The 144,179-nt window shown below is 42.0% G+C and overlaps 8 protein-coding genes across 10 annotated transcripts; 3 read left to right on the top strand and 5 right to left on the bottom strand.

Moving 5' to 3' along the window:
- Positions 1-4,730: 4,730 nt before the first annotated feature.
- On the bottom strand, positions 4,731-52,646 carry LOC139454512 (5-oxoprolinase-like). The gene is given in 35 exon segments (XM_071236266.1): positions 4,731-5,138; positions 6,414-6,511; positions 7,117-7,277; positions 9,261-9,343; positions 10,043-10,117; positions 10,728-10,877; positions 11,415-11,549; positions 12,214-12,360; positions 12,643-12,717; positions 15,263-15,372; positions 16,488-16,662; positions 17,212-17,313; positions 18,463-18,573; positions 18,827-18,863; positions 19,376-19,476; positions 20,033-20,096; positions 20,916-21,028; positions 23,581-23,719; positions 24,497-24,634; positions 25,883-25,964; positions 27,732-27,820; positions 28,965-29,077; positions 30,155-30,283; positions 31,280-31,422; positions 32,070-32,145; positions 32,147-32,188; positions 37,131-37,219; positions 38,594-38,706; positions 39,030-39,082; positions 41,109-41,188; positions 43,844-43,959; positions 44,814-44,920; positions 45,202-45,327; positions 46,496-46,687; positions 52,466-52,646. Coding segments are annotated over 35 exon segments (3,918 nt in total). The 5' UTR covers position 52,646; the 3' UTR covers positions 4,731-4,964.
- A 5,149-nt stretch (positions 52,647-57,795) lies between these two features.
- On the top strand, positions 57,796-59,844 carry LOC139452260 (exosome complex component RRP41-like). Its single transcript, XM_071233663.1, has 3 exons — positions 57,796-57,979; positions 58,545-58,751; positions 59,444-59,844. Exons 1-3 carry the CDS (start codon positions 57,809-57,811, stop codon positions 59,807-59,809), a joined length of 744 nt encoding a protein of 247 aa, XP_071089764.1. The 5' UTR covers positions 57,796-57,808; the 3' UTR covers positions 59,810-59,844.
- A 1,270-nt stretch (positions 59,845-61,114) lies between these two features.
- On the bottom strand, positions 61,115-65,905 carry LOC139452269 (uncharacterized). The gene is made up of 4 exons (XM_071233675.1): positions 65,681-65,905; positions 65,181-65,327; positions 62,896-64,377; positions 61,115-61,677 (listed from the first exon to the last, which is right to left on the bottom strand). The coding sequence occupies exons 1-4, from the start codon at positions 65,803-65,805 to the stop codon at positions 61,239-61,241; spliced, it is 2,193 nt and encodes a 730-aa protein (XP_071089776.1). The 5' UTR covers positions 65,806-65,905; the 3' UTR covers positions 61,115-61,238.
- A 1,329-nt stretch (positions 65,906-67,234) lies between these two features.
- LOC139452278 (uncharacterized) lies at positions 67,235-73,065 on the bottom strand. The gene is made up of 8 exons (XM_071233688.1): positions 73,012-73,065; positions 72,250-72,312; positions 71,131-71,496; positions 70,433-70,546; positions 70,019-70,168; positions 69,267-69,434; positions 68,165-68,263; positions 67,235-67,603 (listed from the first exon to the last, which is right to left on the bottom strand). Exons 1-8 carry the CDS (start codon positions 73,058-73,060, stop codon positions 67,440-67,442), a joined length of 1,173 nt encoding a protein of 390 aa, XP_071089789.1. The 5' UTR covers positions 73,061-73,065; the 3' UTR covers positions 67,235-67,439.
- Positions 73,066-78,778: 5,713 nt separating this feature from the next.
- On the bottom strand, positions 78,779-89,680 carry LOC139452293 (uncharacterized). 2 transcript variants are annotated; one of them, XM_071233721.1, is made up of 6 exons: positions 89,618-89,680; positions 87,885-88,080; positions 86,322-86,483; positions 85,711-85,912; positions 81,315-81,510; positions 78,779-79,258 (listed from the first exon to the last, which is right to left on the bottom strand). In XM_071233721.1, the coding sequence occupies exons 2-6, from the start codon at positions 88,050-88,052 to the stop codon at positions 79,075-79,077; spliced, it is 912 nt and encodes a 303-aa protein (XP_071089822.1). In that variant the 5' UTR covers positions 88,053-88,080; positions 89,618-89,680; the 3' UTR covers positions 78,779-79,074. The 2 variants fall into 2 exon arrangements, with proteins under 2 accessions (XP_071089822.1, XP_071089815.1); XM_071233714.1 differs by lacking the exon at positions 89,618-89,680 and adding an exon at positions 88,515-88,584.
- A 150-nt stretch (positions 89,681-89,830) lies between these two features.
- LOC139452287 (lysine-specific demethylase 8-like) lies at positions 89,831-93,606 on the top strand. Its single transcript, XM_071233700.1, has 2 exons — positions 89,831-90,009; positions 92,391-93,606. Exon 2 carries the CDS (start codon positions 92,392-92,394, stop codon positions 93,601-93,603), a length of 1,212 nt encoding a protein of 403 aa, XP_071089801.1. The 5' UTR covers positions 89,831-90,009; position 92,391; the 3' UTR covers positions 93,604-93,606.
- A 3,899-nt stretch (positions 93,607-97,505) lies between these two features.
- Positions 97,506-125,703, bottom strand: LOC139454513 (semaphorin-5B-like). 2 transcript variants are annotated; one of them, XM_071236267.1, is made up of 13 exons: positions 125,352-125,703; positions 114,513-114,629; positions 110,818-111,018; positions 107,116-107,313; positions 105,830-106,021; positions 104,923-105,114; positions 103,799-103,987; positions 102,097-102,300; positions 101,623-101,779; positions 101,077-101,231; positions 99,636-99,773; positions 98,572-98,726; positions 97,506-97,938 (listed from the first exon to the last, which is right to left on the bottom strand). In XM_071236267.1, the coding sequence occupies exons 1-13, from the start codon at positions 125,593-125,595 to the stop codon at positions 97,783-97,785; spliced, it is 2,298 nt and encodes a 765-aa protein (XP_071092368.1). In that variant the 5' UTR covers positions 125,596-125,703; the 3' UTR covers positions 97,506-97,782. The 2 variants fall into 2 exon arrangements, with proteins under 2 accessions (XP_071092368.1, XP_071092369.1); XM_071236268.1 differs by lacking the exon at positions 110,818-111,018 and having other exon boundaries at positions 125,352-125,700.
- Positions 125,704-132,961: 7,258 nt separating this feature from the next.
- On the top strand, positions 132,962-135,981 carry LOC139453886 (proteoglycan 4-like). Its single transcript, XM_071235334.1, has 2 exons — positions 132,962-133,038; positions 133,455-135,981. The coding sequence occupies exons 1-2, from the start codon at positions 132,962-132,964 to the stop codon at positions 135,979-135,981; spliced, it is 2,604 nt and encodes an 867-aa protein (XP_071091435.1).
- The last annotated feature ends 8,198 nt before the right edge of the window (positions 135,982-144,179 follow it).

Genomic DNA, 144,179 nt, shown 5'->3' on the forward strand with positions numbered 1-144,179 from the left:
ATCTGATTATACATGTGTCTGGTTACTCTATCTGTTCCATCTCTGATGACAATATAGTTCCGTATCCACCCTAGTTAGCGCCCAGGATTTGTCAAAGATGGACGCTAACAAAAATACATAAACAACGCCTTAAATGTATTGGACCAAACGTCGATGGAACTGAAACCTTTTTTACATAACAGTTACTAGGCAATTATACTCAGCGTCAGTATTGAAGGGTCACCTACAGAACTCAAGATAACTTTTTGAGCAATTGAGTTTTTCCTCTAAGGTTTCTATTTTTATTGGGTTATTACATGAACATATGCCAACAAGGGTCAATAGGTCTGAGTATGTTAACAATGTGATTAACAGTTAAAGAACATGTTGTTTATGCCTAGGTCACACTGATCGGAGGCATTTGTGAACCTGAAAAAATGGACGACTATTAAAACAATGAAAAGTGCGGGATTGAAGGTGATGGGAAAAGCTACACAAGACCTCTTGAATGCAACCAATTGTTTAAGCCATGCACATGCAATACATGACAAGTACGTCAGCATTAAATGCTTCATTCCATATGAACTGCACTGTTGGAAGTACTGATGTTTTTTAAATATATTAATCTCGTATTATCCGCTGACCCATTAATAATGTGGCTGAGTATATATATATATATATATATATATATATATATATATATATATATATATATATATATATATATGATTCTATCTTCTGTAAAAACAACAATGAAATAACACACGCACCATAATACGTCGTCTTAATAGGGGACACTTTTATACAAACATGACTTATAGATTGGTCTTCAGTTGGTTGGGGGTGGGGTGATTATTGGAGCAGGGTACAAATATTTTGAGTATTTTCAGAAGGTATCCTCTATCGTTAAATTTACGGGAGCCTCAACACTCTCATGTAATGTGTGATTACATAACATAATAGCTGTTCGTAAAGATGTGAACATCAGTCAAAAAGGAATATGAACACAATGTTATTTAGAAAGTGGTCAAATGTAACAAATGTTACATTTCGGAAAACACTTTCTCAGTAGAGTACAGGTTCTCGTACTTTTGGGGGTTGAGTTCGAACCAGGATACGAACCCACACTGCCAGAGTGAGGCATCTAATCAATCGCCTGTCAGCGATCTAACCTACTCAGCCACCAAGACTTCCACAAAAATGAAAGTCCGACAACTGGTAGTCATATCTTCAACTGACATAAACCAGAGAGACAGAGATACAGACCTTCACCTTACATGGGTGAGTTAACATCTGAGAGAGAGAGTTTTACCCCAAGCAAAATAATGGATGCAAATAATTCCCATTGCAATTCCAGGAGTATCCATAAACGTACGCCTTAATCCCAATGGTAGACTGCAAAGTCACTGCATGTTACAACATACACTTCTATTCTGATAGGCTCGACAAAGTGAGTGAGTGGGTGAGTGAGTTGGGTTTAACGTCACTTTTAACAGTAGTCCAGTTATATCACGCTCAAAGTGACTGTCGTAAGGCTGAGCTAAAGTATGTGATTGACGATTATCTTCCGGGGGCCCAGTCGCCCTATATATATAATTTGATGTATATATGTATAAACATGAATTGGAAATTAATAATTCCAATTTGGGAATTTTTATATTTTCTGCAGACTTGGGGCCGAATATCAGCCTTGGACCAAGTTTCAAAATTCAGACAGAGCGAATTGCGGCGCCTTAGACGACTGGGCCACCCGTGCCCCTACACGCCAAAGGCTTGTGAGTATAGGCAATGACATCGATAAAACTCTTGTAGATCACGTGAAGCATGGCCCATGTCACCAGCCTTGGACTACATTATGTATTATTGAGTGAGTGAGTTAATATCTAAAGTCACATCGGCATTGTTTCAGCCATATCGTGACTTATGTATTATTGAGATTACACAGGACACGAAAGTAGATAGATGATAAGATCTAGCTAAATCCCTGATAAACCAATGTACTTTAAAATATATATTTGAACATATAAGATTTATCTACACACAAATCTAAACATTTATATCAAAAACATAAATTTCACAAGTAAACAACATGCTGACATTATATGAGTGCTTCCTACAATATTTGACACATTTCACGTTTATGATTTCAGAATGTTGCCTTGTGAAGTCTTAATAAAAAGTCCTATGAAAATTTCAAATCAGCATGTCTTTGTTCATCTTCCAGATTTAAGGGAGTCAACAGTCTACAAAAGTCCAGCTTCCACTTTTAAAGTCAGTTAACTCACTTTCCCCAGGAAGATGGTCTTTGTTGTAAAGGCAATATGTATAACTAAACATAGCTATGTTGTTTTTAAAAAGAAAACAACTATATCATTGCAGCCTAGGACACAACATGAATGAGCAAGTCAAAATTTTACATCGCATCAGCAATATTGCAGCAATACCGGACACAACGCTAGCTGTCAAAACATGAGTGAGTGAGGTAAACATCATCTAAAGAGTATTGAAAATGTCACAATTTTAATTTTTATTTGGAGATGGAACGTTTCAAAATTTTATAAAAAAAAGTTACATACGATGGCAGGGTTTAGCAAAATATGATACTGTCCTCAGGGCAACCACACCGCCCTCCTCCCCTAAAATAGATTACCAGTCCCAGATGGTTTAATATTGCACGAAGTTTATAAACATTACAAATTTACCCATCAGAAATTTTTCACATCCTCTGGGTTTTCAGATCTAAGGGCTAAGTCACGCATTCAGGGTTTTTACTGCCGTCCTTGATAGGACTATTTCCGATTAAAATTAGTCAAAAGTCTGATCAAGATCCTGTGATTCCTGGCGGGAAATTCACAAACAATCCGATATTGTTCAGGAAGTGTCCCGATTCAGCCGTTTCCAGTCGAATTCGTCTCGATTCACCCATTCTCAATCCGAATCTGACCCGATTTTTATCTTCCGCGTGGTAAAAAAACGACCGAATCTGTCCCGACAGCGTCCCGACTCTCCCGAATGCGATCAGACAGAGATCAGACAGTGACCGGAAAGTGAACCGACAAAGACGGTTCGAATTCAGCAAGATCCTGATGCAATCTGGAATCAATCGACAAGAAACGGCAATGAACAAATCATGCCCGTTATTCACGACAGTGTCCCGATCCACAAGACACCGTCAAGGCAACACAGGACATTGTTACGATTTTGATCCCATACAGCAGAATCTGTCATGACATAGTCTCACGACTGTAATCCGACTACACAAAATCGGCTGAGTTTCCCGAGCGTTACGGGGCTCACCATACTGACCTTTCCCGATCCGTTGGACTCTGTTACGAACGTATACGACTGTGTTCAGACAATGATAGGACACTCCAAATCATTGAGGATAGTAATTCGACTTTTTCATTTTCCGTGTCAGAGCGCGGTCTTATCTCAAATGGGAGCCAAAAATGGCACTGTGTTAACCTGGCCTACCTCCAGTCTTAGAAACTATTATAAGTTGTAGCAGGATCCCGCAGTGTAGGTTGTATACCACAAGCTGGAGGGACCAATATAACCCCATGTACCCCTCCTTATCCTGCTACAAGGAATTTATCTTGCCGACATGTTTTAATGTGACACTGTAAATGAATCAACAAACTTCAAAATTGATAGAAAACAGCTGTTCCATTGAGCTGAGGTAAACTTGTGCTATGTCACGTGACTTCCACTGACTTGGAAAAAACAAGCTGTACAGCATATATACTTGGTGAACAGTTCTTGGTTATAAACAACCCATTCATGATATACCTCGACATCTGATTATTTAAATGCCTTCATCAGGTGATACACATTATACGTTTTCAGAGGCATTGATGATGGGGAATTTCACCTTGATCCGATGCCATTAGTTAGAAGTTGGAAAACTATTCTTGGCCATGAACAGTTCAGAAGAATGTGGGTGTCAAATCCTATTTTTAGCCATTTTTTCATCCTAAAACATTGCTGCACACTGTATTATGTTGGACAATATAAAGCACACACATTCCGAAGGAAAGACAGATGTACTGAGAAATGCACTGGAGAAACCACTGGATCTCATTTACCTTAAATATTTGGATGTTTTAGTCTGATCGATTTAATTTCATGTTTTGAAAGCAGGATCAATTATGAAGAAGAGTTTTTAGTTTTGTTTGATATTATTGCACTGAATGCAATCTCCAAATAAAATGTTAAACTACCTATACATTGAAAAAAGTAAGAACTTTAAAGAAATTCTTATTTAGAACAAAATTTAAAAAATCCTAATGTTCCTGTCAGGGGCAGTTGGAGCTGAATTGCTGATACATCCCTAGTGGTGTAAGGACTGTATCAAACCATCACAGGTCTACACCTGATCAAGGCCCCTGCTCGACAAAATGACTGTAGCGCTACGACTGTCTGTCGTAAGGCTGCGTTAAAGTATGTGAGTTACAATCCTTTTCCGGGGGCCCAGTCGCCCTAGGTGCCGAAAATCACTCTACAGAGGTATTTTAACATTATATTTGGAGATTGCAATAATATACAACAGAGCACTAAATACTCTTCCTGTCATTGGTCGTCAGTAAAACATGACATTCAGTCAGTCAGGTTGAAGGACCAAAGTAAATAACATAATCAGTGATATACAGGTTACCTCACAGAGACATCAAATTAAATTAAAATTATATTTACATTAACTTTCTAATTCCAATTTGGGAATTTTTATAATATTGTTGCAGACTTGGGGAGATAATTGGCCTTGGAAGGGGTCTAGATGGGCCCCTGCACCCTTATCATCAGTGGAAATATACACAAGGACATTGATCAGAGGCACTTTGACTGCACATAACCCTTGTCAGTGTAATTGATATAAATTCATACAAACTGAGTAGTTCATTCAACGAAATGAGATTTTCAGTATAAAAGCCTAGAAATGACACCTCTGTGAAATGAGAAAGTGGATTTCTAGTATTTGTGCCTGTAAGTTATGAAGATTCTTGGGCCATCCTGTACTCGTGGACACTGCCCTTGAGGACGGCCTTCTGACTGGGAGGCCCTTGTGTTGTTGTGCTTCCCTCCGTCCGGGATCCATCACTTTCAGAGTCGGTACCAGGTGTGCCATAGCCTCCTCCTCCTGGTGTTTCCAGGTGAAACACGTCCTGCAAATAGGACACACTTTTGTTGCAACATTGATATAATTTGGATTTAAGTCTAGAGGCTTAAATACTGCTTTGAACAAAAGAGAGAGAGAGAAAGAGAGAGAAAGAGAGAGAGAGATAGATAGAGAGAGAGAGATAGATAGAGAGAGAGAGAGAGAGAGAGAGAGTGAGTGAGTGAGTGAGTGAGTGAGTGAGTGAGCAATATCAAATATGCCTTACGACCGCCGGTTGGCTCATTATGCAGACATTACATAAAAAAAAATGATGTCATGATGTCTGCACAGGCCATCCGATCGACTTGTACGGGTTTTTACAAGACAAGGATTTTATTACGATAAGTGATAATGAGTGAGTGAATGATGGACACACTTCCGCTGTCTAACCTGGATGTGGTTCAAGACTGGACCAGGCATACTGGTGGTTCATAGCAAAACAAGGATCCACTCTACTGGCCTGTTGCCAAGTATATTTACCCTTATCACTCCTGATCACCCTACAAGCCTCCCACATCATCAATACGGGTTTGTATACACTAAATGCCTCCATCCCGCATGAACACATACAACCATTATGAGGTGCATCTTCCTGAGGCAAGGGAATTAACTGACTGTTAAATTCCAGTTCCACCCTTGAGGAACTAGGCTGGAATTTCTGGGCTTCCAGTGGCAATAATGAGTTCTGTCCCTTTCTTGTCCCTCCTATTGACCTATCAGATTCCACCTCTAATATCACTTGCATTAGCCTTAAATAAAATGTTGTCGCACAGTGAAGATGATCTGATCAATAATCAAGATGTATTTTGTGATAAAATGGGTCTTACTTCACGCAGTACATCAAATCATGTGAGTACCTTAATTGAAAACATGAAAAGATTTGGAAAGTATCTGTTGACCCAAAGTCCATGGTGCACATGTTTTGCAAATCCTGCAGTTTACGAACCGTAAACTGTTAGCCAAGGGTGGAAACTGAACTTTTATAGTTAACTCCCTTGCCTCAGGAAGATGTCTGAGGTATAGTTATGAGACAACAAAGCAACAAATGCCATATTACTTCACATAGCTTTGGTAGGGTTGACATGAATTAGAGCTCATTTGAATTCTATGACTTATAAATGGCCTCATTTCATTAGCTTGCTAAAATTTGACACACATCACTACTACACTGCACAGCGGTCGTATGTGTTCACGAGGGAGGTAGTGTACACAGATCCATGAAGTATTCAGCATGCGCCTCCCAGGGTGCTAGAAGAAACGCTGACAGTAACTTGACACTCACCCCAGGGCCGACATTGGCGGAGTTCTTGCCTCCTAGGCTTACCACCCGACCATCAGCATAGAACAGCAGGTTCAAACCAGTTCTTCCATCATCCCCACCTGCAGGAAACACATTTGGATTTATCTTCCTGACTTTCACCAAACTCATTCATTAAAAACTTGATAATGGAGTGAACAAAGTGGGAAAGGCATAAGGGTTAATACAGCATCGAGGCTTCTGAATACTCAGTACGCGTGAACAAAGCATTTAAAGAAGCATATCTGATTTTGAAGACACACATAAACAGACAATTCCAAATGAAAATAAGAAAAGTCATGCTATATATGTTGTGGATATTTTACACTCTCATTCCGAGTGCCATGGCACTTAAGGAACATTTGTCCTCTGTGTGGGGTTGAGAGTGAAATTTCTAAATCAAGGGGTTAAAACAAATAAAGAAATGCTCCAGAAAGGTTCCATCTTATTGAGTAAAAAACCCACACATTTTGATTGGGCGTTCAAAAGATGCTAAAGGCTCTCCTGTTTTGACCTCCTGGAGGTATTGTATGAGAGCAATAGATCATTTCCGAATGAACTTACGATGCTATCAACAATATTCCAGCAACATTGTGTTGAAAATCAGGAACTGTGATTAAGTGCTTTAACCACAAGGCTGACTAACTACCCCTGAAATTAGTTTAAAATATTACAAAAGTAAACTGACCACACAAGCCGTAAGGCCTGAACACCCTCCTCTCCGTCAACACAGAAAGTGTCAAATCCTTGCGGAACAGGAATTCTCGCACCACCCCGTCCCCTCCTGTGTGGCGCCCCCTACCGCCCGTGCCACGGTTCAGATGGAAGCAGCGGACAACAATGGGGTATCTGGAAGAAAACATACACACATTTATCACGTATCACCTCATTAAATCAGACAGCACCTCACTAAACAAAGATCTGTGGACATCCGATTACTGGTCACGTCCCGTCTTTTTAAGAACTCGATGAAAAGTTGACATTAGCCAATCAGAAAGCAGCTTTCTGCAGCATTACGGCACTAGTTTCAAACTGGTGACTTCCATTCCAGACTATGCTTTGAAAAATATTTCTAAAAAATATTTCAAACTTTCAAACTGATCAAAAGAACATTCTGGAAATTTTTATAGATGGCTGAGATTGTATGGCAGTATTTATCACGGGTTATGTGAAATATTTTCCTTTTAAATGTTTAATCCATATTGAGATGAGATTTTGACAGAGTGTTGTTCGGAATACCCTGTGTTACCCTTTTCAAGGTTGCATGATTAGAAAATAAACTCCAACTGTAAGTTCCTGATCAGATAAGCGATGCTCTGACGTGGCCGGTAATAGGATGTCCTCTGATCTTTGCTTAGCTTAGCGGAACTAAGATCTGATCTAAGGAGACCATGATGTTAGCGGCATTACACAACACTCACTCATTGATGGTCTGCACACCACTCATAGAGAACACATATTCAACATTAGCCATGAGACCAAAGTCTGAATTCAGTAAATGCCTCTCGCACTTGTAAGCTAAGCCTTTGATATACTGTAAACAGCTTTATTTCTGCGCCGTTAAAATATTGCGAATACCACATCAAAGACAATACTGCGACGAGATATTTTTGCGAGTTGTAGTGTTGAGATGACACCTTGATTACCAAACAATAGACAGCTTCTCTCCGAAGCTAGTTAATCTGAGTTGGCCGGAAAGTTGACCAGTGTCATGAAACCGATTCAAGCAAGATGGCTTGTTTCCTGTGTGGACAAAATTGCAAAGGATACTGACGCAATCAAGCGAGGTTGGAAGAAGGCAGGATTACTGTGAGGCAACAGTGACAATAATTGGTCTGTTTACACTGTCATTTGTGATGTATTGTGTGACCATTCTGCATTCATTTGTGTTGTTAACTTATTGAGTAACTTGTGGTTCTGGTTGATGATTTCAACATTTGATGACGTGTTGCAATGAATAAAGTATGTATGTACTATTCATACTTATTTTTGCGTTTTTAATTTTTGCGAGTCTCGTTCGCAAAACTTGCAATAATAAAACGGTCGCAAAAAGATTCCCTGTTTACAGTAGCTCAAATGGATAGAATTACAAAATGTGCCGCAAATTATCAAGCAAAGTGTCACTGTAATATGATAATGCCCTCATTTTCCCTTATCACTGGCCATTATGAATCAGGTGTCCATATGTACGTCATAGCTGCATACCATTACTGCCTATAATACATTGTTTTTGTTGGGTTGTTTTAGAGATATTGTCATATTGAGGACAAATTTCTATCCATTTAGCAATAAAAACAGTAACGCTATTTGTTGGGCATTAAAATTTGCAGAAGCCCTTGGTCTGACAGTACCTTGGAAAATAGCGTTACCCTATCATAGTCAATATGTCAGGCGAAAATCTGAAATTAATGCCCATCCCAAACCCAAGTTCAAGCTGGAAGATTAAAAGAGTTTGACACAGGCTGCTAAGGTTACATATTTCCTTGAAAAATAAGGCCTGGAAAATCCCATCAGAGACATGAATGTTAGGAAAGCATCTCTCCTGTTGAACAGACTAATACTTGGTGGATGGACATGATGGAACACACATTTTGAAACTAAGTTTCTTTTTTAAAATCCTTCTCTTGCGAATGTTTTATGTCTGTTTCAGTTCACTCTGTCAGCTGCAATATGTAAGCATTAAATGTAAAAGGTTAGTAAAATGTATTTTGGATATAACTGATGTCAAGCAATCCTTTTCTTGTTGTATAAACCCAAAATCCATCCACCAACATTTCATTCACATCCCTGAATGTTTAGAGAAGGTACAAAACCCTGAATTCTCCAGCTTACCTCCTCTCTACAATTTCTGGGTCTGTGATTCGGGTGTTTGTCATATGGCTGTGAATACCGCTGTGACCATCCCATGTCGGGCCCTGAACAGAAGATGAGAAATGATGATGATGACGATGACGATGATGATAAAGAAGAAGATGATGATGGTGTATCAGCTTGATGTGGGAGAAAGGCTCGAAGTGATGCAGGCCTTAGATGATTATTTTGATAAAACCAGGAGCATTGGTATGGTGCTGACAAACCTAGAAACATCATCAGGACGAACTGGGATTCGAACCCACAGTAATAGGTTTCTGGAGCGCTCAAGGGATACAACTCTGCACAGTGAATTGTGGTGCCTTAGAAGACAGGACCACCGGTCGGTGCCCCCGACGAAGATGATGACAATGGTTCCTGGTAAGATCGAAGGTCCAAAGCAACCTATGCTGGTCGTAAGAGGCAACTAAATAGATCTGGAGGTCAGGCTCGGAGACATGGTTGTTTGTATGTCATCCTATATCAATCACTGGATTGTCAGGACCATATTCGACTCTTTACAGACTGCCATCATGTTGCTGGAATATTGGTGAGTGCATTGTTAACAAAAAAATAAAGTATTATCAGATTTTTTAAATAGGACTTCAGCAAAGGATTAATTTCCTTTCATTCTAAACAAGTTTCAGCTTGAACAATGTCGGCCAGGTTGCTATTCCTTTTCCTTGTGGGTAAGGGGAAAAAGATCATGCAAGACCAAAACTATATAATGGTCTTCACTGAAGTAACATAAATAGAGGACTTACCGCCCCCGCTCCCCCTGCTACGGTCTCGTAGTAGCCGACGTTGGAGTCTCCGAATGTAATGTTGTTCATGCAGCCCTGGAACAAAGACATGTTGTCATCATCGCACGAAGGACAGCATCTTAATCAAATGTACAATTCTTGTAAACACATATCTCAAAACCTTCATTTGTCCGAAAAAAAACTGACGTCATTATAACAGTGCAGTTTTCAACATCTCCTTCACTGTCTGGCCAATGCAGAATCACCAAATTCAAACGTTTTAGCATATTTGCAAGGCTGAAAGAGAGATCAGAGAATTGTCATTCTTAAAGAATGAAACGTGAAAGAATCTATTATTATTTGCAAATATGGCAGGACTTACTAGATGAACCCCATGTGCGCCCTTCAGAGGTCCACAAGGTTAGATGGCTTTCAATGACCAAAGCAATCGACAACTGTGCAAAATCGTTGCCGGCACTTATTGCCATGTTAGAAGAGAATAGGGACACGGACATCGTGGCTGACTCCCTACTACGACACTTGACGACATACAAGTTAAGATTTATGACCGCGTTTTTACAGGACATATTTGGACATGCAGGGACCACCTACCTGTGTGGAGGGACATGCAGGGACCACCTACCTGTGTACAGAGGCCACCTACCTGTATGGAGGGACTACCTACCTGTATGGAGGGACCACCTACCTGGGAGGCTGCACAAACACTGAAGGCTCTCAGCACTACGTCTACAATTCTCTGTGAAGTGAGGACGTTGCCCCCGACAACTGCAGCATGCTTGGATGGGTCCAGGATGCTGCCCTTAGGAATGATGGCGTGCACAGGTTTCAGGCAACCCTAGCAACAGACAAGTGTTCACATAGCAACATGAAGGGAGAGCATCCTAGCAACAAACTATTTACATAGCAACACGAATGGAGGAAACCCTAGCAACAAACTGTCTACACAGCAACATGAATGGAGGGTATCCCAGCAATAGACAGTGTTCACATAGCTACATGAATGATAGCATCCCTAGCAACAGACAGCGTTCACATAGCAACATGAATGATAGCAACCCTAGCAACATGAATGATAGCAACCCTAGCAACAGACAGTATTCACATGGCTACATGAATGATAGCAACCCTAGCAACAGACAGTGTTTACATGGCTACATGAATGATAGCAACCCTAGCAACAGACAGTGTTTACATGGCTACATGAATGATAGCAACCCTAGCAACAGACTGTGTTCACATGGCTACATGAACCAGCCTTTAGTTTTGGGGGTTAGGAATGTTTTTTAAGTGTTTCACAGTATTGTACAAAAAATGTTAGGTTCATCAAGAAACTTTATGAAAGTTACATTTTTTCTCAACTAATGTTATGTACCTGATTCAAGGGCACGTCATGTCCCACCATACAGCGTAGACAGTAGATAAGTCCTGACAGAGTTACCGCCCTTGGAGCATTGCAGTTCCCATGGACCTCACAACCCGTGCCGGAGAAGTCAAACACAGCTGTGCCCTGGATTGCAGACAAATAAATGGTGGAACTAAATAATATTTAGACCATGTGAATGTTGTTTTATGCCACAGTCAGCAATAATACAGTCAAACACAGCAACCAGCAAATAATTCAGCTATTACACAGCGACCTGTAAATAATTCAGCTATATCACAGCGACCTGTAAATAATTCAGCTATATCACAGCAACCTGTAAATATTTCAGTCATATCACAGCATCCTGTATATCATTCAGCTATATCACAGCGACCAGATCAGAATTCCAGTGTTTGAGCAAAATGTTTGATAAACATACATTCGATGACACAGGACCAACCAGATTCCCATGTAACGGCCGAGGATTATATCAGTATGGTCTTCTGTGCTTTGAAAAGATTCTTAGTTGTATCACAGCATGTCAGCTCAATGTTGGAGGAGGACTTGAAGTGACAATTGTCCAACACATTCGCCACTTTTGTGAAGGCCATGAGCCAAATATGAATCAGACAAACCAAGAATCATCAGCTACTAAAATCTGGGATTTGAACACATCCTAGCAAGGCTACAGAACTATGACAATTTCACAGTGTAAGCAGTGACATGTTGGCAGTCATCTCCCCCAAAGCAGATCCCAGCAAGGCTATTGCACAAAAGGTAATGCAGTGTAAGCAGTTGTCTACCCTACCTCCTGTTCATCAATGTCCACTGTCAGGGCTATCTTGCTGCCATCATCCATGTAGTCACACGCGTGAAGCTTTGTGGTGCCAGTCCGCACCTTCGTGTCCCGTGCAATCTCCCGTAGCATGTCACCCACGGCAACCTCTGCATTGTTCTGGAAACAAAAGTAGTGACCACAAATTTAGAAATTCTAAATCCTGAATTTATTTTTGGAAAGCATTCAAGCTATTAATATTAACATGTTAGCTATTAAAGTTCAACCTACTGTTCTTAATCTTACACGATTCTAGTAATCATGTTTCAAAAGATGTTATAAACAAAAAAGGAGGCAGCAGGACCCCCGAAAAAGTATTGAATATTGTTTTCCCGTAGTTATCGAGTTTCTATTTAATGAGACCTGACTGTAATTAGTTATGTGGAAACTAGTGTGGCTCACCTGTATATGTGCCATATAGGCCTGAACAACCTCCAGTCCATACTCATCTATCAGCTCCGATATCAACTTGATGCCCTGAAACAGGAGGGAAGAGGTGAGGTGAAATAGGGCTTAATGTACTTACACAGCGACGTGAATGCATGTGTGTGGCTGCTGGTACTAGTCCGGACTGATGCCGATTTGTAGTGTTAGCACACTGAGATACCATGCCGCAGTTACCATGAATACACCAATCAGACACAGTATACTGACTCTGTGCCAACCAGTCCCCTTATTGCTTAGCGCCAGGCAGGGTAACAAGTACCATCTTGCAGTGATTGTTTACAATGATCTGCAGTGATTGATTACAATGATCTGCCATGATTGATAACAATGATCTGCCATGATTGTTTACAATGATCTGAAATGATTGATTACAATAATCTACCATGATTGATGACAATGATCTGCAATGATTGTTTACCATGATCTGCAGTGATTGATTACAATGATCTGCAATGATTGATTACAATGATCTGCCATGATTGATGACAATGATCTGCAATGATTGTTTGCAATGATCTGCACTGATTGATTACAATGATCTGCCATGATTGATTTCAATGATCTGCCATGATTGATTTCAAAGATCTGCCATGATTGATGACAATGATCTGCAATGATTGTTTGCAATGATCTGCACTGATTGATTACAATGATATGCCATGATTGATAACAATGATCTGCCATGATTGTTTACAATGATCTGAAATGATTGATTACAATAATCTACCATGATTGATAACAATGATCTGCAATGATTGATTACAATGATCTGCCATGATTGATTTCAATGATCTGCCATGATTGTTTACAATGATCTGCACTGATTGTTTACAATGATCTGCCATGATTGTTTACAATGATCTGCACTGATTGATTACAATGATCTGCAGTGATGCTTACAATGATATGCAGTGATTGATTACAATGATCTGCAGTGATTGATGACAATGATCTGCAGTGATTGATGACAATGATATGCAGTGATTGATTACAATGATCTGCAGTGATTGATGACAATGATCTGCAGTGATTGATTACAATGATCTACAGTGATTGATTACAATGATCTGCAGTGATTGATTACAATGATCTGCACTGATTGATTACAATGATCTGCAGTGATTGATTACAATGATCTGCAGTGATTGATTACAATGATCTGCCACGATTGTTTACAATGATCTGCAATGATTGATTACAATGATCTGCAGTGATTGATTACAATGATCTGCAGTGATCGTTTACGATGATCTGCAGTGATTGATTACAATGATCTGCAATGATTGTTTGCAATGATCTGCACTGATTTATGACAATGATCTGCACTGATTGATTACAATGACCTGCAGTGACTGTTTACAAGGATCTGCCACGATTGTTTACAATGATCTGCAATGATTGTTTACAATGATCTGCAGTGATTGATGACAATGATCTGCAGTGATTGATTACAATGATCTGCAGTGATTGATTACAATGATCTGCAGTGATTGATTACAATGATCTGCACTAATTGTTTACAATGATCTGCAGTGATTGATGACAATGATCTGCAGTGATCGTTTACGATGATCTGCAGTGATTGATTACAATGATCTGCATTGATTGTTTGCAATGATCTGCATTGAGTGTTTGCAATGATCTGCACTGATTGTTTACAAGGATCTGCCATGATTGATTTCAATGATCTGCCATGATTGATTACAATGATCTGCACTGATTGATTACAATGATCTGCAGTGATTGATTACAATGATCTGCCATGGTTGATGACAATGATCTGCACTGATTGATTACAATGACCTGCAGTGATTGTTTACAATGATCTGCCATGATTGTTTTTAATGATCTGCCATGATTGTTTACAATGATCTGCACTGATTGATTACAATGATCTGCACTGATTGCTTACAATGATCTGCAGTGATTGATTACAATGCTCTGCAGTGATTGATGACAATGATCTGCAGTGATTGATGACAATGATCTGCCATGGTTGATGACAATGATCTGCAGTGATTGATGACAATGATCTGCCATGGTTGATGACAATGATCTGCAGTGATTGTTTACAATGATCTGCAGTGATTGTTTACAATGATCTGCAGTGATTGATTACAATGATCTGCACTGATTGATTACAATGATCTGCACTGATTGATTACAATGATCTGCAGTGATTGATGACCATGATCTGCAGTGATTGATGACAATGATCTGCAGTGATTGATGACAATGATCTGCAGTGATTGATGACAATGATCTGCAGTGATTGTTTACAATGATCTGCAGTGATTGATGACAATGATCTGCAGTGATTTATGACAATGATCTGCAGTGATTGATGACAATGATCTGCAGTGATTGATTACAATGATCTGCAGTGATTGATTACAATGATCTGCAGTGATTGATTACAATGATCTGCAGTGATTATTTACAATGATCTGCACCATAAGCCTGTTGAGACCACTTTGTCCTCACAATCATCCAACATACAGGAGTACTGTGGTAACTGTCCAAGATTCCAAATATAACTGACCTTTACCTTCAACAAAAAAGGTTAATCTCCTACCCTTTGATTGGCTGCAATCTGGGCGCGCAGGTCACTGAGGTTGTCGGCGAGGTTGCGAGAGCCACTACTACCTGGGATCTTCCCAGGGTCCATGAACTTTTCAATCAGAGCTGGAGAGCATGTAGGGAAAGAGTGAGTTAGTGAATTGGGTCCAATTGAGCTTTGCACAATATTACAGTTATATCGCAGTGTCTACTTCATGTGGGAGGAAGGCTTGATATGATGCAGGTCTTACATGTTTACAAGTTTTGTGAAACACACGAGCACATGTATGGTGCTGACAAACCAAGAAATATGATCAGGGTAAAACAGGATTTGAACCCACAAGCATAGGTTTCTGGCACATCAAAGGGAAGCAATTCTGCACAGCCAATTGCAGTGCCTTAGATGACTTGGACCCTGAGGTATGATTAATTAGTAACACATTACCAGTTCACATTTATGCTCTCTTGACTTTATTGATAATTTCAAGAAAACACATTAAAATATGTTGCACTACGTGAATCTTAAGACAATGTCTTAATGAGTAAATGCAAAAAATATTTATCAACAGATCAAAATCTATAGCTGAAAATCCAGAGGTTAAAATCTTTACCAAAACTTACCAAACACTATGGAAGAATATACATCAACTGTCCTTATATTCACATACACAAGGTCATATTGACATTAATATCTGTCTTGCCTTGCCAAATCACAATATGGCATTGGTAACAAAAATAACTTCTGTGCAAAGTTACTGATAGGTAAGCAATTCCAATAAAATCAGATATTTTATCCCGATTATCATCCCTTCCCTCCACAGGGGATCACAAGCAACCTACATCTCCCAATCAAAATGAAGGAAGCATTGGTTTTTGAGAAATTAAATTTGACTTCATTTCACCTTGCCATGGCGATCAGAAAAGTGACAAGGCATATTTTTTATATTTTTCTCCATTGGGAACTGCCTGTTCATGTCCGTTTCTGAGATACATTGCAGGCTTGTATCAATATATTAGCAGCCTGCAAGCTGATTGGCTGATTTGACATGAAAAGGTAAATAAGAGTAAAATGTCTCATTTTAATGAGATACACAAGTTTTAGCAATATTAGCACGGGGAACAAAACAAACTGGCTTTACAGACTGAACCCATATTGGGAATCAAACCTGGGTCTGTGGTGTGATGAGGCAACCCTTTCACCATTAGGCTACCTGTCCCCCTGCCCCCTTGACATAACTCACCTTCCTCCATGAAAACTCCCTCCTCCACCACTTTGAAAGACATGAAAACTGCACCCTCCTCCTCTATAGATGTGGAGTTAGCTGGCATGGAGCCCGGAGTTATCCCCCCTATGTCAGCATGGTGACCTCGACTTGCTACAAAGAACACTGGTCTTGCTTCTCCTTCGTAAAATACCTGATCAATAGAAAACAATTCATTTCCATATACAGTAGCACGTCATTAGTCCAGAGACTGTTCATCCAGACACCTCATCTAGAAGAAACTTATTAGTGATAAAACACTTACATGTACGCAAAGGGACATTACTCCGTTCATTACTCTGTTCATCTTGAAATTTGCTTATTTCAGTCCAGATTTATGTTTTCTGCAGAAATAACAAGCATCAAATACTCATATTCCCCCATCAATACCGCCATTTTCAGTCCAAGTCCAAGTTGTTGCCATGGAAATTCAAAAGAAAAAATTCAAAAATTCCAAACTATCAAAAGGCACCAGTTTACCACTAGACCTATATCTGTGCCAAGTTTAGTTAAGATATGTCTCATGGTTTTTGAGGTGTGCTCTGAAAATGAAATGTCGCGGACGGACATCACCCATTCCTATATCCCCCTTCCACTTCATGGCTGGGGATAATAAACTGATCATAACAAAAGAGGATGAGAGCATCGAGTCCTGTATGCAGGATGAGGCAGTGAGACACATGATGGCGATGCCGTTCCTTACGGGTGTGATGACGGTGAGGTCCGGAAGATGGCTGCCTCCAGCTGATGGGTGGTTGCTCAGGATCACGTCTCCTTTCCGGAAGTTGTCACCCAGCTGTCTCATCTGGGAATATTAGACACATGTAACATAATAAAGTTTCAATACAACAATATCACATGAATATTTCATAATCTTATAAACCTTCTGGCTGTTTGTGTAACTCGATATGGAGTTTTGAAATTGTGGTAACACCTCGCTGGAGGTATTACAAGGATTGTAACACCTCGCAGGAGGGCTTGCAATCATTGTAAACCCTTGATAGAACAAAAACTACGAACAGTCTACGAGACGCACGTGCAGATTTCGTGCCATTGCGAGACACACGTGCAGATTTCGCACCGTTGCGAAACCCACGTGCTGAGGTCACCGGTTTCATTGAACCCAGTTCACGACTGCAGGCGATATTTCATCTCCGATACAGGTTATACATTTGAGAGTTTTTATTACAGTTATTTAATTAAAAACGTTGTCTTTGTGATGAGTCGCTTTATAAGTTGGAGAAACCATGTCTTCTCGAGATTACTAAGGATTGTAAACTCTCACATTCGGGAACATCCCACATGTGAGGGTTTACAATCTCTAGTAATCCCTCGGAGACATGGTTTCTCCTACACATAGGTCATAGCAGGTCAAAAATTGAATGTGCTAAGATATATTATTATATTTTATTCCGCTTTTCAAATTCATAATGATGAATTCTGCTAGCAGACAAGCAATTACGGGGATCACCAAATCAAAGTTTCAGCATACTATGGATTCAGAGGAGATATCGAAGAAAACTAAACATACAATGGACTATGCGCCATGTCATATTTGAACATTCAGTTCAGGTAAACTGATACTTACTGATATTATGGTTTCAGCATATATATATACACTTGTTTGAAAAAGTCATATTTGTACTGGATTGCTTACATGGAGATTTGGCATTGTTGGCATGGTCTCCAAGTGTACAGCGATCCACCCAGGTAACCAGGAAAACAGGAACTCACCTAGGTGTACAAGGACTCACCAAGGTGTACAGGGGCTCACTCAGGTGTATGGGGACTCACCAAGGTGTACAGGGACTCACACAGGTGTACAGGATCTCACCCAGGTGTACAGGGACTCATCCGGGTGTACAGGGACTCACCCAGGTGTACAGGATCTCACCCAGGTGTACAGGGACTCACCCAGGTGAACAGAAACTCACCCAGGTGTACAGGGACTCACCTGGTACTGTACAGTCTCCTGCATGGCCCCAAGGTGTACAGGGATGTGAGGTGCATTAGCCACTAGTCCACCATCAGGACCAAACATAGCGCAGGAGAAATCCAGTCTTTCCTGTAGGAACAGTTTCATATACAGCCGGGTTAAGAATTAACAGGACAAACATGTTACCAACATCTCAATTTCCCCACACAAAACAGTTTCTCCTGGCACAATGACTGTAGAAATTCTACTTGTGCCAACATACATCCCAATGAAAGGTACTGTCCACTTGGATTAATCATAATTCCCCTCTGAAAAAATATTGCTGTACAACTGTTAAATGTGACAATGATATGGTCTCAAATATGTCTATATATATACTGACCTTAATGTTGGTTGAGATGGATGTCCGCTGCAGAACTCTGAAAAAAAAAAATCTTTTTGATTTTCTTCCACTGGATCACACTTCAGTTAGGATACATACACCCCTGAGAGATTTCTACTGGATCCTGTTGAGTGAGTGAGTTTGTTCTGAGGTGAGCAACACAACACAACACAACAGTTGACGACTAACACAGAGTAATCAAAATAGATCGATCATTTCTAACACTACTAGGGGGCACGGGTGGCCCAGTTGTCAAAAGCGCCGTGATTCGCTCTGCAGAGTTGCATCCCTTGGGCACGCCAGAAACATATGATTGGAATCCCAGTTCGCCCCGATTATGTGTCTAGGTTTGTCATCACCATACCTGTGCTAGTGGGTTTCACCGAAGTGGTAAATGTCTGAGGCCTACATCACTTCAGGCTTTCCTCCCACATTAAGCTGACACGTCATGATATAACTGGAATAATGTTAAAAGCGGTGATAAACCAAACTCACTCACTCACTTTAATGCTACTGTCAATGTCACATACTGCTCCAAGTGGTACTTGCCTGCCCATTTGCTCAGCGATGCTCATGAACCTGTGTGAGAAGATGGACAGTTGTATTGCATCCAGCTCTGTCCCCACAGACTTGTGAAGTCCTTCTCCTATCTGGGACAAAACAAACATCGTACCATATACTTTGTGAATATTAAGTGCAGAACAGTGCACTCATTGGTAAGAGTCCATCAATTCCAATAGATGCCACTTGGTTGATGCATGTCATCGTGTCCCAAATGCGTGGATCGATGCTCATGATGTCAATCACTTGATTGTCGATTATTTACAGACCACCGTCATATAGCTGGAATATTGCTGAGTGCGGTGTTAAACAACAAACAATCAACAACAAACAATTGTCTCTACTTCAGTTTTCTATTCAAGAACACGGATTTAGTTTTAAGAATTTTCACAGTGAAAGCTGTTTTTTCAGAAACATAACAGTGTGTCTGAGTGTGAGTGAATGAGTGAGTGTGTGTGTGTGTCTGTGTGTGTTTCAGAGAGGGAGGACTGATACATCAACAAATACATGCACATATTGTCCCAGTGCTGTGATTTTGTTAAACTCTAGGGTAAACCACCCAACTGTTTCCTTCCGTGACCACCATCTCAGACAGATGAGATGTACACAGGGTGGAGCGTCTGGTTACAGGAGTGACAAACTCACCACTATCTCAATGTCCCCCTGCCCTGTGATGGAGGCGGTGCAGGTGGGCTCGATCAGCACAGTGCTGGAACACAGAGGGATATTCGTATAAATGTTGGGCAACGTGTAAAATGTAAGGCAATGTGTGTTCGAGTAGACAATGAGTAGACCAGAGTAAACAATGAGTAGAACAGATTAGACAATGAGTAGACCAGAGTAAACAATGAGTAGAACAGATTAGACAATGAGTAGACCAGAGTAACCAATGAGTAGAACAGATTAGACAATGAGTAGACCAGAGTAGACAATGAGTAGAACAGATTAAACAATGAGTAGACCAGAGTAAACAATGAATAGAACAGATTAGACAATGAGTAGACCAGAGTAACCAATGAGTAGAACAGATTAGACAATGAGTAGACCAGAGTAGACAATGAGTAGAACAGATTAGACAATGAGTAGACCTGATTAGACAATTAATATACCAGATTAGACAATGAGTAGAACAGAGAAGACAATAAGTAGAACAGAAAAGACAATGACAATGAGTACAACAGAGTAGACAATGAGTTGAACAAAGGAGACAATGAGTTGAGGAGACAATGAGATGAACAAAGGAGACAATGAGTTGAGGAGACAATGAGTTGAGGAGACAATGAGTTGAACAAAGGAGACAATGAGGTGAACATTATTACTACTGTACATATACAGATCAGTGAACCTCTATGTCATTTACCATCAGCTCAATACTGCACATGAACACTACCAGAGTCTATCCGAAATGTCTGACAAGTTTTGTGAGTGACGAACTATAGATATAACAAACAATTTCAACAGTCCCCTGGAGTTTGTTGTGGGCAGGTTTGACTGTTTTACAGGTTTTACTGATGGCTCCTGTGCGCACCTGTTGACATCTGTGATAATTGCCGGTCCCTTGATCACATGACCAGCGGTGATGTCATCCATGTGGTACACGGAGGTGTCATGGAAACCGTCTTCAAAGAAACAGCTGGTCATCTAAAACAAGGCAAGGAAACATTTTACTTGAAAATGAATAAGAGATGGAGTAAGTGAGTGGGTGAGTGAGTTGGGTTTAACGTCCCTTTTAACAGTATTCCAGATATATCGTGGCTTGTCAGCTTAATGTGGGAGGAAAGCCCGAAGTGATGCAGGTCTCAGAAGTTTACCATTTTGGTGAAACCCACGAACACGGGTATGGTGCTGACAAACCTAGAAACATAATCGGGGCAAACCGGGATTCAAACCCACAATTATAGGTTTCTGGCATGCCCAAGGGATGCAACTCTGCACAGTGAATCGCGGTGCCTTAGACAACTGGGCCCCCCGTGCCCCCCAATAAGAGATGGAAAGGTAATAGATATTGTAACATCTACTCTGCTCAGTCAGTTTTATGTCACCAATGGTATGTGTGTGTGAGTGTGCATGTGCATTTGTGTGAGTGTGCATGTGTATGAGTTAGCATGTGTGTGAGTGTGCATGTGCATTTGTGTGTGTGTGCATGTGTGTGAGTGTGCATGTGGATTTGTGTGAGTGTGCATGTGTGTGAGTGTACATGTGCGTGAGTTAGCATGTGGATTTGTGTGAGTGTGCATGTCCATGTGTGTGAGTGTGCATGTGCATGTGTGTGAGTGTGCATGTGTGTGAGTTAGCATGTGTGTGAGTGTGCATGTGTGTGAGTGTGCATGTGCATGTGTGTGAGTGTGCATTTGTGTGAGTGTGCATGTGTGTGAGTTAGCATGTGTGTGAGTGTGCATGTGTGTGAGAGTGCATGTGCATGTGTGTGAGTGTGCATGTGGATTTGTGTGAGTGTGCATGTGTGTGAGTGTACATGTGCGTGAGTGTGCATGTGTGTGAGTGTGCATGTGTGTGAGTGTGCATGTGTATTTGTGTGAGTGTGCATGTGTGTGAGTGCATGTGTGTGAGTGTGCATGTGCATGTGTGTGAGTGTGCATGTGAGTGTGCATGTGCATGAGTGTGAATGTGGATTTGTGTGAGTGTGCATGTGCATGTGTGTGAGTGTGCATGTGCATGTGTGTGAGTGTGTATGTGCATGTGTGATTGTGCATGTGCATGAGTGTGCATGTGTGATTGTGCATGTGCACGAGTGTGCATGTGCATGTGCATGTGTGTGAGTGTGCATGTGCGTGTTGTTTGACACCTCACTCAGCAATTAATATGACAACAGTCCGTCAAAAATCAAGTCTGGACCAGACAATCCAGAAAAAAACTATCCACCGGGGCACAATGACATGTCATCAATCAAATCCCTGAGGCTGACCACTGGATCCATTAGGTCACCTCTTTCAACCAGCATTGGTTGTTGGAGACCAATTCCAACCTGGCGTCCCCACAGGCTGCTCCATCTAATTAAAGAATGCATGGTTTCTGAAGCTTTGTTTTTGTTTGTTGTTTAATGCCGCACTCAGCAATATTCCAGGTGTATGACAGCGAATGCAAAAAATGGAGTCTGGACCAGGCAATCCAGTGATTAATGACATCATGAGCATCAATCAAGGGAATTGGGATACGATGACATGCATCAACCAAGCATAGTCGCCTTTTACGGCAAGCATATGTTACTGAAGACCTATTCTAGACAATAAGATGTCAGCTTACTAAAATATGTCATTCCTATCTTAACCACCTCAACTGAAAAAGTTTAATTGTAACAAAGAAAGCCCTTGTGAGTCTAGATGCCATGGCGCTCAGTTTGTTTGTTTGTTTGTTTGTTTGTTTGTTTGTTTGTTGTTTAATGCTGCACTCCAGCTATATGACGTCGGTCTGGACCAGACAATCAAGTGATTGACATCATGAGCATCAATCAATGCAATTGGGATACCATGACATGCATCAACCAAGTCAGCGAACCTGACACCTGATCCCATTAGTCACCTCTTACGACGAGAATAGTCACCTTTTACAGCAAGCATGGGTTGCTGAAGACCTGTTCTGCCCCGGACCTTCACGGGTAAACCATGGGGAGTATAAAATATCAACAACACTAAATCTTCAAGCAGAGGGTGTCATACTGGGGTACCATAGCTGATCTCAATGAGTTTGTTGATGACATCCAATGGGGCTACAATGAAGTCAGCCATCATAGATTACAGAACAATTGTGAGCAATCAGCGACCTGCGGTAAGATTGTAATTAATGCACTGTTGACATAGAACACTCCATTTTTTATGTTCTCACTCCTATGCTATGATTGTCATCTGTGCTGCATCAAAGTGTCATAGACCTGGGGGGGGGGAATATGAGTGTCCAGTAACCTATGCTCCCACCCCCTGAGGGGGGATTCTGGGTAAGCAACCTATGCTTTTTGTACAAAGACAACTAAATGGATTGCCTGATCTGACTGACTTGGTTGATTGCATGTCCACTTGATTACTTACAGACTGCCATCCTATCCAATAGCTTGAATATTGTGTAGTGCAGCAGTAAACAACAAATAAATACACAATGAAATAAACAAACATCATACTATAATTCATTAAAACCTACAAAGGCATTAAAAATGAAAATGTGTGAAACCTGTTGTCTCTTACCCTTCTGGGCTTGGCATCACCAGCAGCTTCCTTGACGGCGACGTCTGACGCAGCATGTGACCTGCCGACTCCTCGAACACGGATGTCATCGATCACAACAGCACGATCCTTCAGTGTGAACCCAAACTCTGTGTTGTACCTACAGTACCACAGACCAGGGTGAGTGAGTGAATTGGGTTTTATGCCATGTTTAGCAATATTCCAACAATATCACAAAAGGAGGACCCCAGATGTTGGCTTCACACATTGTGGGGAAGCGAACCTGGGTTTTCAGTATGAGCGAACGCTTTAACCACTAGACTACCCATTACTATTAGTCACTTTGTTATCTACTGTATATCCCTGTCTATAAAGCGACCACCCTGAAGGTATGTGCTTCCCAATAATTTGGCAAACATAAGACTGAAAATAATATTTTTTCACAACGACTTAAAAAAGTTGATATGGTAAGTTGGTGATAGCTCATAATCAAAATGGATGAACTTCATGAGCACCAGTGGTGACAGACCAAGGAACATAATTAGGATAATTTGAACACTAAATAAGCGGATCTTGGCAGGTAATGGGCATAACTCTGCATCTTTAGTTGTCACTTCCAACCTTTGAAATATTGCTGACAGACCAAGGAACAAAATTTGGATAATTTGAACACTAAATAAGCGGATCCAGGCAGGTAAGGGACAGAACCCTGCATCTTTAGTCGTCACTTCCAACCTTTGAAATATCGCTGATAGACCAAGGTTAGTAATTTGGATAATTTGAACACTAAATAAGCAGATTCTGGCAGGTAAGGGACAGAACTCTGCGTCTTTAGTCGTCACTTCCAACCTTTGAAATATTGGTGACAGACCAAGGTTCATAATCAGAGTGACATGCAGGCAAGGGACACAACTCTGTGCGTGTTGTGAGTACCTACCTATTAAGGAAGGCTGCCCTGAAGTCCCCATAGCTGCTGGTCTGGGGTGTGGCGGGGTAGGCCTCCGCTGAACACATCAGGGCACAGTCGGTCTTCTGGTAGCGGAGATGCAGGAAGGGCTGGGTCTCAATCTGATGGCTGAGCAGAAACATGTAAGGCTCGTTTCTGTCTTGCTGGATAAAGGTGAGGTGAGGTGAGGTGAGGTGAGGTGAGGTGAGGTGAGGTGAGGTGAGGTGAGGTGAGGTGAGGTGAGGTGAGGTGAGGTGAGTGTGTGTGTGTGTGTGTGTGTGTGTGTGTGTGTGCTTGAACTAGTCCAGACTAATGCCGATTTTATAGTGCAAGCTCAATGAGATACCATGCCGCAGTGTAAGAAGAATACCCCACTCCGACACAGTATACTAACTCCAAGCCGACCAGTCGTTTTAGCCCATTAATGCCGAGCGCCACACAGGGTAACGAGTACCATTTTTTAACGTCTTTCGGTATGAAACGTCTGGGGGTTGGGTTGAAGCCAGGATATACGCTCTCTGGGTGGATGTTCTACCATGAGACCACAGGAAGAGGGGGGAAGGGGGGGGCTGTTGGATAATTATCAGGTAATATTCTGCATAGTTTCTCCTTTAACTCACTTAACCACCTCCTTTCCCTTGTCCTCTCTACTTCTTGAAAGTGGTCACCCAAGTAGTAGCCTGTGCCCCGGTTGTACTGTCTACTGATTCAAATCTACACATTCCCTTGTCAAGGCAACAACATGTCTTTGCATGTAATAATTTGATGATCATAATACTTGTCTCAGACAATCTCAATACAGTTCCATCATTCCCACTTATTATAAACATGATAAAGTCAGGGAAATCTTAGTGACACCCTGTGACAACACCACTATAAACAATATTAGTTATAGTATTGTTATTTCCAGGTTATTTAGCAAGACAATCACCTTGGATAATTAAATGCTGTATATGAAACTGTCTTGCCCAATACAATTGAAATTAAATTAATCTTGTCAATAGTAATATTCCATTACAAAAAAAACCCTTTTAACCAGGTTTGTACTCTCCTGTATGCAACAGCAAAAATGGAAAAAAGAGCTGTTTGTACACAACATTGTTCTGTGTGAGTACAGTCTTATGACGCTCTAAGCAATATTACAACAATATCATGGCAGGGGACACCAGAAATGGGCTTCACACATTGTACCCATGTGCAGAATCGAACCCGGGTCTTCGACGTTATGAGCGAACGCTTTAACCACTAGGTTACCCGACCCCACTGCATCTCATAACCATGTGTCTATCTCTGCGTACTGCATGTGTATATAAAAGATATTTGATGTTATGATATTTGTGATGCTCAAATTAATCACGCATTAGGAATGTAACCTACCTCTTGAAGCCTTGACTCTTCAGTTCCTCTCTACAATCATCTGACAGGGCTTTAATCCGGCCATCAATGTAGTCGAATGATGCTGCAAACATTGTACATCGTAATAACCTTCAAGGGAGATAAAGTGGACACAATGTATGAATAACATCTTGCCTTGCTTGACAACGGTATAAGGATCTTTACCGAAATGTCGCCTTTACAGTAAATAAAGAAGTTGTTATCCATAAATTGTGTCCAGTTTGTCATCCTTGAACTTCCAAGTAATGCCTGTCCAACAATTCAAGGGAGATAATAATGTGTTTTTCACATTGCCCTGTAAATTATCTACCTTATCATATCTCATCATTGGTACTTCTGTCCAACGTACATATATATCATGTTTGCTGTAATAAGTGTGGAGCTTATTAAAAGCATACACTGTTTTCATAGATCAAGTGGTAGCTCAAACATACCCAAATCGAAACCCTTTCCAATAATTGCTACTAGTCAGGCATATTCCTCTACTGTAACAAATATGTTTAAAACATAAATTGATTTACTGTGATGTACATTTTTTGGCCTTTTTAGGGGTCCTTATTAAAATTACTCATAGAAGTTGGTCAGGGCACTTAATACGGCAAATACGGTAAATCAAATTGACACATGTGAACTCTGATATAGGATTCAGAAAGGTTTGACAGAAATAGGACTCTGTTTAAAGCGATAATGTTAAATTAACTCAATTCCCTTTAATCATTCCAAAGACTAACACATGCTATGCAATACTCTGCCATCATCCATCCCACAGTACAGTACAGTAATACAAAAGAAGTATGAAATACTAATATCCTCAACCAATATGACATGACTGGTTGCTATGGAAACTAAAAAAATAATTTTTTCAAAAACCCCAAACTATCAAAAGGCACCTGTTTACCATTAGACCTATCTATGTGCCAAGTTTGGTGAAGAAATATTGTATGGTTTTCAAGATCTGCTCCAGAAAGGAGCACTACAATCATTTTCAGTCAAAGTCGTTGTATGGAAACCTATCTAAATGCCAATTATGTTAAGATATATCTCATGATTTTTTAGTTCTGCTCCGGAAATAAAAATTGATGGATGGACGGACGGACAGCGCCCATTCCTACATCCCCCTTCCTCTGCAGTGATAATAACCAATGACTGCTCCATTTTCCCTTTGATCACTTTCCAAGCTTAAAACATATATTCTTGCTATGAGCATCTCAGTTGATGCTCATGTAGTACTGCAGGTTTTACTCATGGGGCTTGTCCTGGCATGAAACCAGTGATGAAACAATGTTATACATTTCCAATCATTGTTTAGAACAGTAGAGGGATGCTTTCCCTTAGTATCTTTTCTTGACGCCATGACCTGATGCAGCCAGGAGTAATACCATGTTATACACTAGAGCTGCATGGTAAACCAGCATACCGCAATATGAAATACTAATGAATACTCATCACAATACATTTTGAAAATACTGGTTTATCAAGTTTTTCAAAATCATCCATATTTTCTTCTTGTTGGCCAAGTTTAGGCAAGTGACAAGTCAAACGGAAATTCAGAAATTAGCAACTGATTCCTGTGTTCGAAAAAACGAAACTATTCCCGACCAACATCCTGCATATAATGTGTCTATTACACATACGTTGCGACCAAAGCAACATCCAACAAAATGGCGGACGACTACGGAGTTGTCGAAAATGATGGCTATTTTTATTCAGGTTCACAAATTACAGTTCAGAGAAAGCATGCAAAATATTGTGGTATCTCAAAACATAATTAATTATTGCAATAAATTGCAATACGAAAGTCAGGCCAATACGCATGACTATTAACACCTACCTGACTCGTACGTCTTGGCACAGGGTTCCTGAGCTTCATGTACAACATCTGCTAGCGCCATACCATAGGCAGACAGGATGCTGGCATACCTGATGCAAATAGAGGCAGTGAGTGAATAGAGTTTTAATCCAGTCACACAAATAATAAGTTCGATACTTTTCAGTACTGATGCCGATTTTATAGTGCTTGCCAACTGAGATACCATGCCTCAGTTTAACATGAATACCCCACTCAGACACAGCTGACTCTGAGCCGACCAGTCCTTGTTGTAACCCCTTATTGCTAAGCGCCAGGCAGGGTAACAATAAGTATCATCTTTTAATGTCTTTTGGTATGACACGTTCGGGGAGTGAAACCCAGACCTTCCGCTCTCTGGGTGGACGCCCTACCACTACACCACCAAGGCAGTCTCCGGGCAGACTCTCTACCATTAGACCATGAAGGTGGTCTCCGGGTGGATGCTCTACCACTAGACCACAGAGGAGGTCTCCAGACGGACCCTCTACCAAGAGGCCACAGAGATGGTCTATGGACAGACGCTCTACCACTAGACCACAGAGTAGGTCTCCAGACGGATCCTCTACCAAGAGGCCACAGAGATGGTCTATGGGCAGATGCTCTACCACTAGACCACAGAGGTCTCAGGGCGGATGCTCTACCACTAGACTACGGAGGTGGTCTACGGGTGGATGCTCTACCACTAGACTACTAAGGCATTCTCCGGGCGGATGCTCTACCACTAGACTACGGAGGTGGTCTACGGGTGGATGCTCTACCACTAGACCATGGAGGTGGTCTCCGGGCGGATGCTCTACCACTAGACCACAGAGGAGGTCTCCAGACGGACCCTCTACCAAGAGGCCACAGAGATGGTCTATGGACAGACGCTCTACCACTAGACCACAGAGTAGGTATCCAGACGGATCCTCTACCAAGAGGCCACAGAGATGGTCTATGGGCAGATGCTCTACCACTAGACCACAGAGGTCTCCGGGCGGATGCTCTACCATTAGACTACGGAGGTGGTCTACGGGTGGATGCTCTACCACTAGACTACTAAGGCATTCTCCGGGCGGATGCTCTACCACTAGACTACGGAGGTGGTCTACTGGTGGATGCTCTACCACTAGACCATGGAGGTGGTCTCCGGGCGGACACTCTACCACGAGACCACAGAGGTGGTCTATTATCACCCCAGGGTGTTATGTTTGTTGTTGTATGGCTACAACTCACTTGTGTATAAACACTCGGCTCATCCCCAGTGACCTTGCAATGGCACATGCATGTTGACCTCCAGCTCCTCCAAAACATGCCAGTAGGTGGCGTGATGTGTCATGACCTTTAGCCTGCAATGTGCATGACATGATATATAGACAAATGTTTTTTTACGTGTTAGTTTGCAATTATTATATCATTATTATATACTATATTATCTATATACCACCGGTATCCAGGTACTGGCATCTGCTCTAATGCGGTTTTATTTGTTCCTCATCCAGTGAATCCATTTGCATTCCAGTTATCATTCTCAACTCCCTGGGGAGTATACAACCCAAGCTGCCTAAGGGTGCTAGAAGGTTTTTCATCCACCTCACATATCGGGTACCCTTTCCCTGCTGGGTGAACAGAGGCACATTTGGCTAAGTTACTTGCCCAGGGTGACATCACAAGTTTTGACTCTATCAATATGCATGCAATGGTCATGCATTGTTTATCATCCTTTGGGATGGATTTTCTTACTTTTATTGTGTTTCACTAACACATACTACAAAAAAACCTACTTTTAACTTCTAAGTTTTGTATGATACTACTACACTCTTCACATGATACATGTTAAGATTATTAATGTACAAAAGGTTTTCTTACAATTCAGAACTTGAAATAAAATCAATGTCAAGAGAATGTTACAGCTTTTCCACCTTGGATTCAAACTCTGAACCATCGGATTGTGAAGCCATTGAGATTGTTGTCTGCCACAGGGGTTGAGTGCTGGAGAACACTTTAGAAAACTAATGACTTTTAACATAGTTTTATTTTAATGTCTGTGTCAGTTACTTTTGTTGGTAGTGATACCTAAATAAAATATATGTTCAGTTAGTAGGATTTAAGTATCGGCCAGTACACCAACAGACCAGCATGTGAAACCTCCCTGGTTAGAGCCTAGCAGGTCCCAAGACGGGAATGTAGGTGTGTTGGCTAATATACCTCAAACAGTATGTTTATAACCTTGACATGACTTTTACTTCAATACTTGTGTCATGGGATAAAGACATAAAACAACAACAACATTCAACGACCTTGAATCATCAGAACCTTACCGAAACCTGAGTCTATGTTATCAAGTTAATCACAAAATTTGAAAATAAACAGTTAGCTCCAGTTAAAGAGCAAAAAGTTTTATAAATTTCTCGTGAATATCTTACCTCTGTAAGTGCTCTGATTGGTCGACACATGGCTTCATTAGCAACGCGAATAAATCCCATAGCAACTTCCTCTGCTGTCATTGGCTTCTTCTGGGCATCGCCTGGTTGGGAAGTCAGGAAGTCATTCACCTGACAATTCAACACATGATTTCTTCATGTCTACATCGTGTATTCATAAAACCTTCCCTTTAGTGTTGGGAGCTACAAGATATATGTACTGCAACATTATTCTCTAATCTGGAAATCTATCTGGATAATTTCAGGCTACAGTCCAGATTAACAAGGTTTCACTGTAAATGAATCTTAAGGCCATGTGACTACATGTACTAACTGACATGATTTTGTATTCACTTAATGCCCTACTCACAAATAATCAAGCTATATGACTGAGACCTATAAATAACTAAGCCTGGACAATATAATGCAGTGATACATATTATGAACCAGCACAACACTCTATCTACCATATGTCACGGAGTCTGACCACCCAATCCATTCAGTCGTGAATTACGACCACCACAGGCATCTTCCGGAGACAAGAGAGTTAACTGACTTTAAAAGTCCAGTTTCAACCCTTGCCGAACTAGGCTGGAATTACTGGGTTCAATCATACCGCCACCAGTGGCTATTACCAGTTATGTCCCGTCTAAGCCTCGCCTATGGACCAATCAGATTCCACCTCTCGTATCACTTGCGTTTGCTTCACACAAAATGGTGGCGCCCAGTCAGGACGATCTGATCAATAATCAAGATATATATTGTGATAAAACGTGTCTTACATTGCGAAATGCATTAAATCACGTGAGCACCTTGATTAAAAACATGAAAAGATTTGGAAAATATCTGCTGACAACGAGTTGGCGGTGCACATGCTTTGCAAATCCTGCAGTCAACGACAGTTAACGAACCAGATTTCTATTTCGGTGCACGATTTTGATTGGACTATGCATAAACTCGTTAGTCCAGCCAAAATGTATCTCCATAATACCAGCCTAGTTCGGCAAGGGTGGAAACTGGACTTTATAGTCAGTTAACTCCCTTGCCTCGGGAAGATGACCACAGGTTGCTGGAGATGAATTCAAACCCGGAATCCCCATCAGGACAGAAACATGCAGTGAATGTTACCTCCTTTGTCAGCTTGGTGAAGGCTTGTAAAGTGGCCTGTTTGTCGAGTGGTTGATCTTCTTTCTCGCCAAAAATACTTGGGAAAAACTCTGGTAGGATCCGGCCCAGACACAGGTTGGCATCGGTGATAGTCAGAGGACCTCCTGTAATATTGAGGTATGGCAATATTTCAGCTAGATCACAGCGGCCTGGAAGTAATCAAGTCTGGACCAGACAAACCAGAGATTGATGTTGGAAGTAGAATTTCATGCTGTTCGGGTACCATGAAACACAATCAACAAAGTCATTGTGCCAAGCCAGGCAGTCCAAAACAAATATAGAGTACTGGGTCCTCACGCTGGAGCAAAAGCTGGGGTGACCATCACCCCAGTATATAATGATATTAGGTAAAATTAATCGACTTAACCTTAGCGAAGTATACATGCTTTTGAATGCAGTAAACAATGTTCCCATTTACCAGTAATTACCAGTTTTTTACTGGTAAAATTAGGCGTGGGCCGATAATTCATGTGACTGCCAGTCCCTGTTGACTGGTAAATAAAGTATCTCATAAACAAAATATCCACGATATTCATAGAAGGAAATATAATTTCGCTTTGCTTCAAGGTTAAATACATATTTGTAGTGACTTTGTCTTGAAATTTAATAAAAGAGAGAAAATTGTGACTGCATTTTGTGTGAATGATTGTGTGTTTGTTGTTTAACGCCGGACTCAGCATTATTCCAGGTATATGCTCTTCTAAATGCCTATCAAAGACTTTGCTCACACAACCGTTTCAGTAAGTCTCACCTTTCTTGTAGCACACAGGCCCGGGATGTGCCCCAGCAGACTCTGGTCCCACAACAAACATCCCTGACCGGAAAAAACAGCATGGAGCCTCCACCTGCTGCCACCGTGTTGATGTCCAGCTGGAGACAGGAGTGAGTGAGTGAGTGAGTGAGTGAGTGAGTGAGTGAGTGAGTGAGTGAGTGAGTGAGTGAGTGAGTGAGTGGGTGGGTATGGGAGTGAGTGAGTGAGTAGGTGAGTGAGTGGGTGGGTGGGTATGGGAGTGCGTGAGTGAGTGAGTGAGTGGGTATAGGAGTGAGTGAGTGAGTGAGTGAGTAGGTGAGTGAGTGGGTGGTCGGGTATGGGAGTGAGTGAGTGAGTGGGTATAGGAATGAGTGGGTGGGCATGGGAGTGAGTGAGTGAGTGGGTATGGGAGTGAGTGGGTGGGTATGGGAGTGAGTGAGTGAGTGAGTGAGTGGGTATGGGAGTGAGTGGGTGGGTATGGGAGTGAGTGAGTGAGTGGGTATGGGAGTGAGTGGGTGGGTATGGGAGTGAGTGAGTGAGTGGGTATGGGAGTGAGTGGGTGGGTATGGGAGTGAGCGAGTGAGTGGGTATGGGAGTGAGTGGGTGGGTATGGGAGTGAGTGAGTGAGTGAGTGGGTATGGGAGTGATTGGGTGGGTATGGGAGTGAGTGAGTGAGTGGGTATGGGAGTGAGTGGGTGGGTATGGGAGTGAGTGAGTGGGTATGGGAGTGAGTGGGTGGGTGAACGAGTGAGTGAGTGAGTGAGTGAGTGGGTATGGGAGTGAGTTAGTGAGTGGGTATGAGAGTGAGTTAGTGAGTGGGTGGGTGGGTATGGGAGTGAGTTAGTGAGTTGGTGGGTATGGGAGTGAGTTAGTGAGTGGGTGGGTGGGTATGGGAGTGAGTTAGTGAGTTGGTGGGTATGGGAGTGAGTTAGTGAGTGGGTGGGTGGGTATGGGAGTGAGTTAGTGAGTTGGTGGGTATGGGAGTGAGTTAGTGAGTGGGTGGGTGGGTATGGGAGTGAGTTAGTGAGTGGGTGGGTGGGTATGGGAGTGAGTTAGTGAGTTGGTGGGTGGGTATGGGAGTGAGTGAGTGAGTGGGTGGGTATGGGAGTGAGTGGGTGGGTATGGGAGTGAGTGAGTGGGTATGGGAGTCAGTGGGTGGGTATGGGAGTGAGTTAGTGAGTTGGTGGGTGGGTATGGGAGTGAGTGAGTGAGTGAGTGAGTGGGTGGGTATGGGAGTGAGTGGGTGGGTATGGGAGTGAGTGAGTGGGTATGGGAGTGAGTGGGTGGGTATGGGAGTGAGTGAGTGGGTATGGGAGTGAGTGGGTGGGTATGGGAGTGAGTGAGTGAGATGGTGGGTGGGTATGGGAGTGAGTGAGTGAGTGGGTGGGTATGGGAGTGAGTGGGTGGGTATGGGAGTGAGTGAGTGGGTATGGGAGTGAGTGGGTGGGTATGGGAGTGAGTGGGTGGGTATGGGAGTGAGTGAGTGGGTATGGGAGTGAGTGGGTGGGTATGGGAGTGAGTGGGTGGGTATGGGAGTGAGTGAGTGAGTGGGTGGGTATGGGAGTGAGTGGGTGGGTATGGGAGTGAGTGAGTGAGTGGGTGGGTATGGGAGTGGGTGGGTATGGGAGTGAGTGAGTGGGTGGGTATGGGAGTGGGTGGGTATGGGAGTGAGTGAGTGGGTGGGTATGGGAGTGGGTGGGTAGGTATGGGAGTGAGTGGGTGGGTATGGGAGTGAGTGGGTGGGTATGGGAGTGAGTGGGTGGGTATGGGAGTGAGTGAGTGAGTGGGTGGGTATGGGAGTGAGTGGGTGGGTGGGTATGGGAGTGAGTGAGTGAGTGAGTGGGTGGGTATGGGAGTGAGTGAGTGAGTGGGTGGGTATGGGAGTCGGTGGGTGGGTATGGGAGTGAGTGGGTGGGTATGGGAGTGAGTGAGTGAGTGAGTGGGTGGGTATGGGAGTGAGTGGGTGGGTATGGGAGTGAGTGAGTGAGTGAGTGGGTGGGTAAGGGAGTGAGTGGGTGGGTATGGGAGTGAGTGAGTGGGTGGGTATGGGAGTGAGTGAGTGAGTGAGTGGGTGGGTATGGGAGTGAGTGAGTGATTGGGTGGGTATGGGAGTGGGTGGGTATGGGAGTGTGTGAGTGGGTGGGTATGGGAGTGGGTGGGTGGGTATGGGAGTGAGTGGGTGGGTATGGGAGTGAGTGAGTGAGTGAGAGGGTGGGTATAGGAGTGAGTGAGTGGGTGGGTATGGGAGTGAGTGAGTGGGTGTGGGAGTGAGTGAGTGAGTGAGTGGGTATGGGAGTGAGTGAGTGGGTGTGGGAGTGAGTGAGTGAGTGGGTGTGGGAGTGAGTGAGTGAATTATCCTGACTCTATAATCCCTGTGTATTTTAATGTGCCACTCCCACTAATAACTACCTTAATACCAAATTTCATTATCAGTTTCATTATCAGAGTGGGTGGGTATGGGAGTGAGTGAGTGGGTGGGTATGGGAGTGGGTGGGTGGGTATGGGAGTGAGTTGGTGGGTATGGGAGTGAGTGGGTGGGTATGGGAGTGAGTGAGTGGGTATGGGAGTGAGTGAGTGGGTATGGGAGTGAGTGAGTGAGTGGGTATGGGAGTGAGTGAGTGAGTGGGTATGGGAGTGAGTGGGTGGGTATGGGAGTGAGTGAGTGAGTGGGTATGGGAGTGAGTGGGTGGGTATGGGAGTGAGTGAGTGAGTGGGTATGGGAGTGAGTGGGCGGGTATGGGAGTGAGTGAGTGAGTGGGTATGGGAGTGGGTATTAAAGTGTGTGAGTAGGTGAGTGAGTGAGCATGTGGGTGAGTGAGGGAGTGATCAGGTTGGTGGGAATGGGAATGAGTGAGTGAGTGAGTGAGTGGTAGGGAGAGTGAGTGAGTGGGTATGTGAGTGAGTGAGTGAATGAGTTGGTTTTGGGGTACTTTTAACACTTTTCTGGCACATCACAGAAGAAGCAACCCTGAATTATCCTGACTCTATAATCCCTGTGTATTTTAATGTGCCACTCCCACTAATAACTACCTTAATACCAAATTTCATTATCAGTTTCATTATCAGAGTGGGTGGGTATGGGAGTGAGTGAGTGGGTGGGTATGGGAGTGAGTGGGTGGGTAAGGGAGTGAGTGGGTGGGTATGGGAGTGAGTGAGTGAGTGAGTGGGTGGGTATGGGAGTGAGTGAGTGAGTGAGTGGGTGGGTATGGGAGTGAGTGAGTGGGTGTGGGAGTGAGTGAGTGAGTGGGTATGGGAGTGAGTGAGTGGGTGTGGGAGTGAGTGAGTGAGTGAGTGAGTGGGTATGGGAGTGAGTGGGTGTGGGAGTGAGTGAGTGAGTGGGTATGGGAGTGAGTGAGTGGGTGTGGGAGTGAGTGAGTGAGTGGGTGTGGGAGTGAGTGAGTGGGTGGGTATGGGAGTGAGTGGGTGGGTAAGGGAGTGAGTGGGTGGGTATGGGAGTGAGTGAGTGAGTGGGTGGGTATGGGAGTGAGCGAGTAAGTGGGTATTAAAGTGTGTGAGTAGGTGAGTGGGTGGGTGTGGGAGTGAGTGAGTGGGTGTGGGAGTGAGTGAGTGAGTGGGTATGGGAGTGAGTGAGTGGGTGTGGGAGTGAGTGAGTGAGTGGGTATGGGAGTGAGTGAGTGGGTATGGGAGTGAGTGAGTGAGTGAGTGGGTATGGGAGTGAGTGAGTGGGTGTGGGAGTGAGTGAGTGAGTGAGTGGGTATGGGAGTGAGTGAGTGGGTATGGGAGTGAGTGAGTGGGTATGGGAGTGAGTGAGTGAGTGAGTGGGTGGGTATGGGAGTGAGTGAGTGGGTGTGGGAGTGAGTGAGTGGGTGGGTATGGGAGTGAGTGAGTGAGTGAGTGGGTGGGTATGGGAGTGAGTGAGTGGGTGTGGGAGTGAGTGAGTGAGTGGGTATGGGAGTGAGTGAGTGGGTGTGGGAGTGAGTGAGTGAGTGGGTATGGGAGTGAGTGAGTGGGTATGGGAGTGAGTGAGTGAGTGAGTGGGTATGGGAGTGAGTGAGTGGGTGTGGGAGTGAGTGAGTGAGTGGGTGGGTATGGGAGTGAGTGAGTGGGTATGGGAGTGAGTGAGTGGGTATGGGAGTGAGTGAGTGAGTGGGTATGGGAGTGAGTGAGTGAGTGGGTATGGGAGTGAGTGGGTGGGTATGGGAGTGAGTGAGTGAGTGGGTATGGGAGTGAGTGGGTGGGTATGGGAGTGAGTGAGTGAGTGGGTATGGGAGTGAGTGGGCGGGTATGGGAGTGAGTGAGTGAGTGGGTATGGGAGTGGGTATTAAAGTGTGTGAGTAGGTGAGTGAGTGAGCATGTGGGTGAGTGAGGGAGTGATCAGGTTGGTGGGAATGGGAATGAGTGAGTGAGTGAGTGAGTGGTAGGGAGAGTGAGTGAGTGGGTATGTGAGTGAGTGAGTGAATGAGTTGGTTTTGGGGTACTTTTAACACTTTTCTGGCACATCACAGAAGAAGCAACCCTGAATTATCCTGACTCTATAATCCCTGTGTATTTTAATGTGCCACTCCCACTAATAACTACCTTAATACCAAATTTCATTATCAGTTTCTTGGAAGAAGATTCTTATAATATTTTTCAGAATTTGAATTTAGTTGAATCTTTCTTTTTTCAAACTATGATTTGGATTTGAATGCCTTGAACAAATCTCACATCAAGATGCAAAACATCCTCCTTGGGGGGTCACCCTGTCAGAAGTTAATGGATGCCTTATGTTCACTTGAGACTTTGGGTCATGGTCAGCCAAGGACTCGACACTTTTTTTGTCCAGGAAACCTACTCCATCATCAAAATGAATGAATAGCATCTTACAGTTCATTTTCATTTATACATGTTCTGTACATTTACCAACATCGTTTTGAAACCATGCATGAACTCACAACATGATACTTGCATCGTGGCATAAATAACTGCAGTGTCATGAAACTTAATTCTGCAAAACATTCCACCCTGTAAAGAAACACACAATGCGATATCAAGGTCAGAGAAAATTGACATGTTTCTGATGTTTGTAACTTAATTAATATTTAGGAAAGAACGACCTACTTGTGGAGCCTGGATTGTGATGCCTGCTGTGGTGGTTTCAAACACGTGTTCAAACTGACCCGCATAGCGACTCACATCTGTTGATGTTCCTTGAAATACAATAAATGGATATTATAGTTACTCATTGCAAGATCTCGCTACAGGATGAGCCTGTTCCAATTGGGTAAATGTCTGTAAGTTGCTGGTCTGCCTGTGTGTGTGTGTGTGAATTGGGATTAATCTACGTTTAAGCAAAATTCTGGCATTACTACAGCGAGAGACATTAGAAATGAGCTTCACACTTTGTAACCATGTGGGGAATTGAACCCCAGACCTTGGGTGTGATAAGCAAAAACCTTTACCGTGTGATTAGGTCACACCATCTTCCCCACAATTAGTGAGGGAGGGAGTGAGTTGGATTTAACGCCGCTTTTAACAGTATTCCAGTTACATCACGGTGTGTCAGCTTAATGTGGGAGGAAAGCCCGAAGTGATGCAGGTCTCAGACGTTTACCACTTCGGTGAAACCCACGAGCATGGGTATGGTGCTGACAAACCTAGAAACATAATCGGGGCGAACCGGGATTCGAACCCACAATCATAGGTTTCTGCATGCCCAAGGGACGCAACTCTGCACAGCGAATCGCGGCGCCTTAGACGACTGGGCCACCTGTGCCCCTCCCCACAATTAACAAAGTATGAATGACTGCTGCAGATTACAGCTTCTGTAATCGTTTGATTGTTTGTTTGTTATTTAGTGTAGCACACAGTAATATTCCAACTACATGACAGCGATCTGTAAACAATCAAGTCTGGACCAGACAATCCAGTGATTGACATTATGAGCATCGATCTATGCAATTGGGAAACGATGACATGCATCAGCAAGTCGATCCCCATAGTCATGACTTACAAGCATGGGTTGCTGAAGACCAATTCTAACCCAGATCTTCATGGTCTTCAGTAATTGTACTACTACTTGCGACAACACACAACTGAGATCTTAGCCTATATCTAGTCTTCCCTGAAGTTCATAAATCATATCTGGAATGTCATATTTGATTGTCATTAGTCATATCAGAGCATTATTCATACTCAGCAGCCATCATGACCATCCATTGTCATCTTTCAATACAAGCATGGCCTACTGACTCAGAATCCAAAACGGTATTAATACGATGATGATAATGATTTTACTTGCACCATTTGATATTGTCGAAAGTACCTCCCATGTCGAATCCTATGACGACCCTGCCTGTAACTGTCTTACATAACAGACAACAGAGTTACCTCCCATATCAAATCGCGTGACAGCCCTGCCTGTAACTGTCTTACATAACAGACAACAGAGTTACCTCCCATATCAAATCGCGTGACAGCCCTACCTGTAACTGTCTTACATAACAGACAACAGAGTTACCTCCCATATCAATCGCGTGACAGCCCTGCCAGTAACTGTCTAACATAACAGACAACAGAGTTACCTCCCATATCAAATCCAATGACAGCCCTGCCTGTATTGGCACTGTAGGAGGTGAGCGCGTAGCCTACCACTCCACCTGCTGGACCCGACAGGATGGCCCGCGACCCGTTGAACCTGGCACCACATACAGCAAACACTTGTCAATAACAACACTTTCAGAAACCCTTTCCATGTAAGGTTTAAGTCAAACTTTAACATAGTTATAAAAAATATAACATAATAAAAAATATTCTTCACTAAGCAGTCAGTTAAAAATGTAAGTTTGACCCCAATATTTACAAGTAACACCCTTATTAAATGATGATATTTACATGGTACATATCTCGCAGTGTCAAAAACATAATTAGGAACAATACTTGAATAGTTTTGCTAATACAGGGAAAAGAACAACAATTATTTCTAAAATGTCAATTTTGAGAATATTCCAACAAACATACTTTTGAACTGGTGTTAAACCTCCATCTGACTGCATGAAAAGCACTTTGGTGTTCTGAAACAAAACACAAACATAAATCATCAATACATAACAATGTGGTTTAGTATTTTTCTAAAAAAATGACACACAATCAACCAATACCAATGGTGAGTACCTATACTGACCCTGAATGCCCACAAGGTTTTCCTCCAATGGAGTGAGTGAGTTGGGTTTAATGCCGCTTTTAACAGTATTACAGTTACATCGCAGCGTGTCAGCTTAATGTGGGAGGAAAGCCCGAAGTCATGCAGGTCTCAGACGTTTACCACTTCGGTGAAACCCACGAGCACGGGTATGGTGCTGACAAACCTAGAAACATAATCGGGGTGAATCGGGATTCGAACCCACAATCATAGGTTTCTGGCACGTCCGAAGGGACGCAAATCTGCACAGCGAATCACGGCGCCTTAGACGACTGGGCCACCCGTGCCCCCTCCTCCATTGGAGGCGAAGGGGTAGCCATGTGGATAATGTGTACGTTCATCTTACCACATGGGTACAACGTAGGGCTGTTTGTCTTTATAGACATTGATAACTGCGAACTAAATATCAATTATCGATAAATATCGGAGAAGGAACGTTTAGCAAAAATGCAAGAAAGTCTTGAAAGAAATCAACAGATTTCACACCATGGTGAGCAGTGACACATTTATACATGGATTACTTAGTGGACATTTAGATATAACAAAAACAGTTGCTTTCTGTCTTCGACAACTGAGATTAATGACAATGACAAGTCTGTTTCAGTAGATGTAAACTTTATTTCATCACAATAGTTTATGTGAGTTATTATCGATGATAACAGTTTCATATCGATAATCAGAATATTTCTTCCCATTAAAGTTGACACAAGTTATGGATAACAACTTCTTCGTTTACTTTAAATGTGTGAAAACGGTATAAGGATATATACTGAAATGTCGCCTGTACAGTAAATAAAAAAGTTGTTATCCATAAATTGTGTCTACTTTGTCATTGGTCAACTTTTAAGTTATGCCTATGAAACAAATTTCTTCTCATCAACAAAAATTCCGATTATCAAACTTTTCAGCCAGACTTAGTACAAAGTGTAACCCATGTGTGTGTACCGTAATAGACGTAAAAAGCGCCCCACTCTTATAAGCGCCCACGGTGATATTTGCTAATATATTGTACATAAGACTGAAATTCATTCTTGTATAATACGCACTCGATCATGTGTTAAATGCACCCTTAATTATGGGCAATTAGATTATGTAAAAATACATTTGTCGCATATAAACATTTCAGGCTGTCAGCATAAACCAGGAAATTAACGATCTATCAACTCTGGGATTTTTTCACCAAAATAATATTCTAATAAGAGCCCCCTATTTCTAATTTTGAGAGCGCCCTCGATGCCTATTATGTAGAATACAGTAATGCTTGAATATTGTTACAAATGGCATGATAGCATACCCTACATTCCATAAGGGTTGCTAGTAGTCCAGTGGTTAAAGCGTTCATTGATACTGGTGTCAATTCCTCACATGGCCCCAATGCTTGGAGTCCACCAGGGGTTGGAAAGTAACTCCAGAAACAAACAAGCACACATGGCCAGTGGGATGTTTACTAGTCCTCAAAAAATAAGAAGACTTTCAAATTTCAATCTTTAACGTGACATACATTGTTCATATATTAAGACTGAACACATACATCAGGTGAATTTAAAAAATGAGAACAACATTTATTACAAGGACTTGAAAGGTCATGACAGATATCTAGCACAGTGATGTGGAAGGAGAGGGCCATAGATCATTTACAGCATGTGTAATAAAACTTAACGACAAAGTATAGGTAATAATATAATAATAATACCATCATGATGTAATTTCTACAAGACTCAAGCCTACAGCGAGTGTTAATTTCTGTAGCTGTGTCTGCTGGTGGAATATATCTAGAATAGGGCTAACTCTGGAATATTGCAGAGTGGGGCGTTAAACAACAAAAAAACAAACAAACAAACAAAAAGGGGCGTGAATGTGACATGTCCAGTGATATATATGGATGTCAGATATCATACCTTGCAACCTCCAGTGAAGCCTGACGAGAAGCCGGCGACATATCTCATGATGCAGGGTGTGAGGTAGGCATCGGCACACGCTGAGGAGAAACGTAGAAGGTCATCAGCAACATGTATCTGCATCAGTCAACACAGATACACACTGGGACATTTCATACTATTGACAGCAACATAGGGGCATCGGTGGCCAAGTCGTTTCAGGCGACGTAATTCGTTGAGCAGAGTTGTCTCCCTTGGGCACGTCAGAAACCTATGATTGTGGGTTTGAATCACAGTTTGCTCCGATTAGGCTAAAATAATAATAATCTTGGTTCTCAGGCACTGCCCACATCATCACAAAGTTCATTGCACAATTCGTTTTTGTTTCCATTATAAATTTTTTGTGTGCATTGTTTAAGAATTAGGATTTTTTTGATTTTTTTGAAAATGAAAATAAAAACAAAACGTGCGGCAGACTTTATGATGATGTGGATGGTGCCTGAGAACCAAGACTATTATTTTTTTTAGTCTTATGTTTCTAGGTTTGTCAGCACCATACCCTTGATCGTGGGTTTCACAAAAGTGGTAAAGGTCTCAGACCTGCATCACTTCGGGCTTTTCTCCCACATTAAGCTGATATGACATGATATAAGTGGAATATCGTTCAAAGTGCGTTAAACCCTAATTACTGACTCACTCACAGATATATATTTGGGGAGTAACCAACAAACTACAAGGAATTACAGATTATCTGTCCCCAGTGAATAAACGGTCTGAGCCATGGTCTCATGTCACTGCTTTGTGATATGTTGTTACGAACAAACATTAGCGTCACATCATCGGAGCAACTGGTTCACTTTGACTTTCATACATATTTCTTTTTGTATAATGATAAACACGACTCCCAGGTTTTGGTTGACACAGTAAAACCTGAGGGACGCTGGCCCGAGCTCACAAGACTTAGGGTGTTAGCGCAAAGTTTTATTAGCCAAGTCACTGCTGCCTGACGGTTTTACTATGGAGAAGGAGAGTTTTATCTAACTTATGAACAGTCGCAAAAACATTTATTTATATATATTTGTTTACTATCATGTATAAAAGAGTGGTAAGGGTCAAAAGAAATGATTGTAAACTATATCTGGCCAGTAAATATACATGGTACCTTCTAATGAACCACCTTGAAACAGATCTGATGTCTAGTAGTTAGAGTGCCTGACTACTGACCTAGAGGTTGTGGTTAATGGTACCTTCTAATGAACCACCTTCCAACAGTTCTGATGTCTGGTAGTTAGAGTGCATGACTACTGACCTAGAGGTTGTGGGTTCGATTTGCATCACCGCTAATGAAAAAGTTTCAACTCTTGTCTTACATTTTACGACATTGGATGTCCAAACTACATCTGCTGCTAAACTCATTAGGAAAATATAAAACCTCACGCCCGGTCTTACTAGGAACAAGTAAAACCAAACTCAAGTAAAACCTCCTGAGACTCGTTGAAGGTTATTACAAAGAAACAAGTAAACGTCCAAAACAATGGTGAATGTCTGTGATAGGTTTAAAATGATCAGGAATTGTGTATTCATGTTTGTTGTTAAACCCTGCACTTATCAATAAGCTAAATATATTCATATAGGAGCAATGCCTCACATCGTCGGAGTCAATGGTGATGTATTTTGTCACCTGTTTTCGCAAGCATAGGTAACTGGGGACATTAATAACCCTGGCTCCCCACAGGCCAGTAAATCTGTCATACTTTGTAGCTAACTATTATCAGAGTATTATTATGTGTAAGACATTTAGCTCACTATTCTCTGAGTAGTATAATGTATAACTCCTTGTAGCTCACTATTCTCTGAGTATCATTATCCTTAATACAATGTAGCTCACTATTGTCTGAGTATTATAAGCTACAATAATACTTTGTAGCACACTATTCTCCGAGTATTGTAAACTATAATACTTTGTAGCTCACTATTCTCTGAGTATTCTAAACTATAATTCTTTGTAGCACACTATTCTCTGAGTATTATTAACTACAATACTTTGTAGTTCACTATTCTCTGAGTATTCTAAACTACAATACTTTGTAGCACACTATTCTCTGAGTATTATAAACTATAATACTTTGTAGCTCACTATTCTCTGAGTATTGTAAACTATAATACTTTGTAGCACACTATTCTCCGAGTATTGTAAACTATAATACTTTGTAGCACACTATTCTCCGAGTATTGTAAACTATAATACTTTGTAGCTAACTATTCTCTGAGTATTCTAAACTATGATACTTTGTAGATCACTATTCTCTGAGTATTCTAAACTATAATACTTTGTAGCACACTATTCTCCGAGTATTGTAAACTATAATACTTTGTAGCACACTATTCTCCGAGTATTGTAAACTATAATACTTTGTAGCTAACTATTCTCTGAGTATTCTAAACTATAATACTTTGTAGCACACTATTCTCTGAGTATTGTAAACTATAATTCTTTGTAGCACACTATTCTCTGAGTATTCTAAACCATAATACTTTGTAGCTCAACATTCTTTCAGTATTACATTTTGTTCTGTCTGCGTGTCTGGTTCTGTCTGGGTGTCTGGTTCTCTGGTTCTGTCTGGGTGTCTGGTTCTCTGGTTCTGTCTGGGTGTCTGGTTCTGTCTGGGTGTCTGGTTCTCTGGTTCTGTCTGGGTGTCTGGTTCTCTGGTTCTGTCTGGGTGTCTGGGTGTAACAGGGAAAGTCAATATACCCACCAGTAAATCCACGGGGCACCATCCTCACCATCGGCATGACGTCCGAGGACAGAGACACGTGGGTGAAACCCATCTCCCTGGCCAGTTGCCCAACCTGCCTCTCATGGAGGTCGCAGCTGAAGAATATATTCAACAGGTGTACAAACATGTGTCCCAAGATGCTGACTTGTTAGGCAAGTGTGTGAGTGAGATCTTGAAATGTTTACCACTTGGGTGAAACAAACACAGATATGGTTTTGACAAACCTAACCCCCAAAAATAAACATTGCTAATCTGGGATTCATGCCAATGAATTTAATTTGTTCACTCACTCTTTTCGAAAAATACACTCTTGATAAGAAACACATTTTTTTTAATTTCATGATCAGATACAGCTGATGAGGTTAACAGAGGCAAGATTAATATATTCACTGACCCATCACCACCAACCCACCAACATACTCAGTCACCCACTCACTCCATCTACTCACTCACTCACTCCAACTACTCACTTACTCATTCACTCCAACCACTCACTAACTCCAACCACTCACTTCCTCACTCACTCCAACCACTCACTCACTCACTCCAACCACTCACTCACTCCAACCACTCACTTGCTCACTCACTCCAACTTCTCACTCACTCACTCACTCACTCCAACTTCTCACTCACTCACTCACTCACTCCAACCACTCACTCACTTACTCACTCACTCACTCCAACCACTCACTCCAACCACTCACTTGCTCACTCACTTCAACCACTCACTCACTCACTCACTCACTCCAACTACTCACTCACTCACTCCAACCACTCACTCACTTACTCACTCACTCCAACCACTCACTTGCTCACTCACTCCAACCACTCACTCACTCACTCCAACTACTCACTTACTCACCCACTCACTCACTCCAACCACTCACTCACTCACTCCAGCTACTCACCCACTCACTCACTCACCCACTCACTCACTGCAACTACTCACGTGTAGGAGTGCATGAACACGACTGCGAGACTCTTGATCCCCTTGTTTAGCAGTTCCTGGAGATCAGCTTTAAGTTTACCCACATTCACCTCCTCCCAGATCTCCAGCTACAGGAGGAAAAGTGAAATTGTTATGTTGTTTTTTAGGATATGAAATCAAATCACAGTAGGATACAATGTACAGCTACACACATGGTATAAAGGCCGGAAATTCAACTTGGGTCTTGAATGTGATGAGAGAAAGCTCTATCCACAAGGCAACTTCACCATCATATCAAATAAAAGACAAAAAAACCATGGTTAATAATAACAATATTGAGCAACTTGACGTCAGCTCAGGAAAGATATCAGACACAATTCAGTTATCATTATTAAAACAGTCCCCTGACCTCCTCGCCTGTGGTCCCGGTGACCTTGTGACATGACCTGTCCAGCTGACACACGTCCTGCTGCAGGACCAGCCTCTCCTCCACCTCCACCACCTCCTCATACAGCTTGTCCGGCATCACGATTTTCTGGAGACACGCCAGACTTTTCGTCACACACCAGACATATCATGGCACTGGACACAGAGTTACAAATAAGCTGCGTATATGCATAAAATACCTCCCAAAACTATTCAAAACCCAATTACTTTCAATTAACTTGCGTACAGAAATGCATGCATTAAATGGAAAACTCAATCTTTGAAAACGGCACGCGTAAATATCCAATGAGGCCTTTTCAGCATTTGTACAACATGTTACGCTTGTTAACTGCTGGTTAAATTATTTAAAGTAAAGAGTAACACGCTTCTCGACTGGATGCTGTTTAATCAACAATCATACTAGGGAGGCAACTATGTCCGCTCTAGATATAACGCTTCACAACAGAGCTTATTTCTGAAAAAACATTTTTAACCCGAGATGGAACTTGTCATGGAAATTGTAAAAAAAAAGAAGAGTTTGGAACCTAAGTCCATCTTGTTGCCATGGATAGTAAAAAAAAAGAAAAATTCTAAAATTTCTAAATAGCAAAAGGCACCAGTTCAGCATGTGCCTGACGAACGTGAAAAGTTTCATGAAAAAATATTGAACTGTTTATGAGTTATGCTCCAGAAACGAACCCTACCCTCACAGAACCTAAGTCCATCTTGTTGCCATGTTAACGTAAAAAATAAAAATTTCTAAAATTTCTAAATAGCAAAAGGCACCAGTTCAGCATGTACCTGACAAACGTGAAAAATTCGTGAAAAAATATTGAACGGTTTATGAGTTATGCTCCGGAAACGAACCCTACCCTCACAGAGCCTAAGTCCATCTTGTTGCCATGGTAACGTAAAAAATAAAATTTTCTAAAATTTCTGAATAGCAAAAGGCACCAGTTCAGCATGTACCTGACAGACCTGCAATGTTTGATGAAAGAATATTGAACGGTTTATGAGTTATGCTCCGGAAACGAACCCTACCCTCACAGAACCTAAGTCCATCCTGTTGCCATGGAAACGTAAAAAATAAAAATTTCTAAAACTTCTAAATAGCAAAAGGCACCAGTTCAGCATGTACCTGACAAACTTGCAAAGTTTGATGAAACAATATTGAATGGTTTATGAGTTATACTCCGGAAACGAAACGTGACGGACGGACGGACGGAGCCCGTTTCTATATCCCCGCCAACTTTGTTGGGCGGGGGATAATGATTTACCAGATCAAATATGTGTGGCCGTGACTGGTTGCCGATATGAAGCAGATCCCTGAAGCCCTTGGTGATGACGAGTGCCATCCTCTCCCCCTTCCTCTCCAGCAGGGCGTTGGTCGCTACTGTTGTCCCCATCCGTATCCAGTCTATCAGAGACGTGTCTATTGGGTCGGCTGCAGGACATGGCTTTCTGGTATACTGGAATACATTCATAACTGTGTAAACAATATTGTCATTCTTTAGGTAACAAAAATGGAATCTGAGGGCCCAGGTGAGCTAAAAAACACAATGTCCTGAGGTGTAATTCAATATATCGACAAAAATGTACCATATGCAGAGCTCCAGATAACATTTTGAGCAATTGAGTTGGTACTCCAGGGTTTCTATTTTAATTGGGTTATTACATTTTTCGTTGGGTAACCAATATTATTTTGCTCATCTATTCATAACTCTATTGGGGGGCACGGGTGGCCCAGTCGTCTAAGGCGCCGCGATTCGCTGTGCAGAGTTGCGTCCCTTAGACACGCCAGAAACCTATGATTGTGGGTTCGAATCCCGGTTCGCCCTGATTATGTTTCTAGGTTTGTCAGCACTATACACGTGCTCGTGGGTTTCACCGAAGTGGTAAACGTCTGAGACCTGCATCAGTTCGGGCTTTCCTCCCACATTAAGCTGACACACCGTGATATAACTGGAATAATGTTAAAAGCGGCGTTAAACCCAACTCACTCACTCATCACTCTATTGGGTTTTTCCAAAAATTAGTGAACATTCTAAAATTTAAAAAAATGAAATAATGTTTCAGATGTATATAACTGTTCTAAATATATAGGCTTGACTCGGAAAGTAAATTAGCTCGTAATTGTGTTACTGAAATTAGCTCCTTTGTACGCATGCTGAAATAGCTTAATTGGGTATTTACACATGCTGTTCTTATAAATGTAAGTTTTTCATTTAATGCATGCGCTGCTGTACGCAAGTTAATTGAAAGTAATTGGGTTTTGAATATTTTAGGGGGATATTTTACGCAAATACGCTGCTTATCTGTAGCTCTGTATATGATACTCATTGAACATTTTGAAAGTAGGTCACTGTGGCATTCTACCATCATAAGATTGTCCAGAGCTCCAGGTAAGCTTTTGGTGTTGTGGGTATTTTACCCATGCATTTTAAAATCATTGGGTATCAGTAATTCTATCTGGGTATTCAAATTTCTGTTACCCACTAGTGGGTATCTAAGTTAAATATTTAACAACACTATTCATCTAGTCCCTGCAAACTGGTGTCGTGTATGTTCCAGAGCTTTAAAGGACTCAAAAATACCACGATACTTCCACAAGAAAATGTGATGGCAAATGATCATGATGTAACTGTCATGGTGGGGTTTGGCAAGGTTGACAGAATGCCCGTTTATAATTTCAAAATAAGTTGCTGATTTGCTAATCGAATACGCAGGGTTACTTCACAATATTTTGATGATACGCACAAGTTTTATTTTTGTAGCGTATCTGTAATGTTCGTTGCATATTTGATACGCTTGGATTTTGTTTTACTGCGTATTTCTGCATTTCTGATGCGTATTTTACTCAGATACACAGCTTATCTGGAGCTCTGTTGTCATCAAGTGTCACACATAAGAACTGAAGAACTTTTTAAGCACTAGAATTAACCATCAGGCTTAAAACTATCTAGCATATTAGAGAACCATACTTCATGAATTACCTTCAATATGTGACCGTATCTTAATTACATTAGGTAATTCACAACCTTTCCATGTTGGCAGCCTGCCCAAAGAATAACACATAACAAGTTTCATTGGCCAGCTGTTGTCATACTATAGATATTCCATGAGTTATTGTACATACAATTTTTTCGTCTAGTTTAACCTTGAGGATATACCTTGACATGATTGATCAATGAGTCAAAAAATAAGTCCCAGGGCTATAAAAGAGACATACTTGATATCATATCATTAACATGCCCATTGCATGATCAAACTCATGACAAATACATATATTCGATGACTGGGGCTGCGTAAATATCAGTAAACCTCCATCATAATATTTTAATTTTAACATGTAAGTAGTATAGTACAGAACCCTAGTATTCGGAAGTGGTTCTGGGCATGTGCGAAGAGGGCATGCTGGGTTATGCGTGAGCATCCAAGTTGGCAGCACTTCTGGTTTCGAGAGGCATGCGCCTCCAAGATGGCGGTACGTCCAGTTCCTGCTACGTCCCCCACAGGAGGAAAGGTTACAGAAGGTGTTAAGATACATATAGTAGAATCAGGGACGACGTTGTCACCATTAGAGGAGTGGGTCGAATGGTTGACTCATGCACCATCAGAGTGGATTGAATCATTCACTCGTGCTGACAACAAGTTCAAGCCAGACCCAGAACACCACAAGACACCATGCTACAACTGTAGCTACTTTGGCTGTTGGCCGCCATGCAGCTACTACTGACTCCAACGGCCAAAGTAGCTAGGATGACGTTTCCGTTCCTGGTTCCATTCCCCTTCCCATTCCAGATCCAGCTTTTCAGGGCCACCAAACTCTCCCGAAAGAACACTTTCATTATTGCTTTGCCAACAAACACAAAAAAAGAACCCTCCTCCTCCTCCCTTGTCCTCTCTCTGCTTGCCAACACCCTGATGTCCATGATAGCTTTACTTGCTTCAGTGGAGGATTTTACCCTCTTGGAGTCGCACGCCTCCCGGAACCGTACGTACCGCCATCTTGGATGCGCACACCTCTCGGAATCAGAACTGCCGCCATCTTGGAGGTGCACGCATTACCCAGCATGCCCTCTTCGCGCAAGCGCAGAACCACTTCCGGATACTAGGGTTCTGTACTATACTACTCTTGTAACTTGCTATCATGAGGTATTAAAATTATTACTTATGTTGAATTGTCTAAATGATTTTTTATCATTGAACATGCATATTTAACTTTAGTTCAATTAACATAAGGAAGAGAATATATGGATGTCAACTTCTTTATTATGAGGAACACAACGTTTCAGAGTATAAGCTTACTCCTTCATCAGGTGAACGATGATGAAGCAGTAAGCATATACTCCAAAACGTTGTGTTCCTCAAAATAAAGAAGTTGACATCCATATATTCTCTACCTTATGTGAATCACTTCTAAATGCCTTTCAAAGACCAGTTCAATTAACATTCAACAATTTCAGAAACACTAAACTTATCTGTATGTATTTACAGTCCGTTTGATTCCATCTGAGACCGATGAATTCTCACTAACTCAAAATCTAATAATTTAAAAAAAAACAAAATGTGCACAGCGACATGAATTGTACAGACCAACTCTGATGGTTTGTCTCATAATTTTTGACACCCGAATAAAAAATTGTTGAAACGATCATCATTTTGTTGACATTTTTCGCCATCCCATACCAGGGAGGACCAGTCGCTCATGCAACAGCCAGGTAATGAACAAGCATGTGCACCGTACATGGGGGTCATCTCAAAAGCCGTTTTGGGTGTTCAATCGGAGTCACTGTTGCAGGTTTCTGAAGCAGTGACAGTGCATTTGGAATCAGTGTTGCTGTTGTCCGAATCGCTATCGCCGCTGTCCGAGTCTACCCTGATGATCACTGGCTTGATTGTGGCATGGTCGAATCCACTATGATCTTAATGTCTCTCTATTTCATTCTCAACTTTCTCAACACACTTTTGCCACGTTTCCTGCATCATGGTGTCTATTGATTGTTGAACCAGTTTCTGTACATCCGGCAGTTTGAATGTTGTTTTTTGCCTCGCAACATCCGATTTAATGATACCCCAAATTAGTTCTATTGGGTTTAAATCGCAATGTTATGGCAATCGCAAAACTGAATGGCCATGGTCTTTAAGATACTCGTCAACTTTAAAGACAGGTGTGGTTTTATAAGACTTTATAATATCATACAGAACAGGTTTCGAAGCTTTTTGTGGATACGGTATTGCTTTGTGTGTCAACCATTCTATCATATCGCCCTTCCTACTGTTAGACGTTGGGGCTTTTGTGTTAGGTACCTAAACGCCATGATATGGAGCATTGTCCATGACAACCAGACTCTTGGGCGGCAATACCGGTACCAGTTGAGTATTAATCCATTCTAGGAATACCGCTCCGTTCATTTTGGTATGATAGTCTCGGTTGTCTTTAGATTTTGCCTTGAAGACTAGCGAACAGCTTGGTAGGAATCCCCGACTCTTGCAGCCAGCATGGAGCACAATAAGCCGCTCACCCTTGCCAAGTGGCAGTTTCCTGGCACAGAAATCAGAAGAGGAGCTAGGGAACCATTGTGTTCCTGTGGTATGGAAAGCGTTTACCCACGTTTTGTCCAAGTATACAGGCTCATAACCCTCATAAGGTTTTTCACGTATTGTGCGTAGGAAATGGTTCCTTAGTCGAACAATATCAGACCTCTCGCATAATGCATGTCTATTTTCGGAGCCTACTTTGTTTAAACGGAAACCAAATTGGTGTAGCAATTGCCATAACTGATATTTTGAAATGGTCAAAGAATGATTTGTCTCCATATATTTTTTAAGAGTACGGAGAGAGACACAGATATTTTGTTTATACAGAGTCTTAATGGCGTTTCTAACCATCTCTTGTTGAAATGAATCGATTTTAACACATCGCTTGGGTTTAGAGATGGTCCCTTAAGGTGTGTCACTGCAGGTTGAATCAGTACACTTTTTTAACTTAGTTTTTAACTTCCCTTCTGTTATCCAACTGGACGTGCAGTTCGTAAACGATTCTTTTTCAAAGCATATTGTGGTCTACCTCTTTCACATTCATTTTTAAAAAATTTATAGACAGTGCAAATATTTGACTTGGCGTCGAGTGATGTTCTCATTGTTTCAGGTATAGCAATCACGCATCTATGGTTTGCTCAGCAAGCCTTACGTCACTTTCGCACATGAAACTCGCCCACCTGGCTGTTCTGAGCGACTGGTCCTCCCTGGTATGGGATAGTGAAAAATGTCGACAATATGATGATCGTTTGTTGAACAATTTTTTTATTCAGTTGTGCAAAATTTTGGTTTGGCTACAATTATTAGATTTTGAGTTAGTGAGCAATTCATCAGTCTCAAATGGAATCAAACGGACTGTAGGTATGTATAGATTTTCATAAGACACATAAAACAAACTAAAATCATTTGTAATGACGGTTACATCTCATGTACATCTGTTTATGCTTACGCACAAATACTTTGTGATAGGTTCCTACCTGACAGCAGCTGTTGCAATATGAAACGACATATTTTGACAAAATTACTGAAAGGCTATCATAACAGCATTTATAAGGCCAATTACATTGCTCATTGACATATTGATGTATAACTTGTCTCTTTAATATGTCAAAGCTATAGCTGTAACAGCTGGTTTATTTGCAGTATCGATTATTTTGTGTAATTAATGATAAAGTGAAGAGGAAAAGCAGAGATGTCTTTTCTGTTAGACTTGTTCATAGCATGTCATCGATCTCAACTGCGTAGATCGATGTTCATAATGTCAATCACTGGATTGGCTGGTCCAGACTTGATTATTTTACAGACCACCGTCATATAGATGGAATATTGCTGAGTGTGGCGTTAAACAACAAACAAACAAACAAAAACATAGCTGTGTTCTTGCCAGTGTTTGTAGAGTTACAAAGCTGATCTTTTTCGTGCCTCAAGGCTCAACTTTTCATGAACTTTTCATGCTTAAAACACCATTTAACCTTAAATGGGCCCCATCTGCTTCATACACGTATTTCAGCATTCGTCTTCTAACACAATCAATGATGTACATAAATGTGGACATTATGAAACGTCTTTAAATCTAGAGGGTCAATACATCTTATTGCTCTAAATTTATTTGTTCACCAATTCAACTCAACACCCTTAATTTAAACATATGTGAACAGCACGACACATCCCCAAACGAGCCTCAATAAGTTTTGGACCATAGTCACCTCTTCTAGGATGCGCCTGATGCCTTCCCTTGGTGCGTCATCGTAATTGGCGGGGTCCTCCGACAGCAGCTTCAACACCCGAATCTCATTATTCGGGCATCGGGCCCAGACGTCAGTGAAAGTGCCCCCACGATCAATGGCAAATTGGAACAGTGACGACATTGATACTTCGTCAGCCATATTGTCAGGTACCAATAGGTACTTGAATAGTTACCTCCCCTTATTCATATTCAGTGCAGGTGACAGAATCGTGTCAAGCGTTCAAAATACATGCGTTGTAGTCGTCAAAGGCTCCGTGCACGAACTCACCTGATAAGATGTGTGTTTGTAAACATATATTTTTGTAATGTTTTGTTTGAGTAAGATGACAATAACGAATGCAAAACTCGTGTACGGTTATATTTGAGAATGTGTTTACGAGTGTATGTAAAATCGTTAGGTGTTACGGTAGGCATGGGTTGCTGAAGACCTATTCTACCCCGGATCTTCATGGGTCTAATCGTTAGATGTTTCGATGTAATCATCAGATATTTCGGGTACAGTATTCATTGCAAAAAATTCATGTAATATGTTTATGAATTTATGTATGTATGGGAATGTATGAAACATGAGGGAAATGATAACGAATATATAGTGAATATATGTTACACAAGCCATGCATGGCAATGTAATCTTCAGACTTGTTTGTTTATTTATTGATTAACGCCGCTATCAGCAATATTCCAGCTATATGATAGCGGTCAGTAAATAATCGAGTCTGAACCGGAAAATCCATTGAGGAGCATCATGACAAGATGACATCATGAGCATCGATCCACTCATTTGGGATTTCGATGACATGCATCAACCATGCAAATCAACGAGCCAGACCACCCTATCCCGTTAGTCGCCTCTTACGACAAGCGTAGTTGCCACTATATGTTCTTCACAGCCACTGTAACCACCTTGATTATTGAGGCTATCTACTAGATCCATGTTGCTTCAATGTAAGGCACTGGTATGGTTCGCACTACATTCATGCACTGGTAATGTTCGCACAACATTCAGGCACTGGTAAGGTTCGCACAACATTCAGGCACTAGTAAGGTTCGCACAACATTCATGCACTGGTAAAGTTCGCACAACATTCATGCACTAGTAAGGTTTGCACAACATTCAGGCACTGGTAAGGTTCGCTCAACATTCAGGCACTAGTAAGGTTCGCACAACATTCATGCACTGGTATGGTTTCGCACAACATTCATGCATTGGTATGGTTCGCACATCATTCATGCACTGGAAAGGTTCGCACAACATTCATGCAGGCACTAGTAAGGTTCGCACAACATTCATGCACTAGTAAGGTTTGCACAACATTCAGGCACTGGTAAGGTTCGCTCAACATTCAGGCACTAGTAAGGTTCGCACAACATTCATGCACTGGTATGGTTTCGCACAACATTCACGCACTGGTAAGGTTCGCACAACATTCATGCACTGGTAAGGTTCGCACAACATTCATGCAGGCACTGGTAAGGTTCGCACAACATTCATGCACTGGTATGGTTTCGCACAACATTCACGCACTGGTAAGGTTCGCACAACATTCATGCACTGGTAAGGTTCGCACAACATTCATGCACTGGTAAGGTTCGCACAACATTCATGCACTGGTAAGGTTCGCACAACATTCATGCACTAGTAAGGTTCGCACAACATTCAGGCACTGGTACCTAGGTTCGCACAACATTCAGGCACTGGTAAGGTTCGCACAACATTCATGCACTGGTATGGTTCGCACAACATTCATGCACTGGTAAAGTTCGCACAACATTCATGCACTGGTGAAGTTCGCACAACATTCAGACTAGTAAGGTTCGCACAACATTCATGCACTAGTAAGGTTCGCACAACATTCATGCAGGCACTGGTAAGGTTCGCACAACTTTCAGGCACTGGTAAGGTTCGCACAACATTCATGCACTAGTAATGTTTGCACAACATTCATGCACTGGTAAGGTTCACTCAACATTCATGCACTGATAAGGTGCGCACAACATTCATGCACTAGTAAGGTTCGCACAACATTCATGCACTGGTAAGGTTCGCACAACATTCATGCACTAGTAAGGTTCGCTCAACATTCAGGCACTGGTAGCTAGGTTCGCACAACATTCAGGCACAAGTAAGGTTCGCACAACATTCATGCACTGGTAAGGTTTGCACAACATTCATGCACTAGTAAGGTTCGCACAACATTCAGGCACTGGTACCTAGGTTCGCACAACATTCAGGCACTGGTAAGGTTCGCACAACATTCATGCACTGGTATGGTTCGCACAACATTCATGCACTGGTAAAGTTCGCACAACATTCATGCACTGGTGAAGTTCGCACAACATTCAGACTAGTAAGGTTCGCACAACATTCATGCACTAGTAAGGTTCGCACAACATTCATGCAGGCACTGGTAAGGTTCGCACAACTTTCAGGCACTGGTAAGGTTCGCACAACATTCATGCACTAGTAATGTTTGCACAACATTCATGCACTGGTAAGGTTCACTCAACATTCATGCACTGATAAGGTGCGCACAACATTCATGCACTAGTAAGGTTCGCACAACATTCATGCACTGGTAAGGTTCGCACAACATTCATGCACTAGTAAGGTTCGCTCAACATTCAGGCACTGGTAGCTAGGTTCGCACAACATTCATGCAGGCACAAGTAAGGTTCGCACAACATTCATGCACTGGTAAGGTTTGCACAACATTCACACACTGGTAGATAGGTTCACACAACATTCAGGCGCTGGTAGCTAGGTTCGCACAATATTCAGGCGCTGGTAAGATTCGCACAACATTCATGCACTGGTATGGTTCACACAACATTCATGCACTGGTATGGTTCGCACAACATTCATGCACTGGTAAGGTTCACACAACATTCATGCACTGGTATGGTTCGCACAAAATTCATGCACTGGTATGGTTCGCACAACATTCATGCACTGGTAAGGTTCGCACAACATTCATGCACTGGTATGGTTCGCACAACATTCATGCACTGGTAAGGGTTCGCACAACATTCAGGCACTGGTAAGGGTTCGCACAACATTCAGGCACTGGTAAGGTTCGCACAACATTCATGCACTGGTAAGGTTCGCACAACATTCATGCATTGGTATGGTTCGCACAACATTCATGCACTGGAAAGGTTCGCACAACATTCATGCAGGCACTAGTAAGGTTCGCACAACATTCATGCACTGGTAAGGTTCGCTCAACATTCAGGCACAGGTAGCTAGGTTCGCACAACATTCATGCACTGGTAAGGTTCGCACAACATTCATGCACTGGTAAGGTTCGCACAACATTCATGCACTGGTAAGGTTCGCACAACATTCATGCATTCGTAATGTTCGCACAACATTCATGCACTAGTAAGGTTCGCACAACATTCATGCACTGGTATGGTTCGCACAACATTCATGCACTGGTAATGTTCACACAACATTCATGCACTGGTATGGTTCGCACAATATTCATGCACTGGTAAGGGTTCGCACAACATTCATGCACTGGTAAGGTTCGCACAACATTCATGCACTGGTAAAGTTCGCACAACATTCAGACTAGTAAGGTTCGCACAACATTCATGCACTGGTAAGGTTCGCTCAACATTCAGGCACTAGTAAGGTTCGCACAACATTCATGCACTGGTAAGGTTCGCACAACATTCATGCACTGGTAAGGTTCGCTCAACATTCAGACACTGGTAGCTAGGTTCGCACAACATTCATGCACTAGTAAGGTTCGCACAACATTCATGCACTTGTAAGGTTCGCACAACATTCATGCACTAGTAAGGTTCGCACAACATTCATACACTGGTAAGGTTCGCACAACATTCAGGCACTGGTAGCTAGGTCCGCACAACATTCAGACACTAGTAAGGTTCGCACAACATTTATACACGGCAGGGCTCACTTCATTGTTTGACTTTAACAGACATGTGTCAGTACCGCGACACATTACCTCACGAGAGATGGGGTATACAGTGTATATACAATACACAGTACAAGCCTGTGAAGTACTGACTGTGACTTAGAATTGGTTTAATTTTCAACGCCACACTCAGACATGTTCGTGCATAACATAACCATACAACCGAGTCTAGACCAGGCAGTCTTGGGACTTAATGCGCTTAATTATGTTGTCTGAAGAGATAACTTTGACGATAGTGTATGTTCTGACATGTTTAATTCATTTTAATAAATATATTTTACATCATATATAATATATACATTAATATGTTTAGCATTAAGGGGTATAACATATCAATAAATGTATTGTACCCAAGCCATGCATTCATAAGGCTGCGATAATATAGCACATGCCGCGCCATGCAGTATGCATGGTGTTAACGTAAGTATGTCGTGTGTTATTTAGAGAATATCCTGCGAGCGAGGAAATACTGATTGTCTGTACCCAGTGAATTATTTTTTTTTGTATGTTCAGTTACAACAGCACAGTAACATACACCACAGGAACATGTAACTAATAATAATAACAAACAAACTCACAAACGAGGCCGAACGTCTTCGGCCTCGTCTACGAGTTTGTTTGTTGTTATAATCATTAGTTACACCAGAGACCATATAATAGATGGCCTCTGGTTACACGTTTCTGTGCATACACACTCCGGCGCAACGATGACTTAGCATTGAAGCACGCCAACAAGCTTATTTGCATATCACGTGATCGGACTTTCCTCGTTTGTAAACAAATGCGCGTATTCTGAAATTAGAGTAGACTGATTAAAAGCAGAGACCATCTATTATATGGTCTCTGTTAAAAGCAAGCCTTTCAGTGCATTCTACATATTTTTTGCATAATTATATAGATATGCTGAGTACTTCGTCTGCAACAGTGAGAAGCACAACAGTATATCTTTACAAATGAAAGTGACCGTATCGCTAGCTCGTCATAGGGGTTCGATTATAGCGCGTGCCCATGTAAACAAAGGATACATACGTAAATGGAAATTGTTTATCACGCGTTAGGATATATCCTTATTGGATCTTAATCATATTCTTTAAGAGGTAGGTGTAGAGTTTCTCAAATTGATATGGATTACAGAAAATATGTAATTTGTTGAATGGACTGTGTAAGATGTGACGAATCGTTTGGTAATTGATAAATATAGCCATTTGATTTTTTAAAATTAAATCATGGATTTGTCGCAGTGCTCGGCTTGAAGGATAGGGTTAGGCGCGTAAGTAATTGAAGCTCCTTTACAATCATTGTCCTAGTAGGGGAGGTCACTCTTAAAGTAAGTGCTAGCACATGTTCATAACAACATGGCGGGCTTAGAACTTCTGTCTGATCAGGGCTTTCGAATTGATGGGCGTAGACCGCATGAGTTACGAAAGATCCAATGTCGGCTAGGGGTTTTCAAGCAAGCAGATGGTTCAGCGTATATTGAGCAGGGAAATACGAAGGTTTTAGCAACAGTATACGGCCCACACGAGGTAACCGGCTAACTGGCACTTCAGGAACAAGAGACACTTAAATCCCGATGTGCTACTTTCCAATTGCAAAGCCAGGAAAGACTTCCGCCCGTATCCCCCCTCCAAAATTTGTATATGTATGCATAGCCGCCCAATCGTTTTAGCTAGGCTTATATATATATTTGAGGGGGGATTCGGGTGTAAGTCGTACCAACAGGTCTTGGAGGATTGCATACCTAGACATTTGCTAGACACAACAATCTCACACATGACACCCCTCTCCCACGGCCCTGCATTTAGTGCTCCAAGGAATAAGTTATTCTACTTTCAAACATGATATACGAGTTACATTTAGTAAGCACACACAGAATTATAAACTGACTCAATGTTATCACATTTTCTTAATCATGAATGTTAAGTAAAATTTATGTTTGTGTTAACATGATAAACTCCATATTGTGACATATTTCTTTCTTTATTTTATTTTCTATAGCATAAATCTGTAAACGATAACAATTTTAAGGTGTGGCCTTACATAAGATGATGGTGTATAACGACAAACAAAACAAACTTTGTTCTATTTCAGATTAGAGGCAGTAGAGGAAGAGCCTTACATGACAAGGTTCTGGTGAACTGTCAGTACAGCATGGCCACCTTCAGCACCGGGGAGAGGAAGACACGCCCCAGGGGTGACCGCAAGTCCCAAGAGATGACCATGCACCTCCGACAGACCTTTGATGCAGCTATTATGACCAGCCTCTATCCTCGATCACAGATTGATATTTTCGTGGAGGTAAGACAACCATATTCCTTTGTTTACGAATTAGAGTGACCAGAGCCAAATGTGCAATCTAATAATTCATAATGGAAAAGTTTTCATGTGTCATTTACAAGCAGAACAAGCCAAGAAATTAAGGTAAATAAAAATTGAAACAATAAAATACACAATGATCTATTACAATATAGTTAGTATATACAGTTGGTCTGCGGCCTCCCCTTCAGACGGCCACCTCGAGTCAGGTCAACATTGACCTCATCAAGAATAACTACCATATTCGACGTAATAAGCGCTGAGGGGGCTCTCAAGATTAGAAATAGGGGGCTCTTATTAGAATATTACTTTGGTGAAAAAAAACAGAGTTGAAAGATTAATTTTGTGGTTTATGCTGACAGCCTGAAATGTTTATGTACGACAGATATTATTTTCCAGAATTTGATTGCCCATAATTAAGGGTGCATATAGCACATGAGTGCATATTATACGCGAAAAAATAAGTCTTGTGAACATTGATCAATCGGAAGGGGTGCCAATTGGGATTGTTCACTAGCCAATATATTAGCAAATATCGTGGGCCGTGGGCGCTTATTAGAGCAGGGCGCTTATTACGTCAAATACGGTATTTGTATAATGTATTTTTCAATTGATAATTCCAACCTTCTGTTGAGGAATTAAATAAGAGTCTTGTAAAAATTGGCTCTTGGCAGGTTCTTCAGTCCGACGGCGGCAACTACTGCGCTAGTGTGAACGCCTCAACGCTTGCGCTCATAGATGCTGGCATTCCCATGAAGGACTATGTGTGTGCATGCTCTGCAGGCTTCGTGAACGATTCCCCGCTAGTCGACATCAGCTACCTGGAGGAGTCATCGGGTGGGCCGGAGCTGATTGTCGCCACCTTGCCTCAGTCAGAGCAGATTGTGTTTCTAGAGATGAACTCCCGGCTTCACGAGGACAACCTCAACAAGGTCCTAGACCAGGCCATGAAGGGTTGTAAGGACATCTACCAGGTGCTCAATACAGCTGTCCGAGAACACGTCAGTAGCACGGTCACATCACTCGGCTGGGAGACTTGACGATGCCACTTTATTGTACATGTTTGTCATATTTTTGTAAATAATTAGTATCTGACTTGAACATTATGTTTTTCTTGTTTATGACGCTTTTATTGGGCAAAGGGTGGCCAGCAGATTAAATTCTTGTCTTTGAATGCTGCCAGCCTACCGAAAGTTGAGTTAATGCGCAGAGCCTTTAATGACGAGAACCTTGTGTTGTGCCGTCCTGTGATCTAAGGTGGTTATTATCTCCTGTCACAAAGTGGAAGTGGGTTATTGGAATGGGTGTTATGTGTCGGTCCTTCTGTCACGTTTAATTTCCGGAGCAGAACTAAAAAATATATGAGAGATATCTTAACCAATCTTGGGAAATAGATAGGTCTAGTGGTAAACTGGTGCCTTTTGATAGTTTGGGATTTTTGAAAAAAATATCCTGACTTTGTTTCAGGTTAAGCTCAGGTTGAGAACTAAGTGCTAATATCTCGTCATCAGGCATACACCACTGTGTACAAATTAGAGATTAAAGTAAAGTATCTTTTTAAAGTGACTATCCATGATCATGTCATGTTTGACAGTTTTCTATACAATCAGATCTATTTGATAGTCAGCTAATATATAATTGCACAAACATTTAACATTGTTACAATTGTGACATTGTGTTCAAATTAGATATCTTTATATGATGTGTAATAGACCAGAGAGGTGGTATATGGGTAAATACGGTAAAAGATGGATAAGCACAAGTAACATTTAAAGTTTCCTCATAACAGACATACTCTCAATTTACACAGTGAAACGAGCATTTCTGGCTATGCTTCAGCACTATTGACAGCCGCAGCTGTATCTTGAGGTCAAATACAAACGATGTGTTCAATGTGACAAAACATAGCAACACATCAGGTTATTAGGCATACCACTTAATGACCGTAATCTCATAAGGATGCATGCAATGGTGAAACATGACACAGGCGAACAGGTGGTCATATATATATTTCTATTGTGTAATGTACATGTGTATTAGAATAATAGCCAATTTTATATCAACTATTTTGTTCCCTCTTAAAACATATTTGTGATCGACCATTTGATTTTATATTCTATGGAGAGAAGAAAATTGTCCAAGAATATGCTCTAAAATTGTAATTATGCTTCAGACTGTTGTACAAAAGAAATTACCTCAATAATTGTTGCAAAATGTTTTTTATTTTTAACAAAATAAGGCAAAATTACAAAAAAATATCTGGTTTTGCAGCTGTATCGGACAAAATATCTACTCTCCATACCAGAATATGAAATGGTCCGCCCTAAATACACGGCCAACCGCTTAACCCCCAAGGCCAATAAGATGAACGTCATACCCATCGCCTCAGCCGTACATGCAGTACATTGTATTTGAATTCATATCAACTTTTCTCCCTACGAAAGTGCCATGCTATACACAGCCAACAAATTAACTCTCTAAAGCCAACGGGATGAACGTCTTACAAAAGAATCTGACGCCTTCAACCGTTTTCATGACCTGACCAATTTGAACTGGATGAATGTAGTTAAAGTTCTTGTGGAACTGTTGTCGCAGAGCACTGCCTTCTCCACGGGTCACATGGTGACCATCCAGGTAATAAACACTCCGCTGGTCTTCAATCCCACTGATGGCCGTGGGGATCGTTATCTCGGCCGGCAGACCGTATCTTGTAAGAAGACGCGCAAAGAACAGGAACTCTGACTTGTAGCTCTGTGGCACGTAGACGATGTCGGAGACTTGAGACAGGTAGATGTCGTCACTGGCGTAGTTACGGTTGTCACCGAGTCTTCTCTTGAATGTGGTGTACATCGTCTTGTTTGTCCGTTCCAGGTCTATCATGGCTTTCATAAATGACTTTGAGTTAGTCCTGCAACACAGTATAGGAACAGTATAATTTAGTGACCCATCCATAACTATGTTGTTTGAAATAAGCCAATTTATTCATAATAACAGAACAACACCGGACAATATGCTAGCATATGATGGGCCAGATCTATACCAAAACATCCGGGACATCGTCAGGGGTCGTCACCGATACTTACTTCCCTGTTAATATCTGTTCCCATGTACCTTTCTTTTATGGCATATTACTTTCTGTTTTCGCTTTTGCACCCCTGAAGAGGTGAGGTGAAATTGGGCTTAACGTCGCGTCTAAGATTATTGCACTTATATAGCGACGTGCATGCACGTGTATGTGTGTGACTGCTTGTACTAGTCCGGACTGATGCCGATTTATAGTGCTAGCCCACTGAGATACCATGCCGCAGTTTAACATGAATACCCCACTCAGACACAGTATACTGACTCCGAGCCGACCAGTCCTTGTTTTAGCCCCTTAATGCCGAGCGCAAGACAGGGTAACAACAAGTACCATCTTTTAACGTCTTTTGGTATGACGCAGCCGGGGATCGAACCCCGGACCTACCACTAGACCACGGAGGCGGTCGCACCCCTGAAGATTCCGGGTCAGAATAGGAACCCAGCAATCGTGCTTGTTACAGCTCAGTTATAAGGATTGGGTGGCTACAATGTTTGACCTGGCCCACTGTGTGTCATCATACCCCGACAGAGGTTTGCCTGGCCAAAGGTTTGATCATTTATATGCCTCGTGGTGTAGCTGCAGTGCTGCTAAATGTGCATGAGTTAAATCAACCTTCACTCTTTGCCCCGTGGTCTAGAGGTAGTGCGTCCACCCTGAGAGCTAATGGTTCGGGGTTCGATCTCCGGTCGTTTCATACTAAAAGATGGTATTTGTTGTTACCCTGGCGCTCGGCATTAAGGGGCTAAATTAAGAACTGGTCGGCTCGGAGTCTGTTAAACTGCGCAATGGTATCGCAGTGTGCTAGCACTATAAAATCGCATTAGTCCGGACTAGTACAAGCAACCACACGCACACATACACACGTGCATGCGCGTTGCAATATAAGTGCGATAATCTTGAACGCGACGGTAAACCCCATTTCACCTCACCTAACCCTGTGGGGATTCCGGGTTAGCATAGGTCCGAATCAATCCTTTACGGGGCGCACTCATATAGTTGTAATATTGGTGAGTGCGGCGTTAAGCAAGAACTAACAGTACTTACCTGGACTGATACCGGACACGAGGGCTGCTTGTCCTTTTAGACACAGGCTGGATGAACCAGATCTTGTCCCGAGGCAGCACACCGAGCGTCCAAACATGGAGGAGAGTGTCGTCGGACACCATCAGATACCCACCAGCCCTGTAGTTCATCTCCATTGTTTTGATTAAACACTTTTGGGCAAACGCACCCTTGTGCACGTCCATTTCTACGATCGTCACCTTCTCCGTCGATGTTTTATAGATCTTATTAAACTTAGCGCCACAGTAAACGATGTGTGTGAACTGGAATCCGTACAGAGCTTCGTACGTTCTGATATTGTCATAATGGGTTGGATCCCTGAGGATGACAACCAGTACAATGTCATTGAAAGTCGTATGGATTCCATGGGGTGGTCTGATGTCCAGTCTTGGACATAGTTTGTTCACCTTTGCCAAGTGGTGATGCAGGAGCTCACTGGACGCGGTGATGTCCACGCCAGGTGGGACTTGAACTTCTGGCACAAACTGGACATTGGTCAGGGAAGATGTCCGCCGCTTCCCATGCCTTTTTCGTGTGTGCTGCTTTCGCCTGGAATATGGGATCCGCTTAGGCTCTTTGTAACCCATTGTCTTTAGATCTTGCAGCCAGTGACGAATGATTTCAGCATCTGCTTTTCTCCAAAACTTTTCTCTTGCCATCTCGTCAGACAGCGCTATCACACAGTCAAAGAAGGAGTCACGGGGATTGCAGTTCCAATTTCTGAGAAATTCAAGCAGTGTCTCTGATTTGAAGTACATATCATGCTCCAAGATCGCATCGGCTAAGTTCGTTTCGTTATTGTGTTCCTGGAAACTGTTCGGGGGGAAGAAGCCAGTGCCCCCTCCCATCTCCCAAAGGAGTCTCTGTGCCCAATAACCCCGCCAGATGTCACTGACGAAGCTTGGTATGGTCGTGGGTAGCAGAAGAGCCCAGAAAGCATCATAGGTAAACAGAGTGTTATAGGAATTGAGCGTGGAGAACACGCCACTCGGAACAAACGCAGGTGGTGCTACGGCGTCAAACGTTATGTTCGGAGCTAAATGTTTCCTTGTGCGTGTGAGCTGAACGATTGCGTCAACCTCAGGACTGCCGTTAACGAGCCCCTGCTGTATAGATGGAGTCGTCCAGTCGTCGAGGATGTAGCTAAGAGAGGCGTTGTCCCCGACCGAGCTGAGGGGGTACCCGCGAGGCCATAACGTTGGCTGTCCAAAGTGATTATAAGGATTGAACAAATTGATGCCGTCATAAAGCAAGCCTGTCGTGTTTGGTGTGAGGATAAACTCTGTGAGGTTCCTGGTTGGCCGGTGGTACTCGTCAGTCTCGTAAATGACCCTGGCGCCGTGGGCGATGGCGTACAGGTAACCGATGTTCTTCCTGGCGTAGCTGTCCTTCGGGAGATGTGGAGCCGTGCTGAACCCAAGGAGGGTCTGGTCCTTGGGGCCCAGGTATACACAGTCCTTGTGTCTGTAACATATACCATATCAATCAACTCTCCGTCCATGTGTTGAACTTACCTCAGTGAGTTGGCTTCTGTGGCGCTTTAAACAGCATTTCTATCATGTCAAGGCATGTCAGCTTAATGCTAGACAAGACCAAATCCAGTAAGGCCTTTCACTCGGTGGAATCCACGAGATCGATTTTGTGACAAACCAAGAATTGTGATCTTGTTGAGTCTGGGTCTAGATTTTCGAAACGATGTAAGTCAGATTAATTTTACTTACGTTCAAAGAAACGATATCTTAAGTTTAAAGTAAGATGCATTTTCGAAACTATCTTAAATCGGTCGCAGGATTATGCACACCGAATGCATGCACTATGACCTAACCTTAAGGTACGCGTGCTCAAATTTAGTAAATGAAGGTATTCTTCTCTGTAGAAGTTCTTACCTGTTCGTACCTACATCAGAGAATAACCCATACGTGTCCATTCCATTCTATTATGATTGTATATACAAACTAGCATAGAATGGAGATATGACACACTGAATAATCGAGAGTAGCCCACTATAACGTGAACTACGTCATATACTTGCGACCTCCGCAACGCGGACCACGTCATATACTTACCACTGCAACGCGAACTACGTCATATACTTACGACCTAATCAACGTGGACGACGTCATATACTTACGACCTCTTCAATGTCGACGACGTCATATGCTCACGACCACTGCAACGTGGACTACGACATATACGTTAGCCCTCTGCGACGTGGACAACGCCATATACTTACGACCACTGTAACGTTGTCTACATCATATACTTACGACCACTCAGACGGAGATTTTCTGTCGCCGACGACTACGACCTTCCATCCAGGTATTTGTGCTAGAAACTTGACGTTGTCGTTGGGCGTAGCGGTTGCAGTTGTCACTATCCACTTATCGCTGTACTTGCCGTTCAGGATTCTGCCGCTTTAAGAAAAGTAAAAACATTCAGGGAACAGATCAAAATGATAAACACAGAAAATATCTTTCCACTGCATAAATGTTATCAATAGAAATCGTTGAGCAACACCAACTCATAGATATAACCACGATAACAAAAGCTTGACGAGTCAGTACATATAAACAAATGACCACGAGATTAATTTAATGACAGTAAATCTAAATGACTATTTTGTAAAGACTATTGAGTTCTGCGTGAACGATTTTATTCAGCACATTTTATTCGTATATCAAGACAATTAATTTCAGAAAAATACGCACATATAATTTGTGTCATGAGTATTTACCAATTTAAGGATGCATGAAAATCCTCCACTTACAAGTCCGAGAGACGGCTCATATCTCCAGTACTGGTGTGGTCGTGGTAATTCCCTTGGCCATAATGCGTGGCAAAATTGTATAATGCCAGAATCATTGACCCAAACAAGCTTGCTAAGGGAGACATTTTCTGCGACCATCACCCCAACTTCATCCACGGTTTAATGCGTTGTGAGATTATCTTAGCTAAACTGTCACGCCTCGGAGTTAATCCCCGTCGTGGTGGTGATGAGACGTTAACGCTGGAGGCCGCTGTCGTGGACCGGGAAGTGCCCAGCTTTACAGTGGACAACATGCTGACACATGGCGAGCGTTGTTTTTGTTTGCTGGTTGCACATTATAGATAAAAAAACCCATTAATGTGTGTTTACAGGCCTTTTTGTATATGAAATAATTCAGTCTGGATCAATTCCTCATACTTCTTACTGTGAAGCAAGAAATGTGGCCTATCGCCATCCTGGCAAGATGGCGACGATAAACAAAAGGTAAATCAATAAATGTGACGCAACGCAGAAACTACCACGAACAAGTCTGTAATTAGGCATTTTTTATACCCATAGGGTTAGAAAACCCCCAGTTCATTAAATCGTTTGCGCACCAGTGTATTGTTTACTTCATCCGGATCTCATTATGACGTAAGGTCGGAATGACGTTATAGATGACGATTATGGTTTTCTAAGAAGGCGAACGTGATCAGTGCATTTTAATAGAGGGGATCTCAAAAGGATTAAGAAATGATGGGTAATAAGTATACAGAAATTATCTCCCTCGGGAAATACAATAATTCTTACACTCGTTTCATAAAATCAGTATGACAAACATGCTCGTATTTTAATCTCTATCAATACTATGTGGCTACTATTTCGAAAGGTAATGAGGGCGATGAATATCCTAGTACTAGTGGGTGAAACGTTAGCTTGGACGTCAACGATCCGGGTTCGAACCCCACATGGGTACAATGTCCATTCCTTATGCATAAACCCGGCCTTGCACCTCTTAGGTGAGTATGTTCCTTTTGCCAACCACACTATCTGGAAAGTAATGCCAGGGTACATTGAAAACCAAACAGAAAGCACGCTTTCGTCATAGTCTTTTATTCTTTAACAAGATAAACGCCGAAGTCCTGCATCACGTCTGGGCTTCTTGCCACACCGTGCCGACACATCATATTATAACTGTTCAAAGCTGTCTGGGATATCTGTTTTTTTCAGTCAGTCCACACAAGTAAAATAAATTAAACTGTAGCTTATCCCGGTGTCAATAATGTGTACAATATACATATTTCTTCTCTTACGGGACGGTCCGGTAGCCGAGTGGTTAAAGCGTTCGCTCGTCACGCCGAAGACCCGGGTTCGATTCCCGACATGGGTACAATGTATAAAGCCCATGTCTGGTGTCCCCGCCGTGATATTGCTGTAATATTGCGGCGTAAAATCAAACTCACTCACTTCCCTTACGCATACCAAAATAAGGCGTATGGGTCACGGGTTCGCGTGTCACGTCGATGGCTCGGGTTCGATTCTTCACATTGGTTCAATGCGTGAAGCCAATTCTGGTGTCCCCGCCATGATGTTACCCATGATTTCCTCCGCTTATCGTGGACCATGAGAAGGTCAGGTATTTGAAGACTATTGTCACTATGAGACTTCTCAACCTTTCCACATAGAATAACGCCACAGCACCCAATGGTATGGTACCATGCCTTACATATACACTCATGGTAAGTAGACTGTCGGCCAAACTTGAACAGAGTCTCTACAATCACAGAATAGTCTGCCGCAAGCTCACCGTATCAAACACTACAGCCTCGATATCACTTTGGAACGTGACCCGCTCCTCGGGTTCTGATTGGCTAAAATCTGTGTTCGATGTCGGACATCCTTCTGAAGAGAAAATGTCACTACGTCTTCCTTTCCGTCGTCCATCTGTAATATTATAGGAATCAGTTGAGTTTTTTTTATATCTCAAACAATATACTTGATATTTGGAGGAGGGGGGGGAGATATTTTTTTGTAGTAAAGACTGAGCATACAATTCATGAGCCCTTTGTTCACTATATAAATTGAGCCACCAGACTTGCAAGAGCCACAAGATTTGCAACATCCTTTAAAGGTGAAGGTCATGATAAAAGGACAAAAACAATATGCTTGAATAACTTGAATAGCCCGAGTTTTGATAAACTGCGTGAATGTTTCAAATGACAAGCCATATTAGGGTAAAAATTATAAAAAAAGCATATCCGATTTCATAATGATGCATTGGAGATGGGTAATAGCAACTTTTTCAATATGGCTGCCATGTCGACCATATCGAACAGTGGCTAGTTCTGAATAGATAGTTACTATTTTGTAACTACTATTGCTGGGATCAAACAAAGCTGTCAAATAGGCATGCTGTTTTCAAAGAACATTTTGAAAATGTAAAAGTTTACGACAAAAACGGACAACTCATTTGAACCTTTAAGAGAGTTTGAAAACATGCATTACACATAATAATAGCTACTGCCACTACCACCACGGCAACTAGGAACACTGAGGCAAAACCGACGGCGACTGGGTTGATTTGGAAAACGACATCGTCAACACCTGAGGAAAGAATAAACCTAAATCAAAGAATGAGTAATGCCAAGAACAATTCAGTATGATGATTATAACAAAAGAAAACATGCCTAACCTTATTGATTTCATAATACGATCTCACTGGCGACAGTCACGTCATACCAAAAAGTGCGTGTTTCAGTTACTTCCACAATAGGGTTGCATGGACTCCGCCCTAAATGTATAACGCCGGTGAAGCATGTACATTTTGGCATTAAGACCGGTGAAGGTCCGGGGAAAAATAGGTCTTCAGCAACCCATGCCTGTCGTAAAGGCGACTATGTTTGTCGTAAGAGGCGACTAACGGGATCGGATGGTCAAGCTCGCTGACTTGGTTGATGTATGTCATCGTATTCCAATTGCGTGGATCGATTCGCATGATGTCAATCACTAGATTGTCTGGTTGACTCGATTATTTACAGACCGCCGTCATATAGCTGGAATATTGCTTAGTGCGGCGTTTAACAAACAAACACACAAACAAACACACAAACAAACAAACAAACAAACAAACACACAAACAAACAAGGTGGCAGAAAAGACATCGAGTTGTACTAAAAGGCGGGATGACCTAAAGTAACACGTGGTCTACATAAGCCAAATAGAGTGAGTGAGTGAGTATGGTTTTACGCCACTTTTAGCAATATTCAAGCAATATCACGGCGGGGGACACCAGAAATGGGCTTCACACATTGTACCTATGTCGGGAATCGAACCCGGGTCTTTGGCGTGACGAGCGAACGCTTTAACCACTAGGCTACCCGACCGCCCCTTAGCCAAATAGAACTGTCAGGATTGCAACACTTGACTGAACGTATATAGGAAAACGAACAGTATATTCTTGTGAACAGTGTCCTGTCCTGTGCTCTTTTAATCACAGGATACATGCGTTACTTTCAATCAGCGCAGCATAACAATTTGAATCTGTATAAAGAAAGACACTCATCATCCTTTCAACCAATCCACATCCCAATTTACAATGAGCCATTACTTGTTGGACACAGGTCCTCGGACTCGTCTTCGCCGTAGTAGCAGTCCCGCTCGCCATTACAGACCACGTTGTTCCACATCAGCACGGGGTTGTTATGGTGATGTGTGACGTCATTGGGTATACATGATATGGTGCCCAATTTTCTTCCTCTAATGCGGTAGCAAATATCTGAAGAAAAAATCACACAGGCATTACAGTATAGTGCTCGACAAAAAGACAAAATGTTAAATGGACAACGGGCTAGAAAAAGCCCCGCTACCCGTGTGGCCGTTACTTGCATGCCATGCTACACGACCGCCATCTACACCAGGCAAGGGAGTTAACTGACAGTAAAAGTCCAGTTTCCAACCTTGAGGAACTAGGCTGGAATTTCTGGGCTCGATCGTTGCGCCTCCAGTTGCTATTACGAGTTATGTCCCTTCTATGTCTCTCCTTTTGACCAATCAGATTCCACCTCTCATATCAGTTGCATTTAGTTTGTTCCAAACAAAACGGCGGCGCCCAATGACGATCTGATCGATAATGAAGATCTATATTGCAATAATTCCAGCCTGGTTCGGCAATGGTGGAAACTGGACTTTTATAGTCAGTTAACTCCCTTGCCTCGGGAGGATGACCCATGACGTGGATCTCTGGGCATAATATCAATCATTGGATTGTTTAACCCAGACTCCATTATTTAAAGGCTGCCGTCATATAGCTGGAATATTACCGCGTGTGGCGTTAAACAACAAACAGTCAACTCGACCTACCCTTCCTCTCGTCGGTGCCGTCGGGGCAGTGCCGGACGCCGTCGCAGAGGTACCACAGGGTCTTGCCGTAGTCGAGGTTGTAGCGGGGGAGTTGTGGTCTGATGCACACACCATTAGAACACTGGAAGCATGGCGAGTCAGGAGGGGGCACTGCAAAAGAAAATGGGAAATATGCATGCCACGGGTATACGACGAATCAGCATCTCCTATCATCTTGCGTCATCGTATCCTACTTGTGTGGATCGATCTCATGATATCATTCACTTGATTGTCTGGTCGAGACTCGATTATTTACAGACCGCCGTCATATAGCTGGAACATTGCAGAGTGCGGCGTTAAACAACAAACAAACAAATAAACAATGTTAATATACAAAAATTAGAACACAAAAAATGATAACATGTTGTGGCATACATTTGTGGCAAAACTCGTCTCTCGCGTTGACACAGTCACGCTTGCCGTCACAGAGGGTGTCCTTGCCGACACACTGCACGGGAGAACACTGGAACATACTGCCGTTACACGTCACTGAAATGAACACATGTTGGACGTTTTAAGGACGTAAAATTCTTTTCTCTGAACGAGACAAACAATTATCGGGAACCACAACAGCCAACCATTCAGTGATCAATAAGGGAACGTTTAACAGGCGCAGAGTTGAGATCAAACATCTTCCGGATGCAAGGGAGTTAACTGACTATAAACGTTAAGTGAGTGAGTGATTGAGTGAGTGTGGTTTTACGCCGCTTTTAGCAATATTCCAGCAATATCACGGCGGGGAACACCAGAAATCGGCTTCACACATTGTACCATGTCCGGAATCGAACCCGGGTCTTCGGCGTGACGAGCGAACGCTTTACCACTAGGCTACCCGACCGCCCCCTATAAACGTCAAGAGGATACGGGGCCTTTTCAGTCAGTTTTCTCCCTTGCCTCGGGAAGATCAGATCAAACTGTGGTACAGTCTATTCATGCACTACAGTTATCAACTAATTTAATTTTTCAGTCATCAGTTATCATCAGGTGTACTGACCTTATATCTAAACTTTACGCTTGAATCCCAAGGGATTCCTTTTTAGGGCATTGACACACTCCTTAACGTCTTTTCTTACCTCTGACACTTGAGGAAACGTTGATATGGAAGTCCTCCGGTAGAGAGGACATTTTGAAAACAACCCATAGATAATTCTGACGAGACACAATTTCTTCCTTGAACGTGCCATTACAAAACCGGTATGACGTCATTGACACCTCGTTGATTCTTCTGCCATCGTTGCCAATATGAACATAGTCCTGGAAACAGTTTGCTGCCTTGTGATCACGTGACATGTAACGAATATTCAAGGAAATGTGAGTTCCAGGATCAGAGTTCAATTCCAGGACACAGAACGTGCTTTTTGATGACGTCACTTCCTGCACAGTAATCCGCGCTGTTTCATTTCCAATGTAGTAATTTCGTCTTAGACATGGTGTGATTTCTGCAAATGAATAATGAAAAAATGATTATCCTAGCGTCTTATAGCTAAGGATACAACTACCAAGCTTTTTCCGTGGAATTTTGTCCAATACCTCAAAAGGTCTTCTGCCACGTGGGGATTCCAGGCTAGAATAACTCCTCAGCAACCTATATGCTGGTCGTCTAGGCGACTTAATTGTTCGAGTGGTCATTCGGGAGTGAGTTGGTTGGGTTTAACGCCGCTTTTAACAGTATTCCAGTTATAATCACGGCGTGTCAGCTTGATGTAGCAGGGAAGCCCGAAGTGATGCTGGTACTAGATGTTTCCCACTTTAGTGAAAACCTACGAGCACGGGTATGGTGCTGACAAACCTTAACACATAATTGGGGAGAGCCGAGGAATAAAACCCACGATCAAAGATTTCTGGCATGTTCGGGCGGTGACCAGGTTGCTCCTGACATAATCACTGGTTTACCTGGCCTGTATTATTTACAGACCACAGTCGCATTATTGGAATATTTAGATGGAGTACAGCGTTAAAACAAACAAACAAACATTAAAATTGGCCTCGTTTTGTACACTAAATAATTGAACTTGTGACTGTCATGCCACTCTTTGTGGAGACGTTTTGAAAACCACTAATCGGTTGCTAGGCAATATCGATAACTGTAGGATGTAAAGCAAATACCAACATTTCAGTTAATGACTATTTTTTTCACATGTAGTCCATAGTTTGGCCAGTAGTAAAGGGTATTTTGCAAATTCTATACTTACCCGTGTCCTCAGTCGGAGTCTTGCCCTCGTTCATAGTTATAAGTACAATCACGCAGATGACGTCTAAAATGAAAGACACAAGTGAGTGAGTGGGTAGGTGAGAGTGGATTAACGACCCTTTCGGCAGTTTACTGGTTATATCACGACGTGAAATACAAAATTACACGGACATATGCTGTTGAAATACGAACAAACAATTCGCAACCAGGAACACAGGAACTCGTTATTGGTCTGTAAATAAAAATATATACCCCCATAAGTGTAAGTCTCTACTTACATATATGGGATATATATTTTTATTTTCTGATCAATAAAGAGTTATTGTGGATCGGAATTTTCAATCGGCAAATCCTGTCACGCCAAAGGGACGCAATTCTGCACATCTTTGGACCACCAAGGCCCCAATCTCAGTGAATGTGTCATGTCTGCATCTACAGCCACCTGAGCAGACAAAACTGATATTTTGAGCTAAACGAAATTAATATAGAATAGTAAAATAGTGCGTAAGATGCGTTTGTTTGTTGTTTAACGCCGCACTCGGCCTGTAAATAATTGAATCTGTCCCATACAATCCAGGGATCAATATTGAGATCTTTTGTGTAAGCAAAGACCGACGCGGTCGGGGTAACATATCACGCATTCACAACATTCACGCATTCACCCGACCATTGGTCGCCTCTTACAAGTATTGGTTTCTGGGAACCAGTTCTGACCACGAATCCCAGATTGGGCAGGCGAAAGAAGTAGCATAATAATACTTACTATATAAATTGAGTGCCATGCTTATGCTATACCCTTGTGAAGCCGTCATGATGTGAAAAGTACACGGGACATAACTGATGCGATCTGAACTTTGATGTTGTCAAATGACATCTACAGACGTAAGTGCGAGATACACTATCTACTAACAATACTCTCTAAAGTACGCACACCAGTGATAAAACCAAGACGGTTCAGTAAGATCCAATGCGAAACCTGTCCAAGGTCAGTTGTTATCTGTTCCCTATAGTTGGTTCGTTGGTTTGTTGTTTAACGCCGCACTCAGCAATATTCCAGCTATATGGCGGCGGGCTGTAAATAATCGAGTCTGGACCAGACAATCCAGTGATTAATATCATGAACATCGATCCACGCAAGTGGGATCGATGACATGCATCAACCAAGTCAGCGAGCCTGACCACCCGATCCCGTCAGTCGCCTCTTACGACAAGCATAGTCGCCTTTTACGGCAAGCATGGGTTGCTGAAGACCTATTCTACCCCGGATATTATGTCTGAGAATGCCATTGATGTACAGTTTGTTGTCTTGCGAGTGAATGTTGTCTTGCGACGCAGGCAACATTTCAGTGTATGACGGTCGTCTGTTTTGAATTAATCGTGGGCCATGTAGACAACTATCAGCGTCACGGTCAGTTGACAGACATGGATAAGCCAGGGCTCACATTGTGAACATCCAACCAAGGGCGGATACAGCATTTTTTTTAAAAAAGGGGTGGGGGGTGGGTGGGGTCCAAAATATATCAAAATCCTCTCTCTAGAAAATTCTACTGCCTACAACATACCACATTTGATTTTCAAAAGTGTGTGTCTATGCGATCCTCTTTACTCAACTTGTGTGTGTTTTCGTGTGTGTACATCTGTGCGCATGCGTGCGTGCGTGCGTGTGCTTGTAGCAGTCCTGATTAAGATGATGCCCCCTGAAATAACAGGCCACAGTTTTGACATGAATACCCCTCTCACCAGTATACTGACTCCAGCCGACCAGTCCATGCTCTACCCCGTCAATGAGCCCAGGCAGGGTAACAAGTATATTCTCTTGATATCTTTCGTTTGAACCCAACCATCTGCTCTCGGGCAGGCGGATCCACTATCTAGGAACTCCTCTTCTGCCTAAAGGGACAGTGACCAGCTGCCTGTAAAGTGTGATCTCCACTTGGATCTCCAGGAAGGGCTGAACTCACCACTAGATCCACAAATGAATACACCACTCCACCCCTGCCATTTTAAACAGGCTAAACATTTATATATTTGAAAACACTATAGAGCTCAGGCTCAAGACAGTCTGTAAGTGTAAACCTTTATCTGTTGACAGAAACAGCAAACAGCCAAACACTTATTGCTTGCCAATTACTTTCATTTATACAACACTTGCATGATAACCCATGAAAATCACAGTTAGAATAGGTCTTCAGCAACCCATGCTTGCCGTAAATGGCGACTGCGCTTGTCTGCGCTTGTCGTAAGAGGGGACTAACAGGATTGGATCGGAGGTCAGGCTCGCTGACTTGGTTGATGCATGTTATCTCATCCTAATTGCGTGTATCAATGCTCATGATTTCAATCACTGGATAGTCAGGTCCAGACTTGATTATTTACATACCACCATCATATGGCTGGAATAGTGCTGAGTGCTGCATTAAACAACAAAGAAACGCATGATAACTTGTCATCCCAGTGTATACCCTTTTCCAAAATCCTGAAATTATTCCAGTGTAATGGAATCTGCGACAAATTGTTTAACATCATTAAAGTATTTCAACCATTGCAACTCAAAGCTGGATTTATGACATGGTGGTATGTGCCTAATTTCAAAAGGTGGTCCAGTGGCTGATGTTCTTGTTCTGCATACTCAGAGTCTGGGTTTGTTTCTCAAGTATGCATGTATGACATAAACCTGATATTGTGTAATTACAGATATGAACTCAAAACAGTTTGTACATCATACATTGCTTATACAAAGCATTCACTCATTCACAGTAACAACAGAAAATAAATTACTTTTTATATATTTATTGTAAAACCATAAGAATAATAACTGTATCAACTTCATATTCAACAATAAAATATTCTATCAATATTTGACATGGTCTCAGTCTGCTTCCATTGACAAACAAAAACTGGCAAGATAAATAGAACACTCTCACAATCTCCTGCTTCGGACAATCCACCATGAAACTTGTCTGAACAAAGCATATTACAAGCACCTGCTCGCTAACACCCACACTTATCAGTGTCCAAAATTAAGGGGGCTCTAGGTGTCCATGAGGTCTAATCCTATAGTATTTGAATCTAGAGACTTCCTCGACAGCATCAACCATCAATCAAATTAACATGAGATATTAGTTCTTACTACCGTTTGGCAGAAGTGAGAACTAAGATAGAATGTTAATGAGTGAGTGTGTATGGCTTTACGCCGCTTTTAGCAATATTCAGCAATATCATGGCAGGGGACACTAGAAATGGGCTTCACACATTGTACCCATGTCTGGAATCGAACCCGGGTCTTCTGCATGACAAGAGAACGCTTTAACCACTAGGCTACCTGACCGCCCCTCTAAATAGTGAGTAATTAATTGAGGCAAGTTCTAACACTACAAACTACACAAGCAAACCTAGGCTTAGATGGGATCATGCCAAAATGGTCTGCCAACTCAAACTTTCATTTTAGCTATAAAGGCAAGGCAACAAATAAATAATTATTTGTTTATTGGTATCTCATCTTTATTCTGAAAATTAAAAACCATAAAGTAGATAAGGATTTTCTGATCATTTTCATATATTTTAGAACTTTATACAGGCAAGTACCTATATTGAAAAAAGGATTCACATAAAATCATGTAAAAATATGTATAATAAAATCTCCCCACAAGCTCATCATAAGGCAAAGCCTGACAATTTAAATCAGGAATATCTATTCTATGGTACTTTATCTCATATAAGATCTGAACAAATGTGAACAGAAATTCTACCATGAATTTGGAAATTACTCGATTCTGATTGGTCAATCAGAGGCTATTAAATCACAATAAACCCCCTCTGATTGAAACAGCTGGTTTGACGGCCACATCACCTTGGAAGCTAATATTCAAAGAAAAGTACTTTTTTAGTCATTGTCGGTAGGCATATTTAAATAATTATATCTACAATTACAGGTCACAAAATACACAGATGCGGGTACTACAATATTCAAAGGATGTGTGGCAATACATTTCGTGCAGAAAATGACAGAAATCTAATAAATGAATGTATTTACGTTTTGGAGACAACAGAGAGCTTGGAATTTTGGCCCTTTTCTATATACAACTGTGACGTCATATCTTTTACATCACAATGAGCGACATGATGTCATAATGGTGATGTGCGATGTAGAGCGAAAGCCTTGCAAACCTTGCTTTATTATCTTAAGGGATGCCCAACTCATGTTAGCTTACCAAGTTGCCGTGCTTATATGCTTTCAATGCTTGTCATATGTTCGAGCGAAGTATATCAGTGTAAACAAACTGCTTGAGTATATACAGCGCCATATTTGGTTCAGTGATTCCGTAAATCAGATCGATAACCCACTCAAAACATTGGACTCAACCCACTCAGTATATTTGCTAACACCAAAGAGTTTGCGTTTTAGGTAGTCATGGTAGAATGGAGATAAACATACTGTGTTTTTAATGTAGAGCTAGGTTACCTGTAGATTTAACCTTGCTAAATTTAACATTTGAAACCTCACACGCATCTCCTAAATATCAGACCTTAAATTCAATAAATGTAAAATAATATCCTGCACTTAAACAAAAAAATATAATTCCACACATATGATTTATTTGTTTGTGGCCTTACCTCTCATATAGTAACTGACACTAATACCTGTCCCCGAACTAGAAATACAGACCAGTTGCTAAATGATATAAACAGCATGTGTATATGTAGTGATAATGGATAATGTCTTGAAATCAGCATTTGTGAAAAACCATAGGATAAGAAACCTGATTGGTGAAACATCACACTTTGACTTCTCATTATACTTTAAGCCGAGAGTATCTTAAGAACACAAAAATACAATTCAAAAGCTTCATAGTGAGTGAGTGAGTATGGTTTTACGCCGCTTTTAGCAATATTCCAGCAATATCATCACGAGGGACACCAGAAATGGGTTTCACACAATGTACCCATGTTGGAAATCGAACCCAGGTCCTCAGCGTGATGAGCTAACACTTTAACCACTAGCCCCCTTCAATTCATATTTAATACAGAGATACATGACATGAACCAATCTGACTTATTTTCTGCAAAGTCCCAATTTCAGACTTATAACTGTTTATGTAATAATTGCAGTTTCAGATATAATGTCTGCTAATTGAACATTGACATGTATACGGAAATTTTTTGAAATAAGGTTTTTATTACATTACGAACTAATGAGAGAAAAATAAGATATTTTGTAGTCCACACATGTCGATTTTTACGGAGGTAAGCTGACGTCAAGCGTCTTTCTTCACGACATCTCAGTACAAATGTATCCTGGCACCCATAAGACAGGACCCTTACCTCATGGTCGGTCACATATATTGTCCAGAGGAGCAGAAGTGCCTCCAGCTGGAGGGAATGTAAACACCACACAACACAAGCACACGTACATCAAATCTGTAATACTCCATACAGTACACAATTAATGACCTCAGATCAGTATCATAATAAGCCAAATCTCATAAAAATCAGATCAAAGTTATTGCTACTGCTAAACTAGAAAGAACCAACATTTGATTTTCATTACAATCAGAATCACATCCAACATGATTTTCATTACCAAGCCTCTTTAAATGTTTTGTTTTAGACAAAGAAACATAAACGTAAGGCACACTAAAAGATGATTTCACAAATCAGACATGTGACTGGTATGTGGAGGTAGTAGGGTAAGGTTTTGACAGCATGGGTACAGGCAGTATATCTAGACGTTCATCACAGTGTAGTGGGAACACTGCCTGTTAAGTGAAAGAACAATATTGCTTCATATGTGGAGAGAATGAACTGGTTCCGATGCAATCTCATTAAAATCTGATCTTAGTTCTTGATATCGCTAAACAAAGATCTGAGGACATCCCATTAAAGGTCATGTCAGAACGACCTTTCATCCAACCAATCGGAGCGTCGCTTACCAGATCATGAAAGTGACAGTCGGCATGTGTTTTTTAATCATGCAACCATGAAAAATTTAACACGGGGTATTCCGAACGACAGTAACAGGTTTTCTGATAATATCCATACAATCTAGGCCATCTATAAGCCACTCCAGATGTTCTTCTTATCAATTTAAAAAAATTTGATTGAGAATACGACAAAATATGTTTCGAAGCGTAGTCGCCAGTTTGAAACTAGTGTCGTAAAGCTCGAGAAAGCTGCCTTCTTATTGGCTAATGTCAATTTCTTGTCAGTCATTTCATTTGTCGGTCAAAATTCGCGAAAGGTCGTTCTGATGTGACCCGTAATGGGACGTGATCTGATTTTAATGAGATTGGGTCCGATGTCCACATTAACAATTCTTTTTCAAGATCATGAGTGAGTGAGTGAGTGAGTGAGGTTAGTTTAATGCCACTTTGAACAGTGTTTCTGTAAAATAGACATCGCTCAAGGCTTGTCACAAGGAGGTCTGTGTGTGATCAGTTCTGATGCTTCTCATATACAAAAATAGAATAATAATAATTTTTTTTGATCTGGCTTAATTTGGATAAAACCGTATTCGACCTGGCCTAATTCGGATAAAACCGTGTCCGATCTGGCCTAATTCGGATAAAACCGTGTCCGATCCAGGCTGGTTGTGAGATGAGGTAGTCAAGTCAGAGTGGCTGGTCATTTCTGGTCAAAACTGGTATTGCCCAGTTATGGTGAGATTGATCTGGATAGGGACAACAGGGTTGCAATGTGGTCAAGCCAGAGTCTCGTGGTGATGAATTCTGATTACCACATCCTCATCCACAAAATGTGAAATATATTGGTCTGGAATGGATACGATGACACAGAGATAATGCAGGCAGGTCACAAGGAGGTGATGTGGTCAAGCCAGAGCCACATGTGGCTGGTCTGTCCTGATGACCTCCTCCTCCTCGTTGAGGTGGTTGTAGAGGGGGAACTCACAGCAGCACAGACACTTGAGGAAGGAGGGAAACACGCCATACACGGGCGGGGGGAAGGGTATCAAGGGACTCGTTCGCTTCTTGTAGGTTACGTAGTCTTCATTCCTGAAACAGTGAGGGAGTGAGTGAGTATGGTTTTATGCCGCTTTTAACAATATTCATGCAATATCACAGCAGGGGACTCCAGAAATGGGCTTCACTCATCGTACCCAAGTGGGGAGTTCAACCTGGGTCTTCAGCATGACGAGCAAACGCTTTGACCACTAAGCTACCCCACCGCCACAATTCCTGAAACAGTATTTCATAGAATCGTACCTAATACATTCAACGTAATAAGCACCCAGGACGCTCTCAAAATTAGAAATAGGGAGCTCTTTTTAGAGTTTTATTTTGGTGAGTTGAAAGATAAATTTCATGGAGTATGCTGACAGCCTGAAATGTTGATATATGACATATTTTTCCAGAATTTAACTGCTCATAATTAATGGTGCATGTAACACATGAGTGCGTATCATACGCAAATAATCTTTTTTGTATCAATCGGGGTGCTAATTGGGATTGTTCACTAGCCAATATATTAACAAAATTGCTGTGGGCGCTTATTATGTTGAATACGGTACATAAAATTGGTAAAGTTTGAAAATAAGGCCTAAAAACAAAAGCGATGTCTTCCCATTACCAAAATGACCCTAATTAAAGGTGACGTCCCTGAGCCTTTCAAAGTGCAAAGTGCAATATTTATCAAAACACAGCTTAGCTAACAGTGATTTTCCAACAGTTCTACACCCAACCACACTCTCAATCCCCAATCTGTCATCATGGTCAGTTGGGAGCATCTACTGAAGGGGACAGTATAGAAGAGTGAGTCTTACTCCTACTCAAAGGCAGTGTAGGAAACAATTTTCAACAGCACTAGCGAGACGAGCTCACTAGTTAATGTTTTACAAGCCAATTTTGTCTTCAAGTAGCTATATGTATTTTCTCCTACCATCAACAAAGAGAAATCTGGTAGCATAGAAAAAAAAGAATTCAAAGTTTAAACTAGGTGAACTTTAATCTGAATCAATATCAAACAGGTTTCTGTCACACACAGAACTAGTGACAAGCGACCTTTACAAGTAAGACAAATGTGACATCCCAGATATGTCAGAAAAATTTAAAATCTATTATGCAAATTAACATTATCATGTTCAATATTGACTTCTCTCTGAGATCCCCATTTTTTAAACCTGGGACTACAATAATGGCCGTGGGTCCCCCGGACTCTCCCAAATAATTAGGCCTGGTAAATCTCGGCACATTTTACCCATATGGAGAATCAAACCCAGGTCTTCGCTGTGAAGAGCGAGTGCTTTAACCACCAGGCTACTCTGTCACCCACTGTTGATCAAGACATGGAAGAAAACTACAGCTGAGCATCGCATGGTATCTTGCGATACGATTCCTATCATGATATGGACTGACGATACTACTGGTATCACGATACACCACATCAAACAGTAAGAAATTATGAAACCACCGAAATACAGCTCTAAAACATCTTTCTTCATGCAATTATTCATTGTTATCTCAAAACATTTATCAAAGAATACCACAAGAACAGTTTTAAATGAAAGGATGGTTATCAAATGTAACATTAAGTCTACAGGTGGCGTTATGCTACTTCTGCTATTAAGGGAGGTAACTCTATTAGTTTCTTTTCTAGTGAGTGAGTTGGGGTTAAGGCAGCTTTTAACAGTATTCCAGTCATATCACGGCATGTCAGCTTAATGTGGGAGGAAAGCCTGAAGTGATGTAGGTCTCAGACGTTTACCACTTCGGTGAAACCCACGAGCACGGGTATGGTGCTGACAAACCTAGAAACATAATCGGGGAAACCGGGATTCGAACCCACAATCATAGGTTTCTGGCATGCCCAAGGGACACAACTCCGCACAGCAAATCGCGGCGTCTAGACGACTGGGCCACTCGTGCCCCAATTTTCTTTTCTAATATAGCATATCACAATTTCACAAACAGATGATTCAAGTATCGTGTGTTCCTAAGTATCGATGATATGGAATAAGCGAGTCGTTACAGCCCTAAAGAACACACTGCCTCTACACATGGAGAGTTGATGAGTATGTGAGCCGCTCATTCCAAGTCGTCCTGTACACCTTACTTTCTGTATCTCTCATCGGACTTCTGCTCCAGGAGGGGAATACCGCTGAGGAAGAGCAGGATGGCCATAGTGAACACAGGGCTAAGGACAGCCACCCACTGAGCATCAACCAGGATACTGGTACTCATTATGAACACGCCGATCCATAGCGTGATCTCACCAAAATAGTTCGGGTGGCGGGAGACTTTCCATAATCCTGAAAGAAAATCAAGTTATTGAATACTGTAAATCGTGAAATTAATGCATCTCCAAAAGAATGTGACCACTGGACCCTAGCCAATATGAATGTGACACCCCCTCCTCTCAAGCCTCAGTGGATATCTATCTAAAGATGTCCTCAGTCAGGTTTAGAATCCTCACCTTAATCCCACCTTACATTAATCCAACCACACACTAAATAGCACCGCTTATTAGCGCTGAGTAAAGTACTTCTGCAAAATCAATACATGCGCGCTGGCTTGTGTCGGCCTTTGATGCAGTCGCAAAGAACAAAAGGTGGCGTCTGTCTGGACTTGCAGGTGTGATCAGTGATGACATAAGTGAGTAGAACTCTTGTCTTGACCCCAGCAGTGACAATTCACAGGATGTCATTAGTGTTTGCATGACATTGTTTATATACTTTATATACAAGTGCTGCTCAATAAACAGTGGTGTGGAATACATCAGCATATGTCTAAGTTGGTATTTTTGCTATCCAAAATGTCTTATTGTTGATATAAATGCGATGTTTAAAAATGCGAGCAAAGACCATTCGCATTTTTCACGCTTAATTCACACTCGCGTTAATTTCAAGATTTACAGTATATAATCAAGGTATCATGCTACACATTTATCTGAGTCTTTCACTGGTCAAATTAAAAAAAGTACAATGCCTATCCCAATTTCATTAAAGACAAAGATGAACAAGGAGTTGTCTCCCTTTATACATCTACCTTACGGAGGATGTCTATCTTTTCTTGTCAAATAACATTTTAATCTCACTGAGTAACCTGACAGAGTTAAGTTTATTTCATGAATTGGGCAGTTATTGGTGAAAATGTCTTCTTTTATCATTTACAGAGGTGAGAAAAGATTGTATTTGACAAAAAGCCAAATAATCTATCAACACACATGTTCTAACATTGAGGCAGGCTGAAAGACAATCTTATTAAAATCACTTCTGCTACTACTTAGCAGTAGGCACTAGCCAATCAGAAAGCAGCTTTCTCAAGCCTTATGGCACCCCTTTCAAAAAGGAGACTTCCATTTCAGACTATGCTTGAAAAATATGCTGGCAAAGTTCTCAATTAAAATTTTGAAAACTGAAAAAAAAGAACATTATGGAATGTCTAATATATGGTCAAGATTGTATTGCAGTACCTCTCACATACATTGTACTATGCAATGTGTCTGCCATTAAAATGAAGCGAGAGATAGATGATGATTTTGACGGATTCAGTCGTAAAGCCTGTCACTGTCGTTCGGAATACTCTACATTAACATTTTTGAGGTTGCATGATTACAAAACACATTTCGACTGTCACTTTCCTGATCTGGTATAGGACCTTCTGATTGGTCGGATGAAAGGTCGTTTTAATGTTACTCTAATGGGATGTCCTCAGAATTTTGTTAAACAATAGCGTGAACTAAGACCTGATTTTAATGAGATTTTACTGAAAGAGGCTCTGGCATATTTAAGTCAATTCACACCTAGTTTGACCTGGCATACTGTACATCTTTGTCTCCTGATAGCACGTGGCACTTTCAACAATACTTCTAGGGTGGGGCCTATAGTGCTTTAAGTCCCTAAACTTGAAAAAAGGACCACATTTTCAAATAGAATGGGGCATTTTAACATTGTGCTGTATGGGCGTACCTCTGGAATATTTGAAATGTTCACATAAATGGCCCATGTCATAAAATTCTGAGAATGAACCCTGCACTTTCAACCACTGTCTCAGATCAATTAAAAGTGTTGTTGATGTTATTCACAAGAAAATCATAATTAATTTACTTTGTTGTTTTACACCGCACTCAGCAATATCACAGCTATATGACCGTGATCTGAATATAATCCAGTCTGGAACAGACAATCCAGAAACTGATTGCATGAGCATCGATCCACGCAATTGGGATACGATGACATGCATCAACCAAGTCAGCCAGCCTGACCACCGATCCCGTTAGTGGCCTCTTACGACAAGCATAGTCCCCTTTTACGGCAAGCATGGATTGCTGAAGACCTATTCTACCCCGGATCTTTACGGGTCGATGAATTTACTGGGGACACTTTTCAGTACAGGTAACTACATAGAAAAGTAGATTGTTTGTCCATGGATTTTGGTTGCAGGTTCCCGAGACCTCCTTTCAGTATTTGCAGAGAAGTGCAGTGTTTAACATTGATTGGTGCCGAAATACCATGCTTTTTTTAACACTACAGTCGATACTTTACTGGACATAAATAACACTTTTTCAGTGGGGTCATTCAACAATCACGGGTCATGGGGTCTACAGTATCCCAGACTTGCCACATAGGCCAGTGTCATTCAACAATCATGGGTCATGGGGTCTACTGTATCCCAGAATTCCCACATAGGCCAGTGTCATTCAACAATCACAGGTCATGGGGTCTACAGTATCTCAGAGTTGCCACATAATCCAGTGTCCTTCAACAATCACGGGTCATGGGGTCTACAGTATCTCAGAGTTGCCACATAATCCAGTGTCCTTCAACAATCACGGGTCATGGGGTCCACAGTATCCCAGAGTTGCCACATAGGCCAGTGTCATTCAACAATCACGGGTCATGGGGTCTACAGTATCCCAGACTAGCCACATAGTCCAGTGTCATTCAACAATCATGTGTCATGGGGTCTACTGTATCCCAGAGTTGCCACATAGGCCAGTGTCATTCAACAATCATGGGTCCTGGGGTCTACAGTATCCCAGACTTGCCACATAGTCCAGTGTCATTCAACAATCATGTGTCATGGGGTCTACTGTATCCCAGAGTTGCCACATAGGCCAGTGTCATTCAACAATCATGAGTCCTGGGGTCTACAGTATCCCAGAGTTGCCACATAAGCTGGTGGTTTGAACATTTTGTTATAGTGAGTGAGTTGGGTTTAACGCTGTTTTTAACATTAATCCAGTTATATCACGGCATGTCTGCTTAATGGGGGAGGAAAGCCCGAAGTGATGCAGGTCTCGGATGTTTACCACTTCGGTGAAACCCACGAGCACAGGTATGGTGCTGACAAACCTAGAAACATAATTGGGGTGAATCTGGATTCGAATCCACAGTCATAGGTTTCTGGCATGCCCAAGGGTCGCAACTCTGCACACAGAATCGTGGCACCTTAGACGACTGGGCCACCCATGTCCCTCTGTTCCTTATAAGTTACGTCTTTTTCTACCAATTTAACCTCTAATGTAATGTATTGTATGTATTACGATATAAGGTCATCAATAGACGATATTATGTGTGTTCATGTCATACTATGTTTACGACAAGAGTGTTTAAATACTGGAATTTAGGCACAAGAGTTGTAAACATAGTATGACATGAACATGAATATTATGGTCTATTTATTACTGAAGAAGATGTCTACATACAGAGACAAATTTAGTGTTTGCCTATAAGGACAGCAAGTCGCAACAGCCACAGAACCACAATTTGTTGATTGACGTCAACGATCTTCAGCTACCGGTATGACGCCATTTCTAGTGTGACTTCATTCCAACCTCACATCACAATAAGATTGGAATGACGTCAACAATGCCGTCCAGATGACGGAAACAATACACTGTTGTCTCGTGACGTGATATGACCCTAGGGCACATATGATTCGTATGAACCCCGATATGTTTGCAATCGTAGATAATAAATCCATGTACAGTGGGTCTCATATCAGAATACAACACTGCATCACTGTATTGTAACCACTATTCATAACTTGATAGAAAACCATGTAGCAATAATAGTGTGCTAAATTAAGGCCACACTTTTTTATTTCTTGCTTTATAGATTTGTTTATCTGTCGGTAGGTGGAAAAATAATTCAATTTCTTCTTTAGTTTTCTGCTCTACTACAGGCCAGCTGGTACCAAAATTTAAATATGGCATAATTTGGGAGGAGAGCCCAGGCCTGCACCACAGCTGTTGCTTTCAGCAATGCAAACCTGACGAATCAAGCGGGAACACTGTTCATGCTGTTGTTCATCTATCCATCCATCAATTTCAGGAAGAACAATAAACATTATTTATACTTTTGGCGCAGGATGCTATCAGCATATTGGCACGATAAAAAAACTTGTTTTTCCAATTCAACAAAATTTACAGTTGAGAGACCAAGTAAGTAAAATCAAAAGTGTTGCCTAACAACAATAACAACAGAAAACAACATAACAACACATACCCTTATCACACCATTTTCCTTTGTTGATTGGATTATTCCTGAAACCAAATTTTTGGAAATCTGCAAAAGTTTCTGAAAAAAGCCCTATTGCAAAGAACACAATGCCGACAATATCTTGTGGTGTGATGGAGGTGCTCTTGAGTGCGCTGGCTGGTGCATTGATGAATATCACAGGCAGACTCACAGTGAACACCCACACGGCCTGCAACAATAGAAAGATGCATTAGGTTCTGCAGCTCATCTGATCCCCATGTGTTGAAACCATAAGATCAATTTGTGAAATAAAGCAGTGGATATCTCAAAACCTACCTCATATTTTAAATGGATAAAAAAAACCTCAAACAACATGACAGCCAGCATCAGGAAAATATAAAAATAAAGACAGGATTTATATATTTCTGAATCCTTTTACACAGGCAACACTTACAAAAATGAACAAGTATTTAAAAATAGTCTAACATGTTTACAGAAAATGTGTTTTTGAATATTTTCAAATAAATGATGTAAATATAAACTGTATGATGTAATGGCCATTTTGTTTTTAAAATGTTCAACAAAAGAATGCATCAGCATATATACGCATTCTATGGTTTTGATGAATTAGTGCTTACCTGAAATACCCAGAACCCAGCAAATTTCAGACAGTTTTCTCTTTTGTCATCAAAGCGTTTATCTTCTCCGATCTTGATGATGCGATACAGCAAATATCCTGACAACCGAAGGCCCCAAACTACGACAAACACTGTGATGATAATTTGCCGAGTGCTGTATGTCTGAAACAGTAAAAACAACATGGAAAGATGTCATCAAAAGTTTAAACACGATTCTAAAGTAGCAACTGCTACCATTACAGAAAAAAACCATAGTTAGAAACTAACACTAGCCAACAGTCCCGGGCTAGCATAAATTCCTGGAGACTAGTACAAATTTCCCAATTGTTTTAACATTACAAGGTCATTGTACCTTTAAACCCAGCTAGTAAAGCTTTTGAGTTTAGATCTAACCGTGAAAAAACTTAAACTATAGTTGTGATTCAGATAACCATGGTGATACAGATTAGGTGACAGGTAATTATCATCTGTTGTGACAGAAGACAACCATGATTAGTTGGAAGACAATAGTCGTAGGTAGTGATACCTGTAACATAAGCAATTGTTTTTGCCCTGGTCTGCTAGGTGATGGGATCAATACATCTTTTATATGAGTATCATTGCAATACTGCAATTGGTGGTGGCAGTAATTGTTAAAATAGGTGTTAGGTAGGTACAGTACATGAAGTGAGTGAGTGAATATGGTTTATGGAATTCTCCAGCAATATCACGACAGGGGACACCAGAAATATGCTTCACACATTGTACCCATGTGGGGGAATCGATCTCAGGTCTTCTGCTTGACGAGCAAGCTCTTAAACCACTCGGCTGCCCTACCTCCCCTCATTGGATGATGATGGACACTGGGGGTATCATGACGTCATATTTCTTGATTATCATGAGCTAACTAGTCATGCATTAGTTGAACTTTTATTTAATTGTACAACTACAAGATATTGACATAAAATAACAACATCTGACATCAATATTCTGTTGCTTGAAACATGTCATTACAAATACATAAATGAATGTAGAGGCTTGTTATGATATTGTTATTGTTACTATCAGTTGTGAAGGTAATGCTATCAGTGCCGCTTCCTGTTGCCACCTTGTATCTACCTACTGATGTCGTAGTGATCGTGTTTCGGCATTAAAGTGTTTGCTTGCCTTCCCCATGAGGACCTTGTCACTGGTTAGTGTCTCACCCCGGTGAAACATTGCTGTTACCATGGTTACATTCTTTTATTTTGTAGGACCTACAGTGTTTGACTGATAAAAATGTGTTGCATCGAATGTGACTCATTGACAGTCGGATTTGGATCATTTTGGAAGAAAACTGCTTCAAATAGGTAGGATTCCTCTGTCATGAGTGAAACTGTGGTCCAAATTGACCCCAGGACCTCCCTCAATTAACACTGTGCTAAATTCCCTCCCAAGCCTAATCATGTCCAGCTCAATGCAGTGTCTGCCCTAATCTCCATGACCATTCAGTCATAAAATCTTTATTCTTCAGATATAGCAAAACAGGTTATTTTCTGTCAACTTCAACAATGTTCAACATGTTCGACATTTCGCTCCACGTACCTCAGCAAGAAAAAATGTCAGAACAGCCAACACCACAAAGTTTGTGCCACCAGCGAAGTCTGTCACTTTGTCAAATTTACATGTACATGCTATGAGGAAGAAGATGAACTGCATAGCAACAGTAACTATGGCACATATTGCCAGGTTGTTCTCATCCAAAATCCACATTCTCTAAGAACTTTGGTGAACCTTTTTTCTGGAAAAAATAAACAGGCTTTACAATAAAACAACATGACAAAATGTGAGCAGGGCTCACTAAGACCCCTGACTTTCACTCCGACATATTTCTAAGTTCAAAAACATGAAAAAAGCATGCAGTAAGTCTGACCGCCTGATCCCGTTAGTCGCCCCCAATAAACACAGTCCCCTCTTACAAGCATGGGTTGTTGAAGACCTATTCTAACCATTCATAAATAAATAGGAGAGGGTGATAGTAACACTTTCATTATTGTAATCAGACTTTCAAAATCCTGTTCTAAAACCAACACATTTCCTTTTCATATAATATTAATCACTCCGAACAGTCAAAACAACTTAATTTAAGGTGAAATGCACACCACAATCCCCACCCCACCCCCACCCCCGACTTTCAACTGACCATGAGCATTGTTTTCGTTATAACATACTTACTGGTCACTAGTCTTTATTACTGGTATACTCCACTAATGTCATGAGACTGTTGTAAATCCTCCTATATATGAAATCTCTTTATGTAACTGTTACATATAAAGACGCCTCAGTCACGTGAGAAACTTAGGTAAGCTCTCAGCGTCTACTAAAATCACAAAGTGGGTCAAGAGTGTGGGTACAGCTGTACTCTGATTTGGCTATACAGCCTTTTACATATCAAGCCAGCCTAGAACTTTAGAACTTCTAGTCTGTGCAAATAATGTGTCTCAGTAGTATCTGTGAACTAGAAAATAACACAATTTCTGTACTTGTGACCACTGACCCTACCCTGACCTATAGGCCTACACACACAGTGATACAGTGATACATATATAAATATATAATATATAAGCACAAAGTTCAGTCACTTATTAAAATTGATAAATTAATAACATCATATAGTAATGATATATATATAGAGCAGTGTTTTTTTGCAAATGTATAATCTTTTAATTAAACAAAAGCCAAATTTTACACAAATCATAACGAAGCTTGCAAAACCTATCAATAAACATGATAAATATTATTGTTGATGTCAATTTTTAATAGCATCAATGTGTGTTTGTTAATATTTTTTGAAACGTTAATACAAATTGTCTTCAAACAAATGATGAGAAATATATCAATCGTCGGTGATTTAATGAAAGTACATCATGAAATAAATTTAGCATTTATTCTACTGAGAATAATTCTGATTTTGCCTTGGGTACATTTCTGTAGATCTAGATCTATACAGAAACGTAATAAAAATCATCAACACTTCAAATTGTGAACTTGCTTTCGTGATCATATAAACAATCATTTCGTAATGTGGTTAAAGAATTATTCATATCTCTCTGACAGTTACGGGGATGTCGAGGACTAAAGCGACAATCAACACTGACATCAGACATCACGTTTCCAGGCACGCGATTCGTCAATGTCCGTATCATCGATCAGTGCTCACTGAGTTAGGAACATATACTGTGCGAATACTATTTGAAGGTATTCATACAAAAAGGAAATTCTTAGAAATTAACCGATTTGGGTCTAATATCAAACCTTCACTTAAAATGAATTCATACCTCCACAATGATTGAGAATGTCTACGCTGTGACAGTTGTTGACAATCTTCAGTTATGTAAATGGGCGGGGAATACTGTCATCCGGGTTATCCTTCGGAACTCTAATCACTGTTCTCGAGCTACGGGGTCATAGAAATGGAGTCGCAAAAACCCTGTAAAGAAATGAATACATTATCTAAAAATAAAACGTATTTCTTTTGCGCCTGACAGGAAATAGGGTAAGCACGTGTACACGACGGAGGTCACCACCGACATGTTTACAATGGGAAGTCTGTTCCGTCGAGAACAATTCACCTGCAATTAACGCAGCTTACTGATTAGTATCGTTAACTGCTTCGGGCTGCTGCTTCACAGATCTCGTGTGCACCTTCGATCCCGAGGGATAGTTGTGGGTAAGATCGACTTCCGCCCGCCTCTCTCTCTCTCTCTCTCTCTCTCTCTCTCTCTCTCTCCACTTTAATAAGAAAATGAGATGCTTTACAGCTGTTCATCTGATTAGAAAGAAAACTAAGAATGTTTCTTAAGCGTCCAAAAACGCACAACACGGGGATACATAATTAAAAGGATTGAGCGACACAATCGATACATACAACTTTTGAAAGAGGGGATACGGGCGGAAGTCTTTCAGTATTATTGTTTGTTTGTTATTTATATCATGATACCGTATTCGACGTAATAAGCGCCCAGGGCTCTCTCAAAATTAGAAATAGGGGGCTCTTATTAGAATATTATTTTGGGAAAAAAAAACAGTTGAAAGATAAATTTCGTGGTTTATGCTGACAGCCTGAAATGTTTATGTACGATACATATATTTTTCTAGAATTTAATTGCCCATAATTAAGGTCCATATAACACACAAGTGCGTATGGTACACGATTAAATAAGTCTTGTGAACGTTGATTAATCAGAAGGGATGGTAATCAGGATTGTTCACTAGCCAATATATTAGCAAATACCGCCGTGGGCGCTTATTAGAGCGAGGCGCTTATTACGTCGAATACGGTATAACATTTATACTAAGTTTTCCTATAATAATTAGATCCACATCAAGTGCTTTTATGAGTTATTATGGTGTAATATTTATACATCATTTCATATAATTATAGTTTAGCAAGTAATACTTATCATCAGGTAAAATGCATATATAAAATATCAGTAGTTTCAGTTATAGCTTTTTAGATAGATGCTAGCCAAAGGTAACGGGAGCGCTTCTCCAAGACATACTATTCAATAAGACAAGGGGGCGGTCGGGTAGCCTAGTGGTAAAAGCGTTTGCTCATCACGCCGAAGACCCCGGTTCGATTCCTGACATGGGTACAATGTGTGAAGCCCATTTCTGGTGTCCCCCGCCGTGATATTGCTGGAATATTGCTAAAAGTGGCGTAAAACCATACACACTCACTCACTCAATAAGACAAGACTTATGTCTACATAGTTCAATAGATTTGAAGCTTTTAGATAAATGCTAGCCTAAGGTATCAAGATCCCATCTCCCAGACAAAAGATATGTCTACATAGTCTTATAGATTGCCTTGAACTATTTTATTTAAGTAAATCTGTCATCACCTATATTAGAATAACATGCAGCCATTACTTCAATTTAGACTCATTCAGGATTAGCCCCCATACAAGCTTGTCTAAAGTGACCCCATAATCTCTTTCAAAGCACCCTTTCAAAGCACCCAGTAAATATGTCAACAAGATTAACAGGATTAAGTATTCCCCTCTGTCTAGCCATTCATTAACCATAAGGCACACCCCATCGTGTATCAACCAATCATATTCCTTTTTATTGTTCTAAGTTTTGTTAAATACATACAGAAGCAAAATGTTAAGCAGAAGGGGTTTGATGCTCATACCAAGCAGACCCTCTCCCACAGCCCAGGGGGTTGTACCGACTCTCTGTGGCACCCTCAGCTATATTCTAAGATATTGTAAATTGTTCATTGTTAATTGTTCTTGTAAATAAAATTGTGATTAGTCTCCTGTGACTCCGGCTCTTTGCTGACTAATTCCCCAAAGAAAACCAGCATGCCATTTGGAAGGTTTTGTTCATCCGAACAGCACCATAATATTTAACCCCGCACTCAGCAATATGCAGCTATATGACGGCGGTCTGTAAATAATCAAGGCTGGACCACACAATACAGTGATTGACATCATGAGCATTGATCCACGCAATTGGGATACGATGACATGCATCAACCAATAATTAAGTCAGCGAGTCTGATCACCCGATCTTACTACAAGCATAGTTGCTTTTTACTGCAAGTATGGTTGCTGAAGACATATTCTACCCCGTTCCCTGATCTTCACAGGTTCCCTTTTATAGTAGGGCTTTCTCTTATACCATAAGTATACTGTACACCATATGTGACCGTGTGTACAGCTACAAATTCAATCCTGTGGTTGCATGCAAAGGTACTGCGAATCCCTTACTGATGTAGCATCGTGGCTTGACCATCCACAATGTAAGATCTTGTTTTGACCATCATGTGGTATGGATCATATATTTATTGCAAGAGATGTAAGGTCATGTCTGGACCGCCACAGGATGCAGCATCATGTCGTGACTGTCACATGACTTAGTGTCATTTGTCGTTATGAAATTTGAGTATTAAGATAAAATATATCTATATCAAAACACAGTTTTGGGAAACATTTAGTCCCCAAAAATGTACAAGTCTGATCTTGGAACCTTTAATGATTCTTTCTAATTCCAGGAAAGTTCAGACATTTATCCACTGATTAATTTCCACAAATATTTTTCCAGGATGCCAGACCTCGCAGCTCTAAGATCAGTGCTTCCCAAGACACCAGATGAGCTGCTGTTAACAATAACCAGTCCTGACATTCTGGGGAAAGACTATTATGACTTCCTGAAGAAGACATGTGATTGTTTGTATGGACAAGATGGTGGAAGTGTCAAGCACTCCTGTGAGGTGTTGTTGGACCTGGCTTGGGAGAAGCTGAACACTGGGTACTGGAAGGATGTGGACATCAGCTGGAGATACACCTATACAGTCATCTCAGTGATGAAGGTGTACTGTCAGTGTTTGCTGCTGAATCAACAAAAAGGAGAGGTTTCATTGGCTGATATCATGAGGTCATGTGACATGGGTCTGTTGATGGGAGCCCCCATCTTGGACAATATCCTGGCACGGATGTCTTCATTAATTCAAACCATCTTCAACCCTCCCAGGAAACGACAGTGTGGAGATGCGGTGAGTGAAGCTAAGAGACTGAAAGTTGCAGATGTGAGGATCGATGGAGATAAATCTGTATCTCGATGCTCCTGTCCATCCTTACAGAAGTTTAAAGAAAGCTACATGGACAAACATCAAGCTGTTATTGTAACTGATGCCATTGATTTCTGGCCGGCCTTGAGTTCCAGGAAGTGGGATCTGGACTACATCAAACAAAAGGCTGGCTACAGAACTGTACCTATTGAGCTAGGATCTAAGTACACAGAAGAGTCTTGGTCACAGAGTTTAATGACAATAACAGAATTTATTGAGCGCTACATTGAGAACCCAGCACAGGTGACCAAGGGCTATCTAGCTCAGCATCAACTCTTTGATCAGATTCCTGAACTGCAAAAGGACATCAGTGTTCCAACCTACTGCTGTTTAGGGGAGGAGGACGATGTTGATCAGAATGCATGGTTTGGGCCTGAAGGTACTGTGTCACCTTTGCACTATGACCCCAAGCATAACCTCCTGGCTCAAGTTGTGGGGTGGAAGTATGTGAGGCTCTACTCGGACAGAGTCACAGATCACCTGTACCCCCACCCGAACAGACTCCTGGTGAATACGTCACAGGTGGACCTGGAGGAGCCGGATCATGCTAAGTTTCCATTGTTTGCCAAGGCTCCGTATGTGGAGTGTGTGTTAGGGCCGGGGGAAATGTTGTACATTCCACCACAACACTGGCATTTTGTCAAATCACTCTCTGTCAGCTTTTCAGTTAGTTTTTGGTGGGAATGATCATTTGCTAACAATAAACTTATTTTTATATTTTCATCCAAACTTTTAAATTTATTTGTTTTTATGTTGTGTGCATTCAGAAATATTTTCTTGCTATATGATAGGGTTATGCAAATAATCAATTCTGAACCAGACAATCCAGTGGTTGACATCATGACCCTCAGTCTGCACAATTGAGACACAATGACATGCAATGAAACAGCACTGACTTAGCGAGACAGGCTCAGGGGCCTAAAGTCAGCCCCAATTCTGCAACAAATAGGTCGGTCTTCAGCAACCCATGCTTGTGTGACTGCTTGTTGTAAGAGGCGACTAACTTGATGGGGTTGTCAGGCTCGCTGACTTGGTTAATGCATGTCATTATATCCCAATTGCATGGATCGATGCTCATGATGTCAATCACTGGATTGTCTTGTCCAGATTCGATTTTTACAGACCGCTGTCATATAGCGGGAATATTCAGTTCATAACTAATGTTATAGCTTAATCCCTGGTTGAGCAACATTGCCTGACAAGGGCAGTCGATTTGGAATCCCAGATTAATCCCTGGTTGATCAACATATACTTTGAGCCACTGGGAGCATGGCCCAAAATAAATGAAATATTCACAAACATTAACTCATTTCAGGTGTGTGTATACTGTTTGGACTTCTGAACAAGTAGGAGTATTTCAGTTATACATCTGTATGTCAGCTTGATGTGGAAGGAAAGCCAACATGATCAGAACGAACCGGGATTCGAATCCACCACCACAGGATTCATTTACTCCTAAGGGAGGCAACTCAGCAATGAGATTGGCCTTATTACTGTATTATGTTTTGCTGACCATGTTAAGTGACAAATTGTCGGTAGTCGGCCCTACCCTATACCAAGAGACGTTAGAAGATGGTACCTGTTGAAACTCTGCCTGGCGCCCCGCATTAAGGGGCTAAAACAAGTCTGAGTGGGGTATCCACTGGCTCGTAGCACTACTGTTTTCAAGTGGTATTAATAGGACACACACACACACACACACACACACACACACACACAGACACACACACACCAGTTTGCAACAATATTAAACGCGACGTTAAACCCCATTTCACAACCCCCTACCCGTGGCAGTGGACTCCAGCATTATCACCAGTGAGACTGACGATATGACGATGTTGGGGAACACTACTCGGCACCTTATAAGACGGACCAGCGATCGTCTTGTTTTCCATCGCCAGATTTATTGGTAGCTTTACTCAACCGTAGCTTTACTTTTCCGTTCTTAATTTGCGGAAATTTATTCATATTGTGTATGTTCTTGAAAGGTGTACTCGATATTTAAGATTGTAGGGAGTAAATGTACGTATTAATGGACCTGCCGACCTCTTTTGTGGTTAGAGTGAAGTCTTGATCAGGTGTCATCGTTCCCCAACCTTACCAGTGTCAGGATTGCTCTCGCAAGGTGTGAGTCACTGGTTTGCCTCTTCCAGATTCGATTATTTACATATAGATGGGATATTGCTGAATGCCGCGTCAAAGAAACATTCTCTCATTAACTTTGCTACAAGTACTGTTGTAGAAGTGTGATAGGACACATTAGGTGTTTGAAGCGTTTGTAAAATCGTTAGGTTTTTTCACGCACGCCCCTCGATGCATACATACACACAGAGAGTCAGAGGATCAGTGGTAGCTTCAGGAATGAGAATAGGGCACATTTCATTTGAAATATTTATGTATTATATAAGCAGAAAACAAACACATTATGAAATACAACCAGTAATATGTTTTCACAGCAATGACTTCCTGAAACATGTGTTATTGTTTTCAAGAACAAGATGTATTAAGTTGACACATTCATAGTGGCATACATGATACTGTTGACATTGATATATTTACAGACGTAACGTTACTAATATTTTTTTCATAATTGATATTTTTAAAGTAATAACTACATTGTTGTAATGTTATTTAATAATGAACGAGATCAGTGGAGACATGCAGCTATTGTTACAACTGAAACCAACAACTTTAAACCATGAACAGCAATCTTCTATGAGAGTTACATGTACTTCCCCAATGCTAATATGTTTACTCATGTTGCTTGACACGTCATTTATTACTACTGTCCAAAAGCGCTAATACCTCGCTACACGGAAACTGGGTCAGCGATTGCTGTATGTCTGTCCCCGACCCTCTCGACAGACAGAACCGATACACGGAAATAGGTCATAGAGAAATAGGTCAGATAGAGCGAGACCGGTAACCTGCTTTTCGCTTCCTAGAGGCTGCAGGCGATGTTGTGCATGCGCTCTGGAGCAGGCAAACCCGTCTAGGACATCGTGTGTCTCTCTTATGATTGTGCCCGAATAATACAAACGTGTTTCGTGTTAAAGTTTACAATTACGAATGTTTTAGAACATATTAATTTTATGTATTTCGTGCGTACGTATATCATTTTACATATGTGAGGCAAAGATAAAGATTCTTTTAAAAGTTTCTTAACATCTTTCCAACTATAACTCGTCCCCATGTACATTTCTCAAACCAAAGCAAATAAAGCAATGATTTTACGCCGCTTTTAGCAATATTCACGGCGGGGGACGCAAGAAGTGGGCTTCTTCACTTATTGTACTTATGTGGGGAATAGAACCTGACCCTTCGGCGTGACGAGCGAACGCTTTAACCACTGGACTACACCACCGCCCTGATACGACGAATAGTGGCATGTCTTCCCATAGCTGTAGGCCCTGTATGTGATGTCAGTCGTAGACACTGTGCTAGATATGGTTCATCTGTTTTGAAACTGAAGTCGACGACCTATTTTCAATTCTCTCATCTTTACGAAAATCAACAGGAGAGTATATGTATGCAGACTACCACATTTATTAAAGTTGAAGACAGTAACTCGTCAGGTGAGAGAATTTTCGAATCACAATAAATTCACAATTACGTAATACATTTATTATAAAAATTCACATGTATAATGCGTTTAACGTTAGAAATATACTGTACATATATCGACTTCAATTGACATTCTTCACAAAATCAATTACAATCATTCAGGTGTCGATCCTCTTGTGAATTCTTTACCCAAAAATGATGCTGACACTGTCAGATGTCAATGTCACAAAAGCGGCGCCCGTGACAGTTCAGCACATTAATGGTTTTTCATGAATATTCATCACCGAATGGAACCCGGATGTCTGTCTCGGCACCATCGCATCTCGACGTAATGTGAGCTCTCTATGGTTATTATGTTACAGAAAAAAAATAAACATTTGTACAAAATATATTCTCCCGACGACGAAGCTACTAATTAATGGTGAAAGACTTGGTTCTAGAACACAGACATTTGGCGATAACCAGTTTTATGTTGAGACAATCTCATTAAATTCGTTGAGACAATCTCATTAAATTCAGAACTATTTCTCCGATACTACACCACTCTGCCTCAACAGAGAAGGACACGCCGTGATATGACTGGAATACTGTTAAATGCGGCGTTAAACCCAACTCACTCACTCACTAACAGAAGGATGACGGGGTCCTGTTTTAACAGAAGAAACCTCTAAGCGAAAACCAAATACTGCTTGAAGGTCCTCCAGATGGCATGGCGCTCAGAAACGACAGTTACAAAAATTAAAATATTCACGCAACGTTATTACGCATCCTTTATTATATTACAGAACTGGTCGATTAAGTTGATGCCCGAGATACGTAAATTATGGTCTGAATGCTTCGCTCACTCGAAACGAGTATTTAGCAGCATCGATGCTGATTAGCTGATAAGAAAGTTTACATGGCGAGACCTATATGGGGTTGTGTAAACTTCACGTTGAGAGACAGGTATCGTATCGGAGAAAATGATCTGATTTTAACGAGATTGATGTTGGGATAAAAAGTGTTTTCATTCCGATACATTCCGATACATTGCGAAGAAGGATTTACACAGTTTGGTGTACATATAGTTACATCTTCAAATCCATATCAACTAATCAACGAACTTGTTTATTAATGTGTTCTTACGGCTCACAAGGTTTACACCAAATGTCTAGTGTTTCCAATATCACTGCCACATATCCTTTTTCATATACCATCTATCCAGTTGCTGGGCAGGAATAACGAATCATTTCCTTGTCACTCGGAACACATCGTCTCTTTTCATGTGAAATGGTATGACTAGTGTGTTCCGAAAGAAGCCCTCTACACAAATTGGCTGTCGATCCAGGTCCTAAAAGCAGCAACTTCGGTGTACAGCCCAGCCTGGTTGGCCCTGGCGCATTCAAACCCACTGGAGACGATTCCGTACTGTACCCACACGTTGTCATCCAGACAGACTAGCGGGCCGCCCGAGTCACCCTGAAACAATGGTAGGATCCACTAAATGAGACGAGGCGCTATGTACACGAACTCAAGTGCCTAATGCTTCCCTATTCTTGTTTTGTTTGTTTGTTTGTTTGTTTGGTTGGTTGGTTTACTCCGCACTTTGAATATTCCAGCTATATGACGGCGGTCTGTAAACATTCGAGTCGGGACCAGACAATCCAGTGATTGACATCATGAACATCGATCCACGCAATTGGGATACTTTTACATGCATCAACAAAGTCAGAGAGCCTGACCACCCGATCTCGTTAGTCGCCTCTTACGAGAAGCATAGTCGCCTTTTACGGCAAGCATGGGGTTGACCGTTTCTAACCCGGATCAGGGGTCCGGACCTCTTTTGAAAACTAAATGTAAAATGTTGTAGGCTGTCAAAGTGACTGAAAGAGGATTTTAAAATTTTGCACATCTCCCTTTTATAAATGTTGGATCCGTCCCTGGTGCATGGACCTGTGAGTGAGTGAGTGAGTGAGTGCGTGAGTGCGTGCGTGCGTGCGTGCGTGCGTGCGTGTCCTGTTCATATTTTTTAGTGAGAGCCCACTGAGATACAATGCTGTAGTTTAAAATGGATATCCACTCAAGACACAGCATACTGAAACAGGTAGTCACCTGGCACGCGTCCTCGCCGCCACTAACACCATTAGCAGCACAAATGACGTTGTTATCGACTCCGGAGGCGGTGGAGGGGAAGGTGTCACGACAGGTTTGAGAGTCGTACAGCTCTAGGTCTACTTCCTGTAGAATACTGGCAGCAGGGCCATTGTCTGAAATAAAACACTCCTTCGTGTTTCATCTACATTGTGACGTATTATTTAGTAATTTTTGCTAAAGGTGATAAGTAAACGTATTAAAAGAGATAATGTAATGTGAAACATAATATAAAATAATTAACCATACATTGATACTTGTTTGTAACAAGTAAGGATAAGAATTTATGGATAAACAACTTCTTTATTACAATTAAGAGCGACGTTTCGGTGTAGGTTCTGACTCCGTTATCAAGCAAGTGTGTATCTAAGAAGTTATGTTTGTAACCACAATAGCGCCAGGAGATCTAGTGGTTTAAGGCTCCACAGAGTTGCGTCCCTTAGACTGGTCGTGGATACCCGTCCATACCATGATCAGGGCTTTCACTAAAGCCGTAAGCGTCTTCGAGCTTTGTCATTGATACGCTGTGACAAAACTATATTCCTATCCAACTCTCCAATTCTCTCATTCCAATAAGTAATCTCCACCAGAATTGGTAAAAATCTGGATTCACTAGTTCCACTAGTTCACGTGACTATCACATTTTGGCGGTAGTCGGAACCCTTATTTATAATGTTGCTCGATGTCAAGTTAAATGCCTAATTTCTATTAACTCGGACGTCCTGTTGTACGAACTTTTAGGGACCTGATCTGGCTTTATGACGCGGGCTACAGTGCAATATTAATACACCAGAGCTTCTCGGGGCATTAGAAAGGTAACGGAATAAGCCGAGTTGACCCGAATGGTACATAACTTGCGGTGACCATGACCTTCATCATTTATGACAAATATGAACACCTCAAATTGGGGCATTGACGCCCTCTCTCGTTAGTCGTATAATAGAACTGGGGCTGCGCAGTCGTGGTCACCAGTTGAATCTAAATGATACAAGGCCTTTGTCACTAATGCCGTCATGCACACTTACAGGAAGTTGTTCCCCATCCAATCACAGTACACGTCCTCCCAGTCTGGGTCACCTGAGACGAAGGCGCCATTTGAATAACTTGACGACACTTTGTGGTGATGGCATCTTTCTTCAGCTTCAAGACAGCAGCATCGAATACTACAACATATAAGATACATCTCTCCATTGATATCAACACTATCCTTGTGGATGAATAATGGTATTTTTTTAAACTTCAGGAAGTTTAAAGCTACATGTATACGCTTGGCGGCGTGTATGGAACAGGTAGACCTCGGACCGCTTGCACAAAGGGCGCTTAGCGCTACGACTATAGTAAGTCTGTGTTAAAGTATGCGTGTTAGATCGTCGTAGCGCTACGGTCGCCTTGTGCAAGTGGGCCCAGTGCTTGATACCATGTTGTCATGGTATGTTTTGCGGACATATTCAAGAACATTGTTCAAGTGCTTTAGAATAAATCTGAGAAATAACAAACGTTACTCTTAGAGCTCTAATAACTACACCCCTAAGAAATTTCTTAGCGAGTTAAGAGTAAGCAGTTTTATGATTACGGCCCCAGATCTTAAACTGTAACCCCCAATCGCTATCCTAGTCTACCCTTATTACAAATAACGGAGTACTGGGAACACTACAGGTTCCTCGCATAGAAGGTTCCGAATCAATTCAACAAAATATGGATGCAGCGAGGTAATCAACATCTTAGATTGTCCCGTGTATCGTATCTCAATTCCATTATGATATATACCCAGGACCCAGTCATCACCGGGACCTCGTGTTAACCTCATCTCCATCTAGCTCCAATCACTATCTTAGCACAGCAGTTTTATCGCATGTGAGTGTCATTTGATAGGACGGCTATTTTTAGCGTCCTGTCACTCTTGCTGTTCCCAAAGCAAATCATAGAGTTACGACTATAATAAGTGAGTAAGTGAATATGGTCTTACGCCGCTTTTAGCAATATTCCAGTAATATCACGGCGGGGGACACCAGAAATGGGCTTCACACATTTTAGCCATGTCGTGAATCGAACCTGGATCTTCGGCGTGACGAGCGAACGCTTTAACCACTAGGCTACCCGACCGCCCCTAACGACTATAATGGGTTTAGGGCAAAGGATGGGAGTTACGACGTTCGTAACCTTATGATGTCTTTTCTTCGGGAAAGTGGACCACAAAGCGATCATGGCGTTACGAACATCGTAAGTGTATGCTAAAGTATAAGAGTTACGAAAGTTTTAACCTTGCGATGACTTGATTGTTAAAATGTTTCCCGATGCCCGTTCTCCGAATATCGAAAGTATATGCGAGTTACGAAAGTCGGCTCTCAACGATCGTATTGTGTCTTCTTTGATAGGCATTTCTTTGTGTCAGTGACCCTAATGTCAGAGGTCCGCAGAAACACGAACATAGTATACCCCAGATGACGTAAGAGCAAAGGTACTGACACAGTCCGCTTCCAGAGTTGAAGTTGGGATGGATGACGAACTCTTCTACTTCCATGACCTCCATGTTGGGGTTGCGAGAGTTGTAACTGGCGCTGCCGCTGGTACTGGAACAATGCTTTCCGACCTCTACTGACAGAGAAGAAGCTTGAAGGCCTCTGAAAAACAAAATTATGATAAATGGGTTCATCTTCTGCAAGAATTGCTGATATTAACAACTGTGTGTACCTTTTCGTCATTTTGAGGCAATTATTTGTAATTTCTATGTGAGTTTTCCATTTCCAATTGTTAAATATACATTCCTTTGCATTTATCCTGTCAAGCTAATATAGATAGACTCATCATAAATGTTTCTATTAGTATTAGTTCCATGTTTATGACTATTGTTACTTTTGTTGGCAGCCATCTTGGATTTGACCTATTTTCAATTTTGGACCTATTAATTACTCGATTAAGAGTGACAGAGTTGGGTTTAATGCCGCTCGGTTATTTACAGATCGCTATTCTTTTAGCTGGAATATTGCTGCGTTAAACAACAAACAGTCTTACACCACACAGTGAGCCGCAGTGAGGACCTTGTTGAGTCCAATCAGACTACCCCCGCAGGAGTAGGCGCCGAACCGACGCACGCCGACTACGAAGGGGTACTTGCAAGCAGGGTCCACGTTGTTTCCGCCAACTATGCGACTTGTCAAACATGCAGCCTCTGAAACAGTAGCACCAAGCATAACCTTCCATCGTAGACACGTGTATTGTCAGTTGCTGAGTGTGTACATGGTGAAATTAACATGTTTACTACTACTAATACTACTACTACTACTACTACTACTACTACTATTACTATTACTGCAACCTCTCTCACAGAATTTGCTACTGCTTTTTACATATTTTTTCACTTTGATGTTCATTCTATCAACCACTGGTTTATCTTGTCAGGCGTTGAAGAACACTCGAGTTATTGCAACTGAGTTTAAAGGTAATATTTTATGGCCTCATTTGCTCTCCTATCAATTCACCACTTACGTGGGCAGATTTGTGCATCCTCAGCGTTGCAAGCCTTTTCAAACGTATTTCCTGTTGCAGACCCAGTGCATGGCTGTCCATTGATTGGCACAGGGTTCGTACACGTGCGCGTTCTGGTGACATTTTGTCGTCCTCCCCCGCAAGGCGTGGTGCACTCGGTTTCAGGGACATCGACCCACGGAGACCACCCACCATCCTGAATAACTGAAGAAGTGAGATGGCATGTAGAAACCCTCTTTTCACCGTAGACTTGTTCGAACCACCTTTATGTTAACATCACATATGTAGTCCAATGACACAAACAAGAAAAGTTATAATTTGGTATTATTTAAATACACACGAAGTGGTCAGGATTCTGCACCATCCTTGTCTGATTGATTGCCTAAACCACCGCCCCCATCCCCCATCCCCCATCCCCTATCCCAACCCACTGAAGTTAAGAATCTCAAAATGAGACGACCCCACCCCTTTAACAAATTCTGATTCCGCCTCTTAATTAAAACATGGGACTCAAGCTATGCTCAACCGATTTTCAAACAAACAATATGTATGAAGCCCATTTCTGGAGTTCCCCGCCGTGATATTGCTGGTATATTGCTAAAAGCGGCGTACAACCGTAATCACTCACTGAAACAAACTGTAAATATAAATTGTCAATGCTAGATTTTCTGCCGAAACAGATTCCCCTTGGCGTAAAGAGTAAATAGTTGTTGAAATTATATGAATGGATCACTGAAAATCAGTGATGACACCAGGTGTTCGCGAAACGGGTAAGCATGTCTGCCTTACCGTTGCACCCGCCATTCATACTACTTGCAGAAAAAGTAAGTATTTATTGTCTGGCGCAGCACAGCAGTACAGCCGTGTATTCGGGAACATTGCTTATATACTTTCAACCCGTGAAGATTCGGGGTAGAATAGGTCTTCAGCAACCCATGCTTGCCGCAAAAGGTGACTATGCTTATCGTAAAAGGCGACTAACGGGATCGGGTGGTCAGTTCGCTGACTTGGTTGATGCATGTCATCGATCCCAATTGCGTGGATCGATGCTCATGATGTCAATCACTGGATTGTCTGTTCCAGACTCGATTATTTACAGACCGCCGTCATATAGCTGGAATATTGTTGAGTGCGGCGTTAAACAACAAACCAACCAATTATATACTTTCGCGAACACCCAGTGTCATCACGGATTTCCAATGATGCAATCATATAATTTTGATCGCTATTTTATTACGTACAATGGAATCTGTTTCGCCAGATAACAGAGACTAGTTATTCTCTGGTGTGGACATTTTGAATTTACTACCGAAGGAAGCTATTTTCAATAATCCCTTCGTTATCAGGATGAGAAGAACAAAATGTTTTTGATTTTCATATTATTCAAACTTCTGTACTTCCGGAGGCTTATGTCCATCACTTGCAAGTGTTGAAATGACTAGATATAGATAAAACAGATCAGAATAGTTGACAGTGCACATCCCCTTATTTCAACATTCAACCGTCAACCGGAAATGTCCCATAACTTTTTTCTTTCTTTCCTTTCAGTATTTTTCTATTCAACCGATCGACAATACCTACCACACATAAATCATGCTATTTCGAACAAGGACTCTATATTATTGCACATAAAATCCGTAAACTAAATAACCTAAAATAACCGAGGAAAAGAAAAACGTAACTGAGGATATTTGATGCTAACCTGTACAGTCATCAGTGTTACAATTCAAGGGTACATTCCGTTCATTGTTTCCGCTACAGGGAAGGCCTCCATTGGCCTGGGCGGGACTGTCACACAAACGACGGTCTGTCCTGGTTTGGGTACCGCCCCCACACGACACCGTGCACGCGGTGGTGGATACCGCAGTCCACGCGCCCCACATCCCATCAACTGTCAGAACAGTGAAAATAAAACATCGGAAATAAGTTTTGTTATGATTGTGTTGTAATGTAATGATGTATTGAGATAACACTCTCAGCCCCAATAACACACCCTCCGAATAACTAACATCTTATTAACCATACCCCGGCCAATAACACCAGGCCCACAACATCGACCCTAATCCCACCAATACCAACTCCAACCCAACATCAACCCCAACCAACAACCCCAAGCTCTCAACATCGACCTTAACCTCAGATCAACCCCTCGACCAACATCAGTCCCAACCAACAACACCATACACTCAACATCGATACATCGATACTTTCCCAAGATCACACCCCACAAACAAACAAACAAACATCAGCCCCCATCAACAACCCCAACCACTCAACATCGACCCTAACCTCAGATCAACCCCCACACACCATTAGCCCTCACCAACAACCCCAACCACTCAACATCGACCCTAACCTCATATCAACTCCCCACACACCATTAGCCCTCACCAACAACCCCAACCACTCAAAATCGACCCTAACCTCAGCTCAACTCCCCACACAACATTTGGGCCAACATACAACATGAACCCCATCTTACAATATAAACCCAAACACCATTTTTTTCACAATCCTCCCATAGCACCGACCCCTCACACAAGATCAAGTCTTACCCCAGTCTAAAACATTAGCCCCTATCCTCCAAACATCACCCCTTCCCGAGAACATCAATACTATTTTACCAAGCCCCATTTCACCCCAACAACCTTACACAATAATCAACTCAGGCCCACTCAACAATATCAACTCATAATCAACCAAACAATATAAACCCGAACCACATTGTTAAGTCCCACGACAATTCTCCTCGTATCTGCAATCTTACCCCAACCCCACAACACAACGACAGCCACACCAATAGCGTCGCTGTCAACCCCCACGTACTTGGACATAACTGTTCGTTGCATGTCCTGATGACGTCACTTGTCGCCGAACCGACACAATCCTGACCCCCAGGTGAAGGGGCCGGGCTGTCACATGCTCGTGTCCTCCGGTACGTCCTCTGCCCCCCTCCGCACGTAGCAGTGCAGGTTGTCACGGCAACCTCGGCTCCCCACGCTCCCCAGCTACCATCGTCTGGAAAACAGACACTCAGTGCCAGCATGTCACATGTACCTTCAGGCTTACCTGCTCCTACAGCAGAACTATATCAGAGACAAAACATGTGACCATATGAATATCAGTCATGTTTGTATATAATAGGTTCGATGATATGGACTCATATCAACCAATGTACTCGTTCTACCTTTTGGCGGAGCAAAGATGCTTGAATTCGTTTTAATGGTATTGTCAGAGACCAAATACCGATATATGGTCATTGTTACTGATGTCAAAATGAAAGTTAAACCTTAAATGACTTTTCCATATATTTTCCCAATAAATAACCCAATAATTAACCAAACCCCACCCAACGATATCAACTGTAATCCCATTTGAAATCGAACTCCACCCAACGATATCAACTGTAATCCCATTTGAAACCAAACTCCACCCAACGATATCAACTGTAATCCCATTTGAAACCAAACACCACCCAACGATATCAACTTTATCCCACAATCAACCAAACTCCCCAAAAGATATCAACTTGAACCCAATAATCAACCAACATCCCCCCCCCCAAAAAAAAAACAAAAAACGACATCAACTTGAACCCAATAATCAACTAAACCCTAGCCAACGATATCAAACCGAACCCTATGATCAAGTCCCAAGGCAACCCTCCTCGCATCTTCATCCTCACACTAACCCCACAACACAACGACAACCCAACCCAACAACTCCCACGTACTTGGACACGTTTGTTCGTTGCATGTCCTGATGACGTCACTTGTCGCCGAACCGACACAATCCTGCCCCCCGGGTGAAGGGGCGGGGCTGTCACATGCTCGTGTCCTCCGGTACGTCCTCTGCCCCCCTCCGCATGTAGCAGTACAGGTGGTCACGGCAACCTCGGCTCCAAACGCTCCCCAGCTACCATCGTCTGGAAAACAGACACTCAGTTCCAGCATGTCACATGTACCTTCAGGCTTACCTGCTCCTACAGCAGAACTATATCGAAGACAAAACATGTGACCATATGAATATCAGAATATAATAAGTACGATGATATGGACTCATATCGACCAATCCTGTGTACTCATTCTACCTTTTGGACGACCACGGTAGCTTGATTATCGTTTTGATGGTCTTGACAGAGACCGTGTATATACCAATGGCATCTGGTAATGGTTCAAAATGAAAGTAAAGTTCAAATTAATTTTTTATTTCAAATGTCTGTGCATCTCTTATTTCTATTTCAAATTTCTGTACATCTTTTATGGGGATTGATTGATTGATTGTTGTTTAACGCCGCAGTCAGCAATATTCCAGGTATATGACGGCGGTCTGTAAATAATCGAGTCCGGACCAGACAATCCAGTGATTGACATCATGAGCATCGATCCACGCAATTGGGATACGATGACATGCATCAACCAAGTCAGCAAGCCCGACCACCCGATTCCGTTAGTCGCCTCTTGCGACAAGCACAGTCGCCTTTTACGGCAAGCATAGGTTGCTGAAGACCCATTCTACCCCGGGTCTTCACGGGTCCTCTTATGGGGAACAAATACATACGACCATCACTTGTGTAAAGAACACATACAGTAGTGGCTCGTCGTTTGAGGCGCCGCAATTCGCTGTGCAGAGTTGCGTCCCTTGATTGTTGGCACGAATACCGATTCGCCCGGATTATGATCTTTGTTTTGTCAGCACCATACCCGTGCTCGTGGGTTGCACCAAAGTGATAAACGTCTGCGACCTGTATCACTTCGGGCTTTCCTCCCACATTAAGCAGACCCGCCCTGATATACCTGGAATACTGTTTAAAGCGGCGTTACGCCAGACTTGCTCACTCGCCGACTCTTTAAGAATCGGGTAAGAATATATAATACAATCATTGACAAACTGTCTTGATCGGTGTTGAGTAAACAACGTCCTCATCAACGAACGGTTTGTCTTACCCAGACTCGATTATTTACAGGCCGTCGTGATTGGTACACATTGCATAAATAACAAACAAACATATCAACTTACTAATACAGGTTTGGGTATTGCAAATATCGGTCCTTGTGCCTGTTGCTTGTCCTTGGCATTCTTCTCCGCCTCTAGCAGGGGTTGGGTTGTTACATTCCCGACTCAGCGAGAAGACCTCTGTACCACCTCCGCACGTTACTGTACATGCAGAAAGTTGGGTCTCGCTCCATGCACTCCAGCCTCCATTTACCGGTTCATCTTAAAAATATATGAGCCATACTGAGATCATGTAAATAATTTGAGTTCAAATCTTGGGACAGAGTTGAAGTAGATATAGATATCTAGTCTGAATGCCACTTTTTTCTGTAACGAATTTCTTGTACTGTGAACTGGCTTAGGACAACAACGCTTCTTATCATCGGACAGGTCATGTATAACAATTGTTTTCCATAGTGAGCAAAATGTTTTTCGAATATTATATGGTTAATAAAGTCAGGTTTTAATATTAGAGCTGTGAAGGACGTCTGGATTAAGACGTGTGGGATGACAGGAGAGCTCGACCCGTATGTGTCAAACGCTCATTGTATAATGGATGCACTAAAAGATAATGGTTCATTAATGTTTAATGTTCATGAAGAGGACAATATGCTTACGTTTAGAAAATATTTTTTAAGGCATTCCATGGACGTTTGTCATCACACCGGTACCATGTGTGAAAACAATCTCTGCACACTGCAGTGATAGAAACTAACAGTTTTGGCCCACTAGTCTGTATAATGGTAACATATAGCAAAACCCTAAAAAATGTGTAATCGATACCTTCACTGTTTGGCGGATGGGCAAGGACTACAGGACTAGTGCATATTGCTAACGCTACAGTGAAGGGTGGCCCTGACTACCAAGTGTAGCGCTACAACAGGGTCTATACTACTGTGTAACGAGAATGGATGTGACAGAACATATTCATCTTGTACACGTGTTAGTTAACTACAGGATCAGGTGATATATATCCAACGTGTTAAGCACAGGGTCAGGTGATATATATCCAAGGTGTTAAGTACAGGATCAGGTGATATATATACAACGTGTTAAGTACAGGAGCAGGTGATATATATCCAATGTGTTAAGCACAGTGTCAGGTGATATATATCCAACGTGTTAAGTACAGGATCAGGTGATATATATCCAAAGTGTTAACTACAGGATCAGGTGATATATATCCAAAGTGTTAACTACAGGATCAGGTGATATATATCCAACGTGTTAACTACAGGATCAGGTGATATATATCCAAAGTGTTAAGCACAGTGGCAGGTGTTATATATCCAACGTGTTAAGTTTAGGATCAGGTGTTATATCTCTAACGCGTAAAGCACGGTATCATGTGATATATATCCAACTTGTTAAGTACTGGATCATGTGATATATATCCAAGGTGTTAAGTACAGGGTCAGGTGATATATATCTAACGTGTTAAGTACAGGATCAGGTGATATATATCCAACGTGTTAAGTACAGGATCAGGTGATATACTTCCAACGTGTTAAGTACAGGATCAGGTGATATACTTCCAACTTGTCCACGTGTTTGCCAAGCATAGGATCAGTAGATAAAGGTTCATCTTAGGTACGATTTAGTGAACTATCGGGTGTGAAATTCGTTAGCGTCTCATCTGTTCATGCTTGATTAGTGTAGGGGATCGGTGCAGTATGACAATATATGTTATTTGTACGGCAGATTTACCACCTGATCGGTGCAATATGACAATATCTCTTATTTGGATGTGCAGTTTTACCAAAGGATCGGTGCAATATGACAATATCTCTTATTTGGATGTGCAGTTTTACCAAAGGATCGGTGCAATATGACAACATTTCTTATTTGGATGTGCAGTTTTACCAAAGGGTCGGTGCAATATGACAATATCTCTTATTTGGACGTGCAGTTTTACCAAAGGGTCGGTGCACTATGACAATATCTCTTATTTGGATGTGCAGTTTTACCAAAGAATCTGTGCAATATGACAAAGTATCACGTGATCACGTGAACCAATCAGGTCTCACCATTCTGGGGATTACGATAGGCTATGGTGGGTTGTGAAATAACATCATATTGATACATGCGTGATTACGATAGGATATGGTGGGTTATGGAATAACATCATATTGATACATGCAGGATTACGATAGGATATAGTGGGTTATGAAATAACATCATATTGATACACGCAGGATTACGAAAGGATATAGTTGGTTATGAAATAACATCATATTGATACATGCAGGATTACGATAGGATATGGTGGGTTATGGAATAACATCATATTGATACATATGTGATTACGATAGGATATGGTGAGTTATGAAATAACATCATATTGATACACGCAGGATTACGATAGGATATAGTGGGTTATGAAATAACATCATATTGATACGTGCAGGATTACGATAGGATATAGTGGGTTATGAAATAACATCATATTGATACATGCAGGATTACGATAGGATATGGTGGGTTATGGAATAACATCATATTGATATATATGTGATTACGATAGGATATGGTGGGTTATGGAATAACATCATATTGATACATGCAGGATTACGATAGCATATAGTGAGTTATGAAATAACATCATATTGATACATGCAGGATTACGATAGGATATGGTGAGTTATGAAATAACATCATATTGATACACGCAGGGTTACGATAGGATATTGTGGGTTATGAAATAACATCATATTGATACATGCAGGATTACGATAGGATATAGTGGGTTATGAAATAACATCATATTGATACGTGCAGGATTACGATAGGATATGGTGGGTTATGGAATAACATCATATTGATACATATGTGATTACGATAGGATATGGTGGGTTATGGAATAACATCATATTGATACATGCAGGATTACGATAGGATATAGTGAGTTATGAAATAACATCATATTGATACATGCAGGATTACGATAGGATATGGTGGGTTATGAAATAACATCAAATTGATACACGCAGGATTACGATAGGATATAGTGGGTTATGAAATAACATCATATTGATACATGCAGGATTACGATAGGATATAGTGGGTTATGAAATAACATCATATTGATACATGCAGGATTACGATAGGATATGGTGGGTTATGAAATAACATCATATTGATACATGCAGGATTACGATAGGATATGGTGAGTTATGAAATAACATCATATTGATACATGCAGGATTACAATAGGGTTTAGTGTGCTATGGAAATACATCATATTGATACGGTGTGTTATCATATTGTAACATGCAGGATTACGATAGAATATGGTGGGTTATGGAATTGCATCATATTGACACATGCAGGATTACATACCCATATGGTGTGATATAACACTATATGCTTCTTGTACATGCAGGATTACAAGGGAATCGGTGCGATACGACAATGTATGTCATTTATACATGCAGGTTTACTATAGAATATGGTTTGTGATGGTAATATATGCAACACGCACATGCAGAATTACATCACCATATTTTCTGATATAACACTATATGCTTCTTGTACATGCAGGATTACAAGGGGATCGGTGCGAAACGACAATGTATGCCACTTATACATGCAGGTTTACTATAGAATATGGTGTGTGATAGTAATATATGCAACACGCACATGCAGGATTACATCACCAGATGGTGTGATGCTTTTTGTACATGCAGGATTGCAAGGGGATCGGTGCAATACGACTTTATATCTTACTTGTACATGCTGGTCTAGAACAGGATCGGGTATATGGGCCTATTGCGTTGTCCCCAACACAATGAGCACCCCCGTATGATGGGGCGGGGTTGTTGCACAGCCTTGTGCGGGTGTAGGACTCCGTGCCGATCCCACACGACACAGAGCACAGGTCGTACACAGCATCGGACCACTCACCCCAGTTGCCATTGACAACCACCACTGAAAACCCAAACACCATCAGACACTTACAACGAGGACGATCCCTTGTGCCAACGGAAACGAAAATTGTTTACGATGTGCATACACTTTACATTCCACGAAGGCTCCCAAAAGAACGGGGGTACGGTAGCCCAGTGGGAGGAGTTGTAGCTCTTCACTGCGCAGAGGTAGCAGGATCCACTGACTGTGGGTTCGAATCTTACCCCGATTATGACTCTTGGTTAGTCTCACGATAACCGAGCTCCTGGATTTCATCAGGGAAAAGAAACAAACTTATGTTCGTATGGTTTTGGAATGGTCTGAGCATTATGTGTTCAGACCGTCTGGCAGTGTTTAGCAGATTGTGTGGTGCAAGAGTGTCACCATTTAATATGTATCTCATTGCATGGCCTGTGAATTCATGTGCTAAATGTTTCTTTTGAGAATAATTGAAAGGCTTTAACTTACATGGAGTTCAACATGTTAAAAGAGGTTTCTGTGAGGTTCATGGTGCAGAACGTACTGAATGTAAAGTGGGGCAGTCGGGTAGCGTAGTGGTTAAAGCGTTCGCTCGTCACGCCGACATGGGTACAATGTGCGAAGCCTTTTCTGGTGTCCCCCGCCGGGGTATTGCTGGAATATTGCTAAAAGCGGCGTAAAACCATACTCACTCACTCAGTACAGTGAAACACATTCTGTACACCAGTACGTGCCTGCAATCGTTATAGAGTTCTGTCAGTTATTTGTGAGTTCCAGTGTAGGAAGTTCCAGCTCGGTTGTGTATAAAGCTTTTTTTGGAAAGAAGAGAAATATGGGTTATCGCTGTTCATACATGTGGTCCATTTGTATTTATAGAAACGCTCCCCCCCCCCCCCCCCCCCCCCATGACTCATGGCATTTAACACAAAGCATGATGCATGACACTTGAAGCAAAGCATGACACATGACAATTGAAGCAAAGCATATACAAACGACCGTGACCCGTGAAGATCCGGGATAGAATAGGTCCTCAGCAACCCATGCTTGCTGTAAAAGGCGACTATGCTTGTCGTAAGGGGCGACTAACGTGATCGGGTGGTCAGGCTCGCTGACTTGGTGGATGCATTTCATTGTATCCCTATTGCGGGGATCGATGCTCATGATGTCGATCACTGGTTATATGGTTCAGATTATTTACAGACCGCCGTCATATAGCTGGAATATTACTGAGTGCGTCGTTAAACAACAACAAACAAGCAAACAAACACTCACTCTCACCCTACACTCACTCTCACCCTACACACACTCTCACCCCACACTCACCATCACCCCACACTCATCATCACCCCACACTCACTCTCACCCTACACTCACTCTCACCCTACACACACTCTCACCCCACACTCACCATCACCCCACACTCACCATCACCCCACACTCACTCTCACCCTACACTCACTCTCACCCCACACTCACTCTCACCCAACACTCACTCTCACCCCACACTCACCATCACCCCAGACTAATACTCACCCTACACAAACTCTCACCCCACACTCACCATCACCCCACACTCACTGTCACCCAACACTCACTCTCACCCCACACTCACCATCACCCCACACTAATACTCACCCCACCCACTCTCACCCTACACTCATCCTCACCCTACACTCACCATCACCCCACACTCACCATCACCCCACACTCACCATCACCCTACACTCACCATCACCCTACACTCACCATCACCCCACACTCACCATCACCCCACACTCACCATCACCCCACACTCACCATCACCCCACACTCACCATCACCCTACACTCACCATCACCCCACACTCACTCTCACCCTACACTCATCCTCACCCTACACTCACCATCACCCCACACTCACCATCACCCTACACTCACCATCACCCTACACTCACCATCACCCCACACTCACCATCACCCTACACTCACCATCACCCTACACTCACCATCACCCTACACTCACCATCACCCTACACTCACCATCACCCCACACTCACCATCACCCTACACTCACCATCACCCTACACTCACCATCACCCCACACTCACCATCACCCTACACTCACCATCACCCTACACTCACCATCACCCCACACTCACCATCACCCTACACTCACCATCACCCTACACTCACCATCACCCTACACTCACCATCACCCCACACTCACTCTCACCCTACACTCACCATCACCCTACACTCACCATCACCCTACACTCACCATCACCCAACACTCACCATCACCCAACACTCACTCTCACCCCACACTCACCATCACCCTACACTCACCATCACCCCACACTCATCCTCACCCTACACTCACCATCACCCTACACTCACCATCACCCCACACTCATCCTCACCCCACACTCATCCTCACCCCACACTCATCCTCACCCTACACTCACCATCACCCCACACTCATCCTCACCCTACACTCACCATCACCCTACACTCACCATCACCCCACACTCATCCTCACCCCACACTCATCCTCACCCCACACTCATCCTCACCCTACACTCACCATCACCCTACACTCACCATCACCCTACACTCACCATCACCGTACACTCATCCTCACCCTACACTCACCATCACCCCACACTCACCATCACCCCACACTCATCCTCACCCTACACTCACCATCACCACACAGTCATTGTCACCCCACACTCACTGTCACCCCACACTCACCATCACCCCACACTCATCCTCACTCTACACTCACCATCACCCTACACTCACCATCACCCTACACTCATCCTCACCCTACACTCACCATCACCACACAGTCATTGTCACCCCACACTCACTGTCACCCCACACTCACCATAACCCCACACTCATCATCACCCCACTCACTCTCACCCAACACTCATACTCACCCAACACTCATACTCACCCAACACTCATACTCACCCTACACTCATACTCACCCTACGCTCACCATCACCCCACACTCACTCTCACCCCACACTCACCATCACCCCACACTCACCATCACCCCACACTCACCATCACCCCACACTCACCATCACCCAACACTCATCCTCACCCTACACGCACTCTCACCCAACACTCATCCTCACCCTACACTCACTCTCACTTCCACCCCACACTCACTCTCACCCCACACTCACTCTCACCCCACACTCACTCTCACCCCACACTCACTCTCACTTCCACCCCACACTCACTCTCACCCCACACTCACTCTCACCCCACACTCACTCTCACCCCACACTCACTCTCACCCCACGCTCACTCTCACCCCACGCTCACTCTCACCCCACGCTCACTCTCACCCTACACTCACTCTCAACCCGCACTCACTCTCACCCCACACCCATCCTCACCCCACACTCACTCTCACCCCCTACTCACCATCACACCACACTCACTCTCACCCCACACTCACCATCACCCCACACTCACTCTCACCCCACACTATCTCACTTCCAACCGGCACACATTGTAGGAGATTTTGAAGGCACTTACCTGGCGTGGCACAATTACAGATGCTGGCGACTTCGGTAGCTACTATGCTGATCTGGCACTCGACTGCAGTTTTGTCTCGTACTATTTTCTCGCAATAGTGTCTTAGGATTGGACAGACTGAAACAGAAGGGATGACATGATATAGGTGATGATTGTCAGCCGTTTACTTCCTACTGATATAGGGGATCATTGTCACCCGTTTACTTCCTACTGATATAGGTGATCTTTGTCAGCCTGTTTACTTTCTACTGATGTAGGTGATCTTTGTCAGCTTGTTTTCTTCCTATTGATATAGGTAATCTTTGTCAGCCTGTTTACTTCCTACTGATATAGGTGATCATTGTCAGCCTGTTTACTTCTTACTGATATAGGTGATCATTGTCACCCGTTTACTTCCTACTGATATAGGTGATCTTTGTCCGCCTGTTTACTTCCTACTGATATAGATGATCATTGTCACCCGTTTACTTCCTACTGATATAGGTGATCTTTGACACCCGTTTACTTCCTACTGATACAGATGATCATTGTCACCCGTATACTTCCTACTGATACAGGTGATCTTTGTCAGCTGTTTACTTCCTACTGATATAGGTGATCTTTGTCAGCCTGTTTACTTCCTACTGATATAGGTGATCTTTGTCCGCCTGTTTACTTCCTACTGATATAGGTGATCTTTGTCAGCTTGTTTACTTCCTACTGATATAGGTGATCTTTGTCCGCCTGTTTACTTCCTACTGATATAGATGATCATTGTCACCCGTTTACTTCCTACTGATGGAGATGATCTTTGTCAGACGTTTACTTCCTACTGATGTAGGTGATCTTTGTCAGCCGTGTACTTCCTGCTGATATAGATGATCATTGTCACCTGTTTACTTCCTACTGATATGGGTGACCATTGTCAGCCTGTTTACTTCCTACTGATGTAGATGATCATTGTCACCCGTTTACTTCCTACTGATGCAGATGATCATTGTCAATCCGTTTACTTCTTACTGATATAGGTAACCATTGTCACCCGTATACTTCTTACTGATATAGGTAACCATTGTCAATCTGTTTACTTCCCACTGATATAGGTAACAATTGTCAATCCGTTTACTTTCTACTGATATAGGTAACCATTGTCACCCGTTTACTTCCTACTGACAAAGGACACCATTGTTAACCCGTTTACTTCCCCTGTGTTAATAACATAAGGCCCTGCTATACCCGCGATAGGGTCTGTATGCGATTTCTAGTCCGCGGTAGGACCTTGCTTATCGCCTCCACCTGCATCATCCACACTCTGCCCATTATATCCCACAAAACATCATTGTTTGTTAATCTTTTCATCTAAGGTAGTCTGAACATAATAACATAAGGCCCGGCTATCGGCTGAAGTCGTTTGATATTGTAACATAATAGCCGTTGAAATGTCTGTCTTTTTTTTCTGACACATTTACACACGCCTTGTCCAAAACATGTACAGTAACATATATCCACTGAGTTTTCTTGAGATATGTTTCGTCCTGATTCGAACGCTCAGTAGACATGACTTGGGCAGAGCTTCTGATATTCGCTCTGTCATTACATGGTCTGATGTTTGTTAATAATTTGTACATGAAACTCTTGACATAGTTATTAAATGTACAGATATTTTCAAGAATTTTACATTTAAACACATAATATTTTGCCGTAAGTAGGGGATAATTGAGTATCGTTTCGTCGGTGGACACACTCTTTTTCATTGCAAATAATACTGTATCTCTGTAACTTTTGAAATATCTGACCCAAAATGTAGGACAGAAAAACAAATCAATAGAGCTTATCATTTTTTGAGGACACTGACAGTGATGTGGAGGTGAGGGGAAATGGGGTTCAACGTCACGTCCAAGATTAGTGCACTTATATAGCGTGTACGCACGTGTGTGTGTGTGGCTGCTTGTACTAGTCCGGACTGATGCCGATTTTATAGTGGCAGCCCACTGAGATACGATGTCGCAGTTTAACATGAATGCCCCACTCAGACACAATGTACTGACTCCAAGCCGACCAGTCTTTGTTCAGCCCCTTAATGCCGAGCGCCAGACAGGGTAACAACAAGTACCATCTTTTAACGTCTTTTGGTATAACGCGGACGGGGACCTTCCGCTCTTAGGGCGGACGCTCTACCACTAGACCAGGGAGGCGGTCTACAGTGATGTGGAAAGAATAAGGGTTAACACAAAGTACAACTGCAATGTGGCAAGGGATCGAGGATACACGTCTTACTTACTTACTTACTTACTTACTTACTTACTTACTTGAAATAATCTGGACAATCCAGTGATTGATATAATGAGCACCTATCTACGCATCTACGGGTATACTCATGCTAAAGATCTAATAAACATTCACATTACTACCCTGTGTGAGGGGGCACGGGTGGCCCAGTCGTCTAAGGCGCCGCGATTCGCTGTGCAGAGTTGCGTCCCTTGGGCACGCCAGAATCCTATGATTGTGGGTTCGAATCCCGGTTCGTCCCGATTATGCTTCTAGGTTTGTCAGCACCATACTCGTGGTTTCACCGAAGTGGTAAACGTCTGAGACCTGCATCACTTCGAGCTCCCACATTAAGCTGACACGCCACGATATAACTGGAATATTGTTAAAAGCGGCGTTATACCCTACCCTACCCTACCACTACCCTGTGTTTAACATTTGCTTTCCGACTGTCTGTCGCATTAGTATGATATAACTGGAATTTGCACCATAGCCGAGAATTTGCCGGACGAATCCTCGGACATGGTGCATTAAGCGGCGGTGTAGTGAACGCATGATTAATCAGGTAGTTTGCCGAGGGCGAGGCTCCCTACACGGTGAGGGAGAAGGTCTATATGCTCTAATGTAGTCATCAAACAGCAAGGTCAGGGAGAGGCGCGCTGTGCAGAGTATGTACATGTACTTCACGATGGGCTAGTACAATGGTAAGTGATAGTAAAGACGTCTATAGGCTCCTCATGAAAAGGGTTTAGATTGACCGAAACTACGACAGCTGTACACTGCTTGAAATATGTTTCATTATATATAACATAATGATTCAAGTTCAATGCTTCCAGAATTCTGTTATGCATTGTACACACTGTAAAAGACTTCGTGGATCTGTTTGACATACTTGACACGGAAACATACGGTTTGTTAACGCCTTATCTTGTTTGCATAAATTATGCATTTTGCTCTTAATCAATAATTTCAGTTAATGCTGTTCTTAAAGGACTAAAAACGGCCTGGCAAAAGAAAGTATATATCCATGTTTGATGGTGGCTACAAATAAATAAACAAGAAATGGTTACTCGATGGTGATGTATTTGATACGGCTATCATAGCTGTGTTTTGGATCTTACGTTTACAGTGTTTCTGTTACTGTTTTCAGCCGTTTTGATGACGTTAGTAATTTTTGCTCAAATCCAATTTTCAAGTGTAATATTTCTTTTGCCCGGCATTTTAATGAAAGCCAAGCAATGCATAAGAAAAACATGTCACATATGAAACCTCCTGACTTTCGCTACGAGATTATTGCCGTTCAGCCTCATTAATATATATATAAACGGTTTATTTGTAAAAGTAAAGCTATTTTACAAATATTTAAAAGAAGAGGTCGTTATCATATTTAAACTTTCTTTGTCAAGAACTTGACCTTAAATTTAACCCTGCCTCTCTTGACTGGGTTAACCAAGAAGATCGCGAAAACGTGACTGTATTAACGGGTATTGAATACCCTAACCAAGAGATATGTTGATTTCTTCGCATATTCATAATTCCTTATTGGAAAGGCATATGAAAAAAGGTTTCTATTTGGCACAATCGGGACAGTATGTTATGTCTAAAAACACATGCAGTGAAACCTTGTTATTTCTAACTAAATATATTTTAAAGTTTTAGCATTAAATACGACTCCGATTTCGAATACGAATATTTCATCGCGAAAGATCCTCCCAAGTCATGATTATGTGAAAAATATCAATGAACAAATTGTTTTGGTCTGCGATGCTAAAAACTAAAAGGAGAAGTGACCTTTGGTTTAACGTCGCGTTCAAGATTATTGCACATGTATAGCGAAGCGCGCGCGTGCGTGCGTGTGTGTGTGTGTCTGCTTGTACTAGTCCGGACTAATGCCAATTATATAGTGCTAGACCACTGAGACACCATGCCACAGTTTAACATGAATACCCACTCAGACACAGTATACTGACCCCAAGACGACCAGTCCTTGTTTTAGCCCCTTAATGCCGAGCGCCAGGCAGGATAACAACACGTACCACCTTTTAAAGTCTTTTGGTTTGACACGGCCGGGGATCGAACCCCGACCTTCCTCTCTCCGAGCAGACACTCAACCACTGGACCAAAGAGGCAGTCCGGAGCATTATAGGTCTCCAGATCGCTCCTTAATATTTTAAATACAAAACGTCAGCGTCAGAGAATCTGCCCAAACAGATTCCAGTAGGCGTAAACGGTGAATTGTTGTGACTATTACGTGAATCGAAAACTGACAAACAGGATGAAATGGTCAGAAGAAGATTTACATGCCATCGTGACCCGTGAAGATCCGGGGTAGAATAGGTCTTCCGCAACCCATGCTTGCCGTAGAAGACTACTAACGGGATCGGGTGGTCAGGCTCGCTGACTTGGTTGATGCATGTCATCGTATCCCAACTGCCTGATTCAATATTCATAATATCAATCACTGGATCGTCTGGTCTAGATTCGTCTATTTACAGACCGCCGTCATATAGCTGGAATATTATTGAGTGCGGCAACAAACAAACACACATGCTATCGTATCCCGACCAGGTTGGATATTGCTCAAATTATCAAACATATGATACAGACTTGATTATTTACAGGACGCCGTGGTATTGCTGGAATATTGCTGGCTCGTCATAAAAAAGAAAGCAGTCAAAAAACAACATCCACACAAAAACATTAAAACTCACGGGTACAGAATATTATTTTTGAATCAAATGGCAAAAATATTTCATCCCACTTGTTTATAATCCCAACATTTCGTTACAAATTTGATTATGCGGGACAAAAACGCAGCTTCATCAGACAGTCCTATGTGCATCTCAAAATTGAGAGTGTTTATCCAAGCGTGTCTTGTCTTCAAGAACTTTAAAGATGTATAGCATACCCTTATAGGTGTTTTCATAATGTTTAAAGCAGTTACTTCGTCAAATACTGCATGTTGGCAAACACAGACTCCCGACATGTTGTATACGTCTTGTCAATGTTGTATTGATGATACAACACACATATGTCCCGACATTGTACTCCTCGCGGGTGGTGAAGCGTCTAGTCTGTATCTGTGTGCGGAATATGACCAGTGAACGGCATCCTGTGATCATTCCCACGCAGGGACGTGCTCTCAACAACAGCAGGTTTGTTAACATAAACTCCGAATATATTTATCTATGTTATAACGATGCGTACAAAGAGACGTCATTGTTTGCATTTAAGGATATCATCCTATTCGTATCATCTTAAACTATCGCATATATCTTTCCGTTTACTAAATTTCTGTTATTTGCAATTAATCAGCATGTTATTACATAATGATTTGTTAATATACTTATTGTTAACGCCGCAGTCACAAATAGTCCTCTTGTATGGCGGCGGTTTGTTCTTAATCGAATCTTTTCCTAACAAACCAGAGATTGCTATACTGAGCAACGTCCTGAGCCGTCGGGGTACAATGTACCGAGTCTGGGTACATATTTAGTAGCCTGATACGAGCATAGGTTGCTGGGGCCCTATTCCTAACCAGAGGTGAGGTGAGGTGAAATTGGGTTTAACGTCGCGTCCAAGATTATTGCACTTATATAGCGACGTGCATGCACGTATGTGTGTGTGGCTGCTTGTACTAGTCCGGAGCGATGCCGATTTATAGTGCTAGCACACTGAGATACAATGCCGCAGTTTAACATGAATACCCCACTCAGACACAGTATACTGACTCCGAGCCGACCAGTCCTTGTTTTAGCCCCTTAATGCCGAGCGCCAGACAGGGTAACAACAAGTGCCATCTTTTAACGCGGCCGGGGATCGAACCCCGGACCTTCCGCTCTCCGGTTCTACTCCAGAACCCACGTAAAGTATTTAAAGTGAACCCCGTTTATATGGAGTGTTCTGTTCCCTGTGGACACCCCCGGGATACCGATTCATTGTTACTGAGTAATGACGTTTAGCCTATGTAGACGTCCTTCAGTCCCAGTCCGGAATGCAGGGTATCCGTAATAACGGGGTTTTACGGGGACATTTGGTGTCATCACTGACCTTCAGTGATCTATTCATATTCTTTTCACTGCTACTGTGCCTTGTACACCCAGTGGAATCTGTTTCGGCAGATAATCGAGGCTGATTATCCACTAGCGTTGACGTTATATATTATATATTTAGCGTACATGTAAATCTGCAGTGGTTATAAACGCGTAAATTATTTAAGATATTACAGCTTTTCTACAATAGTGTGGCATATCCATTTAACGAACGTACAAACGTACACTGTACTGAAATTGTTTTTTTGCCGTTTTAGCAGTATATCCCAAAGGTCGTTGCCGTTGGTGAAACTTTAAAAAAAAGGGGATGTAATGACAGACCACGGTTCATTATCGGGATTTGTAGTGTCTTATACCACCCTACCACCCGTTCCACATCAGGACAGCCATCCATTAGGTCCCATCTTTAAATACATTTCACCACTCATTACCTACCTCCAGCGTTTATCTCACCTGTATTTTACAATAAAAAAACTGGCTTTCATTGCACTGTAAAACACAGTCGTACAACATTCAGTGTGAGCACAGGCATCATCATAACGCCCTTAATGCAAACGTAGATATAAATATGACAAAATAACAAAACGCCTTCATATTGACGAGCAGTCCTTCACTCATCCACCGTTAGAATAACGTCTATGAAGGCAGTAAGGGAGGGACACGGTGAATCAGTACTTAAAGTAGGTCATACATTGGCAAATAGCCCACGGCATGTAATGTAAGGGGTATGTGTTCGACAAAGACCTGACTCCATATGTCGGGGACAGCATAGGTGGGGCTACCTGTATCAGTAGTTAAAGATGTAGGGTATGAAACGGGTGGAAACAGGCATGAAGTTCATTTGTTATATTCGTGACATTTATTTTAACCTGACATTCCCAATCGTCACGACGCTTGTGTGTCGTGACTGTTTCGACAATGATTCATTTGTGTATACATACATGACCCTACTGCCGTGAATAGGGTCTGACTATTGTATGTTCTTGTCGCTGTAGGGTCCGAGTTTGAGTATAAACATGGAGAAGTTTGTATTCGTATTCTGCATAGCTTGTAATAGAGCCACGATACGCAACAAAATATAATTCATAATAACTTAATAATAATAATAATAATAATAATAATAATAATAATAATAATAATAATAATAACTTCATAATAACTAGTCACTGGTGGTCCAGTCTCCTAGTATCTCTCAATGTTTAAGGGGGGACGGGTAGCCCAGTCGTCTAGCGCCGAAATTGGCTTGGCAAAACTGCTTCTTCCCATTGGCACTCCAGAAGCCTTTGATTGAGGGTTCGAATCCCGGTTCGCCCCGATGATATTTCTAGGTTTCTCAACACATAGTGGTAAACGTCTGAGAGCTGTATTACTTCGGGCTTTCCTCTCACATTAAAGTGACACGCCGTGATATAACCGGAATATTGTTCAAAGCAGTGTTCAAACCCAACTCACCCGTTGTTACGAAAGCATTGGACACTTTCAGATTATATCTAGCAGCAATTAGCTTCACGAAAGGCTTTTCCGCTATCACATATAGTGTCATTATGTCCATGCAGTTGCTCTTCGATAATATTCATGGACAGTGGTATGTAAATAAAAGCGACAAAACCCTTTCATAAGACATTTCTGCCCAAAGCAGAGCCGGTTGTACAATTCCAGCCAAATCATGAGATGACACCAGGTGTTTTCAAAACAGTGAATACGGTATTAATATTAATGTTCATTTTGACAGGATGTTATTTTGATCCTGATACAAATACCTGATACCTGATACAAATATCTTCATTTCATAGTGCACCAATCCTAACGACTATATAAACAGCTACTGTACAATAAGCGTAGTTGTAACCTTGACCGTGAAAGGTATGAAGGTCACTTGGTGACCGTGCCCCGTGTCAAGCAAGTAGCGTATCCGAAAAGGCGACTCCGTTAAAGGGAGACGAGGCGCAGGCAAAATGAAAGTCCTACCAAATTTGATTGATGTCTTTAAACACTATTTGTGTTACAAATCAAATATATGTTGTATACCAACCAAACAGCAAACCTAACCTTAACTACCAAAAAGTACCCTAACTTGCTACAAATGACATTGTCTTGATCTGGACTGGATGTCAGATCGTGAAAGACTATGTCTCTATCCAATTCCGAAATCCATTGTATGGCATATGTCAGGACAGTACACCCACCCATACATGTACTTGTTGTGTTGGGCAGGGTCGTACAGCGGGTGGTGGAGTGGGTGTAGCGCTTTGAACTGTACTACAGTTTTATTCCGGTTTGTCAGCTTATTGGGGAGGAAACCCCAAAGCGATGAAGGTCGTGGAGTTTAAAACGTTTATGAAAATGAAATTAATACGACAAAACATTTTCCGTAATCATAAGAAATCTCTGCAGAAAACCTCGATGTCGGATATGGTTCTGATAAACCAAGGATTATAATCGGGATGAATATGGGATTCGAACTCATTTGCGATTGATTGAGAAATATATCAGTATATACGAATGTCTTTAATGCAGCATTTTCTTCACCAAGTAATTACCATAACAGATTTAAAGATATTGGACGTCGTGGAATGATATTGGAATGCTATCCACCATTGTCCTTTACCAATAGGACCGCCTCCGTGGTCTAGTGGAAGAGCGTCCGCCAAGAGAATAGAAGGTACGGGATTCGATCCCAGGCCGCGTCATACCAAAAGACGTTAAACGATGGTACTTGTTGTTACCCCGTCTGGCGCTCGGCATTAAGGGGCTAAAACAAGGACTGGTCTGCTCGGAGTCAGTATACTGTCTGAGTGAGGTATCCATGTTAAACTGCAGGATGGTATCTCTGTGAGCTAGCACTATAAATCGGCATCAGTCCGGACTCCAGATACACACACACACACACACACACACGTGCATGCACGTCGCTTTATATGTGCAATAATATTGGACGCGACGTTAAACCCCATGTCCCCTCACCTCACCTTTACCAATATGTTGAGATTATTGATAACGCTTCGTTGTAGTTAAAATGTAATGATATAGAAAGTCATTCCTTACCAATATGTATACATAATAGATAATGATGATATGCGGTGACGTCATCATGGTAGAAACAAATCCGTCAAAGTACGAAATTACAACATGTAATTGTTATTTAATTAAAAAACGGAATTCCATTCATTGACTTTGTCTTGTGTCAAAGATAGGCTCGCCGAGTAGTAGGTAACAGCTACGTATATCTACCGCTCTCATTCACATATAATGCAGTACAATAGCGACACCAGGTGTCGGGTATAGAGGCACGGGTAGACACGTCTTAACGGATTTACAGGACAGTAACTATGAATACTAAGCAGGGCCTCTCTACAATAACTACACATTCCGCTGTCTTCCACGACAATCCTCCAATTTACTTGTCATTAACACCGCAACATATTTGGGCTTAAAACGGATATCAAAGCAAATTTCAATTTGTTTAAGCGTTTGATGTTAAGACATGTATTCTTCCAGACTGCATCACCCGCGCAAACAGAATAGACAAAATTCATTCTGAAAAATAAATAACAATCGTATTGCGACGGTTGCGTTCTCAGGTTTCGGACGGGCACAGTCAGTACAGTAGTTTAAGGCTCCGGACCTGCGTTCATTAGCTGTACCAGGAGGTTCTCATCGTAGGTTCGAATCCCTATTTGAGACTGATTATGACACTTGGTCTATTAGCACCTTAGACGTGCCCGTGGGTTTCACCAAAGCAATACAGTCTTATGTTATTTTCGGTTTTCCTCAACAAATAACCTGGAGCACTGAATTTACCCGGATATTCACGGGTACTAAATGTAATCAAGCAGATATCTTGGCATGAAATGGAATTCACGCTGCGTACTTATGAGGGGAATACCCACCCGGATCTACTTCAAGACAAGCGAACACTTTGACCATTAAGTTATCATAATAATGCAAGTGAACTATATTCTGTAAACGTATTGTTTGTGTACTCCCAAAAGAAATAAAATCACAAAAATAATAATAATGGACCTTACCAATCACACAACATAAGCGATTTTCGTTTCTCCAACGCCTGTATATATATATTTCTTATAATTATGGAAGGTTTTGTAGCTTTGTTATATCTAGTTGGACTTTATACTTTATATTTTGACTATGGGTCTCTTCTAAGGCTGTACCAAGATATAGTTTTTTGCATAGTTAACAAGAGAGAGGACATTATCGACTTTACAAAATATAGGTATTACTTTTCACACTTCCCAAGGTTCGATTATGCGCCAAAACATATTTCATTGGGCGTAAAAGTGAAAAGCATATGAATGAATCGCTGAGACACCAGGTTTCTTTTTAAACAAAAGACACTGCCCTGAATTATGTTTTTAATTAATTATCAATACCTTATTTACTGCGAAAGAAAACAAAACTTGGAGAGTTACCAACTCAATGGTATCGAAACAAAGCTTGCCAATCTTTTCAACGTCTTTGACGTATACTAAAGTTACTAACGCAAGAGCTCATAAAAAGTATAAATGAAAACCCAACTTACTTGTAGGTAACCCGAATCTTGATTTGAACCGCCATGATTCTGCGGTCACTGCTTGGACATTGCTGCAGACACTATACCGGAGATCAAGGAAGACTAACGCGTACCAACTAGGCATATACACATTCCGTTTACTCAAAGAGAGTTCTAGCCCATTATTGGTCTGGCTGCGTTGACGGAAGGTCCGAGCAAGGACGAGGTGTATCCCCGCACATAACAAGCCGCAGAAGAGTAGTCCAGGCCTCATCTTTCCTTCCGTATCGACTGCGCCGGGCGATGAGTTTCGCCTTCTTTTAAGCTGAAGCCCTACTGTCCCAGAACATCGTACCCACTGACTCAGTGTGTGCGACGATGGCGGGGTGGCTTGGATGTTGCATAGAAATCTTGCAGTGGCTTCTGTTTGCCCACAACGTCTTCACATGACAATTAGTTTGATCCCGGGCTATAGAAAACATGTGGGTTCCCTACAGTTAGCAAATACTGCTACGTTTGCATTAGAACTGCTACAGCGGAGATTAAATACTGCTTATACCACTGCGGTGTTGTCAACAGTCATCTGAACATACAGACCTGGACACATGTAAAGATGTCAGAGAGAATATATGTACAGTTGACAGTACAGACACAGGTAATATCTACAGCTGTCTATAGAGACACAGGGAATATCTACAGCTGACTATAGAGGCATAGAAAATATGTACAGTTGACTATGGAGATACAGAGAATATGCACAGTGGACTATAGAGACACAGAATATATGTACAGTTGACTTTAGAGACATAGAGAATATGTACAGCTGTCTATAGAGACACAGGGAATATCTACAGCTGTCTATAGACACACAGGGAATATCTACAGCTGACTATAGAGGCATAGAAAATATGTACAGTGGACTATAGAGACACAGAATATATGTACAGTTGACTTTAGAGACATAGAAAATATGTACAGTTGACTATTGAGACACAGAGAATATTTACAGTGGACTATAGAGACACAGAATATATGTACAGTTGACTTTAGAGACATAGAGAATATGTACAGTTGACTATAGAGACACAGATTATATGTACAGTGGACTATAGAGACACAGACAATATGTACAGTTGACCATAGAGACACAGAGAATATGTAAAGTGGACTATAGAGACACAGGGAATGTGTACAGTTGACTATTATGACATAGATAATAGGTACAGTTGACTATTATGACATAGATAATAGGTACAGTTGACTATTGAGACACAGAGAATACGTACAGTTGACTATTGAGACACAGAGGATAAGTACAGTTGACTATTGAGACACAGAGGATATGTACAGTAGACTATAGAGACATAGAAAATATGTACAGTTGACTATAGAGACATAGAAAATATGTACAGTTGACTATAGAGACAGAGAATATGTAAAGGGGACTATAGAGACACAGAGAATATGTACAGTTGACTATAGAGACACAGGGAATGTGTACAGTTGACTATTGAGACATAGAGAATAGGTAAAGTTGACTATAGAGACACAGAATATCTACAGTTGACTATAGAGACATAGAAAATATGTACAGTTGACTATAGAGACATAGAAAATATGTACAGTTGACTATAGAGACAGAGAATATGTAAAGGGGACTATAGAGACACAGAGAATATGTACAGTTGACTATAGAGACACAGGGAATATGTACAGTTGACTTATGAGACATAGAGAATATGTACAGTTGACTGTAGAGGCATTTTGAAAATGTACGTGTGACCATTGGGGCATTTTGAATATGCACAGTTGACCATACACACATTTTTAATATGCACAGTTGATCACAGAGGCATTTTGAATATGCACAGTTGATTAAGGAAGCATTTTGAATATGCACAGTTGACAACAGAAGCATTTTGAATGCGCAGAGTTGACCGTGCACGCATTTCTTATCTGGACATTTGACTACAGAAGCATTCTGAATATGCACAGTTGACTAAGGAAGCATTCTGAATATGCACAGTTGACAATAGAGGCATTTTGAATGTGTACAGTTGACTACAGACGCATATTGAACATTCACATTTGACCACAGAAGTATTTTGAATATGCAGAGTTAACCTTAGAGGCATTTTGAATATGTACATTTGATTACAGAAGCATTTTGAATATGCACAGTTGACCATATAAGCATTTTGAATGTGTACAGTTGACTACAGACGCATTTTGAACATGCACAGTTGACCACAGGGGTATTTTGAATATGGACAGTTGACTACAGAGGAATTTTGAATATGCACAGTTGATTAAGGAAGCATTTTGATTATGCACAGTTGACTACAGGGGTATTTTGAATGTGCACAGTTGACCTTAGATGCATTTTGAACATGTACAGTTGACCATAGAGGCATTTTGAATGTGTACAGTTGACCATAGAGGCATTTTGAATATGTTCAGTAGAGTACAGAAGCATTTTTAATATGCACACTTGACCATAGAGGCATTTTAAATAAGTACAGTTGACCATAGAGGCATTGTGAATGAGCACAGTTGACCATAGAGGCATTTTGAATATGTACAGTTGACCATAGAGGCATTTTGAGCATGTTCGGTTGACCATACACGCATTTTCAATATGCACAGCTGACCACAGAGGCATGTGGAATATGGACAGTTGACTACAGAAGCAATTTAAGTATGAACATTTATGGTTCAGACGTTTGAAAAAAAAATTGGCTGCCACAATAATACATTGTTGCAAGATATTTAAAAAACCCCAATGATATTGTTTCGATAAAATAAAAAAGGTTTCACAGCTGTACAATATCTAGTCTCCATAGAAAATCCCAAGCCCCTTTATCACAGTGCCTTATTATGAAAATGTCCAAAGACTATTTAACGTGTAAACATAAATATATCGACCGATCAAAGTTGTATATAGCATAAATGTAAATTGACTTTGAAAGGTATTTATAGGTACGTATTTGCATATACACCTACCTAATAAAGAAATGTATGAAATCATATCAGACTTAAATCTTATGTAGATCTGATTGAGAATACAGGATCAATGAAACGCCTACCAGCCACCCGACCCCTTTAAACATAAGAGAAAATAACACAAGCGGAATCAGAACCCTTGTACCTGTGACGAGAACAATTATCGTGCAGTGCGGGTAGGTACATACAAGAATGTACACACAAAATATGTACTTCAGTCATTCTTATCTCATTGAATAGATAATTGATTTTTTGTTGAGAAAATATTGCATCAACCCGGATAAAATCCACTATATTGTGTACACTGCATATTGATCGAAATTAAAATAAGGAGATTAAATTAAGGAGTCTAATTCATTCCAATCAGTCTGTCTAAACGCCAGTCAATTTTTTCAGGCAATATATATATATGTATATGTATATTGAATGAAATTTTGAGTCAACATATATTGCCTGATTTAGGACATTTTTAACAGAAAACAGAACAAAAATATAAAATGTACAATTAAACCTTCGTCAAAGGGAATTGGGTGTCGTCAAACGTATATTGACGTATATTTCTTGGGTATTGAATTACATTTGAGAGAGGCAAATAGTGAACATACCTTGGCGAGCAACCCGCACTGCACGATAATTGTTCGTCACAGGCACAAGGGTTCTGATTCCACTTGTGTTAATTTCTCTCATACCTATCTCAAAAATCAAATCTTAAAATATATTTAACTTTCAAGTCGGTATTAACAATAGAAATGTACCTTCAGGAAGTAAACAAGAAGATCTATAAAGAAAACCTAACAAGATTCAGATGCAGCTGCCATAAACTTTTGATCGAAACTGGACGTCATACCAATATAAAAGAAAACAAAAGATTTTGCCCACAATGTCAAAAATTGGACTTCAACTACATTGAAAATGAATATCATTTCCTTCTTATTTGTACTTCATATTCAACATTACGTTTACATTTTATTGATACATATTTTCACGCTAATCCATCATATGAAACATTTGTAAATTTTATGTCTTCTAAATGTAAATACACTATTACACAACTTGCTAAATATATCTACCACGCTTTTAGATTACGTGAGTCACTCACAATTCACTGATATATCATTTATGTGTTATATTCCTTTCATGCATTTATGCATACACGTTATTGATATCATATATGTTCTATGGGCCTATGGCCTTAAACTTGGAGGAAATAAACTCTATATCAATTTCTCTCATGTTTAAAGGGGGCGGGTTGCTTAGTAGGCTAAGGCGGCGAAATTAGCCTGGCAGAGCTGCGTCCCTTGGGCACGCCAGAAACCTATGGTTGTGGGTTCGAATCCAGGATCGCCCTGATTATGTTTCTAGGCTTGTCAGCACTGTACCCGTACTCGTGAGTTTCAGCGAAGTTGTAAACGTCTGAGAACTATGCATCACTTCGGGCTTTCCTCCCACATTAAGCTGAAACCCCAAAATATTGTTAGAATATTGTTCATAGCGGCGCTAAACCCAACTCAGTCACTCTTCTCCGAGTAGTTGAACTGCTAGCAACTTTCAAGACACTGTAGCAGGACACATGGAATGAAAAGAGCATTGTCTGAGCATGAGTATATGAACTTATGGTCGTTTATTATAGGCAACAAGTTTCTCTACCAGAAGTACATAGCAATCTGTACCCCTTGAAATAGACTGATGCTTTGTATCTAAAAATATATAATTTTGATAGAAACAAACAATTGAAGGAAGCCCCAGTGAGATGGGAGATTCAGAACCTAAGGAAAATGTAAACTTGCTTCATTTAAGGATAGAAAAATTGCACCAAAGGCTGGGCGGAAGGGAAAATGATATGGTTCAGGGACTTAAGGAAAGACTGCCCTTGAAGATCCGGGTTAGAATTGGCCTTCAGCAATCAATGCTTGTCGGGAGAGGCGACTAGCGGGATCAGGTGGTCAGGCTCGCTGATTTGGCCATTGTATGTCATCGTATACCATTTACATAGATCGATGCTCATGATGTCAGTCACCGATTGTCTGGTCCAGACTCGATGTGTCAACGAACCAAGCGTTTCGCGTCCATTGTTTGTTTGTTGTTTAACGCCGCACTCAGCAATATTCCAGCTATATGACGACGGTCATCGAATCTGGACCAGACTGTCCAGTGATTGACATCATGAGCATCCATCTACGTACTTGGGATACGATGACATGCATCAATTAAGTAAGCGAGCCTGAATACCCGATCGCGTGAGTCGCCTCTTACGGCTAACATAGTCGCCTCTCATGGCAAGCATGGGTTGCTGAAGACCTAGTCTACCCCGGAACTCCACGGGTCATTATGATGGGTGTCGCCCTCAACTGGAAGCCAGCGAGACGAAATTTTGTAACATGAAATGATTATATTGTGTCCAAGGTTATACACACATTTACGGACGTGATTTAGAGAGAAAACACGTAGATCGTGACGAGTCCATAATCCACTGAAAGTATAACACAATATGGTTCTAATACCGTATACTACAGTATGTGTTTACTTTTCATTGAATTACTTTTATCTATTCAATGACCATCTTCGTGCGTGAGCAACGAATAATCCCACACGATTAAAGAGTGGGAAATCACGAAGTGATTCAAGTAAACTACATTGTGACTATTTATCTATTATTCATAATGTCAACAACATCCTCTCTCTGGATGACGACATGTTGACAATGGCGTAGGGATACATTGAATAGTTGTCACGCGCGCACGCCGCAGACGAGCAGACCAAATGTCATTGTTGGGATAAACCAGTTGAAAGAAAGTAAACACAGATTGCAACATTCAGTGTTGACATTGACCCCCTACTCCCCGATTTTTTAACGACTTGACAATTCAGCATCCTATATATACGGATGATTTCAAGTGAAGATGGTTCATTAAATGAAACTTAGAGGTTCTCAATATTAGTAAATTGAATCCAGTAATTAACCGGAGTATTGCTGAGTGTTGCATTAAACAACAAACAAACCAATAATTAACATTCAACTTTGTTTGGTTTGTTGATCGGTAGTTTAATCAACAGTTTTTTGGGAAACCTGTAAATGATAGAGTCTGGACCTGATAATTCAGTGATAGTATTATGCGCAATTCCTGACGCCGTCGATATACGATGATGCGCATTCAACAAAATAACCGAGTCAGACCAAAAATCCATCAAATCGCCCCTTTCAACAATGAAACGTATTAACAACAAACGAACGGGGACTGTCTCCATTTACATTCAACACCTTGATCTGAGCGGTATTTTCTAATACAGTCATGCCGAAATCGAGGATTGGGCTTTCTAGGTGTGAAATTGTCTCTGGCTACCTCGTGGTCAGACGTGGTGGCTTGGGTGATCGTGTGTCTCCGTACAATGACGGCGTAGAACGTTGCATTGTTATTATTATGATGAGAAACAAAATGCAGCAAAGAAGGTTTAGGTGATCCTGGCACAGTCAGGCTGGTTTGGCTCAACAACAGCTCAGGGCTCTTGCCTCCCCTAAACGCAGCCCACCAACTCCCCATTGTTCTCGGTGCCTTAGGTTTGGTACCTCCAAATCTGTTGACTGACGCTGCAAGAGTACCCGGGTTTGCTACAAGGAATACAGCCCTTTTGACAATCTGGGTAATGCAGAAGGCTCTTGCCTCCCCTAAACGCAGCCCACCAACTCCCCATTGTTCTCGGTGCCTTAGGTTTGGTACCTCCAAATCTGTTGACTGACGCTGCGAGAGTACCCGGGTTTGCTACAAGGAATACAGCCCTTTTGACAATCTGGGTAATGCAGAAGGCTGCAGTGTTGGGGAGTCTTCACATTCTCCGAAACGTTCTTGGTGGGTTTGACTAGGCAGCGCTTCCTCGGAGAAGTCCCTTTCGCTGGGCTGCGAGTAGAGGGAGCAAGAGCCCAGAGCTGATGATGAACCTAACTAGCCTGACTGTGCCAGGATCTCCCAAATCCTCTTTGCTGCACTATGGTATTTTAATCTGAACTACTACTACTACTACTACTACTACTACTACTAGTAATAATAATGCGACAAAACCCATTCAATGTCCAAAAGACAGCAGAGTCGATGGTACGATTTCGACTCTATCACAAGCAGGTGTTTAAGAATCACTATCCAACAGTGATGATACCAGGTGTTCGAGAAACGATTACCCTAGTTCGTCCTGCGCATGTCCCACCGGTGGCACCCGTTAATACACTCTGAATAATGCGATGCGATAATAGGATGAACGTTGGAACACATTGTAGAGTAACTTTTGGATTATAGATATAACCTTTGCAAATGCCCTTTAAACCCTGTTTAACTACTGTCTGGATTTGGTGCTCCAAGGACACCCTATTCGGTAGTTTAATCGTCACACTGTCATACAATCTACACTCTCTTCATGACCTCAAACAGTTTCAATTCTTCGTACAGGTATTGTGAACTTCACCATGTTGTCTGGTCCGTGTCACAACGTAAACAAGAATGACCCGAACAACGCTTGCATGACCTCCATTGAATCTATTTGTCCTCAACAACGACTATTGTCGCCGAATGCGTTGAAAACGACATACGTGATTGGAATCCATTTGGGTGCACAATCCCTTATAAACACACCGCTACCCCAGATAAGATATGTCGCGTGTTGGGGCAGGGATATGTCGCCAGTGGCGGGAAAGGGCAGACGACACGACCCTCTATCCCGCGGACAAGTAAATGGACTTAACAAAAGATGGTGTGCGTAGACAGAATGAGAGAGACTAAGACTGTTATTTAAAGGGCAAACAATAGATGTGTATTTTCCATTGTAACGATGGGTATTGGAGGTTTAACGGTGTAAAGAATGACCTGATTGACACGTGATTAGGTTGGTGAATATGAATAAACTGAGACGGTACCGAGTCAACCCGATGTTCATCTGGAAGCCTCTACCTTTCTGTATGTCCATGCACTGTCTGATATTTATCCGGTATTGTTTAGTTGACCTGGTCAGGGTAAGGTTACGGGTGCTAGGATTTAATATATCACACTGAATGATGATAAACTGTGTCACTGGTTCATGGTCAGCGAGGACAAGTGAGTGGCGCGTTATGTGACATCTGATAGGTAATGTCTTCACCTTTGTCAGTGGCAGTAGAAGCACTTCGACAGCCAGCACCACCAGGAACCCAGCAACACCGGGAACCCAGCGCCGCCAGGAATTCAGCACCACCAGGAATCCAGCACCACCAGGAACCCAATACTCAACACACCAAGGAACCCAGCACTACCAGGAATCCAACACTCAACATTACCAAGAACCCAGGACCACCAGGAACCCAGGACCACCAGGAACCCAGCACCACCAGGAATCGTGCACCACCAGGAACCCAGCACCACCAGGAACCCAACACTCAACACAACCAGGACACCCAGCACCACCAGGAACCCAGCACCACCAGGAACCCAGCACCACCAGGAATCGTGCACCACCAGGAACCCAGCACCACCAGGAACCCAACACTCAACACATCCAGGAACCCAGCACCACCAGGAACCCAGCACCACCAGGAATCGTGCACCACAAGGAACCCAGCGCCACCAGGAACCCAGCACCACCAGGAATCGTGCACCACAAGGAACCCAGCGCCACCAGGAACCCAACACTCAACACCACCAGGAACCCAGCACCACCAGGAACCCAATACTCAACACACCCAGGAACCCAGCGCCACCAGGAACCCAACACTCAACACCACCAGGAACCCAGCGCCACCAGGAACCCAATACTCAACACCACCAGGAACCCAGCACCACCAGGAACCCAGCACCACCAGGAACCCAGCACCACCAGGAATCGTGCACCACAAGGAACCCAGCGCCACCAGGAACCCAGCACCACCAGGAACCCAGCACCACCAGGAATCGTGCACCACCAGGAACCCAGCACCACCAGGAACCCAACACTCAACACAACCAGGACACCCAGCACCACCAGGAACCCAGCACCACCAGGAACCCAACACTCAACACCACCAGGAACCCAGCGCCGCCAGGAACCCAATACTCAACACACCCAGGAACCCAGCACCACCAGGAACCCAACACTCAACACCACCAGGAACCCAGCACCACAAGGAACCCAGCACCACCAGGAATCGTGCACCACAAGGAACCCAGCGCCACCAGGAACCCAACACTCAACACCACCAGGACACCCAGCACCACCAGGAACCCCGCGCCGCCAGGAATCCAGCACCACCAGGAACACAGTGCCACCAGGAACACAGCACCTCCAGGAACCCAGCACTCAACACCAGCAGGAAACCCAGGACCACCAGGAACCCAGCACCACCAGGAACCCAGCATCACCAGGAATCGTGCACCACCAGGAACCCAGCGCCACCAGGAACCCAACACTCAACACCACCAGGAAACCCAGCGCCGCCAGGAACCCAGCATCACCAAGAACCCAACACCACCAGGAACCCAGCACCACCAGGAACCCAATACTCAACACCACCAGGAACCCAGTGCCGCCAGGAATCCAGCACGACCAGGAACCCAGCGCCGCCAGGAATCCAGCACCACCAGGAACCCAGCACGACCAGGAACCCAGCACCACTAGGAACCCAGCACCACCAGGAACCCAGCACAACCAGGAACCCAACACTCAACACCACCAGGAACCCAGCGCCGCCAGGAATCCAGCACGACCAGGAACCCAGCGCCGCCAGGAATCCAGCACGACCAGGAACCCAGCACGACCAGGAACCCAGCACCACCAGAAATCGTGCACCACCAGGAACCCAACACTCAACACCACCAGGAACCCAGCGCCGCCAGGAATCCAACACCACCAGGAACCCAACACTCAACACCACCAGGAACCCAGCGCCGCCAGGAATCCAGCACGACCAGGAACACAGCGCCGCCAGGAATCCAGCACGACCAGGAACCCAGCACCACCAGGAACCCAGCACCACCAGGAACCCAACACTCAACACCACCAGGAACCCAGCGCCGCCAGGAATCCAGCACGACCAGGAACCCAGCACCACCAGGAACCCAGCACTACCAGGAACCCAACACTACCAGGAACCCAGCATCACCAGGAACCCAACACTCAACACCACCAGGAATCCAGCGCCACCAGGAATCCAACACCACCAGGAACCCAGCACCACCAGGAACCCAACACTACCAGGAACCCAGCATCACCAGGAATCCAGCGCCGCCAGGAACCCAGCACCACCAGGAACCCAACACTACCAGGAACCCAGCATCACCAGGAATCCAGCGCCGCCAGGAACCCAGCGCCGCCAGGAATCCAGCGCCACCAGGAACCCAGCAACACCAGGAACCCAACACGACCAGGAATCCAGCGCCACCAGGAATCCAGCACCAAACAGCACCAGGAACCCAGCATCACCAGGAACAACACCACCAGGAACCCAGCACCACCAGGAACCCAGCACCACCAGGAATTCAGCACAACCAGGAACCCAGCACCACCAGGAACACAGCACCACGAGGAACCCAGCAACACCAGGAACCCAGCGCCGCCAGGAATCCAGCACCACCGGGAATCCAGCACCACCAGGAATTCAGACAACGAAATATTACACGATCGGGTCAGCGGGGATCGAACAGACGTTCTCAATTACGTTAATTAACGTATTCGCAAATAATCTTACAAATTAGCCATGCCCCTTAAAAACGTGTAAATGACATCACGAACCCAGACAATGCCCTTACAAACATGTTTATGAAGTAGTGACCTAACAAATTGAATCAAACATGTACAAAATCACAAGTAACAAAAAAGTTGCATCTCTTAGTCTTGCGAGGATCCAGTGATCGGTTCAAATCCCAGATTCGTCCTGATTGTGGGTCTTGGTTTGTCAGCCTCATACATCTCCTTGTGGGTTTCACCAAATGGAAGACGTCTTAATCGCGTTTCCCTTTATATGATAGGACTTTCCTCACACACCAAGCAGACACGCTTAGTATGATTGAAATATTGTTCTCGGGCGCATTAAAACCACCTAATTTAAGTAATGAAGACGGGGCAGGCGGGTAGCCTAGTGGTTAAAGCGTTCGTTCGTCACGCCGAAGACCTGGGTCCGATTGCCGACACGTATAAAACCCATTTCTGGTGCCCACCGCCGTGATATTGCTAGAATATTGCTAAAAGCGGCGTGAAACCATACTCACTCACTCACTCCAATCAAGATACTGTTATACAAAAACAAACAGTAACACGGCGCATTTAAACCTCTTCGTGTGACTTTTGTTTTTAGCGTGGTGTATTAGTAGGCTCAGAAATACAAGTACTGGCTGAGATCCAGGGTTTTCGGAACAACACTATCAGTTGAGTAGAGAAACACGGGCTGCATCCATGGTATCACGTTACCTGATGGACAAACATTAATCACCCGGTTTCCTTGCAGATGGCAAAACAGTCGTTGATCCCTAGGCCTGACAACCAATAGCATTCCGACAATTTACATGGAGATAAGTCCACATGCCATGTATGTGGAGTATTTTGAACTGTGTGACCTCTCGATTCCGATGTTTTTACCTGTAATTTGAACGCTCAGGTAAGCTACCTGTTGACTTCCAAAAGGTCAGGGACAAAACGGCTGCCACCTGTCTCTATAATATCCAATACTTCCAAATGGCATCCGATCTAATCAGTTAGGCCAGACTGTCTGTTATTTCTTGGCTTAAGGTTGTTAATGCCCAATGGAATCTGTTTCGGCGGATAATCGCGATTGAATATTCTCTGGCGTTGACGTTTTATGTTTTGTGTATAATCCTTGTATGTAGATGGAAAATAAAATGAAAATAAAAATATCTTTATCTTTTTGTTCTTCAAATCAGCATAACATGAATACACTAAACTGGTTTTGATATTTAATTATATTTCTTATATATTTCATGGTTTCTAAAATAATCAGCTCCATAATATTATGAATAATCCGAAGAACAAAACATCCCTTTGTTCCCTAATAGTGGGTAGTTGATGGTGGAGTGTTTACAACACATGTTGCTATAGTAACCATGAATAAGATGTGGATTGGGTGGCATGTATCTACTATTACTGGAGATGAGAATTCGGCTACAGTCTGTTGTAAAGTATGGAAACTGGAAAAAAATGAGTGAGTATGTTTTTACGCCGCTTTTAGCAATATTCCAGCAATATCAAGGGAGGGGGTTGGGGACCACCGGAAATGGGCTTCACACATTGTACCCATGTCGGGATACGAACCCGGGTCTTCAGCTTGACGAACGAACGCTTGAACCACTAAGCTACCCCGCCGCCGGGAAACTGGAAATAAACTGTTACATGCATATTTGCATACTCCAAAGGTCGCCATTACGCGGCCAGAGTGCACCATAATATAAAAAAAACATTTACGCATCTGCTCAGTTTAACGATGTTCTAAAAAAGTAGATAGAATGTTAGATAGCTGATACATTTCGCACCTGCTAATCAGGGTGTTTCAGAACCAGGTGCACAAAACTCCTATTGTTTGTTTCTTTTCTGGACCAGAATATCGGGATGCGGAGACATACATCAGCGAGCCTCACCACCCGATCCCGCTAGTCGCTGAAGGCCAATTCTAACCCGGATCCTCACGGGGCACATATTTCTTTTAGTTATAGTTATATAACGTGAGATAAAACGCCAACACGACCGAGTACGTAAACATCAAAGTGTACTACTGGTCACAAGAGCACGTGGATGACGTTCATAGTCAAAGAAGGAAATAAACGGGGTTAGGGAGTGAAAGTATTTTAACGCCGCCGTTGTATTCCAGCTATCACAAACGGACGGAAAATAATATTGTTTTGACCAGACACAGTGATTGATATTATGAACAACGTCCCATGTCGCCGGGGGAGATAGCTTGCATGTCACCAGACCGGTGAAGATCCGTGCTGTTAAAGGTGACAATGCTTGTCGTAAGAGGCGACTTACCGGATCGGGTGGTCAGGCTCGCTGACTTGGTTGATGCATGTCATCGTATCCCAATTGCGTAAATCGATGCTCATGATGTCAATCAATGGATTGTCTGGTCCAGACTTGATTATTTACATACCGCTATCAAAGAGCTTGAATATTGTCTGGCCTTAAAAACAAACAAACAAACAAACAAACAATGCATGGCACCAAGCCTGATCATGCCGGTCTATTTAAGTCAACTCTTTCCATAAACAGGATGGGGACCAATTCTAACCCGGGATATCCGTGTTTAGGGGAGGGGATTTTTTTTCTGTTTGCGAGGCTGACTACCCGATTCCGTTAGTCGCCTCTTCCAAGCATAGTCGCCTTTTACGGCAAGCTTGGATTGCTGAAGACCTATTCTACTCTGGATCTTCCCGGGTCGTAAAGGGGAGTATTTTGTGTTGGCTTTCACGTGATATACACGTCTCTGTTTAATTTTCTAATTTCAAACATACATGCTAGCGACTATGTTCTATGGACGTGTGAAAAGATTCAAATGAAGAAGGTTACCACAGTAAATACCGTTATGATTGGACCAACTTTCATATAAAGTTCCGCTGCCTGAACACAGTGTAATGTGTACATTACAACGTCGTGTTGCGCTTTCAACACATCAAACCCTTTGAAAACAAACAAAGTAGTGTAGAAACATAATATTTATTGATGTAAATTGATAACATGCGCACCTAAAAATTTGAACATTTTCTTAGTAGCGGGATGAGCCTCGTCCTTTTCACAATAAATCCTGTTCCGACTTCAAAGAATTAGACAAGGAGCGCTTCTACAAAGAATCTTGTTTTGTTGGCAATGAGGATGTGATCAGCGTTAATTTATAAGTTACTGACACAGTAAACCGCCGTTTGTCCAGCGGTTAGTGGCGCTACAAACTGGCTAAGGGACGGTATTATGTACACCAAACAGGTTAAGGTTCTGAAAGTAGGCGTGTAGCAATTCCTTGTGGTTCCCCAACACATTTAATTCAGGATATCTAGCATGTCCTGTGAGACTAAAATATTATTTCAAACATTTTTTGGAACAAATCAGCTTTCCACAAAATATCCCAACCCCCGGACAATCAAATCTTGCACTCGTCGCGTGGAATACCGGTGTAGGAGGCTCAAATGACTCCCAAATCTAGAGTTATTGGAGTCTATGTTTTATTTTTTCTGTAATCATTTTATTTCAAAACAAGGAGAATCATTTGGGCCCAGTCGGGGAGTTCGGTGGGCCTAGAGAGAGTGTTTTGAGCCTGGCTAGGGGAGTCATGTGAGCCTAGGCCCATATGAAACTAATTTAGGGGGAGTCGTTTGAGACTACTACACTGGGGTTACATGCTTGGGTGCCCGCGTGACTGACGGTGACCTTTCTTGCATGTGATGTTTAGAAACAAAACCACACAAACAGGCATGTATAGTCCTGTATAAACGTAATAATTATACAGCTCAACTTTGGACTTTTGTATTATTGTATTATATGTGTGTGTGTGTGTGTGTGTGTGTGTGTGTGTGTGTGTGTGTGTGTAAGTAATTATGTAAAGTTTGTCGTTTTTAATAAATACACGATCAACTACATTTGCAAACATTGTGCTAAAACGGCTTCTGTTTGGTTTACACTCAACTCGAATTGAACTCTGTTCCGCAATGTTTCCATGTCAACATTTTTTTCTAATTATCTCTTAACACAACATTCCTGCGAAAGGCTACCCACTGCAAGGTAAAACACTATTACACTCACTCACTCAGGCAATTATTTCGCCTTTATCGTTTAAGACGTTAACTGTTCAGCGTGGAAGTAGCTAGGTCATTAGTAACACGCGAAAGACCCAACGAACCCGGATGACGTGAAATCCACAAATGAACAAAACAGCTGTCTTGCACATGGCCTATATGTTTTCAAGCACTTCAAGGTAAATTAATTCAGGTGCCGGGAATGTACACCAGGCAATGTGGTTACACAAACGACGTCATACATCTTTAACGGTTTAAGGGTGGTTGAGAGCGTTATGTGGCAAAAGGCTTTATACTGTGATCGGGTGTTTTCGACTTCAGTCTGGAGTTTACTGGGTAAGTATTTGTAGAACTTTCTACAAGGACGATGGGGAACAACTGATTGTATTTTTCAAGGTTGCTACAGTCATCATACAGCTGATGAACGTGACATTTGAGGTCCCTGTCCCTATTATCAGGTGATTATGATCATAAATTTGTATCGAGATCAAATATGTTTCAGCTGCAGCTGCTAAACTAGATATTTTTAATTTAAAACTATGAGCCTGAATTTGTCTTCACGAAAACACCTCGCACCTTTTTGTGGCAGGCAATTTCTTTTTTTAACAGCCTGAAGCATAATTATTTTATGGACATTTCTTTTAGGACAATTTATATTTGGCTAAAAAATCCCCTTAACTCCCCGGAATATCGAATGGTTGGGCCATGAAGTCTCAGGTCATTCACGTTTGCATTCTTCCAAGGGAAAACAGGTAAATCTATTGTAATAATGTCATGCTGTATGGGCGTCCCTTTGCCAAATGTCTTATTAGAGGGGATATATGTACACCGAACAGCAACAGCATCTGAATAGATATATTTGCACTTCTAACAAGGAAGTTTGCCCATCGCTTGAGGGTAAGAAAAATGAAAGGATCAATAGAGGATGAGGCCCACCAGAAGATGGGTTTTTGTAGAAAATATGTTCGTTACATATGAACTGAGACGAACTTCCTGCGTGAACTAGAAGGTGGAACGTGATGTTAATGTTGGTTAACCCTTTGCTTCAAGCTTGTGATCGTCAAGACGAAGCCCTCCTCAAGATAACTCATCAAAAGAATTGACCAACAAATCTATGACGCTGGACTTGTATATGAGTGAACACCTGAAACGACCATATTTGGAATTGTACATTTGTATTGGACCGTAGTTTTTACATCAGTAAGTGATAAAGTGTGCATATGAAGTAATAATTTTTTTTATTTGAAGTGTACACGATATACGGCTTTTCCATTAGACGAGAGGTCGGTCACATGACCGCGAAATTGACGTTTATAAGTGTACGAACGACACAATTTGACGTTCATACGTTTTTGACGAGAACGTGTTCTTGAAATGACGTAAACACTGACTGACGACTTCTACATTCCTGGGGAAACCCATCCCTAGCACGAATACATACAGAAACGTTCTTTCTAATAATTTAGACCCTTTAATCTTGAATATTTGAGAATGCACTGAGAAACATCAGAGGGTTTGACTGCATGATCGTTCACGAATATCCTCGCTACGACCCATCCTAGTGAACAAAACGAGGAAATACACATTATCAAACTATCGTGATATTGACTCGATACGTGTCTAGGCTGGCAGTGACAGTCTACAGCAATCTATGAATTTACCTTAGTGTCTATTTGACACATCTTTAATCACCTTTCAATGATCGGCCAATTGTTCAATGATAACTAAAACATGTAACCGCCACAGGTTCATTAACAACTCTCTCCCGTCACGGTTATCGTGTCGGCCATTTGACATCTTGTACTTGACGTAAATGTATTACGACGCGCTGTCATTGTCACTGACGTATTGTGGTAGTTCTTAACAGACCTTTCTCATCTAATGGTGATATTTTTTGAAGACGGGTTTCTGAAGAGCATGTTGTGCATGCATACGCTCATGTCACCTCTACTAATGAGGAACTATTTCATTCCGCGATACAGATGGTTGTTGTATGGCTGTCGGTGTGAACATGAAGTCACACATACTAACTAAAAGTGTGTTTAGATCTAGACCTACATACTTTGAGGTAAGAAATTGTGATAAAAAATGATAAGAATTGACTTTCACTTTGTGTGAGTTCATTGGAGTATGAACCTTCATAGAGTGAAGGCCAAACATTGTATGAACGTCGTCGCAAGACATATCTAAACACTGTCATCATAACATAAACAATTTGAAATCTGAAAAAGGGACTTTGCAAAAAGAGTCAAAATGTTCCATGCTATGTATCTCTGTAACAAATATGCATTAAAGCTTATGAATTGTAGTTTTGTGGTCCTAAGATACTGTAGTTTTAAAATGAAATAAGAAGTCAAAATGTTATTTTTCACCCATAAAGTCCCTTATCTCATGGTTGGTCACCTAATTATGTCCTTCTAGATACACTTAAGTGTAGGTCCTAAGCATTACAGGGGCGGTCGGGTAGCCTAGTGGTTTAAGCGTTCAATCCTCACGCCGAAGACCCGGGTTCGATTCACGACATGGGTACAATGTGTGAAGCCCATTTCTGGTGTCCCCCGCCATGATATTGCTGGAATATTGCTAAAAGCGGCGTAAAACCATACTCACTCACTCACTAAGCATTACATTAATGAACACCAATTATCGTTTTCCTAAATACGCCTGGTGTCAACATGCCGAAGATGGCATTTGAGGTCGGTACGGTTCACTGTAGTTCCCATATCGGTTCGAAAACACAACCAGTTCAGTCTCGACAAAGGTGTGACACTGTGTGAAAAGAAGGCGAGGTCTTCACTTTTGTTGTTTATCACAGAGAGAATAACCGTGGCGTGATCATCTAACAATGTACAATCATTTAAACTTATTGTGGAAAGAGACCCGTGAAGATCCGGGTACAGAATAGGTCTTCAGCAACCCATGCTTGCCGTAAAAGGCGACTATGCTTGTCGGGTGGTCAGGCTTGCTGACTTGGTTGATACATGTCATCGTATCCCAATTGCATGGATCGATGCTCATGATGTCAATCCCTGGATTGTATGATCCAGGCTCGATTACTTCCAGACCGCCGTCATATAGCTGGAATATTGCTAATGACATGCATCAACCAAGTCAGCAAGCCTGACCTCCCGATCCTGTTAGTCGCCTCTTACGACAAGCATAGTCGCCTTTTACGGCTCGCTTATATTTATTATCGATCATATTTATTATCTTAATGCTTCTATGATATGGGGCCAAAAGAGAAGAGGAACCTGTTGAATGTCTTTCAGAGTGGGTTAAGTCAGTGCGTGATGTTGTCATTGGTAGAATGCACAAACTTACAAAGAGGAAGCGTAATTGGAATAAACCCATTCTATCCCAGCCAGCTGTTTTCCAAAGAATGGTTGCCTTACATGAAAAGTTTGTGGTTGTTCCCACTGACAAGGCATAACCATATGTAAGCATCATTACATTAATTGTTTGATAAAAGAACTTGGTATAAATGCTATATCAAATAATGCCACACATAAGACCAGTATGTTAACTGAGGAAGAAATCTACAAAACCCATAATTCTATACTGTCCATTTTTGACTTGACTCTAATGCCTGAAGATGTAGCTGTGACATTTTGAGGGTATTTTTATGTCATAACTTGGTTTCTTTGTATATATCTATTTTACAATTATTGGATGTAACATGGTGTTTTATATTTTATGGTTTAAAGGTAAAATAAGAATAAAAATAATGTATAAGTCATAAAAAGGTTGTTAAAAATATTGATGGTTGGTGGCAGTATTCTAATGTTTGAGGTTTTAAGCGATTGTCAATTAGATTGACATTTGGTTTTGTTTATCTATTAGTTCACGTGAATTTCATTCATATGAATGGTTATGACGTCAGAGTTATGTAAAGTATAATGCTGGATCAAGAGTAGTGTCCATTCCTCTTTTGTACTGGATTCCAAAGCTCCATAAAAATCCGTACAAAGAGAGATGTATTGCTGGGTCCAGCAAATGTACCACCAATTCCCTGCCTCAAAGACTGACCATATAATATATTCACAGAAAGTATTTGAGACAAGTGGAATTAATACCATGTGGTATTCTCAAAAACTCAAAGGATTTGCTTGACTCTTTGCAGTCTCAGAAAAGA

This window comes from Haliotis cracherodii, unplaced genomic scaffold, assembly GCF_022045235.1.
Source record: "Haliotis cracherodii isolate W230 unplaced genomic scaffold, xgHalCrac1.p SCAF_10, whole genome shotgun sequence".
Taxonomy (NCBI): Eukaryota; Metazoa; Mollusca; class Gastropoda; order Lepetellida; family Haliotidae; genus Haliotis; species Haliotis cracherodii.

Excerpts from the sequence above, each read along its gene's own strand:
- LOC139452260 (XM_071233663.1), top strand. The coding sequence starts at position 57,809 with ATGGCGGGCTTAGAACTTCTGTCTGATCAGGGCTTTCGAATTGATGGG. Across the intron at positions 57,980-58,544 it reads CAGTATACGGCCCACACGAG|ATTAGAGGCAGTAGAGGAAG; the intron begins GTAACCGGCTAA and ends GTTCTATTTCAG. Across the intron at positions 58,752-59,443 it reads AGATTGATATTTTCGTGGAG|GTTCTTCAGTCCGACGGCGG; the intron begins GTAAGACAACCA and ends GGCTCTTGGCAG.
- LOC139452269 (XM_071233675.1), bottom strand. The coding sequence starts at position 65,805 with ATGTCTCCCTTAGCAAGCTTGTTTGGGTCAATGATTCTGGCATTATAC. Across the intron at positions 65,328-65,680 it reads ATGAGCCGTCTCTCGGACTT|CGGCAGAATCCTGAACGGCA; the intron begins GTAAGTGGAGGA and ends CTTTTCTTAAAG. Across the intron at positions 64,378-65,180 it reads AAATCTCCGTCTGAGTGGTC|ACACAAGGACTGTGTATACC; the intron begins GTAAGTATATGA and ends TATATGTTACAG.
- LOC139452278 (XM_071233688.1), bottom strand. The coding sequence starts at position 73,060 with ATGACGGCTTCACAAGGGTATAGCATAAGCATGGCACTCAATTTATAT. Across the intron at positions 72,313-73,011 it reads CATGGCACTCAATTTATATA|ACGTCATCTGCGTGATTGTA; the intron begins GTAAGTATTATT and ends CTTTCATTTTAG. Across the intron at positions 68,264-69,266 it reads CGAGGACCTGTGTCCAACAA|GTGTTGACGATGTCGTTTTC; the intron begins GTAATGGCTCAT and ends TTCTTTCCTCAG.
- LOC139452293 (XM_071233721.1), bottom strand. The coding sequence starts at position 88,052 with ATGTGGATTTTGGATGAGAACAACCTGGCAATATGTGCCATAGTTACT. Across the intron at positions 85,913-86,321 it reads CTGGGTTCTGGGTATTTCAG|GCCGTGTGGGTGTTCACTGT; the intron begins GTAAGCACTAAT and ends CTATTGTTGCAG. Across the intron at positions 81,511-85,710 it reads AGGAAAATGGTGTGATAAGG|GATTATGGAAAGTCTCCCGC; the intron begins GTATGTGTTGTT and ends ATTTTCTTTCAG.
- LOC139452287 (XM_071233700.1), top strand. The coding sequence starts at position 92,392 with ATGCCAGACCTCGCAGCTCTAAGATCAGTGCTTCCCAAGACACCAGAT.
- LOC139454513 (XM_071236267.1), bottom strand. The coding sequence starts at position 125,595 with ATGAGGCCTGGACTACTCTTCTGCGGCTTGTTATGTGCGGGGATACAC. Across the intron at positions 106,022-107,115 it reads CAATACCCAAACCTGTATTA|ACGATGGTAGCTGGGGAGCG; the intron begins GTAAGTTGATAT and ends TCTGTTTTCCAG. Across the intron at positions 101,780-102,096 it reads GGATGCACAAATCTGCCCAC|AGGCTGCATGTTTGACAAGT; the intron begins GTAAGTGGTGAA and ends CTACTGTTTCAG.
- LOC139453886 (XM_071235334.1), top strand. The coding sequence starts at position 132,962 with ATGTCGCGTGTTGGGGCAGGGATATGTCGCCAGTGGCGGGAAAGGGCA. Across the intron at positions 133,039-133,454 it reads ACCCTCTATCCCGCGGACAA|TGGCAGTAGAAGCACTTCGA; the intron begins GTAAATGGACTT and ends CACCTTTGTCAG.